The sequence below is a fragment of the Culex pipiens genome, chromosome 2, assembly GCF_016801865.2.
Source record: "Culex pipiens pallens isolate TS chromosome 2, TS_CPP_V2, whole genome shotgun sequence".
Taxonomy (NCBI): Eukaryota; Metazoa; Arthropoda; class Insecta; order Diptera; family Culicidae; genus Culex; species Culex pipiens.
The window spans coordinates 97,981,002-98,102,897 of record NC_068938.1 but is presented as its reverse complement, the minus strand read 5'-3'; the positions used below and the strand labels follow the sequence as shown (position 1 = coordinate 98,102,897).

General features: G+C 37.2%; 1 protein-coding gene across 2 annotated transcripts; it reads right to left on the bottom strand.

Moving 5' to 3' along the window:
• Positions 1–12,929: 12,929 nt before the first annotated feature.
• On the bottom strand, positions 12,930–104,786 carry LOC120416878 (fez family zinc finger protein 1). 2 transcript variants are annotated; one of them, XM_052707798.1, is made up of 8 exons: positions 103,921–104,786; positions 81,592–81,777; positions 66,667–67,045; positions 66,495–66,611; positions 66,277–66,440; positions 66,121–66,214; positions 65,862–66,043; positions 12,930–13,522 (listed from the first exon to the last, which is right to left on the bottom strand). In XM_052707798.1, exons 1-8 carry the CDS (start codon positions 104,300–104,302, stop codon positions 13,329–13,331), a joined length of 1,698 nt encoding a protein of 565 aa, XP_052563758.1. In that variant the 5' UTR covers positions 104,303–104,786; the 3' UTR covers positions 12,930–13,328. The 2 variants fall into 2 exon arrangements, with proteins under 2 accessions (XP_052563758.1, XP_039434706.1); XM_039578772.2 differs by having other exon boundaries at positions 66,121–66,217; positions 103,921–104,776.
• Positions 104,787–121,896: the final 17,110 nt, after the last annotated feature.

The window sequence follows — 121,896 nt, the reverse complement described above, 5'->3', positions numbered from 1 at the left end:
AAATCATAACACATTACTGAGCAATTCTCTACCAAAACCGGAAATGAATTTTATTTGTATTTATGATTTAACTCAAACTTTGTGGGGGCCTTCCCTATGACCAAATAAGCTATTTTGTGTCATTGGTTCACCCATACAAGTATCCATACAATTTTGGCTGCTGTCCATACAAAAATGGTATGTAAATATTCAAACAGTTGTAACTTTTTCTAATCAATTTGGTGTCTTCGGCAAAGTTGTAGGTATTGTTGAGGACTTTTGAGAAAAAAAAGGTACACGGAAAAAAAATTGCAGATTTTTTAATCAACTTTTTTTTCACTAAAACTCAATTTCCCAAAATACGTATTTTTTGATTTTCGAGATTTTTAGATATGTTTTAGGGGACTAAAACCCGCAACTTTTGAGCCATAGAGAAACATTGTCAAAAAATCTGCCGCTGAGTTATACATTTTTTAAAAAATAGTGATTTCTTTTAAAAATTTAATTTTTATGCAAAATCAAATTTGATGTTATCTTTTAATGCAAAATTGAATTTGCAAGCGAAAATTACTTTACAGATTTTTTAATAAAGGGCTCCGTTTTCAAGATATAGCCACCGAAAGTTTGATTTCAGCGAAATATTTGCATGAGTGACCATTTCTAAAAATATTTTTTTAAACGTTCAGAAAATTTGCTATAAAATTGTCTAAGAGACATTGAAGATTGGACTTCGAATTGCTGAGATAGAACCGCCTTAAGGAAAAGAAACACGAAAATTGAAGTTTTCTAAGTCTCACCCAAACAACACACCATTTTCTAATGACGATATCTCAGCAACTAATGGTCCGATTTTCAATGTTAAAACATGAAACATTCGTGAAATTTTTCGATCTTCTCGAAAAAAATATATATTTTTTTAAATGTTTAAATCAAGACTAGCATTTAAAATGGGCGTTATATTCAATGTTTGGCCCTTTTAAAATGTTAGTCTTGATTTAAAAAATTCAAAATATTTTTTTCTAAAATCCAGTCAAAAGTTACAGCTGTTTGGATATTTACATACCTACTGGAACTATTGATATAATTTTTGGTTCATCCCCTAAAGTACTGTTTGTTAAGTAATGTACAACAAAGTTTGACTATTTTTAGAATCACATTGTTGCAGAATTGGGTCCGTAAGTTTGATAATTTTGGAATAAGAAGACAACAACGAATCAGATTTAGCTTTGCCAAAATGTATTTTTTATAATGTTTTTAGTCTTAAATCTAGCTGTTAGTTCGAGCAAATAACTTAGCTTCTTTTGAGCAACTTTGTTTTAGCTGAGTTTTCAGGAGTTTTGAAATTACTTGATTTTTTGAAATTCTGTTTTTTTTTTTTGTTATTACGACCTAGTTAAATAATATTCATTTTTCACTAAACATTACTAACAGTGCACTGTCAAACCTGCTCCACATCTTCTCGATCAGTTCGAATCTTCCAGGTCCAAGCATTCCGCAATGCTCAAAACGTGGGCCTGCATGCTGTCTCCCCAGGGAGGGTTCAACCTGACGGACGCGGCCCGTCACCATATATCGTGCATGGCGGAGGATAGAGCACTGCAAGACGCATCAGTATCTTTAAAAATTTCATATTTCTATTGCACTGTGCTGAATATTTGACAAGAAACAAATTTGGACCCGATTCTAGTGAGGCAACCATCAGAAAGTTTGATTGATATAACATTAGCGTGTCCCAAAAAAACACGAAGTCGAGGAATTCAATGTGCTCAGTTCTCAAATGATAGAAAATCATGTTAGAAACAACTCTCTCATACATGAAAACTTTCGGAAAAATCGTTTACCACGTTCCCTGGGCATTTTTTTGAAAAAAGTCAGTTTTTTCGACAATTTCACAAAATCTGCTTAGAAAAAATGGAAAATTTTAAAATTTCAAATAGCCTATACCATTAAATGATGGTCTGTGGTCCAATAAACAAGTTATTGTATCGATTTGGCCTTTTAAAACCTTTTTTTCACTTTCCCGGTAGCTTTTATGTCGAAAAATACGAGTTTTTGCTTTACTTTTTTTCAATCTTTTCCCTCGGTATTGAACACAAAAATTTCCTCATATGTGAAAATACATGCATCTTGTAGGAAATTTTCCGCCGAAGATTTTCGTCTAAGCAACTTTGAAGTTTCATCAACTCTGAGCTGAGATATTCCAGTTTTTGTGAAGAAAGAATATTGAATATTTGAAAATGTTGATATTAATCATCATTGGCATACAATATTAGGGATAATTTAAGCCTAATTTGAAGTGCGGCTGTATCGCATCTGTTTTTAAACATGATTGGTTCATCCTTCAATACTAAGGGCCACCTGGTGTTGTTTTCTCATGGCACACTACGTGCTAAATGAATGAATTACTTTTAGCAAATAACTCATATTTCGAGCATTTTGCATTTAAACCAATCGATGCACGTTTGCTGTGTTTCCATGGATACAAATAAACAAATAACAAATCGATGCATCTGTGCTCTCTTATGCTATCTAGATAGGAAAACCAGTAAGCTTAGTACAAGAGCACAGAGGCATCGAAATATATGGTTCGATTGTACGGGGTTGGCAATTGTCCACGCTCCAACCAAAAAAGTTTTTTTTATGGACAATTGACCATGAGAAGGGGAGGGAGCTGAGATTTAAAAAAAATGTCTACGTGATTAATGGATGGATCCCTATAGAATAAATTCCAAATATTAGTGATATTTTTAATTTACCTGAACATCGGATTTATCAACAGGAGTTATAAGAAGGGAGTGTAAACGTTACGTTGTGGTTCAGATCACGGAAATGCGTACAATTGAACCTTATATTTGTTATTTGTTTATTTGTATCCATGGAAACACAGCAAACGTGCATCGATTGGTTTAAATGCCAAATGCTCTAAATATGAGTTATTTGCTAAAAGTAATTCATTCATTTAGCACGTAGTGTGCCATGAGAAAACAAAACCAGGTGGACCTTAGTATTGAAGGATGAACCAATCATGTTTAAAAACAGATGCGATACAGCCTCACTTCAAATTAGGCTTAAATTATCCTTAATATTGTATGCCAATGATGATTAATATCAACATTTTCAAATATTCAATATTCTTTCATCACAAAAACTGGAATATCTCAGCTCAGAGTTGATGAAACTTCAAAATTGCTTAGACGAAAATCTTCGGCGGAAAATTTCCTACAAGATGCATGTATTTTCACATATGAGGAAATTTTTGTGTTCAATACCGAGGGAAAAGATTGAAAAAAAGTAAAGCAAAAACTCGTATTTTTCGACATAAAAGCTACCGGGAAAGTGAAAACAAGGTTTTAAAAGGCCAAATCGATACAATAACTTGTTTATTGGACCACAGACCATCATTTAATGGTATAGGCTATTTGAAATTTTAAAATTTTCCATTTTTTCTAAGCAGATTTTGTGAAATTGTCGAAAAAACTGACTTTTTTCAAAAAAATACCCAGGGAACGTGGTAAACAATTTTTCCGAAAGTTTTTATGTATGAGAGAGTTGTTTCTAACATGATTTTCTATCATTTGAGAACTGAGCACATTGAATTCCTCGAATTCGTGTTTTTTTGGGACACGCTAATATAACATTTATATTAATATTTCTGCGACCATTTTTAATTGACATTGAGCAAAATCATCACATTTGAGCGTCTATATTTTTTCCCTAACAGTTCATGATAACAACTCCACCTCCAAAATCGAATCCAATTCTGTGACAATTTTACAATTTTCCAGCGCGCACGTTCAACGAATAATGAAGTCCCCAGGGAGTGTACCGATATCGGGACAATCCCCCAACCCGTGAAAAGTTACCACCACTCCCAAAGCGGATCTCTTCTCCCCTTTTCTCGATTGGATTGCGCGCAAAATGTGTTTTAAAACGGAACGACTGTCCCTTTACACCCCTCGTGATGGCACGTTTTGTCACAGTTAGCCAAATTGAATATTTGTCGAATGGAGATGGAATATAAATAATCATAAACCGAGCCTTTTCCGCAGTGAAAACGTGAATTTTGTCCACCTTTCGAGTTTTCCAACCGCAGGCTTATAGAAGCTCGTAAAGGATCGACGACGAAATATATTTTGATCAATTTCTGCCGTCCAATCGAACGGCAGACTCTCACATGTGTGGAAAGTGTTTTTTTCGGAATGAATTTTCCGCGCCCGGCTGGTTACTGCGGCCATCACGTGCGAACAGAGAAAGCTTTGTCCAAATCCACGTGAAATAGATTTTTTCAAGCTGTGTGGCGCAAGCATGGCATGGCGGGGTGGGGGTGGCCAATCGGGGAAAATTGTGCTTCGATGGTGATGATGACGGCGAGATGACACAGGGAAAATGGAGAACCGATATTTCTGCAGATTGGCACTGGCGGTTGGTCAAACTCTGAATGTTAAAAAAATCAGAATAAATTTCATTTGCAGTCTGTAACTACAGAACAAAAAAATAAATAAATACATTGAAGACATTCAAGACCAATTCAAGATGTTTCAGACATAAACAATAAATTGCGAAGATCGCAAATATTGAAAACATTCAATACTTGGAAAACTTTTACGCGACTTTATATTTTTCAGCTTTAGTTCACTGTTGGACCCACCGTCCATTTCAAATCGAGAAAAACCACATCTCAGAACGAGCTTCCGTTTTGTGATCGAGAATCATCGGTACGAATTTGAATATGGTTTTTCACGCACTTCGTTTTCCCAACACTCGTCCCGTTCCACCAATTTTGTCCTGCTCGCGTGTGTGCGGTGTTTTTGCAGATATGTTTTGCCAATATTAGAGTTTTTGCCAAATTGGAAAATCGCACCGATGGGACCAACCAGCAACCAATTCACCGGTAACGATGGTGGAAGGGGGTGGAAAACAAATCGAGAATGTGTGTGCCATTTTCCAAAGCGCGCGCTGGTGAGAAAAACAAATCGTTTAGCGAGGAATAAATTTTTATGGCGAGTTGGCGGGTAAAAAGTTTCCTGAACGACCGGGACAAATATGCCATCAGGTGCGGCTGCTGCAGTGTTATCTTTTACGGCTGATGAAAGCAACCTGATTTGCATTTTACAGTGTATAGCGATTGGTAAACAGTATTTAGAATAAGAAAGTTCCGTCGAAATTTAGTCGTATGTTATATAATTTGCATAATATCGATTAGTTTAAACCATATTTTTCCCAATCATCAATTTAAAAATTTGGATTTGCTAAAAGTTTTTGAGTGTCTCCACTATTTTAATAAGTTTTTTTTTTGCGAAATATTCCATAGAAACCTACTGGCTGCTGGCTGGATACGCTTTCTAAAATGGTGTCAACGAAAAAAAACTTTTTGCGATATGTACTGAACATCGAAAATTTTCAAAAATTCAAAAGATGTTTAATTACCCCAAACATGCTAAAAATTATGTTGAACGCAAGGGAATGCATTTTAAATCAATTTCAGCTGATTGCACTTCAATTTGCATAGATATTTTGAAGTTTTTCGTTTTTTTTGTCTCCTTGTCATTTGAGCCAAGTTTGAAAACAAAAACTTTAAATAAAATTTGTACCAGCCTTATAAAAGCTTGTCTGGGTGAACAAGTTCTGACCTCCTGAAAATAATAGAAGGTCACGGGTGGACACAACTTCACGTGGAACGATTTTGACGTTTCTTCTTTCTCTCTTTGTGTGACATTTCTATCAATGGAATGATAGAACAAGGAAAATCACAAATCCGCATTAGAGTGGCCAGAACCAATGACCCCCTGCTCCACAAGCGAAATACGGAATATTTTGAGCGAAATTGGTTGCGATTAACCCATTGATACCCGAGCCTAATATTTGTGAAAAAACTGTTTTTCATACAAAAATGACTTTTTAAATCGGTAATAACTTTTCAGGATCGAGTTTTACAGCTTTGGTAGAACATTAAATTTCCAATACTCACTTTTGGGAATAATTTGATGGAAGTAGCGCAACCTGCAGACAAAACCGAAAGAAAATTGGGTTTTCCATACATTTTTTCGATTTTTCCCATACAAACTTCACCTTCGAGTATCAATGGGTAAATGTTGACCGATTTTGCTCATATTTGGCCTAGAGTCCTAAAATAGCTTAAGAACAATATTCGGTTTGTGGAGTGAGGCTTTGAGAAAAAATCCCATATTCTGGGCACCCTAATCCGCATAAATAATTTCAAGATTAATTCACCGATACCGCGATCAACAATAAACCATAAAAAAGCAAAAACTGCTCGATTGGAAGTGCTTCAGATCGGAAAATGAAGTGGAAAATGAATTTTCAGAAGAGTTGTTGAAAATGGGAAGGGGCCATTTTTGGTTTGTTTGAAAATTAAAGTGGTTTTAAAAATCTAACTTTTCAGAAATATTTTTGGGATTATTTTCATCTACTAAAAAGTTGTTTTGCTTGCCAACCCAAGTAGCAATCATAACTTGTCGTCTGTTGAATAATAGTTAGACAGCTGTTTTTGATAAACATACGAGAAAAAATTTCAACGTTAGTTAAATAACAGTTGGTTTCACTACTTGTATAACTGACTCTTGAGATTTGTGCCACACAGGTGTTAAAACACAGTCAACTTCACTCTTTTCCAACTTTAACACACAACATAGGGAATATGCACTCCATCCAATTTGCTAATTTTCACTATTTAAACAATTTATTTTGGAACAATTTTGATAGAAACTTGCTTGCTCACTTCCTTTTGAGCTATTTTTCACTTTATTTCACTTGAAAACACTTTTTATGAGCTGTAATTGAACGTCAAAGTGCTGATATGCCAAGATGCTGTTCCCTCATCTGCAATGTTTTACTCGAAAACAGTTTGTTGAATAAAAACAATATTGCACTGTTTGTTTCACTGCTTATCTAACATTGTCATGTGATGGCATCTTCTAAAAAATGGGCGTGGCCAACCATTCTATAAATAACCTTAGGTTTTCTCGCTTTGTTACACAAATGTTATCGGAGAATAGATTATATAACTTATGCTCAACATACATATTCAACTTGACATTGCGTGTTGTTAGGTGGTGTAAAATTGTACATGAAGAATTTATAGTTTCAAAAATGTGTATGTATTGAAGATTGCAATAGTTTTGATTGTTGGCCGACTCATTTGTGAACATATCGCTGGTAAAAACTACAAAAAATATCAGCTTATAGAGTTTTTGATAGAGAAAACACAACAAATTCAAACCATACCGATTTTCAATATTACTCCGTGGAACGGTAATCGAAATGACAGTTGAAACGGTTTGTTATAACAAAGTTATAAAAACTGATTTAAAACAAACTTGTATAACTTCAATTCCAAAGACAGCCTTCGTTGGAGTTAAGTTCTTTAGCTAACAAAACAGACAGCAGCCTTCTTATTGACGCTTGGCCAGCTTATTTACTATGAAGCCCCGTGGAGAGACGTGGAAGCGTGCCTGGACCTGCCGTGGAGATACAACAAATCGTCGAAGTCATCGGATCGAATCTTGGGACAGAGGAAGTTCATCAAAAAAGGAAAATCTAAAAGTTCGCCATGCAGGGAATTTCACACTAATCACATGCGCGCCATGATTGTTTTTCTTTTTTTAAATTCAATTTCGAATTATTTTAAATGAATCTTGCAGAAACAAGCGTTCTTTTTTTATTATCTGCGTCGTTGATTGAAGTTCTAATAAGAAACGTTTGTTTACATGTAAGTTAGTCGACGGTTAGATAGCTGTTTTCAATCTAACTTTCCTTTCCAGTGTGCGCTTTGATTTGACAGCACAGCCGTAAACCACGCCCCCTTTTTTTCGTTGAATCTCTTGTTAGATGGCACAGTGTTGTCAAATACATTTGTACAACTTACTCTGATAACTTGCATCTTTTTCTGGCAAGTTATACAACAAAAAAAAAGTGCGCTTTTTCCAGTTCACAGGAGTTGTAGAACAAGTTGTGGTAACAAGATGGATTGGTTATACAACCAGTTAGGAAATACGTTTATCTGACAAACTGTGTTGCTTGGGAATCCAAAGACTTAAGGGTTACAAAGATGTCAATTGAAAACTTAAATATCTCTAAAAGGCGCAGGTCATATTTTGAGCGCCAGGTTGCAACTGAAAAAGGAGATCTAGCATTACAAACGCTGAAAAAATCTATATCGACGCTGTCGTGCTATCATGTCGCACCCGCCATTTCGAAGTTCCGAGAAAAAGGCGTTTTAATGTTTGACCTTGAATAAACAAAAACGAGAGCACGCAATTTAAACAATAAAAACACGTTTTGTTTAGTTGACAATTCTGTGCATTGTCCCGAAGTTTGGTTGTATTTGGTTGCCGGAATCCCGAATTGTTCCCGAGTTATAATTACAAATGTTTACGGTAGTCTAACTTGTACGCGCGTTAAACGCATTCTGACCTGAAATCCCTTTGGACAATTGTCGCACTTACATCAATTTTCAGGAAGTGACAAGATAGCACTAGCCCAGTCAAATCAATCCGAATTCTGAAACGGAATCTAATTAGAATCGTATACAAATTCCGTTTCAAACGCAACAACCGGTTCCGTGTTCGAACCGGTTGTTGCGTTTGAAACGGAATATATATACGATTCTAATTAGATTCCGATTCAGAATTCGGATTGATTTGACTGGGAGAGACCCTTATTAGGGAGACTGGTCTAAGCTTGCTAAATCGATCTGGCAACGTATGTTTTGAGCTTAGCAACACTGATAAGTTTTGCTGGGCGTAAAGGCAAATGCTCGTTTGGATACGTCAAACTCGTGCCTGTTTGGGTACCGTAAACTGGGGTGACTTTGATAGCCCGGGGTGACATTGATAGAAATTTGATTTGGCCACTATTTTTGATACATCCAATGTAACAGTCACATTTTTGCATATATGTTCGATAATAAGCTTTCCCTTAATGCTTACATACCGTAATCTGGGGTGAATCAGGACTACAGTCTGAATAGGGACAGCAGTTTTTAGAGCACTTAAAGTTTTTAAATTTGGAAATGGATGTACACATTTTGTTGGCCTGAGTCTGTTCTAACCGAAACCAACCAGAAAAATCAAAATATTGTGCTCCTACATGGTTAAAACTGCTGTCCCAATTCGCCCCATGTGTCCCGATTGACCCCAGTTTACGGTACTAAAAATTTCCAAAAATGTTTAAATATTAATTTGACGGGCATTTGAAAAACCTATCAAAGTCATCCCGGGCTATCAAAGTCACCCCAGTTTACGGTACGTCAAATTCACTTCGACCAGTCTCCCTATTTAGGATCTCTAGATAGCACGACAAGATTGAAACTTCATTCATATGAAAAGTGACAAAAATCTGCGGAGCTTATTTGATTTTTATGGAATATCTCAGGATTGAAATCGAACTTTGGGGATCTGTGAAGGTCAAAAGGTGAGGCTTTGTGAACTGCACAAAATGGCGTTCTTAAGTCAATTTGGCCCAAAATGTACGTACGACAAGTAAGCACGACGGCGACGATATGATAATTTTACATGGAAACCGAAATTTGACTAACAATCGATATTTTAACTTTTTTCTTGCAGATTCAGATTTAGCGGGCTATATTACATGGAAAAAACATAAAGTTGGACAATTTTTTAATTTCCTTAGGGTGGTCCCTACACTTTTCCCCTTGAAAATTATACATTTTTAAATTAAGATATCTCTAGTTAAAAGAAAAACACTCCTGAGATTTTCGATTTTTTTCGAATGCAACCTGACGCTTCAAATTTGGCCTGCATCTTTTAGAGATATTTAAGGCTCTGAAAGGCATCACTCCTGATCGACCATTTGGCGGCCATGCACTATGGGGTATTTCCATAGAAGCGAGCGGCCAAAAATATTTTTTCACTTTTTTGTGTTGTTTGTACTTATTATCATGTAAACAAATGAAATTTGATATTTTTCAAAAAAAAAAGTTAAATTTTCGATTTTTTTCGATTTTTTTATACATTTGAGCCCACATGCATTGAAATGGTGAATTTTAATATCCTTGCTCTGTCTGTTTGATGCACGGAATGGCGGCTTATGCTTTGTTATAGTTTTCGTTTACTTTCAATCCCCCTCCCCTTCCTCTTGAGTCAAAATCTACCTCTCTTTGACCCCCCCCCTCCCCCCTCACCACCCAAATTAAAAAAAATTACGATGTTTTAGGATTTTCTGGAACATTGTACCATCACAGAAGGGGAGGAAACAAAGGAATGTTTATGAAAATGCAATTAATTTGATTATTAAAAATTTATTGACCAACACTTAATAAATATTACATGACTAGATATATCTCAATGCACTTCATCTGTCAAAAATCTAATCTTCGTCCACAACATCTTCGTTTTTTCGTTGATCCACTTGTTAAATTCACGTTTTCCACGATAAATCCTTCTAAATCAAACTTACTATGTAACCAATTGTTGTTAGATGACTCAAAAAATGAACTTCTTCTATGGGCTTTTGTATACCTCGTTTTAAAGCTACAGAACAACATGCGTAGTTTTTCCCTGAGTAGATCATGTGATGGTTCTGCAATGTTGTAATTCTTACAAATATACTCGAAAGCAGTTTTCACATTTTCAGAATGGTGCTTCGTTACATCGAACATGGACACTACGGTATTATTATCCATATTTTTAAAAGAACACAACAACTAACTGATATGAATATTCGAAGAATTGTTGCTGTTAAATACTTAGCATAGGTATTTCTAATTTTATTAAACGTACCAACAAAGTCATGAATATCAAATCAATTCCAAAACATACATAGCAGGTACGTCATTTCTGCCTCCGCAGGTAAATATTGTGATTTTAACCAAGCGTATGCGCGAAATCATTAATTTTCTTGCATGAATCAAAATGTTCAAAATGGCATAACTCAAAAAGTGCACATAAGTGCACTTTGAAATTTGGAGACAGGTTAGGACATGGTTCAAATTTTAAGCTGGGAAATTTTCAGATCGCACAAATGCACACAAAAAAAGTACTCCATTAACAAAGTTGAAAAAAAACTAAATTTTGAACAAAAATCCATCTTTTTTGATTTTTATTATTTTTTTTAGCCTGTAAAAGTGTGTTTTGTAAAATTTTATTGAAAAGTTGAATCAATTACCTTTCTGAATATATATAATGATGCAGAAAAAAAATACATAAACAGCTACACAGTACAACTACGAAAAATAATCATTTTTTTGGCAAAAAACATGTTTTTTCTTACCATTTTTGCCTTTGAAGGTCTGCAATTCAGTGAATTTCGAACCTACAACTTTCAAACTCCGGATTTTTCTTAGTTAGAATGTTTGTTTTCGAAAAAAAAAATACCAAAAAAATAATTAGAGTATGTCGGTTTTTCGATTTATGGCCGCCTGAAACCCCATAGTGCCATGATTATATCAATTAAAGAAATTGTTTTCTTTGTGTTGTTTGTAGAAGCATTTTACATGTAGTGATTATTATGTCATTTCAATTTACTATTTCTGGACCCTGAATTCGGAACCATCATTGACAGTCAATGCCCCAGAAGTTAATGACACCATCTACCACCATAAGTTTTAAATTTGCATCTTTTTTACCTGAAAATCTCTGTAATTTTTTACCCTTAAGTCCATATTGACTTGTCAAAAATTGAAAATGTTTGTATTTTAACCCTGAATTGCTACGAAAAACTGATTTCTGAAGGTTTCCTCAGATGCCTTCTCTAAATTTGGTCGAAGAAGGCGTAGATTGCGAATAAAGTAATCATCTCGAAGTCCTTCGTTAACATGATACAAAGTGTTATACTAACAGGCTACCGTTTCCAATAAATTACAAATTACAAACTAAAAAAAATAAAACTTTGGTGTTTTCGACAAAGTTGCTTGTTGCTTACCAACATCTTTTAGAAGATAAAAAAATCCTAAAAATAATTCCAGAAGAGTTTGATTTTTAAAATCATCCAAATCGTGAATAAAATGGTTCCTCAAACTGCCTTAATTCCGTTCCCAAGTGGCCACCAACTGGAAATAAAAAAAATCGGTGTTCCGGGTAAACTTGATGCAACAAATAAATTTTTTTTTCTACTGCACTACCCTTTGTCCTCAATACGTAGACTTCTCTGTGGCGATCAAAATTATTCAAATATTAAAACACGCTCCCATCTTTGATAGTAAATACCAAAAACCGAACCTCAACCACCTCATAATGAAACTTTTCCAATTACACTCCGAGGCCCAGGGTATCCCACGCGCGCGTGCCCCTACAATTACGGTCATCATTTAATTACTGGACAACACATTTCGAAACGCGTGTGTGCCTGCCAAGCCTCTTCTTCCGGAAAATGCACCTATAAACATTCCGTTCAAAACTAACCTAACCTCTTGCATTTGGTCAGTTAACCTCTTCTTAAGCCCACAGCACACAACCTAGTGCAAATACCGCAAATTTATGGGGGTTCGACACCCTGGGACACTGAGCATGGAACGGAAGTCTTTGCGGTCAGTTTTGTACCCTCTCTTGCGAGGAAATGGTAGCAAAATTAAGGGTGCGTTCTGCGCGTCGTAAATATTTTTGCAATCATAAATAATAAGTGGAATTAGTTTTTGGGGAAGAGGACATTAAGGGTTGGTGAGATTGTCACTGCGTGAAGTTGGAAAAGACAGAACTTTAATTTGAAAATTGCACATTAAATTTTTGGTTTTATTTCGTCGACTGTTTTTCCGATTCGTTTGGAGATTTGTTTACAACTATTTAGTGTGGGATTTGTTTTTTTACAAACGTGTGGTCGAAGATTGGTTTCTTTACAAAACATAGTGTTTTTTTTAGATGGTAGGATTTGGTTTGTTGCTGCTAAGTTTTACACAATTTACACATTTCTCGACCGTGAGAAGTCTATACAGTACACCGTTATTGGATCTACAATATGTTTTTTGGTTTTCAGACAATTAAAATTCCCTAGCTAATAGTAAACAGTACGGGTTTAATATTAAGATTACAACTAAAAGGATCAACAAAAAAGACTAAATTTTCATCTAGCTCGCTATTTCTAGAATATTTACACTTCACTTTACATTCAACACGTAAGATTTACTTTGGTTTGTGTCTACACTAAACTTAGACGAGATATTTGTGTACAACGGGTTTTTTGATTTTGTCTTCTTAAAATTTCCACCAAAGGATCAATCAGTCAATCACGATGAACTCGCCATCTCCGGCGGTCGTGGCCATCACACCAGCTTCCTGGCCAGCCATCAGCAGCTCCCTCGCCACCTGTCCCAGCAGTGGTGGCGGCGGTGGACCGTACTCGGCCGGAACTGGCAGACCACCCGGTGGGGCCTTGGGTTAGTTGACGATGGCGCGCAGTTCCGTGTGCTGGGTCTCCTTGTGGCGGCGCAGGTCCACCTTCCGCTGGAACGCCTTGTGGCACAGCTCGCACTGGAAGGGCTTGTAGCCGGTGTGCTTGCGCGAGTGCGTTATCAGGTTCGAGCTCTGGCTGAACGCCTTCCCGCAGACCTGGCATTTGTGGGGTTTTTCACCTGGAAAAAAGAGGGAAATTTCAAGTTAGTATTAAACTTGGAAATATTCTTGCCAAATTTAACTGTCCAAATTGCTACAGAATTTCACAAAATTTATCAAAAACATTTATATCAAAAAGTAAATAAAACGAACCCTATTTTCTCATGCACTTTCTCCCTTCTAACTTGCAGTGCGAGTCAATTACGAAGTGCGTTATGAATTTATAAGTTATTGCGTTTTCCCTTCCCCTCTGTATCGCGTGTGCCTGCTTCGAGAAAGGGAAAGTGCCATCATCAAAAGCATCGCGTAGAATTAAGGGGGAAGTAAATTTAATCGTTCACTTCGGGATGATTTATGGTTTCATGACGGTATTGTTCGGTGAAAACTGCTCAATTGCAGAGCAGGTTTCTTCTTATTGTTTCCTTTGTCATTCTTTCTTTAACTGTAAATAGCATTTTTTTTACCTCAAAAGGAATTTTAGTTTTTAAATTACTTTGAGCTAAAAATCGCTCTACAGCTTTGCCTTGGCGTTCTCGATTGCGGGATTCCTACTCGAAACTAGGTGTCCGATTGATTGTTGAGGCAATTGCAAACCTCTTTTTACACCTAAGCTTCCCATCCACCCCGAGATTCGAACTGACGACCTTTCGATTGTAAGTCCAACTGCCTACCAGCGACTCCACCGAGGCAGGACCCAGGGAGACGACTCCTACACCTGGATTGAGCTAACGACCTAACCCTTTAGGTTAGACCGGGGCCAACATTTACTTCCCCATCCGACGGAAGGCGTGGTCAGACAAATCTCGTCTCGAAAAATGCCACCGGGACCGTCTGGGATCGAACCCAGGCCGACTGGGTGAGAGGCAATCACACTTACCCCTACACCACGGTTCCCGGCAAATAAGTTACAGTAATAGTAAAATAAGTAACAGTGCCAATTTTGAGCCAAATTGGTTAAGGGTTAAGGGTAGCTTTTTATCGTTGATGTTTGTATGGGAAAATTTGAAAAAATGTATGGGGAAAAGCAAAAACAAATCCGCCAAGGGACCATCCATAAACAACGTGGACACTTTTTTGGACATACAAAAATGGATGGTCCCCAAAAGGTAGCGGATCTTTGTTAAGTGTGAGATTCTTATGTAAAATTTTATGACAAAAGTCTTACGGACGACGGCGGAGCTTCAGGGACGATGGTTGAGGAAGACGTTTCTCATCGAACAAATAAAACACGGTGGTTTTCAAAGCTCCGAGGTGGTTCAAAACAGACAGATTTATTATCACAATTTTACGATACAAGAAACCTTAAATCTAGATCAAAGAAAATAACAGGTTGTAGCGAAGAAGACGCCATCTTGGAAGTTCAGAAAACAAACACTGACAATCAGTATTATACATATTACTATGGTTACACGAAGTGTGTTATCCTGGTTGAACTCAAAAGTCTCATGCAAATGTGTAAAAGCAAACTGGAAAATGTGTAATACCGATTCTGAGTGTACGGGCGTTCTGTTTTGTCGACCAAAAGAAAAAAAAGGTAAACAGAAAAATCACTTTTTTCGATATGAATTTTCAGCCAATATTGGGATGGAATCTACAAGAATATGATAGAATTTGCCACCAGCAACACAATTCACGTGTTTTTTTTTCAGGAATAGGGGAAGGTGGGGCAAGACGACCATATGGAGCAAGAGGAACAATCGCTCGTACGGCCGTAATTTTTACAATTTTGATTATTTCCAGTATGAGGAATTGTTGCTAGCAATGCAATTAGCTGATTCTACTACCACATAACCGCCAAAACGACGTAAACGCCACGGGGCATGAGATTTAATGAAGTTTTTTTCAAAACCTTTGTTTTCTTATAATATTTGGAAAGTACAAAATAAGGCTTAGTGTTCGATTTAAGGCTCATTTTATCAAAATGCTATTTTTCCTAGATCAGTAGTGTCCCTACCAATGACTTGCACCTATTATAAAGTATGATTTAACTTTTGGCTATTTTTGTTGAGAGCTTTTAAAAAACCTTGTTCAGGTGGGGCAAGTGTACCATATGGATTTTTAGTATGGAAAAAAATACGAATTGCTGCAACAACATATTTTATTGGGAAATAAATACATAAAAGTACTTAAAAACTGATAAACAATTGATAAAGAAAAATTCCGTACAAAATATAGTGATATTATGAAAATTTCCTTTTTTTCATCTAAGTAATAATTTGTTTTTGTATAAACGATCAATTTTTTAGTAAAATATTATTAATTAATCTAAAAATTAAAGAAACGTTTCAAATACATTCTAATCTGATGTATTTAAGTGATAACAGTTCAATTGTTAGCAAATTAACATGTTATTTCATGCATTGTTCCTCTTGCCCCAACGGGTTGTTCGTCTTGCCCCACTAGTTGAGAAGAACGTACGGAAAATCAATTTTCTTAAAATCAATTTTTTACATTAAAAAACAGGATTTTTTAAAAACTTCTTCTATCAAAGTCTTAGTCAAGACCTGGAATAAGATGATTATAAAAAAATCCGACAGATTTTTAACGTTTTTGATGGGTTATAACGAGCATTTCCTTAGCTTGTTACACTTGCCCCACTTTCCCCTATATCGTTTAAATTGCGGAAAATTTAAAAATCAAAAACCCAAACAATGATTTGTTATGGGCTACCATTTGACAGCTAGTGCTTTTGTTGTGGGCTCTCATTTGACAACCGTGCTAATGTCGACTGTTGTCAGTTTGCTTTGGTCGGAATAGGGTTGCCATCCCCCCGGAAAATAACATCACGAAGATAAACAACATGACAGACTTTACTGTCAGCCTACTGGCGCTCCCAGCGGCCAATGAGAGAAACACTGCGTGACCGTTTCACCCCAAAATTATCAATTATTCCCAACCTTTAAACATTTCATTAGACAAATCACATAAATCATCTCCACCACAACAATCAACCGGAAATCCTTAATCCTGGCAAAATTCCTTTCAACAAACGACCAAACTAATTTTCCCAAGCCCAAACACTGACTCGTGTAGTACTCCCCGGAAAACTTTGATTCCCCCTTTTTAGTTTAGTTTCGTGCGGGCAGGTTTCCCAATAACTTCTCGCCTCATCATCACCGTCATCATCCCCGGAGAGATTAGAGTCTCGGCGTGCTCCGGCTAATGACAGCCGGGATTCATCACCTTGGTCCTTGTTGGGAAACACACAGAAAAGGGGAGAATATTCCAAACGACCCGAGTCAATCCCGAAAGGTATGAATTTCAAATTCAATTTCATTAATTGTGAGAAAATAAATTTAATGGGAGTGAATTGATAGTAATTAATTTCCCACGTCAGTCAGGCAGTTGAGCCGTCGGCATTTGTGGGCGGTTGGCGTTCGGTCCCCGGATCAATGGATAGTTGTTTGTCGGAATTGAATTGAACTGCTGCAGTGAGTGGGCAATAGATAATGGACTCTAGGCTTGAACGAATGGTGGTCAAGTTATGAGTGGTGGTGGTGTGGTCAATGAATGGGAAGCGTTGGCGAGTGATTGATTCGATTCGATAGGGGGAAGATACGATGGAAATGGACTGTTGGGTGATTTAGGATTGTGGACTGTTATTTAAATAAGTTTTTTTTATCAAGTACAATAAACAATTTATCATCGACGATCTGCCTCATTCGTTCCTTGAATAAATTCCAACATTTTTGCTTTATTTTAACTCGCCTAACAAAAATCACATTCCTAACCAAATCACAATCCAAATGCCGACTTCTCCGCAGCCACATTCCGTCACATCCAATCTCACAACCCCCGCGGATGCTGTTAATCATTCACGTGCCTTTTCACCTATAAAACTTTCCCTGAAAGAGAGGAGCCAACCCGAAAAGAGGCATCATAAAAATCTTTACCCCTAAAACTCGTAAAACAACAAAGAAATTCGCCCGGCGAGAAACAAAACGAAATCAAAATAAAGATTTTCACGGAGCATGCCACCATTATTATTCGTGACCATAAAAGCAAACCCCGGTCCGTGGCCCCGGGGTTGCTCCCCGGATTTTCGCGCTCCCCCAAACCCCTCTCCTCCAGGTCGAATAATGGTGCCCGTTTTTTTACGACCCACTTTTCCTGCATAAAAAGCAAATTTCAGGCAGCGAACGAACAAAAAAACGTGCAGAAAAAAACCCCATTTTCGCTAAAATCGCCACCCCGAATGAAAATCTGGTCCGATTTTCCAGCAGCGGAAAAGCTGCTGGCTGCTGTGAGAGTGAGTGTGTCCGAGAGAGAGAGAAGGCGCGAGAGAATCGACGGAAAATATGAAAATAAAATCGCTCAAAGGGAGGAAAATCAAATTATTCGATGCTTCCACCATCCACTAAATTTTTCATTGGTCGGCAGTGATTTTGCCGACGCCCACACGCCCGACGCCGGCGTCGTCGTCGGGTAGTTGTTGGCGACGTCACCATGGAAACTCTCGGGAAAATGTGTTGTGTGTGTGCGCGCGTGACTCCCGACGGTGAAGTGACGGTGAAAATTGCTTTAGGAAAACAGGGTGTTTTCTTCTTGAGAATGGTTCTTTGGTTGGAAATTGTTTGAAAATGTATCGTTTCTAACACCTTAAATGACTGTTTTAAAATTTTGGAACATTCTCAGCCATTCGTTCGATTTTTAAACTCAGTCTTAAAGAAAATGCAGAAAATTTGCCCAAGAAAAAAACACTTCTCTAGCAATGATGTTAACTTTAAATTCCTAGAATGCATATCATTTTGCAGCAAAATAAAGGTTTTGCAAACCTATAATAAGAAATATAACAAATAACTAATCATATAACAACTTCCAGCTAGCTTGTTTGGAAAAAAGACAGTTTTCAGAGCCAAGAGATGTCTCAAATTATGCTATCAAACGCCACGCTGGTATATGGTGCAACATCTTTGATTTTTTTTGTTATATTTAAACCTAACTCAACTAAATATTTTCTTAAACAATTTATTTGCTTTTATTTTGAAAATTTTGGTCAATGCAAATTTTTAATTAACAATTTTGCCCCCACCCCTTGCCCAAAAATCAGCGATAAAATCCATTCTTACTAAAATTTTAAACTTGAATTACAAAAAAGTTGTACAAACAATAAAAAACGATTAAGAAAACCCTGTTTAACGTTCAATATGAATTGATAACAAGGGCACACTAAGGCCCACAAAAGACCACAGATTAATAGGATTGTTCAGAAATGCATTGATATTTTGTAAATTTTTAACAGTTGCACAACTGTAGTAAGGTAAAAATCAATTTAAAACCATTTCAAAATTTTAGAAAATAAGGCTTGTAATTCAATTTTTGTTTGCTCTACCCGATCTCGACCAGGACTAAACAAATAAAACTTATGATAAAATTTGTTTTAGCCTTAACATTCTGAAACTATCTTAGAGTTGTATGGTTTTTAAAGTAACTATGCTTGAAAATAGTTTTAATTTAATTAATTTAGTTTTCATTAGTAGTTCCTACTAGAGGGTGACGATTCTCGAGATTTTCAATTTCCCGGGAATCGAGAGTGGAATTTGGCCATTTCCCGGGAATTCCCGGGACCCGGGATTTTTTAACTATATGAGCAACTCTCTACGAAATTGGCCGAATTCAACCATTTTTATTTTTTGTATTTTTTTATTTGGCTCAAACCTTGTGGGGGCCTTTCCTATGACCAAATAAGCTATTATGCGTCATTGGTTCACCCATCCAAGTCTCCATACAATTTTGGCAGCTGTCCATACAAAAATGGTACGTAAATATTCGAAAATCTGTAACTTTTGAATGAATTTTCTGATCAATTTGGTGTCTTGGGCAAAGTTGAAGGTATTGTTGAGGACTATTGAGATGATGATTGATTTTCGAGATTTTTTGATATGTTTTAGGGGACAAAAACCCGCAACTTTTGAGCCATAGAGAAACATGGTCAAAAAATACGTATCTCGTTTCTCGAAAAGTTCGGAAAATTTCACGAATGTTTCATGTTTCAACATTGAAAATCGGACCATTAGTTGCGGAGATATCGATATTAGAAAATGGTGGGTTGTTTGGGTGAGACTTAAAAGACTCTACCAGAGGTCCACTTCAATGTATCCTAGACAATTTTATAGCAAATTTTCTGAACTATTCAAAAAAATTTTTTTTAGAAATGGTCACTATTTTTAAAAATAGAAAAACTGCCAATATTTCACTAAAATCAAACTTTTGGTGGCTATATCTTGAAAACAGAGCCTTTAATCAAAAAATCTTCAAAGTACTTTTCGATTGGAAATTCAATTTTACATTTGAAAATTACGTCAAATTTGTTTTTGCATGAAATTTCGATATTTTTCCAAAAATCACTATTTTTTCAAAAAAAATTAACTCGGCGGCAGATTTTTTGACCATGTTTCTCTATGGCTTAAAAGTTGTGGGTTTTTGTCCCCTAAAGCATATAAAAAATTCTGGAAAATCAAAAATACGTGTTTTGGGAAATTGAGTTTTTGTGAAAAAATGTTAATTAAAAATCGGCAATTTTTTTCCGTGTACCTATTTTTTCTCAATAGTCCTCAACAATACCTACAACTTTGCCAAAGACACCAAATTGATCAGAAAATTCATTCAAAAGTTACAGTTATTCGAATATTTACGTACCATTTTTGTATGGACAGCAGCCAAAATTGTATGGAGACTTGTATGGGTGAACCAATGACACAAAATAGCTTCTTTGGTCATAGGAAAGCCCCCCCCCCACAAGGTTTGAGCCAAATAAAAAAATACAAATAAAATCCATTTCCGGTTTTGGTACAGAATTGCTCTTATGTCAATAGTGCCAATAATATAAAAAGAAAAGTAATAAATTAATTATTTTTTAATGAATTCAGTTATAATTAATTCATGTATTTTCAATAAAACGATAACTATCCTCATAATTTTGAGGAACTATTTATACCTTTTGATTTTTCTGAATCTGTAAATACAAGATCGTTTCATGAGCTTTTTGAGACTAAAAATCATCGTTTAAAATGTATATGAATCTTCACTCGCACTGAGTGATTTTTCAAAAGTGCAGTTTTTACTAGATTTTTGTGAAGTTAAAAAGCTAATTTATTATATCCCATTATTGGGATTTTAGCAATATAATAAATAACGACTCAAATATTTATCAATTAAATATTTGCTGTTATCAGGAAACCCGAATGTTCACAATTGGCGGACCATAACTTTACAAAAATTGCCATAGTTTTTTTTCCCCAACATATAATTTAATATTGAGGTTGATGCGAAACAGTAAATGAGATATTGACACCAAAAAATGAAATTACCTTGATTCAGCAATTTTAACTTACTAAGAATAAAAAAAATGATTATGAGGATTGCAATGCTCGAGAAGTTATGGAAATTTAACTTATATTGAAAAGCCTTTTCTCTCTTAGAAATAATAAATAAAAATAATATTTAAAAACTTTAGTTTTCAAATGTAGGGTGTAATTACTAAGTATGATTAACTTGAAATATAAAAATTATAATACAAAGTTGAAAGTATAAAATTTCCTCATGTTCAAAAGTCAGTTGATATGCAGCAAAATTTAAAATTGTTTTATGCTAAGAAATGCAAAACAAAGTTTTTTTTTAAACGAGACCAGTCGAGTCGAATGAATATGACGAAGCCATTTTATTGCTTAAAAAGCCTGAAAAGTAAGTTCTTTCGCAACGGAAATAAAAAAATATATTTAAAATATATTAATATAAATATGGGTCGTTCAAGGTCAACTGAGTACACTTTTGGACTCAACCTTCACCGATTTGGACCAAACTTGGAGGGAACGTTCATCTATTGATAGTTATTGGAAATCCGAAGTTTGATCCTGATTGGACCATTCTTCTATTTTTGGCACCGCCCTCTTTTTGACGATTTTGTAAAAATCTTTTTTTTCTTTTAATTATAACTTTGCAACTATTTGAGCAAAAGATTTTCTAAAGGTTGCATTTTATAAAAAAAATTCCAAGGAGTTCAATAAAAATAAAATTTTAACCCTTAGTTACTCCCTGATATTATATTTTGACGATTCATGTATTAAAATTCTGTTTTGACCAATTCCTTAATTTCTTATATTTAATCACCTTCGTGTTCCTCGGACAATTTTACATCAAAATCAATGTAAAAATAAACTAAAATGAACTATTGGCGAGATACAGCGATTTTACTGAAAAAATTTGATTTTCCGCAGCACTCTGTCCTATGAATTCCAATCCGAAATGAGTTTCTCACATATAAAAACCAAACTATGCAGGATTCATCCCTTTTTGTTGAAAAGTACACCATGTACTCCCGAGTGCTGCGCAAAACCAAACTTTTTTCAGTTAAATCGCTGTATCTCGCCAATAGTTCATTTTAGTTTGAGGTTTACATTGATTATTATGTAAAATTGTCCGGAAAACACGATGGTGATAAAATAAACAAAATAAAGTATAAGGAATTGGTCAAAGCTGAATTTTAATACTTAAAACTTTATAATATAATATAAGGGGGCATTTAAGGGTTAACATTTTATTTTTATCAAACTCCTTGGACAATTTTCTCTACAATGTAAACTGTAGAAAGTTTTTCAGAAAATCGTCAAAAAAAAGGGGGGGTGCCAAAAATAGAGGGATGGTCTAATCAGGACCAAACTTGGGATTTCTGTTAACTATCGATAGTTGAACGTTCCCTCTAGAACGGATCGAAGTAATCTGGGAGCGGGAACGGACGTATTTTTTTCCGCTGTCATATTTTTGGAGTTTGATTTTTTTTTTAAACGGTTGATTTAATTGTTTAAACCGGAGTTCCTGTACAATTTTAATTGTGGTAGCGGTTGAGGTAGTGTCAAAGGAATATCAAAGCCCTGATTTCAATTTCTCGTCGGCGTGATGCTCTTCATGGGGGTGACGACTACACGAACGAAATTCATCGTGTGGTGATCAGTACCAACTTGCGGCGTCGTATACCTTTGCTGCCGGTCGAGCGGTGCCAGGATCGCTACTGGAAGAACCGAAACCTTGATTGTTGCTGACCGCTACTTTACTGTAGTCCTGACTAGATGTCTTAGAAGAATTACAATTCAAGTGGCATTTGATGATAAGTTCAAACCCTGCTGGAGCTGTTAAATCTTGATTTGGTGAGATCTATCCATATATCTATCATTATTTGATATATGATTTTATTCCCTTATTTTATATGATATTCTATTGATCAAATGATATATCCATATTATCCCTCTCCCCACGCCACTAAATATTATTATCTGCCAAATTTACACTTAAACACCACACCACAACTGATTCGGAGCGTTTGGTACGGTATGTCCACGCATCCTTCCTCCCCTGATGATTCTGTGAAATGTGATCCGTTCACAGAATCTGTCTCTGCGGTTAAGGCAACGCAGTAGGCCTGGCCGCTTTAATTTTTGCTATACATTTTCGGGGTAACTCGGATGTACTGTAATCATTAATATTGACAAGAAAGGACTTGAGGCGTAATCTTACCACAAGTTCTTCCAGGATGCTTTCTTTGGACTGGCTGCGCTTGTGTTCGATTAGATTAGATTAGATAGTTGAACGTTCCCTCCAAGTTTGGTTGAAATCGTTGAAGGTCGAGTCCAAAAGTGTACTCAGTTGACCTGGAATGCCCTGAGATTTGTTTTTTTTTGAAGATGCACGATTCAAGTGAATAACAGTTCTTCCCATAAGGTGAAAAGTTAAGGTGAAACGGAAAAGCAGCGCCATATTGACACCACGACTCGAGTTTTTTGGAGCACCTTTAAAGAAAATGCCGAAACTTACGAAGAATTGTTTTTTTTTGCAGACGCTAAGTAGGTCTATAGCAAGCAATCTGACAAGTTCAGAAATTGATTCAAGTTTGACAGAAGTTGTCTGAGAACTGCCGTCCCGTTTTGCCTTAAAAGAAACGATAGGATTACTTTTTGCACAAAAGTAAAATTCTCGTCACAATAAAAACAAAATATTCCACAATCGCTGTGAAAAGCCCTCATCACACCACAACACCACATGTTACACACACTGCAATGCTATAATAATTATTTACACTTTGCAACTTCGACGTGGGGTTCGTTCTTCCAGTTCGTAAAGCTGCTTTCTCAAATGGATGCAAAACGAAACCAAACCAGAGATGTGTGCGTTGTTCGCTACAAACGAGAGTTTCCTTATTTTCCACGTGTGCCCTCCGGGGGTGTGAAAATGTTCTGCTCTAACCGCCAAGCCCGGATCTGGAGTGAAATCCCGTCTGGTTAATTTGTAACAAAACCGCCGCGCCGCGCATTTGTAACATTAAACCCAATATGTTGGCGGCGGTGGTGTGGTTTCTGCTTTTTGGCGCAAATGAGATTACACTTGTTTGATGGCATTAAAAGGCTCTTTCACTCGGGATCAGATCAGGGATGAAACGCGGGTTGTTTTCCTTTCCAGAAATAACAAACCGTGGTCGGGGGGTACGTCAATCAAAATCAAACGAGTGCGCGAGGACACCCCACTTTTGATTCAATTATCATCAACACCTCTGCTCGAACCAGCTAATCGCAATGTGTGGTGTGGTAGGGGCAGGTCTGTGGACATTTGGAATTATTCATGTTACAAAAACATGCCGCCGGCGGAAATACCTTCTGCGTTGATTCTGGTCGATGTTTGCGGGAAATCTTTGATTGTCATCACGTCTCGGTGAGTCAGATTACAAACTTCTATAGAAGGATTAGCACCCCGGGATTAGGACAGTGATTGAGGTGTAATAGGAGAGCACTTAGATTCAATGTTCGAGATAAGCCTCAAATTGGCCTTGTTGTAACATCTAATAATGCATATTTTTTCAATTTTTGGGGTACAGTTGTTGGCATGAATTGGCAAAGACCATAGAATACTTATACCAAGAATTAAACATTTATTCAACAGTTATATTGTTTTCATTTTTAAAACGATGAAAAGAAACAACTCAAAATGTGGATAAATCTCAAATCAAAAGCCTCGCAAAAATAACATTCAATCTGCAGCCGCTGCTCCTAAATTTAATGCCAATATAAAAACAGACCTTCCCCAAGCAAACCTCGGCGAGTTCGAACCCAATCTCCGTTTATTACGCATTTAACCTCTGCTATTGCTCACACGCAAAAAAAAAAACCGTCCATCGCAGACCCAATCACACGAACCACCCACGCAGCGCACGTGGGACCCCGAAAATCCATCACCATCTCAAATCATCCGAGACGACTACGGCGAGACCTAAATCAAACCCCGGCGTTCTGATTGCGCGCCCCGGGAACCCAGATTTGATTGTGTCTCACGTTTTAGTAGCAGCCAGCCAGCACAGTCCCAGAGTATTGATTTTTCCATTTTCATCCCCAAGAGTCGTCGTCGTCGCCATTCCGGATTTCCCGAGAATAAAACCTCCCCGGTTGGCCCTGTCTGTTTATATACCCATACATCACGAGCAAAGCTAAACTCGTAAATGCTACACGTTCAGCCATAAATATAAAATCAGTGAAAAAATCTTGTATATTTTATCGCACATGCCTTTCGACCTCCACGAGCTTTTCCACAGCGTCTCCTGTCCGCGTGCCACCCACACTCGAACCGAACCGAAGAGGAGCAAATCCGGACGAGGAAAAACCTTCACTCCGAGATAGTTTCACTGATTGTGACCATACTTCCGGCAGCCGGATGGCGGCTAAATATATAACTTAAACGTGAGATAATATATATTTATATGCCACCTTCACGTACTAACCCCCTTGTTGGGAAAAATCACTCGAGAAAATCTTTCTCGCCGTATCACATATACCACCTCCTGAATCCCCGCGTTCTGGGTCCCAACGCTCTCAGCCAAGCGACAGAACGCGACACACTACCGTCTACAACATAATACTCCAATGGCGGCGACGGCAGAAACAGTCATCATCCTCACACCGTCATCATCATCACTGAGGAAAAGCGGAGAGAAAAACCTCGGCAGGAAAAACTCTCAGCCCAAACGAACGAACGAACGGACGAAAGCGGGAATCACGGAGCTTTTTATGTGCGCGACGCGTCGTCGGAGCTGCCTGCAAAGCTCGCGGAAGGAACTGATTTCCGAAAGCAGAGTTGACTGTGTGTGTGTGTGTTGGTGAGAGTTAGTGGGTGGTGGGTGGTCTCGTCGTCATTTGAGGGGGGTGGGTGGAGTCACTAATGGAGCAAAGGGGTTGGGTTTCCGGGCAGCAATCACTGTGGCGTCGCAATGTTTATCGTTTTAGCAAAATTTCCAGAGAGAGCTTTATTGGATTGTTTATTTTTTTATTCAATACAGGTTTAAACCAATTAGAACCTTTTTTGTCGTTTTAAAAAATATTCAACTCTTTAAAATGACCTAAATTGTATTTTTTAACTTGCAGAAAAAAATTGGGTTCCACAACAGTTTGAACAATCATTGTTTAATTAAAATTGTTATACACAGTTGTAAAACAAATTGGGATCAAGAGTGAAATGGCTCATGTATAATTGACAAAAAATTATGCACTAGCCTTATAATACCACATGTTTCAATCCAAAAATTCACCAAAAATTCATTCCATCTCAATTTGGCAAAATTCCCTGGGCCTTGTAAAGTCAAGGGGCATGATTTGATCCTAGTGCATTATTTAAAATTTTGTAAACATTCTTTTTTATAAGCACTATGGACACCATTTCATGCTACGAGAACTCGCTTTGCCGCAGCCCCAGGGCTTAAGCGTCGACCTGTCTTCGTGAACTAGGTAGTTCTCCGTTATTGAAAATATCACAATTGCACAAGAAACCGCTGCTTCTGTGACTTTTTCACTATCACAATGTGGGATTTAGGTGGAACTTCAGAATAGTACAATTGACTTGTTACTTAGCATTAGCATTTAAAATAAATCTGTATGCTTTCCAAATATATTTGATGATAAATTTAGTTGCAATTGTTAAGTTAGAGTAATGCTGTCAATAAACTTTGATTGTTGTCGAACACTAGGCATTCTTTTATGTCAAATTGTCCATAGAGTCTCGATCAATCAATAATGTTATGATATCGGGCAAAATTCGTTGATCTTTTGAACTAACGGTTTTCGGATTATGGTTGTGTTGACCATTGTTGCGAATCGAGGAACTACGGATCTTTTGACGTAAATGGTAATTTGTTTTCAAAATCGCGATTTCTATCCTATTTGTATATCAGTTCACAAATTTTTATTGTTTTTTGATAGAAGTAGTACTGCAACAGTTAAAGGAACGTTTAGTTTTGAACATTAAGTTTAGAGGATTTTAGATTAAAATTTAGATTTTCAGTCGAAAGTAGTTAGCAAATGAATATTTGGACTTATATGAATAATTGAACATTTTGGACTTATGAATAACAAACAACTGTGCATTTATTCTTGAGTCAGATCCATACAGCGTCAGTGTTTATTTGGTCGAAGTGTACTAATTCATTGGCAGATCTGATTCTAGTTGTAATGTACGACAAGACTACTGACGGACGTGGCAGGACGAGGGCCCAGTTCAGAGGTTTCAACATCAACGATGTGCGGCTGGACCACCCTCCCAAAAAAAAAAAGTCTCAAGTTGGCAAAATTGCCTTAAAATGTCCAAGACGATTCACCTGCAATGATACAATACAAGAACATGATGTTTAGCTAGAAACGTATTGATTTTCGTACACCCAAAGTTAAAAAACGAGGGGATAGTCCTCACGAAAAGAAACGTGAGGAAAGTGCTATTTTGCGAGAGTATAGTCCTCTCGCGTATTCATTCGTTCATTGGAACAGTTCATCCTATTGAGTGGCTTATATGGACAAATGACCACCGTTTAGTTACCGAACCAAGATGGCCCATACGGCAAAGGCACGGTTCAATATGACGATGGTCTTGGGTTCGAATCTCGGTACCGGTACTTTTTTTATAGATGAACTTTGTTTGAAGATGAACCATGAGTAAAGTACTCTCGGTAATTTCGGGATTTATCCTCTCCGTCCGCACACAGTACCATTTTACTACCGAATCGTGCTCTTTATCCTCTCGAATGCCGATACCCAGTTCTGGGTGTAGAGTGTCTCATTGTTCCTGCCATGTGCGTCTACAATGAGACAGTTGAACAACTTTGGCTGTAGAGGTCGGATCGATATCATATTGTGATCAACGTTAGACGATTTAATGAAAAAAATACAGCAATATCTCACGATAAAATGCTGTTGAAAAAATCACAAAAATCATTGAAAGTTTATAAAACCTAAAGTGTCTCATTGATGACTACTCTACCCTAGAAGACTTGTTTTATCTTGGATTTGAAGATTTAAAATTTTTTTTTAACATTGAAGATTTAATGTTTTGCTAATACCTTGAAACAAAAGTATAATTCTGTGGTAACATTGACAATATTTGAAAAAAAATCCCATTCTTTGTATATATGTCAAAATGAGTATGCAGAAAATGATTGGAGTTTGTATAATTGCCCAAAACTAACAAAAAGCTAAGCCAAATAAATGCAAATAAAAATACTTAAAAATAAATAAATCTTTTTTATATAGAGAGGTAAGTTTTTCATTTGGTCAAAATGACCTGAATGCAGAAACAAATTAAGCTAAAAACAAACGATTCACGTGAAACTTGATCCTGAGGGGTAATTTTGGATCACGAACTCGAGTTCCACTTTGCGATATTTTGTGACGTAGAAGCGACCCCTCAATTTTTGAGTATTCGTTAAAATTGTGTTTGCAGCTTTGCTGCCTGAAATGCTGATGATTTGAAAATTTTAAAAATTAGGGAGATAAAACTTTATCGCAAATATTTTGTACTTTTCGAATCAGGTTGATTTTTTAAGAGTGTACACAAAGTTTTAGAGCAGGCATTTATTTGGTTTCTCTTTGTTTTGTTGTTCGTATCTGTCGTGGGTAATCTTGAACGGTCAAAATTGACATCGACGAACTTTTTTTCACAAAATTGCAATAAATCGTGATGGTGGTAAGTAAACACCTTATGTTTATAGATCTCAGTTTTTTAACATGACTTGTCTATCTTACAAATTTGTAGAATATTGATGCTCTCTAAAAAAAAAAACACATGAAATATTAAATTGAAAAAAATATGTTCTCATTTAAATGAATAGTACCCTTATGGGTTACTGCAGATTAAAAAAACATTTAATTTCCCTTCTAATGACACGTTACAAAACATTTTACAGTAGACTAACGAAAAATTGCAGAGGGTTTGAAACTATTTCAATGAAAAACATGTTTTTTTTCGGAATTATAAGTACGCAATCAAATCGTCCCTTTGCACCGAATATTAAAAGCATCATCATTTTAGACTGGAAAACAAGTATTCTTTTCAAATGTTCATAAAAGAAAGGGGTCGTACCACCTCTCCTTCACGAGTTATCGGAAAATGGACTTTAGATTCGTGTTCAGGGACCAACATCCCCATAAGAACAAAGTTTCGCGCAAATCGAAGAGGGTTCGGGGCAAGTGCTGTATGAGAAGATAGACTTTACTTGAATTATGTTACATTTCTTCAATTTAAATTAATTTATTAAATACGATTTAAAAACATCCAAATATCAAAAACAAATCAAAACAGTATTCCTCCAATTCCTATCCAACCCTTCCCAACCCACCAAGCAATCAAACGTGAGCTCCCCCGACGCTGGTTCTGCCATCTCTGCGCCACATCACATCGCACTGCTATGAATCTGTGTTGGTGATGATCATCAACGGACGAGATTGAATCCGCCCAGAAGCGCGGGTGGCACGTGATACATAAGACCGCCCTTCTACCCCAACCCTTATTTTCCCCCTTCTCGATTCCAGTTGGGTGGGCGGACGAGAAACATACGGAGGAAATGCTCCAACATTCAGTGAGAGATAACAGAGAGAGAGAGAAGAAAAAGAAGAAAAAAATAAAATAAAAATCAGCACACCAAAACGTCCCGAAATGAATCTGGCACAGAAGAAATCCGGAAAATTTAGATAAATAGAGACAGCAATCTGTTCGTCGTCGTCGGAGTCGAGGAAGGCGATAAAAATCGTACAAAACATTCACACACAGCAGAGCTGGGCTGTCAAGGGTCGTTACAGCGAAGGTCCCTTCAACCACCCCCTACCCTGACCTCACATATGCTAGCACCGATGCTGGAGGGGTCCTCGCGTAAAACGCCATCTGGTGGGTGTCCTCGTTTTGGCACAAATCCTTGGGTGTACCAAGCAGGATCATGAGGAGTAAAGAAAAAAAGAAACCTCTGCGCTGATGACCAACTTTTGCCGTCGGTCCGGCGTGGAAAAGCTTTCCGGGGGAAAAATGGTGGAAAATCCGGGACGAAATATAACGGTCACACCGGTAATGGCGTTTACGCTGTAGGGAATGCGGATTCAGCTTTCGATGTCTTTTTTTGTCTAGGACAAACTGGTCACGATCCACGGACGGGAAGAATTGGATTTAATTTAATTTTTGGTGCATTTTTTTGCGAATCAGATTTTTAGTTTCTGTAGATGTGATAAATTTAAGCGAACTCGTTTAAATAACATTTAAGGGGTTACATACATGTAGAAAATCACAATATTTCATATTACAGAAAATTTATTAAATCAACTTGAAAGATGATTTTCAATCACTCCTGAAAGTTTCATGAAGATATTTCACTATTTAATTGAGTTAGAGACGATTTAAGCACAGAATTTTGCCATGCGCAAAGCCAACTGTCTAACATTCTGAGCGTTTTTCTCTGAACACCAAGTTGATTTACGGGTGCCACGATATCTCGAGATGAGACGGACCAAATTGGCTGAAATTTTGGGTGATGACTCCCAAGATATGTCCCGTGTGCATGACGAAGCCCGGTTTTTGAATTTTTGAATTTTCAAAAATTACAAAAATCAAGAACTGGCGATTTTTTATATGAAAAACAGAAAAATATTTTTATCTTTTTTTTTAAATAAACTTTTTGAGAATCGGCCTTCGTCATGCACACGGGACCGGTTTAACAAGTCTTCACCAAAATTTTGAGCCGATTTTGTCGAAGCAATGTTGAGATATCGTGGCACCCGTTTTTTGAAACTACTAACTTCAAATAGCTATATCTCGGCAATGATACAACCAAATGTCTTCAAATTTGTTTTGTTAATAGATGAAAATGTATATTTTAATGCCCTGAAAACAGATTTTGAAAAAAAAATTAAGTGAGTGCTCAAACCAACCTCTGACATTTTTGTCGACTTACATGTATATAACCCCTTAAGGCAAAGACAATGTTACAAACTTCTTTTTAGCTGATATTTAAAAGATATTGTCAAAAATTGTAACAGCGAAATCAGAAATGAGGTATTTCCTAATTTCAATACATTTTTGTGAAAACTAACGTTATTTTTTGTTATTTTTCAAAACATTTGTACCAACAAACATTATATAATGTTTTTAAATTAATATTCAATTGGATAAACAATTTCAAAACAAAAACTTTTTACAGCATTTTTTTTATTTGAATGAAATTTTATAGAAATTTTTCTCTCACTTTCAAATAAAACTTTTTGAAACATATTTCTTCCATACAAATTTGGAGGCTGTTGATGGGTCGTTTTTTTTAAAAAAAAAATAACACTGAAAAAATGATTCCTGTAGATCCTTGATAGATTATCTATCAAATCATTGAACACATTACATTGATCACAATACCACTCAAGTTTTTATAATCTGTAAAAGTCGGTTCTGAGATTTAACTACTTCGTCCACTGATCTTTAGGTCATTTTGTGTTATAATTTTTAGTCGTTTGGTTTTGAGCGCGTTGTCAAAATCGATCCACATAAAGTAAAAAAAGCTGAATTAAAGTAAAATGAGTAAACCTCTACTGTCCTATTTTTTCGAAAATTTGTATTGTCCCATGTTCTTTTGCAAGCAATTTTTGTTCTACGAAAATTTTTACTTATCTTGTTTTATGTTTTTCTTGTTTTATTTTTAATACTTTGATGTGCTTTTATCTTGTTTGGTTAATGTTTGTTTTAAGTAATTTTTGGCCTATTCTACCACCTCCTTTCATTACATTTTGCCTATCTATTTTTAAGTTGTTTAAGTCACATTTTATTTTTTTTGCATGTTTTTCACATTTTTGACTCAAGAATGAAACATAGGCAACGTTGACCCCAGAAAAATGACATAGTCATACTTCCAACCCTAAAATTATCATAAATTTTAGGAGTTGTTTTTTCCAATGCTTTTTACAGATCGAAATCGGTTCAAAAATTGTTTTTGGCGAATTTTAACACAGAAAAAAGTGTAAATTTACTCGACACAGAAATTTTGAATCACATGTAAACTCGTTTGATGTAAACTTTAGATTCGATGTTATCGTCTGTATCACACGTAAAATCATGTTCTTACATATGATTTGTTGTAAATTTACATCGAATCGCATTTAAATTTAAAATGATTAATGACGTGCAAAAGTGTTACATCATAAATGATGTAACATTCAGAAATATTTTTTCTGTGTAGAGGGGTAATATTACATTATTATCGCTACAATTTTACTTTGATTTATGTAAACTAATAAATATTACTTTTGAATGATGTAAATTTAGTAATTTTCGAGGGCAGAATAAGATTTTTTTTCTAAACTATGAATTACATGTAAACGCTTGAATCATACGTAAGTTGATGTTTATACGTATAATCTGTTGCAAATTTACATGAAATTCCATTTAAATGACGAGCAAAAATGTTACATCATTTATGATGCAACATGATGATATTTTCCTGTGTGTGTATTCAGGAAGATTTGTTATGAATTGGGTCCTAAAATGAAGCTTAGATTGCTGATATTATTGTTTACAGCGATAAAGCTTACTTTTCTGAGTACAATGACCCTTTGTACGACCACAAGGAGTTGAAAATGGATTTTTAAATCAATTTTGAAAAATTAACCGCGCGGTCCTTCTTGACAGAAAAGCTCCTACTTGACAGCTCGTTCCAAGGGGACCATAGTAGATCCATCGAAAAAATGTTGTCTTGTCAAAAAAAAAATTTTGCGTTAAAATGAAAAAAAGTGATTAGAAATGGTTTTTTTTTTTTTTTTTTTTTTTTTTTTTTTTTTTTTTTTTTTAATTTATATTTATTCAAATTTCTTTTCCATGTACATTCATTCAGTTAAAATATTATTGAGTGTCCAATCACAAACGATGACTTTTCACCTCAATTTTAAATACTAGCAACTTTCATTTATTCATGAATTATTGTAGCTTTCGCTATTCAGTGATTTCAAATGTAGGAGGTCCTACATGTACAAAAGGGAAAAGGGATACCTTAAAACTAACTTATAAACTATATAAAGAGCGGATCAATGCAGCTGAAGACTGCAATGATTTTTGTCGAAATGCATCAATTATCTTATTGGACATAACATCCAAAGTGTCAACTTCGGCTAATTGATGAAGTTCACTGGTGCTGAACCAGGGAGGAAGTTTCAGAATCATTTTCAGAATTTTGTTCTGAATCCTCTGAAGTTTTTTCTTCCTGGTTAAGCAACAGCTTGTCCAGATCGGCACAGCATAAAGCATGGCAGGTCTGAAAATTTGTTTATAAATTAACAGTTTATTCTTGAGACAAAGTCTAGAATTCCTGTTTATAAGTGGATACAAACATTTAATATATTTGTTACATTTAACCTGGATACTTTCAATGTGATCCTTGTAAGTAAGGTTTTTGTCAAAACCAAGTCCAAGATATTTCACTTGATCCTCCCACTTTAAATTTACCTCATTCATCTTTATAATGTGATGACTTTTTGGTTTAAGAAAATCAGCCCTTGGTTTGTGAGGGAAAATAATAAGTTGAGTTTTTGCAGCATTTGGAGTAATTTTCCATTCTTTCAAATAAGAATTGAAAATATCCAAGCTTTTTTGTAATCTTCTTGTGATGACACGAAGGCTTCTACCTTTGGCGGAGATGCTTGTGTCATCAGCAAAAAGTGATTTCTGACATCCTGGGGGCAAATCAGGCAAGTCAGAAGTAAAAATATTGTATAAAATTGGACCCAAAATGCTTCCTTGAGGGACGCCAGCACGTACAGGTAGTTGATCAGATTTGCTATTCTGATAACATACCTGCAGAGTACGATCCGTCAAATAATTTTGAATAATTTTCACGATATAAATCGGAAAATTAAACCTTTTCAATTTCGCAATCAAACCTTTATGCCAAACACTGTCAAATGCTTTTTCTATGTCTAGAAGAGCAGCGCCAGTAGAATAGCCCTCAGATTTGTTGCTTCGAATTAAATTTGAAACTCTCAACAACTGATGAGTAGTTGAATGCCCAAGGCGAAATCCAAACTGCTCATCAGCGAAAATTGAATTCTCATTAATGTGCGTCATCATTCTATTAAGAATTATTCTTTCGAATAATTTACTAATAGATGAAAGCAAACTAATGGGCCGATAGCTTGAGGCTTCAGCAGGATTTTTATCCGGTTTCAAAATCGGAATTACTTTGGCATTTTTCCAACTACTGGGAAAATATGCCAAATCAAAACATTTGTTGAAAACTTTGACCAAGCAACTTAAAGTTGCTTCTGGTAATTTTTTAATTAAAATGTAAAAAATACCATCCTCACCAGGGGCTTTCATATTTTTAAATTTTTTGATAATAGATTTTATTTCATTCAGATCCGTATTAAAAACTTCATCTGATGAAAATTCTTGTTCAACAATATTCTGAAATTCTATTGAAATTTGATTTTCAATAGGACTCAAAACATTCAAGTTGAAATTATGAGCACTCTCAAACTGCTGAGCAAGTTTTTGAGCTTTTTCCCCATTAGTTAATAGAATATTATCACCATCTTTTAAAGAAGGGATGGGTTTTTGAGGTTTCTTAAGAACCTTTGAAAGTTTCCAAAAAGGTTTGGAATAAGGTTTAATTTGTTCGACATCTCTTGCGAACTTTTCATTTCGCAGGAGAGTGAATCTGTGGTCAATAACCTTTTGCAAATCTTTTTGAATTCGCTTCAGTGCAGGATCACGAGAACGTTGATACTGTCTTCGGCGAACATTTTTCAGACGAATCAGAAGCTGAAGATCGTCATCAATAATGGGAGAATCAAATTTGACTTGGACTTTAGGAATAGCAATATTTCTAGCATCCAAAATTGCATTAGTTAAAGATTCCAAGGCTGAATCAATATCAGCTTTGGTTTCTAAAACAAAATCATGATTTAAATTATTCTCAATATGATGCTGATACCTGTCCCAATTAGCTTTGTGGTAATTAAACACAGAACTATTGGGTCTGGTAACTGCTTCATGAGAAAGTGAAAAAGTTACTGGAAGATGATCAGAATCAAAATCAGCATGAGTCACTAAAGGACCACAATACTGACTTTGATTTGTCAACACCAAATCAATTGTTGATGGATTTCTAACAGAAGAAAAGCAAGTTGGCCCATTCGGGTATAAAACCGAATAGAGACCAGAAGTGCAATCTCTGAACAGAATTTTACCGTTGGAATTTACTTTTGAATTATTCCAAGATTGGTGTTTGGCATTAAAATCACCGATGATCAAAAATCGAGATCTATGCCGAGTAAGTTTATTCAAATCCCCTTTGAAATAATTTTTATTTTCCCCAGTGCATTGGAATGGCAAATATGCAGCTGCAATCATAATTTTCCCAAAAGAAGTTTCAAGTTCAATGCCCAAACTTTCAATAACTTTTAACTTAAAGTCACGTAACGTGCTATAAGTCATACTACGGTGGATAACTATTGCAACTCCACCGCCATTTCGATTCATTCGGTTATTAGTTATAACTTTATAATCTGGATCACTTTTCAAATAAGTGCCAGTTTTTAAAAATGTTTCGGTTATAACAGCAACATGCACGTTATGAACTCGTAAAAAGTTGAAAAATTCATTTTCTTTCGCTTTTAAAGAGCGAGCATTAAAATTCATAATATTGATGGAATTACTTAGATCCATGATTAAACTTCAGGGTAAGAACAACATCATTCGCAAATTTTAATCCAATCTGGATTGCTTCCATCATGGATGTAGCATTACTCATTGTTTGAATCAAACCAAACAGTGAGTTTTGCAAAAAAGTCATTTTTTCAAACGTAACATCGCCGAGATCAGAAGATCCCAAAGCGTTGCCAGCAGAAAAATTTTCAAATGAGATTTGAGGTACCTGCCCAATTTCAGAAAGATTGGTAGAGGATTTAAAATTCGTGGATGAACCCGAAACGACGTTAGCATAAGAAATGCCATTGTTGTTACCTAACTTTTCCACGGTAGGGGTATTTCTAGAATTGTTCGAGTGAGACAGCACGAACGTTTGATTTAAAGATGCAGGTACAACCTGACTTTGAGAAAATTTCGGTTTGGATTTCGGCTGATGCTTAGCACGAGAATCCAAAACTTTTTTTCTGATGGGGCAATCCCAGAAATTTGATTTGTGATTTCCACCACAATTTGCACATTTAAATTGGGTGACTTCTTTCACGGGACAATTGTCCTTGTCGTGAGAAGAATCCCCGCAAACCATGCATTTTGGAACCATGGCGCAATGATCAGTACCGTGACCGAATGCCTGGCAACGCCGGCACTGGGTCAGATTCTGGCCATTACCGCCATGTTTCTTAAAATGCTCCCACTTTACCCGTACATGGAACAAAAACTGAACTTTGTCCAAAAGTTTCAAATTGTTGATTTCATTTCTGTTGAAATGAATCAGATAAAATTGTGAAGTCAAACCAAAGCGAGAAATATTCCCGTTTGATTTTTTCTTCATTGGTATTACTTGGGATGGGGCAAAGCCAAGCAACACCTTAAGTTCGTTTTTGATCTCATCCACCGACAAGTCGTTGGAGAGACCTTTCAAGACCGCCTTGAATGGCCGAGCATTCTTGGTCTCATACGTGTAGAAATTGTGTTTGTGGTTTTTCAAATAACCAACAAAAGTTTGGTGATCTTGTAAAGATTCCGTCAACAAGCGACATTCTCCTCTTCGACCAAGCTGGAACGAAACTTTCAAATTGCAAGTTTCCTTGCAATTCTTCAGTTGCGTTCGAAAGCTGGCCAAATCGGAGACGGAAGTCACTACAATTGGCGGAGCCTTTACTCGTTTCTCGACGGCAGAAGGCTCAGTACGAGGAGAAGGTTCCTTGTCATCAGTTTCGGATAAAACACCGAAACTGTTTGTCAATGGAATTGGAGGATTGACCTCACATTCAGAATCAGAATCAGACCTCAGAAGAGGCTGTTTTCTTTTTCTGTTTCCGTTAGCCGGTTTAGCGTTCAAACGCTTCACCGACGTAACGACCAAATCTTCAGAAGATTTGCGTTTACCTTTGTTTTGACGCATTTTGCAAGCAAAGTTCTCTTAAAAAGATGGCTTCGTTTGTAAAATACAACAAAATTTCAGGCGGGGTTAGTCTTGAAAAGACTGTTTAGAATTTTGGAAAATAACTCAGGTAGTCTTTAAAAAGACTGTGAATTTTGTTTTGAAATAACTCTGAGCTTAGGTAGTAAAAAATACCGCAGCTCTAGTGTCCGTTCACCACGAAGGTTCGCAAGACACTGAGAAATGGTTTTTAATCGTGTTTTTTACCGTTGTACATAAAAATTGACATAGGGCTTTAGTACCCAATTAAGCTTTGAAATAAAAAAAAGTTTTTTAGAACGTGAAATTCGAAAAAAATAAAAGTTTAAATTTCATCTAAGTAGCACTCTAGTAGAATTGGAAAAAAAGTGGGCCGTTTTAAAGTTATTGACAGTTTAAGGATGGAAAATTATGATCAAATTCTTGAAATTTACAATATAAATGTTGTTTCTTCATAGAGTACAGGAGAATCTAAACAAGTTTTTTAGAATTCCCAATCCGATACTTGGTTTTTTTTTTTTTTTTTTTTTTTGGTTTTTTGATCGATTGGTTTTCGGCGAAAAAAAAAAAAAACAATTATTTGTTTGCCAGATTGTCCGAACGTTTCGGTCGCCTCACTGGCTTGCGACCATCTTCAGCGGACACTAAAAATTAATTTTATTATTAAAATACGTGCAAAAAAATACAAAAATGTTCAACTCTTACACTCTTCCTGCCGTTTCTTTTCTGGCTACGGCCACGTTTGTTTACAGTTTTCACTGTTGTGTTACCCTTGTGTCCCTTCTGGTAGATTTAAGCTTTGTTACAATAGAGTTGTACGTTGTTTTGAAATTTAGTGAGTCTCTTTGTTTGTTGACCACATTTTCATCCCCCTTCAGCTTAATGTTAAAAGTTTCGACAGTCAATCTTGTTTTATAGTTTGTAACTTTGTCAAGTATTTTCGTATTGTCAAAGTTAAAAATATGCCCCTCTTCTAGTGTGTGTTGTGAAAGGCCTGTTCCACCAATGTTTTTTGTTCTTACGTCTGATTTGTGTTTGTCTAAACGTGTTTTCAAAAACTGGCTTGTTTCCCCTATATACGTTTTAGGGCAAGCACCACATGGAACTTCGTACACCACATTTGTGTTCTTCATTTCTGTCCAACATCCTCAACCAGGTAGCGGGTAAGACTGAGCACCACATCGTAAACAGTTTCGAGTTTGTGGAGGAAATCCGTGGGAAGCAAATAACGGAGGAGAACATTTTGTTTTCCCTTGACGTAGTGTCTCTCTTCACGAACGTGCCGGTCGATTTTGCCATTGAATCGGTTCGTTTACGGTGGGATGAGATAAAAGAGCACACGAAGCTGGATGAAGAGAGTTTCTTCAAAATGTTGGGGACAGTATTGAGATCGACATTTTTTCAATACAACGGGAAGTTTTACGTTCAGAGGTTTGGTGTCCCGATGGGCTCTCCACTATCACCAGCGGTGTCGAACATCGTGCTGGAGAGAATTGAGAGAGCAGCTCTGGAGAACTTGATGGCCCGTGGGATCGTGCCAGTGTTCTTCAAGCGGTACGTCGATGACTGTTTGCTGTGTGCGAGATTGGAAGATGTTGAAATTGTACTGGAGGTTTTCAACAGTTTCCATCAGCGTTTGCAGTTTACGATGGAAATGGAAGTAGATATGAAGCTGAAGTTTCTAGACGTAATACTGCGAAGAGAGGGGAATGTGATCACAACAGAATGGGCGCCAAAAGATGTCAATGGAAGGTATTTGGATTACACGTCGGTAAGCCCATTTTCACACAAAAAGAACACAGTCATTGCATTAGTTGACAGAGCATTAAAACTAACACACGCTAAGTACCGGGAAAACACAATTAAAACTGTGAAACACATTTTGAGAAACAACAATTATCCAAGTTTTTTGGTGGAAAAAGTGATTAGGGAAAGGTTACACATCATGTACAACACATTACAACAAAACACACGTAAAGACACCACGGGGTTTGTTACACTTCCTTACGTACCAGGCCTTGGGGAAAAGTTAGCAAGGTATTTGGGACAACACGATCTTAAAGTAGCTTTTAAACCAGTTGACAAGATAAAAGATGTGTTGTTTACAAAAACGAAAGACAAAATACCAAAAATGAAGAACACAAATGTGGTGTACGAAGTTCCATGTGGTGCTTGCCCTAAAACGTATATAGGGGAAACAAGCCAGTTTTTGAAAACACGTTTAGACAAACACAAATCAGACGTAAGAACAAAAAACATTGGTGGAACAGGCCTTTCACAACACACACTAGAAGAGGGGCATATTTTTAACTTTGACAATACGAAAATACTTGACAAAGTTACAAACTATAAAACAAGATTGACTGTCGAAACTTTTAACATTAAGCTGAAGGGGGATGAAAATGTGGTCAACAAACAAAGAGACTCACTAAATTTCAAAACAACGTACAACTCTATTGTAACAAAGCTTAAATCTACCAGAAGGGACACAAGGGTAACACAACAGTGAAAACTGTAAACAAACGTGGCCGTAGCCAGAAAAGAAACGGCAGGAAGAGTGTAAGAGTTGAACATTTTTGTATTTTTTTGCACGTATTTTAATAATAAAATTAATTTTTAGTGTCCGCTGAAGATGGTCGCAAGCCAGTGAGGCGACCGAAACGTTCGGACAATCTGGCAAACAAATAATTGTTTTTTTTTTTTTTTTCGCCGAAAACCAATCGATCAAAAAACCAAAAATCAATTCGCGGCGATTAACACCTAAAAAACATACTTGGTTTTTAAGACATGAACAAAAAAAAAACAAACAAAAATTGACTTCTTTACTATTAACGCTATTTTCAAATGACAAAACTTAAACATTGTTTTCAATCTAAAAAATCCAACTTACAATTGAAACAGTAAAATTTTTTCAAGTGATTTAGTTAAATTACCTAAAATTTAAAGGAGCAGAGAAAACTATTCAGCCGTCGGAAGTTTCCCTCATCGTGAAAAATCTCTAGCCTTAAGCTAAGAACAAGATTGTCCGTTCGACGCAGTGGTGAACGCAGAACGCTGTGCCAGTTCGATTTTTCCATCAACTGTCAGTCGAACAATCTGCAGGGGTTGCTTTGTTCAATGGTCGATGACTGGCAGGCTATGATGACAGGCGCAAAACTTTGCGTTTGCGTTCAGGCCTGACGGACAATCTTGTTCTTACCTTTACAGTTTTAAACGAACCTGTGTGCGTGACCTCTTCTGCCTCCCACAGCCTTCCTCACAGTCACAATCACACCACCCCCGCAAACGCAAACCAAAAACCGATAAAGAGTATAAACCCGTAGACGTGCTGATGTCGATGATGACGACCAACCAAGCCTTCATCCTTCGTCGGACAGACTGGGATTTGTAGTAGCAGCAGCAGTGGTGTACACAAGGATGGGGTAGTTTTCCTCCTTCCCACCACCCCCTAGCAACGGAAGCAGAGGGGGTTTCTTCCTTGTAATGACCAAGGTTTAATATCGTTCCCCTGATTCCGTTTAAGACGATGTCGGTTCATGCGTGCGTGTGTATTTGTGGGATTTGATGTTTGTGTGTCGGCGAAAAATCAAAGGGACGGTTTATTGGATCTCTAAAAACGGGGCCATTTTTTTCCGGGGGCCTGCTGTCCGCCATGATTTTTGTGTTTTGGTACGTCTTTGGAGTTTTGTTTGAAGTCTTCTTTCCGGGATTTCTTTTGTCATGGCTTAATCATTCCGGGCTTCCCCTATAGCTTTCAGCGGGAACCACGTTCAGGATTTGTCTAGTCATGGAAGGTTATTGCATTCCTCGAGGTTCATTGTTGTACATGGCAGCAGTCGCCGCAGCAATCTTCATTTCTCAACTCACCAGGAAAATTCCTGCCCTGCTTCTTCTTTTTTTGCGCTCTCTCGAAAGAGGGTCGATGAAAAAACATTGTCTGTGTGATGAGTTCATTTTTCCTCGCCGGTTGCACCGAGGTTTCCCCGGCATGTGATGAGTCAATACAGTCAATCTCTTGGAAAAGTCTGTCTGCAGGTCTTCCCCCACAAATCGTGTAGGAGGTGAGAGCTCGGGTTGGAAAAATCACTCCAAACTTTGATGATAACAGAGAGCAGCTAACGAGGCAGCAAAAAAGAAATCCGAAAGAAAAAATCATTTCAATTCACCGACAGTCTCGGGAAAATTGAGGTCGGGGGTTCTCCTTGCTTGCGCCAAAGTTGATGATATTTATTTCTCAAATCTTGACTCTAAGGGGAGCTGCACAAGTTTCGGGGAAAAATCCGGTGACTTTTCCGCGGTGGTTGTTTTTCACCGTTGATTGTTGTTCACGTGCCCGAGCAGCAGATGGCACGACGGCGGCGGTCCTCGGTACATGAATCAGCTCGGCTGATAAAATATTCAGCACGTGAAGCGAGTGGAGCTGCTGCTAGATTTATTCACGAAATGGAAAACTCGTCTTGGGAAAATGAAGATATTCAATCGGTGCCGGTGCCGGAGAGTGGCACATGGTAAGCAGCCAGGGCTCATGATTTTGGAAAGGGGACAGTGGGAAATTTGATGAAAATCTGAGAGTTGGAATTGCAACTGAACTGAAATGGAACTGAAACTGAACTGAAACTGAACTGAAACTGAACTGAAACTGAACTGAAACTGAACTGAAACTGAACTGAAACTGAACTTATTGGTATCTACCCGTAAATGCTACTCTGTTTTGATCAGGATTTCCAAGAATTGCTCCATGGACCACAGATAAAGAGAAGGAACCAATCATCGCCACTTCGCAACATTCAAATGTCATTATCATTCTAGTCAATCACAGCGCCGGACACGATGACTTATTTTGATTTCAGAATCTACTCAGAAATAATTGTACTCTAGGGTGCCCAGAAAAAAATGGCCCCCTGCTCAACGAGCGAAAAACGGATTTTTGGGTTATTTTGAGCAATATTGGATGAGATTATCGAGCCTAAAGCTGGTGAAAAAATGTTTTTCATACAAAAATGACATTTTTAAATCTCTTGTAACTTTTCAGAATAAAGTTTTACGGCTTTGGTATGTTCTACAAAGGTGTAGAGCATTAAATTGTCAATAATAATCTCACTTTTGGGAATATTAGGAAGTATTTGGAAATATTTGGAAGTAGCGCACCGTAGAGATCAAACCGTTAGAAACTTGAGTTTTCCATACTTTTTTGCGATTTTTCCCATACAAACATTACCTCCGAGTATCAATGGGTAAATGATGACCGATTTTGCTCATATTTGGCCCAGAGTCCTTAAATAGGTCAAGGAACAATATTCAGCTTGTGGAGCGAGGTCTTAAAAAAAGTCCCATAATCTGGGCACCCTATTGTACACGGGAAACAAATTTTTATTGGTTTTTTTATTTACTTCTTTCATAAAAATCCAAATTTACAAAATCAATATATTTAATTTCTTTAAATTTTTTGATATGTTTTAGTTGACAAAAGCCGAAACTTTTGAGCTATAGAATAATGTTACCACTATGCTATGATTATTTTTAAAACGGGTTTTTTTGTGAAAAATAAGAAGTTCTAGACTAACTAATAGGACCATTAGTTTCTGAGATATTAGTACTAGAAAATAAAAGAATGTTTGGGTGAGACTTAAAAAACTTCAACTTTCCTGATTATTCTTATATTGTCGCTGTATTCCAGAAAACTCATTTTTTTCGCTTCTCTTTCTTTTATTTGATGTATTTAAGCAACCACACAGTAAAAAAAAACATGCTTAAAAAAAACATAGCTCGGCGGTTTACCCTTTTTTATCCATTTTTTCTAAAGCTCATAAGTTGTTTTTTTTTGTCCCTTGAAACATATAAAAAAATACAAAATGTGTTTGTAAAAATACAAGTTGATTAAAAAATCGGCATTTTTTTACCATTTTCCAGACAAAAAAAAATATCAAAAATACAAATTTTCGAATATTTACGTTCCATTTTTGTATGGACACTGTCAAAACTGAATAAGTGAACCGGTGACACAAAATGGCTTCTTTGGCTATCAGGAAAGCTCCCACAATTTTGAGCAAAATTAAAAGATACAATAAATAAAAATAGTCGAAATCGGCCGATTTCGTAGAGAATTCTAGAGTTTTTTTTTGAAAAGGCCCTTAAAACCAAATTTACATTTTTTGCTTTTTGGGTGTTTTTGAATACCCCTGACTCAAGGCGGTTCTAAAAACACCCAAAAAGCAAAAATTGAAAATTTGGTTTATAGGACCCTGGGTGCTGAAAAGACGAATGCGTAACGTGATTTTCGAATGCTCACTTCTGCTGCCCACTAATACAAATGCACTACAGCTGTAAACATAAACAAAGTAGAAGGCTATGTTCAAGCTCAAGCGTGACATATTTTTTGCTGCTGAAGTGATTTGATTTGAAACATTTTGGATCTGTTAATGTTAGACTTTTCGCTCAGAAATTAAGTGCTTCGCGCGTGCTCTGTTTATAGAATAATCGATGGGCGACCAAAACAGGCCTTTTTTGTTTCCACGTGACGAAAAATTGCGTCAGAAGTGGGTGAAATTTTAGTTAATCTTAAGAGCAACCAAATGGATGACCCGAGATTATAAATCTTTGAAGCGCTATATCGGAGTAAGATTATTCAATATTTTGTCGCAGATGCCATTCATTCATTATTGATAATTCGTCTTTAACATTTCAAAATGCGTCATAAACATAGGCTTTGTTTGTGATAAAGCGTTTACTGAAATGTTAGAAACGAATTATGTCAATCCCAATCACTAGCGTGCACAGGGTGGGGCAACATGGGGCAACTGCCCCACCATCCTTAGAAGTTTGTTCTAAATTTGGTCAGGAGGTGTCCATAAACAACGTAATATTCGAAACGTCCATATTATTGCCCCACCTTCCTCAAGGAGCTGGGCACGCTACTGATCTCAATTTCAACCCTCTTCTTAAGATTAATTGACTTCGGATACTGCAAAAGTTCGACGCCATCGATTGTTTATTCCTGACAAAATAAATTATTAATCGATTACAACACTTGCTACTTCATGGGTGCATTTTGCGAATAGTAAATTGGTTCCGCTTTGACAGTTCTAAATTGAGGCCGCTTTGCGAACCACTATTCAGCACCCAGATAGGACCTTTTAAAAAATTCTAGAATTGCTCGAAAAAAAAAAATAAAAAAATAAAAAAGGAATAAAAAAATAAAAAAAGATAAAAAATAGTTTCAACAATTCAATGAAAAAAGTGTTTTAAAATGAAACACCTGTCCAGTGGTTTTGCCATCATCATTAGTTTCCAAAATATTCAAGTATTGATGAAAATTTTTTTTTTTGCGAAAAATAATATATTTGCGGTGCTGTACATTGGAATTTCATAAAAAAATCCAGTAAATTAGACTTCTATTTTCATGGAAATTTTGAAGTTTTTTTGGAAAAATATTTTTTTGCCCCCTAATTTTTTAGGCCAATTTTGAAGGGGGGTTCCACATAAACTCTGAAAAATATTTGAATGGCCTCAAATGCCCAAAAAAATATTTTAGTACTAAATTAAAACTCAAATTGGTATAAAACCCACTGTGAAAGTGTCCCCCGAGTGACTCCCGAGACCACCGTGTGAGTAACTGGCTCGCTCCATATTTAAGGGAAGTGATTTGCCTTTGCTTGGGCTAAAGTTATCTTCGTTTCGCTTCCAAGCTTCCAGCTGAGTTTCTCGTCCAAATTTCCACGACCAGGCTGATGCTCGAGCAACGGTATTTTCAAGCAACTTCCTGCTTAATATAGGGGAAACAGTCTTATTTTATTTTTTGATGCTGCAATTCAAAATAAGTTTCACTTAATATTTGATTTTGAATATTGTTGTGATGAAATTGTTTTAAATGATTCAGAGACAAATCAAAATAGGTCCCATTCCCCTACCTACCCTAGTGGGTGGAGGTGGTTATAAAATCATAGAATTTTTATGGAACTCTCACAACCCACCACACCTGGGACTCTTGAGCTATGTGTGTGTGCGGGAGGAGTTCTAAGCAGCGCGAGTGTTGCTAAAATTTTCATAGATTTATTTGAGGGCGAGAATTTGAATTTAGAGTGGAAAATTTTCCTGCGGGGTAAAAACAACACAGTCAGTGAAAAATGCTTAAATGCACCCCGGGTTGAGCACTTTTGCAGCAGTGATGTAATTCAGTGAAGAAATATTTGCTCAACTGATTCATTTTTATTTCCTCGCTTTTCTACTGGATTTCCCCGACCGCCGCCGCCACCGCCAGCCAACTTGAAGGCGAAAAAATCGACCTCCCATTTTGTTCTGGCGTCGACCAACTCGAGTGGAAAATGTTTTTCGTAGAGGAGGGGGTCAGGAAAACCCAACATCCGTTTGGCCCGGATTCATGCCGGCCGTTCCGTCTGCTGCTCTATTGAATAGATTGAATCGATATTTCACCTCGTAAGCTTCGGGGAGAAAAACCGTAACATTATTTTCAAGTGTTTATATTCATTTTCCACTCTCGAGAGAGCACATCGTACCTTTTGTCTGGCTCGGCAGCCCTCGAAGGGGAAAATGGGAAAAATCCTAGCATCACTGAAAACGGCGCCATTTTCCACTCTTGAACCCGGAGAATCTCGTGCGCGCTTTTGTGGGAGATGAAGTTTAAAATGATTTCAACGATGCTCGAGTCTCGTCGATCCCGCCAGGATTTCGAACAACCGTAACAACACGAAGCCCAGGTTTGGAGGGAGGTGATTGCTTTTCAATCCGGTGGCCTCTTGGTCAGGATGGGGAAGAGCAGCAGGCAGAAATATAGCCACCTTGGGAGTGAGCTGAGCGTTTGAATTGATTAAAAAAATTCATTTTCGTTTTTGATTTTTACAACAGCAGTGCTCTAAATGCGCAATCCAACTTGGGGAGGGGTTGTTTCAAGAGAGAGAAACGTGAAATTGGGGCATAACAGAGTTTGCTTTCCAATTGATGCCATGCATTAGATGCGAAGTGATGTTACAGCCTTTTGGGACCCTTCGAACTTCGCGGCTCAAAGTTATAATTTCTGTGAAGTTGAGCTAAAATTGGCTTGTTTACAACATTGCATGAAGATTGCAATTTGTTTTGCACGCTCTGTTGATCATTTTCGGTTACTGGAACGCCAATCCAAGCTTGACCTTAAAAAATTGTTTCCACATTTACGTCATCGTTTCATCTTACGTCATCTTTACAATCTCCAACCAAAATGTCGATCCACAGCCGACTTCAATAAGCCAAACTGCCCAAAGCAAACAGACTTTACCCGTGTAATCCCGTAATCTATTCGCGCTGTCTTATTGACTTTTCCACCCTCAAGGAAAACACCTGTTCTCCGCAGGCCACAACCAGCATCTCCGAGGGGGTGGTGGTGCCGTACATAATTTAGCATGCTAACAAGGTGATAAAATTGAAACAACGTGTAATGAGAATTAGATTCCGATTTGCGACGAGTGCGGTAATCTCTTCTGCCTTTGGAGAGAGGACGAGAAACGTGGCATGAAATTAGTTCGTTTTAATTGATTGCTGGCGCTAAGATATTTTATGATCTCTTTCTCTCCTGTGAGTTTTACTGCTTGAAAGGACCTTGTGCAAATCTCATCCCGCTCGAGCGAACGGGTACGGCGGGGGAGATGTTTTATTATCCTTTTCAGCTCTCGGAGATTTTCCAAGCCCCCCACGCCCTGACGAGGACGAGTCTGTCCGGAATCCGAGCGATTTTAATGAGGGTGACTAATTTTGGAAAGATTGCCCCGGCTTTTTACGAGTGAAACGGGCTCGGAAAAGGACCGTACCAATGTCGCCCGGTTGGGAGTGAAAAGTTTTACGAGATTGGGTTTTTTATTGACGAAGGAAAAAAAAGTACTTTGCTTTACAATTGTGTCCCCATTGAAATCGTGGACCGGGGGCAGATTCATGGAAAATCGATGCAAAACGAGTACTTTTAAAGTGGAAATTAAAATTCTACCAAGTGTTGGACACGCGGGCTTGTTAAATTTTGATTACCGCACTGGTGTTTGACACGGGGCGAAAACAATGAAAGTTCATGAAAAATAAATTAGCAAACAAAACAGCCAGCACGCCAGGAACTTCTCCCCTGTTTGGCCAACATATTGAGAAGAGGGATTTCGCTTTTGGTGTGTTTAAGCATCAAATGGCTGGGAAAAGAGCAAACCCCCGTAGAGGCAGAAGTCGGAGCAGCAAGAAAATCCCTCATAATGCAAACGGTAAATATTTACACACCAGTCACAAAGTGGCAGCAGCATCAACCAAGAGGGGAAATGTTCCTGGGTGACTTCTGTGGTGGTCAGAGAAATTTAAACGAAGTGGGTTCAAATATTTTAAAAGAGTTTTAAAACACGTTTTAAGGCTGTGTTTACATTAAACCTAAAATTTGAAATTCTTAAATTCTGACACATAATTTTGCATTTTATCATATGTTTTTTTTTTCTCTCGATACATTTTTTTATTGAATTCTTCAGTCCTTTCAAACAGCATTATTCGAAATTTATGTTCCTTAGTGTTGGACAATTTTCACGATTTCGCGGATAGCGTGAAATTTGTGGTATTTGGAAACTCCTTTGAAGTCCCGCGAAATTTGACAGTTCGCTCAAATCGATGCTTTATGCAACAATTAAAAAATATTTGGAGCCTTAAATTTCAAGAAGGAAATGACAGTTTGAATGAGGTGTGTGAGGGATAAACTATTTTTTAACAAAATATATGTGCCCTAAATTAATGGAAGGAACGATTTCATCCACAAAGCCTTTTTCTGTAAATTCATTTTGTTTTCAATTAAAAAGCATTTGTTTTTATAAATTGAAGATATTCACAAGCAAAACATTAATTGAATGTAATTAATAACTAAATGAAGTAAATGAGAATCTTTTGAACATTTTTTTTTAGAATTATCAAATGAGAAATTAGCTTTTTGTTTGTTAAGATTTTAGAACATGTTTAAACTCTCTTTTTATTTTAGAATAAAATAATCTATATTGTGATTAGTTTTTTAACGTTGCTTAGATTTTTTCCCCATGAATTAATTTATTAAAGCAATTCTCTACAAAATCGGTCTTTTTTCTTAAATTTTAATTTTTGTGTTTTTTAATACGACTGAAACTGGCCCAAAGAAGCCATTTTGCATCATTAGTTTGTCCATATAATTTTCCATACAAATTTGGCAGCTGGCCATACAAAAATGATGTATGAAAATTCAAAAATCTGTATCTTTTGAAGGAATTTTTTGATCGATTTGGTGTCTTCGGCAAAGTTGTAGGTATGGATATGGACTACACTGAAAAAAATATGATACACGGTTAAATTTTTTTAAGTGATTTTTTATTTAACTTTTTGTCACTAAAACTTGATTTGCAAAAAAAAACACTATTTTTATTTTTTTTTTTATTTTCCAGGTTGTGCAAAAAATCTTTGAGCGAGTTATGAATTTTTGAATCAATACTGATTTTTTTTTTTGAATCGAAAAATTGGTCGCAAAAAATTTTCGACTTCATTTTTCGATGTAAAATCAAATTTGCAATCAAAAAGTACAGAAGTGAAATTTTGTACAGGGGAACGTTTTCAAGTTAAATCCATTTTTAGGTGACTTTTTTGAAAATAATCGCAGTTTTTCATTTTTTTAAATAAGTGCACATGTTTGCCACTTTTGAAAAAAAAATTTTTTGAAAAGCTGAGAAAATTGTCTTTATTTTGCTTTGTTGAACTTTGTTGATACGACCCTTAGTTGCTGAGATATTGCCATGCAAAGGTTAAAAAACAGGAAAATTGATGTTTTCTAAGTCTCACCCAAATAGACCACCATTTTTCAATGTCGATATCTCAGTAACTAATGGTCCGATTTATAATGTTGAAATATGAAATATTCGTGAAATTTTCCGATCTTTTCGAAAAAAATATTTTGAAAATTTTTAAACCAAGACTAACATTTCAAAAGGGCAAAACATTAAATATTACGCTCTTTTAAAATGTTAGCCTTGGTTTAAAAACATTGACAGATCATTTCATATTTTAACATTGAAAATCAGACCATTAGTTGCTGAGATATCGACATTAGAAAATGGTGTGTTGTTTGGGTGGGACTTAGAAAACATCAATTTTCCTGTTTTAAACCTTTGCATGGCAATATCTCAGCAACTAAAGGTCGTAGGAACAAAGTTCAAAAAAGCAAAATATAGAGAATTTTCTCAGCTTTTCAAAAATACCAAATTGATCAAAAAATTCCTTCAAAACATACAGATTTTCGAATTTTCATACATCATTTTTGTATGACAAGCTGCCAAATTTGTATGGAAAATTATATGGACAATGGCTTCTTTGGGCATACCGAAGGCACCAAAAAAGTTTCAGTCGGATTAAAAAAACAAAAAAAATCGAATGATCGAAATCTGGGAGAACTGCTCATAATTAATGATCGAAAAATGTAATATTCTGAAGACACAGTCAATCAGAATATAGAATGAAATAATTAAAGTCAGTTGTTAGAAAAGACTATAATATAATAATATAATAATATATAATTTATTTAAAGGTAATTTTAACATTTTTCGTGAAATTTACATGATATTTTCTGTTTTGGAATTGTGTGGTCCCCGTGAAAATTGCGTGAAATGAGCGTGAAAAATCACGCAGTCCACTGGGATACTTCCCTGGTTCTTTCGATATTCAGTCATGGACTCGTATTGATGAATCTAGTTGCATTACAGGTTTGCAAAACTCAGAATGCCAGAAACGACACAATAAAAGTGCCCTTCCGAAAAGCTACCATCAACAATTTTGGGTGTGAAAAGTTGAAAATCTTTTCCAGGGATATCGGATGTCACCCTCGACAATTCCGTCTCTATCGCTTGGCACGTGGATGAGAAAGTGGTTCTCAAACACGGTCACGTGGTAGTCTTGAAGATTTTAACTTCCCATCCGAAAACAAAAACAAAATCAATTAAACTATCTCTACCGAGCTGCGGGGAGGTCAACGCCAGTGTTCCTCTAATGAACGCAATGAAAAAAGATAAACGCGAGGTTTAAATCTAAAAGTTCAAAATGTTCTGGCTTGAGCAAGCCCCGCGAACCTGCTTGCTGCCATATGTCGCTGTACCAAAACACCCGAACTTGGCGTTGCTCGAGCATATCTGGAACACATAACAATTTAACGCGCGCAGCACATGTGGTAAAATCAAACGCGAAAAGAATAGGGTGGGAGGGAGAAGCGTGTGTGTATGTGCGCTCGCTAGTTAACGATTTAGGTTATTTTTTGGCTTGATGGTCTAAAGGCGTATTAGCGCCGGGTCGGGACATTGACATTCTAACCTACAATTTGGTTAATTTCTGGGTTCTTGTAATGTCTAGAGGGAGTTGTGACACACCTTGTGAAGAATCTTTTTGACGTTAGATGACGAGTTTTGGTTGGTACATAGGTCAGATTGCATCAAATGGTGACTATGACTATATGCCCAAATTATACTCGGATAGAAATTAAGTTGACACGCAAGTCCCTCCGAGACTTCATTAGCAAAATGTCCAAAGATTTGAATCAGATTTTTGGAATGTTTCATTGTAGCTCAGTTGCAACTTGTGAAAGCGATGAAGATGTTACACAAGTATTTCATAAGCAGGTTCTTCCAATTTTTGCCGGGATTTCACCTGATCCAATTAATCAAAAAGGGTTCCCACCTCAGTTTCGGTGACCCAAAAAATGCACCTGCCAAGCAGAGTCTAATCCTTTCTACGTCTCACCGGATGCTCCGACAGATTAGGTCGTAAATTTCTCATTATCCTAATGTAATTCATACCACCGTAGAGGCGCACTCTCAAATATGCAAAACTTTCCAAAATGTCCCCCCTCTTCCAAGCCAGGCACTGCTTAACCAATTTTACTACACTTGAAAACAGATTTTCACCTCCATTAACGAAATAGAAGCCCCACCCTCCTCCAAAATTGTCTAATCCTTTCCACTTAGCTGTCTGTGTCACCCAAAATGTAATCACCTCGGAAAATTTATCTCCAGTGCATCGAGCAGCAGTTTGTTCCGGTGGAAGTCTCCGGACCGTACTGGCGCTGGCACCCAAAAAAGATAAAATCCGAATTAATAATTCATGGTGCTAAATTATGTGGAAACAACGGCCAGGCAGAACACGATCGATCCCCGGGGACGCATTCCGGAGAGAAGTGCTCAACTACTGATGGCCCCGGACGCGGCAAGGGGAAGATTTTGCTCCGCTCTATGAAAATTCATAAAATTCATGATTCGATAGATTTGCTGGAAAGTTGGGAGGCAAAACTGAAAAGAAGAAAAAAAGTTCTCACCGAAGGAAAATGCTTGAGTGGGTGGTGCTGAAAGGATATGAGCGCTGAGGAGATAAAAAGGGATAACATGCGAAACGGGATCCCCATCTGGCTTAATCTCGATAATACCGGCGGCGGTGGTGAAATGTGTATGTGCTGCTGTTGCAGCTGCTGGAAGCTGGGAGGTGGTGTTTTCTGGTTCGGTGGAGAACAAGCAGCATATCATCACCAACCGACTGAACCACCGACCTGAAGGGATAGCTCTCTAGCTCTGATAGCGCCGGTAAAGCTTTCGGAACAAATCTTTATAATGCAATATTGAGCAGGGAAATCTTTTCAGGGTGAAGAATCTTTCCATCACATGTGGAGGAACCATGTGAGTACTTGTTATTTGGATCCTAAGCATTTTAATGCTTTGGAACTGGAGTTTAGCTTCTCAAAAAAAGTTTAACTGACAATGTTTCCTATGTGGATCACTTTTGGGATGTTCTGGGTCCTCCAAAGATCTTGGAGTCTACCGCCGTAACAACACAATTCTACAAAGTTTCCGATTATGGTTCATATTCAGTGATGTCCCTGGGACCCTTTGGCAACACTATGTACTATGTGGATCACTTTTGGAATGTTCTGGGTCCTCCAAAGTGTCCTGGAACACAGATCTTGGAATCTACCGCCGTAACAACACGGTTCTACCAAGTTTACGATTATGGTTAATATTCAGTGAGGGACATGGACATCACTGAATATGAACCATAATCGGAAATTTTGTAAAATCGAGTTGTTACGGCGGTAGACTCCAAGATCTGTATTCCAGGACACTTTGGAGGGCCCAGAACATCCCAAGAGTGATCTACATAGCTCATTGTGCTTTCAAAGGGTCCCAGGGACATCACTGAATATGAACCATAATCGTACAATTGGTAGAATCATGTTGTTACTGTGGTTGTCTGTACGATCTGTATTCCAGGACACTTTGGAGGATCCAGAACATCCCAGGAGTGATCCACATACACAGAAAAAAAAATCATGGTAATATTACATCTGGGAAGGGGTACATTTTTATGTCAGAAAAAAGGTGTAATTTTACCTCTGGAAATGTGTAATTTTACCACTTTTCTGGTGTAATGTCACTTTTTCAGTATAAATTTAGGTAAAATTACATCATAAAAGAGGTAATATTCAACCTTCCAAAATTACAGCTTCCAAATTTAAATTATTTTTTCTGTGTAGCTCATAGTGTTGCCAAAGGGTTGTAACCTATCGCTTGTACGTAGTACAATCTCTGGTGACAATGTTTTGCATAATCCTGTCAAACTGAACCGTAGAGACAAGAGTGGATAATTTTCGGAATCTACGACAAGATTTGAACTTCTTTCATATGAAAAGTTACAAAAATTGTCGGAGCTTTTTTGGTTTTTTTAATATCTCAGGATTGAAATCGAATTTTGGAGGTCTGTGAAGGTCAAAAGCTAAGGCATTGTGAGCTGCACTAAATGACGTTCTTAAATCAGTTTTTCCCAAAATGGACGTACAACAAGTTAGCACGACGGCGACGAAAAAAAGAAAACTCATCATTACCAAACCAATCCATTTTTGCCAAAAACAGACATCTAAACTACACATAATCATTCTCCGCTCGAGGAGCCCCTCATACGACGCACATTACAGAGAAACAAAAAATAAACACTCGATGGCTCGAAAACTTCACGCGCCCAGATTGTGCCAGATGATAACCATTTGTCAGTCCGGTAATTTGGTTCAATCTACTTATTTTATTACATGGGCCATTTTCACTCACGCACTGGCGCAACGAGTCTGCGTTTTTCAAGTGACTGGTTTTCCCTTCACCCCGGGTGTGTGTTGGCACACTCTGCGGGTGGTAAAGTGGGTGATTGAGCCTGGCTCTCTTTGTAGAGTAGGGTGAGGGGTTCTATTTTGGACTGGTTTTACTTCAACAGTTGTTGATATTATAATAGGTTCGAAGTAGAGTCAGCTACCCTGGCGTAATGGTATGCGCAATTTATAATTATTATTTTCCAATAGACTCGAGAGCTGGCAGGTTCCGGGGACTTGCCCCGAAAAAACAGGGGCCGTCTGTTGTGCTTTCATCCTCTTCAGCGGGATGGGCACGGACGAACCCAAAATAGTAATTATGCAAGGCCGGAACGTGTGCCGAACCACCAGCGACCAGATTAGGGAGATAATTGTGGCTTCCGATTTCAAGTGTGACATATGGTAGCACCTCGCTGGAAGAACCGTTTGACCCGTGACGGTGTCACGGCGACGGGAGTGGTTTGATTTTGGCCAGATTGTCGAACGGTAATCATGGAGATGGGTTCGAGGACAGTGATTGTAAACGGATCTTGCCACTTACCTAGGGTGACATCAAAGGCCATTTAAAAAACGATTCAACTCCAAGTTCAACAGTACTATAAATATTGTAGATTCCCAGATGAGATGAAACAAAATAATTAGTGATTTGATACAAAAATCTCGCAAAAAATCAATACTTTTTTCGCTGAATCCATCAAGCAACCACAAATCCAATTTCGTCCATCATAAATAAGTGAACGTAATAAGATTTATTTCCCATCATATAACCCTACTTATTCCATGACCGACAACTCCATCGAAGCAACCCCTCCAGGACAGATTGCTCGTTGCTCCATCATAACTTTGTGCCCATCATCTTCATCGTTCCTGATCGGTTTTCCATCATCCTCGCCTCATTTAGTTTGTCCCATAATGGTCGCCCTGCGGACCCATCCCCACCAAATCTATAATTCAGCAAACAATTTGCGACAAAGCACCGGAGACAAATCTCGCACAGCTTCCTTCCGGCTTTCTTGTAGTTCGGAAAGGAAACAAAAAATCTTACAAGGATTTGAGCACGAAGCCGGAATCAATCTACGGGAGCAGCAGAGCTTTCGGTCCTTTTATTGATTCTCGCGCAGAAATACGATACCCCGGCTGAAATCGGAGTGGCCCTGTGTGCCCACGGGGCACGTCCTTCCTCACATCATAAGCGGCTAAAGGGGACGATTCGTATCATCCAAGCGTTGGGTGCGGTGCGGCTCGACCGAGAGGGGTGAGAAAAGCCAAATTACGCTCTTCATACGAACGAATGTATCCGCAGGGAATATGCTGGGAAAATTAAATTATAGACACAGATAATTGCCCTGATCACTTATCTGGTGCTGCACGGCTCTACTCGGTGTGGCTGGTGACCGAGCAGGACGCCGAGAAAGATTATGATGATGAGGACTGAAGGAAGTGGGTTTGGATGTTTGGATTCAGGTCAAAATCAGAACGTTGGTAATTTTCGCAGGATGGTTTCCGATCTGATACTGCTATTGATTTAATATAGAGGTTTTATTCAAATGTTTGTTTTGTTAAAAATAAGGATTTTTGAAAAAAATGTATGTTTCAACGTAAAAAAAAAAAAAAAAACTTATTCTAAACTAAAAAAAAATCTGAATAATTCCTCTTTATCTTTAATCCGTAGCAATTAGATCGGAAATCAACCTGCAAATTTTTGCAAGGTTTATATTTCTGATAAACTAATTTAATTGGATATTCCAAGATTATGACACTTTTTCCGAGATATTTTATTTTGTATTTTTGATCTCGATAGAACATTGCAATGCATTTAATGTGTCGAAAAACGTAGGTTCAGAACAAAAAAGATTCCAAATCACTCAATAAGTATTATAAGAGAACTTAAATTACATGTAATTTACAGGAAAATCAATAACATAAATGAGTAATTCTACGCCAACTCACTCAGCAGTTGCCCCGACCCCTCTTCGATTTGCGTGAAACTTTGTCCGAAGGGGTAACTTTTGTCTCACAAATCCTAGCTCCGTTTTTTGATATCTTGTGACGGAGGGGCGGTACGACCCCTTTTTAACAGGCGAAAAAAGAGGTGTTTTTCAATAATTTGCAGCCTGAAACGGTGATGAGATAAATAATTTGGTGTCAAAGGGACTGTAATGTAAAATTAGACGCCCGATTCAATGGCGCACTCAGAATTCCGAAAAAAACGTATTTTTCATCGAAAAAACACTAAAAAAGTTATAAAAACCCTCCCATTTTCCGTTACTCGACTGTTAAAAAAATTTGGAACATGTCATTTTAAGGGAAATTTAATGTACTTTTCGAATCTACATTGACCCAGAAGGGTCATTTTTTCATTTAGACAAAAATTTTAATTTTAAAATTTCGTGTTTTTCTAATTTTGTATGGTTATATTTTAGAGTGTAATAATGTTCTACAAAGTTGTATAGCAGACAATTACTACAATTTTGATATGTAAACATAAGGGATTTGCTAACAAACATCACGAGTTATCGCGATTTTACAAAAAAAAAGTTTTGAAAAAGTTGGTCGTCGTCGATCATGGCCGTTCATGGTCACCCGCGACAGACACGGACGACGAAACAAAGAGAAACGCAAAAAGTAACTTTTTCAAAACTTTTTTTTTGTAAAATCGCGATAACTCGTGATGTTTATAAGCAAACCCCTTATGTTTATATATCATTTTTTTTAATTGTCTGCTCTACAACTTTGTAAAACATTATCACACTCAAAAAATAACCCTGCAAAGTTAGAAAAAACACGAAATTTTAAAATGAAAATTTTTGTTCTAAATGATAAAATGACCCTTCTGGGTCAATGTTGATTCGAAAAGTACATTAAATTTCCCATAAAACGACATGTTCAATTTTTTCTACAGTCAAGTAACGGAAAATGGAAGAGTTTTTAAAACCTTTTTAGTGTTTTTTTCGATGAAAAATACGTTTTTTTCGGAATTCTGAGTACACCATCAAATCGGGCGTCTAATTTTACATAAAAGTCCCTTTGACACCAAATTTCTATCTCATCACCGTTTCAGGCTGCAAATTGTTGAAAAACACATCTTTTTTCGCATGTTCAAAAATGGAAGGGGTCGTACCGCCCCTCCGTCACAAGATATCAAAAAACGGACCTCGGATTCGTGATCAGGGACAAAAGTTACCCCTTAGGATAAAGTTTCACGCAAATCGAAGAGGGGTCGGGGCAAATTTTCCCGATTTAGTGTGAGTTGGTAGAGAATTACCCATTTACAATACTAATAATTATGAGATATTAAATAGTGTATTTTTCATTTTGACAAAATTTTGCAATGTTTTCCATTATGTCAAATAAAGCTTCACACAATTTTTGGCCTGGTCATACAGAATTGGTCTATATGGAAATCAAAATCTATAGTGACTGTTATTTTGTCGATTTGGCGTTTTTGGCAAAGTTGTAGGCATCAAATCAGGAATATTCTGATAAAAATATTGGAATATTGGAATATTGATTTTGCTTCACCTTAAAAATGATTTTTGAAACCAGAGTTCTTTATTGACTGTGCTAGGGTTTGTTTGGATTAGATTGGATTAGGTTTTTTGACACCCTATTTCGTAAAATATGTAATTATTATTTTTTTATATAAGAGGCCGAAAAAGTTACATTAATTTTGTACAATAATTGTGTGCTTTCCATAAATTATTGAATAAAATTTGTAAAGCAAATTAATGCTTCAAAAACGTCTTTATATTTTTTTTTAACAAAAATGAATACTGCTGTGAAAAACCTTTTTTTGATTTTTATATCTACCCAAAACTGTTTGTCTAAACATTAGAAATCAACTCTGATTTAAGGTAGCCTTGATTTATGATTAATAAAAGTGCTATTGGATGAAAATGATTCAAAAGCAGCAGACTTGATCATGTTTAAAAAAACATTGTTTCCTGATTTCGTATTTTATTACTATTTTTTCATATGAGCAAAACATAAAATAAAAAATACAATAGCTGAAATAACAATTTATCGTTCTAACATAACCATAAAAATGTGTTTTAAAATGCATTGTATACAAATTCGGTTGAAGGCAAAAACTTAAAATAAAATTTGTACAAGCCTTTTTAACAAAACATCAATGAATTTTTAAAAATATTTTCTAATTTCTTCTTTTATGATTTTTGTTCATTTTCTGATCCATGCGAACAAATTTCAAGATTTGAAATTAGCCTAAATCACTGATAAAAAAGTGCGAATAAAACGTTTTCAAATAAAAATATACAAATTTGAAAAAAGAATCATTGGGAAAACTTTAAAAATATAAATAAATGCTTTGTGCCATTCTTAAGATTAAAAATTTCATATTTTCTGAATATTTTAACAGCATCAAAAAACTTTTTGTTATAAAAGATTAATTTTCAGTGAAACAACAGGTCTTATTATGTGGCCCTATAAACCTTCTAGTTTCATCAACTCCACCTCTGGATTCGAACAGGTGACCTCTAGATTGTGAGTCCAGTGCGTGGTCCGATTGATCTACACAGGCAGACAACTTATATTTCCCATAATTATTCAAAATTACTACAAAAAATAATACTTCGATTTGTACCAATATCCTGAACTAGCTTCAATATGATTGATCTTAAAGTTATAGCGTTTAATCAACAAAATCTTTATTCACTTACATTTGGAGACTGGATACATTTTTTCGTATTTTTATATAAATATTTTTTTTCATATAAATATTGTGTGATTTGCTTTTGCAGGAATTTTTGTCATCAAGTCAAATTCAGAAATTGAAGGAAATCTTTTAAAATAAAAATCAAACTTAAAGTGTTTCAGTTCTATGATTCGAGCTACTGATAATTAAAAAAAGTTTATAAAACGATTCAAACTGAGAATTTCATTCGAACTAGAATTTATAAGTTATTCAAAACACTCCCACTGTTCCAATCTGTTTGTTGACTTTTCCTTCCTGAGCGTGCGTGCTTCCGTGCGTTATGTTTACCCAAAAACCTAACCTCTTCATCCTTTCCACTATCTCTCTCTCTCTCTCACACACACAATCTGCCCAATCTACCAGCCCAACAGCAGAGGCATGGCTAGCGAACCAAAGTGGATTTATGGCAGAACCCATCATCGGACGAGTGTTTCCGTGATTATATTTTTATGTTCACATCCTCATCAATTTTGGCCAGGCACATGATTTTCGGAGCTCCGATTTCCGCAGAGCTTTCGCATCGATTTTCGGTTGGTGTTTTATGACCAGTCGTAACCGGTTGGCCGGTGGTTGGGCGGAGAAAATCCCGTCTGATTTGTGTCCGTGCTTAAAGCCAGTTTCACAACTATCTGGAGAGGAATTTTAATGACTGCGTCTCCGTCCACACCTCCTTAACGCGCCAGACCAGAATCCGATATTAAATTATGTCACCATTTATCTTGGCTGTCCGCCTCACTCTTAACCCCCGGTTTAATCCTTTAGACGAGAAATTCGCTCCAATTAATACAGATAAATCAAACGCGCCTCGACGAAAGGAATCTGCTTTAATTGTCGACGGGTTCGTGCCTCGCTCTCTGAAGAGTGAAAGCCAAGACCGATTTTCCACCATCTTATAAATTTTCCATCACAACCACAGACGGATTGCGCCAGCCCGTGCTCTCTCTCTCCCTTTTGGCTTCTGCCAAAGAGGTGGTGGAAAACTCCTCCCACGTGTCTGCTCTTAAACATCTCCACGAAAAGAGGTAAACAGGTCGAGTTGAGGGGGGGTTGGTAAATTAAAAATCGGTTTAATGTTCGTTCGTTCTAAATCACGCCATTTGTAACACACGAACAGAGATGAACGACCTCGGCGTTGTCGGTGTTACCGGTGCAAGTTGGGAAAAAGGGTTGCTGGCATCACGGAAATGATTTTCTCGGGCAGGGGAAATTCGTTCTGGGCTGAGAGTTATGGTATTAATTGTGTATTTTACGTCACGGCACGCAATCTGGAGCAGGTTCTGTTTTAGGAAAAGGATTGTTTCTTGTTAACGGTTGTACTTGTACTTGCGAAAATTGAATTTAATGTAAATTCGAATCTTTAAAATAAAATTAAACTCATTAATCATTTATTAAAAAAAAATGAAATGTGCAAATTTTTGTATTGTTTTTTATCGTATTTTATTTAATAGTAGCCCTTGCTTTTAACTCAACAAATCAATTCCAAATAAAATTTTAAGTAAGGTCAATTGATCGCTTCAAATTGCCTCCGTCAAAACATCGTAATCCTTCACAAATCACTGCCAACCTCCACCATAACTACAACGTAGACATCTCACTCTGGAGAAACAGATTCATCCGAGAGCCCAATAACAATCACCAGCTGATGCCGCGTGTCACCCGGTCAACGTTTCTCGGCGGTGTACGCGTTTCTAATCATAACTTGATTGAATTAAGCCATAAACGTCTTCATCCCATTAGGCGACGCCGCCGCCGTCACAGAGTTCAGCCTCAGTGATTTCTCCACAGCAGCAACAGCCAGTTATTGGAATAAATCAAAAATCTTTCCACTTTTCAATCTTCCAATTAGCAGCAACCAGCGGCCACGTGGTCGTTGGTGGTGGCGTGATCAAAGTGATTTCCATGCCTGCCATCTACAACTTAACCCTCGCAGGCCCACGTGGAATTCCCCCGAGGGTTGTGCGCGCGTTTATTTGCACAAATGCTTTTCGCTGGAACAACACGTGTTGGGTTCTGGTTTCTACTCTGGAAAACCTCGAGAAAGGCACAGGTTGCCGCCGGAAAGAAGGACCAAATCATACACCCAAAATTCAGAGTCAAGATAATCGTTCTCTCAAAATTTATTGAGGGCTCAGTGCCAAAATCGATAGAATAATGGTACCAACTCACACCATCATAACAAATGAGTTCATTCGTTAGTTGAATCAATAAATCTCCAACAAGTGTCATACATCGACTTCTGACTTCTCCTTGGTCACCAAGCTGTGGTGGCCGAGGCAGCTAAGTCATTGGATTGGTTTGTCAAAGGTCTCTGGTTCGATTCCCGTTGTCGACACTTTTGGTTTTTTGTTTGACGGATGAACTTTTTTTGCAAATGAACCTCGAGAGAATAGTTCTATCGCCCATCTCGAGCTGTGTTCTCTGCGTCCGTGAATGGTACCACTATTCTCTAGACTCGAGACCATCATTCTCTCGGACTAGCGCTGCCAGTTTTGGGTGTAACAAGTAAATTATCCCGGCATTATCAGGTCACGTGTCATAACTTTTATGGGTCGAAAATTTCCCTAGAACAAGTGCGTGCCGAGTTTTTACTGTTATGTTTTCGGTGCGGTGAATTTTCCCAACCATGTTCCTGCCGGGTGGAGGCAAACTACCCAGGATTCGCACTTGACAAGTCGTGTGTCAGTGAATCATAATCGTAATCATAATTGGATTACAACTGTTGTGTGTGTGTCGTGCAGAAAAACAGCAACCAAACAACTTAAGTTGGGCTCATCCCGGGCACTTATGCTCACAGCTATGCTTTACGTTGTGGAACCTTTTTATGGGTGTGCACAAGCATCAACCTCCACGTGTGTGTAGTTGTTATTACAAGAAACCTGCGCACTTTTTGGCGCGAATTGAGTGACATTTGTGCTCTCGCGGGGATGTCAAGTGTTTTCGTAAGCTCCCTCGGTAACCTCGGGACCGTGTTTTACGAGGACACGACTGGAACGTGGTGTATTTGCGCGCGTAGACGACCTGGTTTTATTAAACCACTGCCATTGCCACACTGACTTTTGTTTGACAGTTGTGCTTTGTTTGTTTAATCACAGATGGGCGGCCGGGGTTTTGCTTTTGTGGCAGCGAAACTTTGGTGGGACGTGAGTGTTTTGCTTGCAAGTGCGAGTAAACATGGTGTGTTGTGCGGTGTGGTGGGTTTTAATTTGAGTGGAACACGCAACTAGGGTTATGTTGGAGAGGAGAAGAATTTTTATAGTTTTACTTTAGTTATATAAATTGAAACAAAACCATAGACAGCAGATTTCACCTTAAAATACACAGTAAAAAATTGTGTAAACTTAGAAGGTGTAATTTTGGAAAGTAAAATATTGCCTCTTTTATGATGTAATTTTACCTTAAATCAAAATAACAAGTTACATAACACCAGAAAAGTGGTAAAATTACACATTTTCAGAGGTAAAATTACACATTTTTTCTGTCATTTCTTGATTTTAGCATCAACTTCGAATTCTGCGACCCCGTTTTGTATGTACCGTCAGTGGGGGTGACATTGGGTCTGGGGGGTGAGATTGTGTCAAAGTGATTTTTGACGGATTTTACCATTTCTCAGGTTCTTCTCAATGAAACTGAATTCTTCTAAAAGGGTTGTGTAGGGGACATATTAAGATGACTTCGCTGAAAAAATCTCGTTCCTAGAACAAATCCTGTTATTTTGGCAGCTGTCTAAAGTTGGGGTACGTTTTTGGCCAAAAATGACCTCTCGAAAAATCATTTTTTCTAATATTTTTGTTAGAATTGCTCGAAAACTACCCAAATGTTTGAAATTCTCCACTTCAGTCACTGTAGCGTGTCAATACGATTCCCTCGAACAAGAAACACTGTGGATGACTTGTTTTTACCATATCGTTGTAACGTCATGATTCGAATTCCCGGACGCTTCGAAACCCGGACACTTCATCTTGTTTTATCAATTATTTGGATATAAGTTCGCATTATGAATGCCAAAACTGTGTTATTTGATGGACTCCAACATCAACTTTCATTTAAAGTTTTTTTGAACGCTGTAGTTAATGCCAAAACAATTAAATACAATAAAATTATAAGTTTACCAAAAATGCGAAACATTTCACTTGAAATATTTCATAGACGTTCGAAGCACCGGGAAGGCAAAGCAGAAATTAATGGTTACGATTTCCTTAAATTCTAGCAAATTTTTATATAAAGTATCGATTGTTTTGATGTTAACAGCTTATTTGAGACCTAAAGAATGCCATTCACTAACATTTCAGTCCAAATTTGTGCGATTCATAAGTAAAATCGAGTGTCCGGAATTCGAAGCAAAAGTGTCCGGATTTCGAATCAGCTTTTATCAGTGTCCGGGATTCGAAGCACAACAAGTCATTTTAATTTTGAAATTCTGATGAAAAATTGTTTGAAAAGACATATTATGCATGCATTTTCTTGAAACTGACTGTTTATACTACATCCTGATGATATTTCTACATTTCCAACTTATTACATGATTTTATGCCAGCTATAACAAAAATGATATGCTACTAAGCGTCCGGATTTCGAATCATGACGTTATTTGAGCATCATTTTAGTTTCATTTGTCCCAATGTCACCCCCTCTAAGGGATGAGATTGGGTCAATTTTTAAACAATAGGCATTTAAGGTAGTGTTCATCAAAATCAACCATATTTTGGGAAAATGTTAGTAAACTATCTAAGAAAAAATCTACGTTGAAAGATTTTCGATGTTTTTTAAATTTTTTTTGTTATAAAGAAAATACGAAAAGTGTATCGTTTGTTGACCCCCACTGACGGTATGTAAACGATATTCGGATCCATCATCCGACCCGTCGTTGATTAGGTAATTGAAAGTCCACAACATTTAAGATCTGGCAACCTTATCTCGAGTTATGACCACTTAAGTGATATATTTATACTTTTTTGATGCCGGATCTCACTTAAATGTACGTAAACAATATCCGGATCGATCGATTAGGTAATTGAAAGAACTTTTCAACGAGTCCACAACATTGAAGATCTGGCAACCCTGTCTCGAGTTATGACCACTTAAGTGATATATTTATACTTTTTTGATGCCGGATCTCACTTAAATGTATGTGAACGATGTCCAGATCCATCACCCGACCCATCGTTAGTTAGATAATTGAAAGACCTATTCAACAAGTCAAAAACAACAATGGCCTGGCAACCCTGTCTCAAATTATGACCACATAAATGATATATTTGTACTTTTTTGATGCCGGATTTCACTTAAATGTATGTTAACGATATCCGGATCCATCATCCGACCCATTGTTGGTTATGTAATCAAAAAATCTTTCCAACGAGTCCAAAACATTGAAGAACTGGCAACCCTGTATCAAGTTATTACCACTTAAGTTATATCTATGTATTTATTTTTCTGGATCTTAAAAAATTGCTGAAGTATGTGTCCAAACCGCTCATTTTACTAAATTGTTGGTAAAAAGTGAGCAAGGCACCAACCACATAGGTGGATTAAGTTAGTTTTTAGTTATGTTCTGACTTATCCTTATATTTCCATCTCATTTTTTGTGGCTTTGTAGAACATTGATTATTTAAAAAAATTGCATAGTTAGTTTGATATCAGATAATTTTAAAATTAAAATAAAAAAAACATTTCTTTCTGAATTTTGAGCACACCACCAAATTGGACGCCAAATTTCACATAATAGTCTATTTGAAACCAAATTTCAATCTCTTCAGTTTCGATCTAGAAAACCCAAAAATGAAGTGGTCGTTCCGCTCCTCCGCAAACGAGATATCTAAATTGGACCTCTGATTCGTGATCAGAGATCAAAATTATTTCTTCAAAAATAACGGAAATTGTAGAAAAGTTGATTTGTTTGAGTTGGCGGAGAATGACGAAGATCTTTTAGCCTTGTAAAAAAGTGATCAAAATGATGATTTGATTCAATAAAACTGTAATAAAAACTTACTTTACTCACTACTATAAAATCGATACCTCTTAGCAGTGCTGCTAGATTTTTCATAATTATTGAAAATTTTCATTTTCTTATACATTCTTAGGTCAAGTCGTCTTTTTGATCATTTTTTTAAGTCATCCGGACTAAATAATCAAACAATTTGTCTTCAGTGCCAATCTTATGACGAAGCTGCCAAATTTTCAAATCTTGTGATTCATTGTGGTACAAATTATCGTGAAATTTGTTACACATTTTTAAAGAGAATTTCAAATGTAAACATTGATGGCACCCAAATTTTGCTGTATGGATATTTGAAAGCAATATTTTCAAAACATGGGAGACTTAAGCCTCAAAACAACTCCCAAAGCATTATGAAATGTCCAGTCCCTCACAAGTACTTTTGTTCCACCAAATCTGAAAACTTTTATTTTTCATTCTCCTTCATCACCAACGCAGCATCCCACCCCGCCAAACTGCAGCACTCGACCCAAAATGGAAGGAAAAATCTTTTTTTATGAAACTCCTAAAAAAAGTTTAACGATAATTGAAATTAAAATTTATCTCGATGGGCCACATTTTTTTCTCATTTCCAGCGGAACCATTTTGGCGCAATTCGCCCTCACGGGTGGCATCCACGCCTGATGGTGGTGGTGGCAAACGGGTCGTTATGAAATTATGAAGAATAAAATCGCGGTTAAATTTTGCGGGGAGTGATTTTTTCCTTTCCTTTGTTGCGCGCGAGCGTGCTTTTCCCAGGCAAAGGTTGGTCGGTTTTTTTTTTGTTTTTGTTCAGCTGGATTTTTTTTCTGCATAAGCAGCAAACCCCGACTGGGATTTAAGGGAAAATTCAGAACAGTTTGTGTCGGGGTTGGTGTGTGTGTGCATCGCGAAGCAATTTGGTTGGAAATGATTTTTTTTGCTCGTCTGCTCATCTCGCCGCCGTTTTCCCTCTAGTTTGAATAAATTTCCATCCATTTTCCGCCGCAGCAGCAGCCAGCCGCCTGGACCAAGTGGTCTGTGGAGCGTCGTTTTTCGGTGTGATTTTCCACCACCGATTTGGTTTGGGGAAGAATTCTACTCCAAGGTTTTCATCTTTCGCTGGATTCCGCAAATGAAAAATCAATATTCTATTTTCTTGTGCCTGCAAGGATGTAGACTGTTGTTTGTGACCTTAAAGAAAATCGGGAAAATTTTCGGGAGCTGGGATGTCGGGAGCATGTGCGCAATTTTCTCACGTTCTGCCAGAGGGTTTGGGAGAGGTGTCTCGGGCTGTGACAAAAAGGGGAAAATTGTCCTACAGTCAAACACACAAAGGAACGTCAACAAACCTCAAATTGGGATTAGCAACTCCATGGCCACAAGCGATGCGCAGAGGGAGAGAGGGCAAATGTTCCTCAAAGGTTTTCCCTTGCCACGACACCACAATCTATTTGTGTTTCCCAAAAAGCACAATGGATTTTCACAGATCTGTGAGTATGAATAGGATTAGACGATGTAAATGATCACCTCAAACCCGACCCGACTCTTCACTTCAAGTCTGAGGTGGTGGTCGGGTTTGTCGAAGGGTTAGCCTAAAGATGACATGAAAAGTTTTTCGACCCCCTTCGGCGCTGCAAAGTTTGTACAAATTTGTTAGTTTTTCGGTCAGGTCATTTTCTCCATTCTTTATTTCGGGCCAACTCTTCTCCTTCTTCGCCCATCAGCTCAGGCAGATTGACAACAATATTGTTTGTTCTTTTACCTTCGGGGTTTTGTTGTGGGTGTGTGCGACATGTAAATAAAGGTCTGGACGGAGCTGTCAGCACTGCTTCTTGGCAAATTTTTTGAACACATGTTACCAACCATGTTTCTTTGGATGAGGAGTGAAGAGACTGATCGATTTCCGATTAAATCCAAATATTTGTCTTGTAAGACAAACATGTTTTCGGGTTGGCTGAAAAAGGCTGCCGGGCAGTCAATATTTTACATAACTTTGGGATTTGCTTGGTCGTTAAACCATTTTTTGATTTTGTTTGGTTAGAGAAAAGGAATTGAACTTGCTAAGTGATAATGTATCACATCTTTGAAATTTTTAAATAGTCTTTTTTCGTGATTTAGATCTTCTTTTCGAAGTGTAGCAATTTGGACCAGAAAAAAAGTTCAAATCGACTTACCGGTGTGGATATACGTGTGCTTCTTCATGTCGCTCTTCTGGTGGAACCGCTTCCCGCAGAACCCGCACGGGTACGGCCGGGTGTCGCTGTGGATCAGCAGGTGCGTCGACAGCGTGCTCGACCGCTTGAACGCCTTGCCGCACTGTTTGCACTCGAACACCTTCTCCACACTGTGCACAGCCCTGTTATTTTTAGAAAGAAAAGACGGACATTCGTTGGTATTAAAATCTAGCAAATTGTTCGCAACGTGAGATATTACCTGTGTTGACTTAAACTAATCTCGTGCCCAAAGGTCTTGTTGCAGAGTTCGCACGCGTACGGCCGCTTTCCGTTGTGTGCCCTCCGGGCATGCACTTCTGAGAAAAGGGAAGATTTTAGTACAGGTTTAGTACAACAAGGGAGTGCGGATTCCTACCTGGTCGCATCAGCAGGTGGTGAGGATGGTGGGGGTGGCTAAAGTCCAGGTGACCCGGCACGGGTGGTCCTCCGTTGGAGTTGGCACCGTTTGCGGCTGCCGCCGCGTTCTGCGCCATAAAGTGTCGCAACCGTAGGATGTCCTCCGGGGTTGAGGGGTGGTAGCTGCGGGCAAGAGCTGGTTAGGTTACGTCTTCAAGAAGTTGGGCGTTGACTTACTTGCTAAGGGCGGGATTTAGTTGGTGACCTTGCTGCTGGAGCATCGCGAAGAACGGAAACGGATGAAACAGCGGTCGGTTCAGCAGGCTCTGCTCGTAGAACTGGCTGTAGTTGGGCCTGGGAAGAGAACAATCTCAATACTAGATCCAAGTAACCATCGACTCAAACTAACCTAATGCAGTCGAACGACCCATTGGACAAAGGCGACTTGGATTTGGGTTCGTCCTCGCGCTTCAGCAAGGCCGACACCGAGAAGGCTTCCGAGTTCTTCGGGATGTGCGGGATGATGTCCGTGGTGGGCGAAACGCTCACGATCCGTGGCGGTGGCGGGGAGTCCACTTCTAGCTCGATCGAGGACGACCGTGACCGCGTCGAGCGGTCCCTCGACCGGGATCTACTGCGCGATCGCGATCGTACGCTGAGACTGCTGGAATCGTACCCATTGGAGAGGGGTGCCCCGAGCGTACCTTGCGCCACGTGGTACACGTTGTTATTGTCTTCGTCCTCGGATTCGTTCTTGACCAGCCGGCTGATGCCGAACTTGATTTCATCTGCAAGCAAAGATCAGCCAAGAAAAACTCTTTATTTATTCATCATACACCATCACAAGCACAGTATTAATCATCGATTTGTTTCGCAGAAACTGCTCATGAAAATCAACAACTGTTCCAGTCGTTGAAAAAAGAGTCCACACCCCTGTGATTTGCGAGTAGGTTGCAAGTTATTTTCACGGTACGTTATCACGTCTTTCGGCGGCGAGGATTTGGCCCAGAATTGCTCTCGCCACCCTGGTCTTTACGGCACACAATTCCGGCAAAGCCGTATCGAATTGAGGAAATGTGACGAAAATTTGCCTTCTCCTCCATCGACAATGGGCTCGTTTATGCTCTATTTACGAAAACAGATGTTCTGTTTACAGTGGATTATCGTGATGAGGCACGGAGGGAAAAGTTTGTTTTGAGAACCCTTTTTTATATTATTGAAATCTTAGAGGTTGCTAAATTTGAAACAGAGCGACTCTCAGCGAGAGCAAACACACTTCATTTTATGTTGTGTCGAATGTCGAATGAATTCTACTCAAAGAAAAAAGAGTTCAAAAAATTGTGAACAAGCGTTCATGAAAATGGAAACCACGAACAAAGTGTTCAAATTCCATGGTACGTTTTTGGAAATCGTACCATGGGATTTGCACACTTTGTTCGTGGTTCCCGATTTTAGGAACTCTTTTTTCTCCGTGTACTACACCCAAAACTGGCTGCGCTAGTCCGAGAGAATGATGGTCTCGAGTCGAGAGAATAGTGGTACCATTCACGGACGCAGAGAACACAGCTCGAGATGGGCGATAGAACTATTCTCTCGAGGTTCATTTGCAAAAAAAGTTCATCCGTCAAACAAAAAATCAAAAGTGTCGACAACGGGAATCGAACCAGAGACCTTTGACAAACCAATCCAATGACTTAGCTGCCTCGGCCAGCACAGCTTGGTGACCAAGGAGAAGTCAGAAGTCAATGTATGACACTTGTTGGAGATTTATTGATTCAACTAACGAATGAACTCATTTGTTATGATGGTGTGAGTTGGTACCATTATTCTATCGATTTTGGCACTGAGCCCTCAATAAATTTTGAGAGAACGATTATCTCGACTCTGAATTTTGGGTGTAATCAAATGTTTCAAAAGGTCTTCCGTTCAAATTTTCAAACTATTGTAATATTAATAAACTCGCAAATATTTCCTTCCGTGTCATCCCTTTGATTGCACTTGTTTTTTCCACCAAGTCATCAAAAGCTTACCCCCTCTTGCTATTGCAGAATCCATTCCCTCCTCTCGCCACCCGAATGAAACAAAAACAGCCCAGCCGAAAATCATGGTACGATTAACAGGTGCACCTCAACTAAATAAATAACTATTAAAAACAACTTTCCACGCAGAAAATACTCTCTTGCCGATTCATCCCCTAATGACAAAGGGCAGCCCTCGTCACCCCTCGTCATCATCATTGCCCGGGTTTATTTCCAGATTGCCTCCGCGTCGACGATTCGGTTCGGCCCCGAAAACCAACAAAAGGCGTAGAATCAACCCTCGGCAACCGGCACCGAAAACGAGAGACAAATGATCTCGGTAATCCTCCGTGCTACAGTGGGTGAACCCTCGTCTATGCAGGGGAGAGCGAGGGAAATCAACTCGTATTGTACTCGTGAGTGATTTTTGTACCTTATTCTATGTGAGGCAACATTGCTCAGAGAGTTTGATTTGGCGATTGAGTCGATGATGCAGTTGTCATCAGGTTCAGAGCTGACTTTGAATTCATTTCAAGTGATGTTGGATTTCGTAGACTTAAAATTGGTTAAGTTATAGTAGAATATGAAAGATAGTTTAATAAAAAACAAATGCAACTGTAAATTTCGGCTGTCATCATCGACCCGATAGTTGAATGTCCACTGAAAGCGACGGTCATGGTCGTCATTTGGATGCGACCATCAGTTGACACACACGAAGTTGACACGAAAGAATGCCGAGCTGAACACTCGAACAGCCACTTTTTATTTTTCTCCGTTTTCCTCTCTCTCGCCAATTGAATGCAGTCATGAGGAAGGTGATCTGAATTTCGGTAGTATTCAAACGAACGAGTTCTGCGAGAAAAAAGAAGTGGTGAGGAAAACTTTTTTTCCCCAGTCTCTCTCATATCAACCTGTATTTTTGATATTTCAAAAAATAATGTTTATGAAAATATCTCTGAAATGCAAACTATTTGATTCCCTTTTTTTCTTCTTAAATAGTTCAATATTATTTAAAAAAATGCATTTTTGTTGACGTTACACTTCATCACTTTTGTAACTCATTGCTCAGCTATGTTATCCTCAATGCGAAAAGTTTAACCCCTGATTTTCACTTGCCGCAATTGTTTTCCCTCAAGTTGGAACAAAAACAGAAGGATAAAACCTGATGATGTGCTATAATTTTTATTTCCTCTCTCAGCGTAGCAGCAGTTCAAGTGTATTCGCCCCTGGTCGCACCCTCCAATGTAGCATAATTCCACCCTGCAGGAGATAAAACTGCGCAAAGAGGCGCACATGAACAATAACAATAACAATAAATAAATAATGACGACAATCCATGCCAGCGCAGAGAACTGAAACTGAGGGGAGGTTTATTTTGATTATTTACAGTTTTTCAATTTTCCTCTCGTCGGTGGCGGCGGGGCCCTCATCATGTCTCAATTGACTTTGTTGTCCTTTTTGCCGTCTTCACCACATGCAATTCCAATCCAATCATTGGCAGGATGGGCCCCGATATGGACCACATGGGAATTGCTCCAGTTTGTTGAGACGGTTTCTATCGCGGCTAATTCGCTACAAATAGGATCGATTATTCCGGAACGGTTCCGATGCGGCAACATATGGTCCCGCTGGAAGGTCAAGCTGGTTTGGGCTGAATCATACCTGCATGTTGCCCAAACATGATCCTCCGGAGTGAGGAGTCACGTGCAGGCCCGTCGGTTAAGTGGTTAATGTTGGCACGCAAACGGTTTGAAAATTATGGTGGCGAACAAGACAAACAACCAATCCGGTTGAACATGAAATGTTTACCAACATGGAATCACGAGGAATTGAAGTTCCAGGAATCGTTGAACCACACGAGATTTGCTAACATTCGCCAATGAATTGATTTCCCCCCTCTAAATTGCCATTTGAAGAAATCGATTTCCTTCCCGTTTCATCAGAGTTCAACACTCGGCACTAAACGGTCCAAGTCTTTCCTTTGGCTCAATTAAATATTTATCAATTTCCGTCTGGCAGTTCGTCCGACCTCGAACTGGCAGAAATGAAGAAGACTCGCAGTCGTTGACCGGGTCCACCCACAAAGACAGTAGTGTGGCCACATGCCGGGAGGCCCTTCAACGAGCGATCGAATTAAGCCCCATTAGCATGGATTTGTTGTCTTTGGGCAGTCGTCACTGATTGACTGCGTGCTCTAACTAATGCCCCGATGACAGATTATTGTGTATGCGAATAAGGCCAGGGCTCCCCCTGGGGGGTGATTCAATCAATTATTTTGAGCGCTTGACGATTATTGCGTGATTTGGAAGGGGGAGCAAATCGGGACTCAATCAGTTTCAATTAATAGGGTCCCTCGCACACGATGATCGGAGGAAAGTACTGTTAGTTGGGGCGAATCGGAACAACACTTTGAATAGGGACAGCAGTTTACAGAGCAATTGATGACTAAAGACGACGTTTCAATATAAACTTATGTAAATTAAAAAACTATTAAATTGAAGAACTTGTCACTCATCAGGGGTGACATTGGGCCATACAAATTTCAGCATATTTGAATGATTCAATCTCACCTCCAAGATCCAATTTCACCCCTGAACACGGTTCTTGAAGTCCAAAATTAACGAAAAACCATTTATAAAAAACATAATAAATTATATGAAACAATACAAAAAAAATTAAGGTGCAGTTCCGACTTGATTTTTTGAAGGCCTTGGGAAAATTTCACCCAATTTGCCCCACCCCTCTTCGATTTTTGTTCAATTTTGCTCTCGGGGGTAATTTTAGTCCTTACCGAATCCAAGGTCCATTTTTCGATCGACAGTGGGGCGAAATGAACTCTTCAATTGGTGGATTTGATTTTTTTCTGGCTCTAAATTGCGAAAAGAAAGAAATTTGGACGCTCGTACTCAAAGTTCCGAAAAAAATATTTTTCATCATAAAAGTTTATAAAAACTGTCAAGAATTGAAAGGTATGTCATTTTATGGGAAATTTTATGTACTTTCTGAAACTGCAACAACAAAAAGAGGTATGTTTTCATTCATAACAAAAAATAATCGTTTAAAAGTTACTTTTTGTAACTACGCAAGGTTATTTAAAAAAATCCTCTCATTCTAGGTTTAAAAAAATATTTCCAATCAATTTTTAAGTTAAAATAAATTATGAAATCTGATGAGCAATGCATTTAAAACAACATTTAATAAATTTTTACCTCTGCTTTTTTTTTTTGTAAATTTGAAATTATTTTAATTTATTTTTTTTAAGTGCAAAATGATGATGCACAGCACCGCAAAAAAAATCTGTAAATCTGTTTGATTTAAACTTTGTTTTTTTTTAACAAAATATTGCAAATTGTCAAATTTATAAGAAAAAATATTTGAAAAAATGTTTTTATATTTTAAAATAAGAAAATGATCATTTAAATTAAATTTAAATTTAATTTAGTTAAATCTAAAACTTGAATAAATTAAATAAATAAATCTTGGAATGCCTCCTCTTTCATCCACACTTGAAATCAAAATATATTTATTTTATTTGCATTCTTTTCAACTTTAACTCATTTGCTTTTTGCCTTCCTCACCTCACTGAGGCTCACCTAGATATACCTTCACGTATACCTATCGACTCAGAATCAAATTCTGAACAAATGTCTGTGGGGATGTGTGTAGACACGATTTTTTTCCACACGATTATCTCAGAACTGACTGAACCGATTTTGGCCGGATCCGTCTTATTCTGTTCGTTTTGGGGTCCCCTAAGACCCTATTAAATTTTATTTTGTTTAGTAAAGTATTTAAAAAGTTATGCCAAAAAAAGATTTTTGTAGATACAAAAAAGGGTGATTTTTTGATTAACCTCAATAGGCCGGGTCTTTTTGTTTACGTGCGAGAGTCGCGCCAGATGCGAAACGCCCGGTTGCCACATTGCTTCAAATGAGAGTCTGCATGTTTTGTGGAAAAGTCTGTATCAGGTATATATTTTTTCATAAACTTATTTTCATTATTACTTTGTAAATGTGAGGAAGGCACCACCCACCTAATGGTGGATTAAGAAACGTTTTTTTAACTCGTTTGATTTATTTTTGTTTAAATGTTTCTGAAACATTCCTTCCGGCCCGCCTCTGGAATGCACTGCATTTGAAAATCAGATCTGGCCCGCAGAAGTTAATTTTAGAAATATCAATTAATATAATACTAAACATTTTTTTTTGCAATTCCGTCGTGAAACTACTCACTTTTCCTTTCATTCTTGATCGACGAGACAGCCTACTTTTCTGTACCAAAAATAACAGAATCGAATAGCAACACTTTTCAAAATAAATGCTGAAAAGTTCTACTTTTCAACACTCAAATGGGTGCTGAAAAGTTTAACTTTTTAGCACTTCTTTCGAAAAGTAACACTTTTCAACATTTTTTTGATTTAAACGATTTATTGACAAAATACATGAAAATTTGACATAAAATTTCACTCAGTGTGTGTTTTTTGGAATTGCAAAAAATGTTGTATGGAACTCGTTGCAAAACTTGATTTTTTCATCACTCTTCGTATTTATCCAACTCGGTGAACCTCGTTAGATAAATGTACGACTCGTGCTGAAAAAATCCTCTTTTTGCAACTTGTTGCATAAACTACTATTTCAAAACAAATGCATTGTAATGGATGCTGAAAAGTTGAACTTTTCAGCACTTGTTTGGAAAAGTTAAACTTTTCAACGTTTTTTTTTTATTTAAACGATTCATTGACTGAATGTATGGACGTTTGTAATAGGATGTCACAAAAATGACTCTTTGGCGGGCATTCAAGGGTTTGATCCGGTGGGCGTATTGAGCCCCAAATCCAACATATAAGCTTGATTGGACGTAACAGGAGCTGGCGCTTTGCAATGGGATTTGACCCGCAAAAGAGATTTTTTTTTTTAAATGTCACTTTTTGAGGTATTTTTGCCGCTGAAGCATTTATTTCCAACATCATTGGCGAGTAGGCCAGATCCTTGCGCATCTTTTGGTATATATAATATTGAAAAATTCCAGTAGCCAATGGAGCTATAAGTTAGTTATACAAGTAGTGAAACAAACTATTATTTAACTAATTTAGATTTTTTTCTCGTTTGTTGATCAAAAACAACTGTCTAACTATAATTATTGAACAGTTGACAAGTTATGAGTGATACTTGAGATAGAGGAGGTATCAGGTTGCAAAACGACACAGTCAGTGTATGCAGTTTTTGATTCTCACATCGATTGTCTATCAATACAAAACGAAAACATTGTTCATATCCAGAAATATAAGACTAGGGCTTCTTACACTTTCGTCTACTTTTTAATAGCCACCACCATGATTAAGAAATCAAGCGCATACTGGTGGTTTATAAAAAAGCCACATGCTGGTAATAAATTTTATTTTCAACGACGTTGGACGACCCTCCCCTTCAAAACCACAAAATCCAAAGAAAAACAAAAAAACACCCAATCGAATCACCCTTAAAAGATCATTCAATATTGACACAATCTTCCCAGCAACGGCGCGAAGACAAATACGCTTTTAAATGATATTAATGATGTTTTCCCCCTCCTGCTGCCACACGAAAAGTTTGGCTGGGGCCAAAGAACTTGGGCCACTACTAACTACATCACGCCGCCGAAGATCCATCCGATAAAATTCCTCCACCACAGAAATGATTTGTCATCGTCAGGGCAAATTTCCGACAAATTTGCTCCGTCTTAATTAAATTCTTTTGACACCGCGCCGCCACCGACGACGTTTCGTCGCCCCCTCGTCCTGAAACTGTTACGTGTCCTGCCGGTGCGCCCCGGGGAATTCCGAAATCAGCACCTCGTCGAACCTAAACTAGCAAAACACGCAATCCGGCGACGCTGATTGTATCTCCTGCTGCCTTAATCAGCGCAAAACATCGCCCGGGCCGGGTCCGTCAGCCCCCAGGAGGGTTGACCTGCCCAACATTACGCCGGATCATCATCACCTTCCAACCCTTTTTTGTACAGCGTTCCTAGTCCTAGTTTGGTCCCCTTGGTTCACGGTCTGATGCCTAATATCAATATGCGTGTAATATATCACAACATGTGATGGGCCTCGTGCCCCAGAACCAGGGCGACTGAATGTGTCGCTACATAGTTGTTCACGGTCCGTGGGTAGGCTTGGTTTTTGGTGGCCACGTGGCGATGGTGGTGGCCGCCGGTTAGTGTGCGGTATTTCGAAGGAAGCGATCATTTACATAATAAGGGGATAAGGGAAATGAGCAGCGTTTCCTGCCCTTTTTTGAGGGCTGCGATGGATTGGAACTGTTGAGTTTTGGAGTGTTTGGACAAAATAGAAATTTTAGGTTCAATACAGCAAAGCTTTGTATGTATTAAAAAGCGTAGTTCCTTTTTTATGAATCTGGATTCTGCAACTATAACTCTTCTGATAATTTTGCGAGTCCAACTCCGAATCCTAATCCAACTTTGGCACTAATTCAGAGTTTCGACTATGTTTATATAGCCCTGCATCCTCTGGACTTTTTTTCAACATTGGTTGTCATTAAATGAACGAAACATACTTGCCAGCGATTGAAACTCATCGAAACTGGAATCACACCACCCTGCCATGTGATTTGCACTCTCTTACGCGCGTACACGTGTAACCAATTGGCAACAACTCGCTTCGCACCTTTCCACGCGATGAGATCGAATGGGATGTCGTCCCACAGCTGGCCCCAACAGGGACCACCAAGGAAGACGTCTCGGTGTATCGCTCCCGCAGCTTGTACCTCGCTAACCGAGCGTGTAATTCCGAACCGCTCGTAAATCTGACTCATTTCCCGGCGCGTAGCTACAACGTGGGTTCTGTGCGGTCAAGTAACCAAGTTTAGCAACCTTTGGCAACACACGCCCCAGCTTGAGCACCGGTCTGTGATTCCAATAAAAACCGGCCAAATGACGACGGATGCGGAGCGAGATTTCGGTTTCGGACAAGATGGGCGCGCAGCCCACGCGCCATCAATTTTCGGAGTGCGATTTTGTGGAATGCTGGATTTAAGGCGCGGTTCTGATTTGACCGGACTGAGGTTATTCGAGAAAAATCCTCGCGTTGATCTACCGCGGCTTGATCTTGACTCGGTCGAGATTTGTCAATCTGGACCGGCGGCGGCGGCGACTGCGGCGAGAGCGTCGCGCAGAGAAATTATGACAATCGAGATGTCCGGGCACTGATAGATCTTAATTAGTGCTAATTCAAGATGCTACGTCTCAGAAATCTACCGAGCCACGGCCGCCGGACGTTCTGTGGAGCTTAGATTTCGCAGAATTGAATCAACGAAAAAACATGCGAATCATTTGAGCTGAGTTGGTACTTCAGATTCCTGTCGCCACTACTCATCATAGAGGAAACTGTGCAAATCCCTTGTCTGGATCATCCGGGCGCGGACTAATCACCTTATCGCGTAAAATCCGTGCTCACGCGGGTGTCCTGCTGAGGCCCACTTCAGGCCACGTTGAAACGCTGTATCGAAACCTTGTTCAAACAGTATTCTTCACTTTTAATGAATAGTTAAACTGTTGCCTACTACACATCGCAGCTCCCAACAGGAGGCGACACTTTGTAAAGTACCTATACGACGATACCTACTCGCTAATGCCTAGTACAATAAATCATTGCTTATCACTGCGAGCAGTGCAAGTTTGTGAAGAACTATAAGCTTTGGCCACCGTGGCCCTTCCGCCACCAGGCCCGCCGCGTCACTCCAATCAGTGCTGCCAGCCGTCCACTTGGGTCGTACAGCTTGGATTGGCTTGGTTCCAGACTTTGTTTATCTCGGTCGTTTTCACCAAACGTGTCAATATTGGTTGAATTTATTGCACACTGCTGTTGTCGTGCTTTAGAGCAGACCACGAACTGTTGAGGGATTGAACAATTTGACGCATGGAGTTGAACCATGTTTTTGTTACCTTACACAGAAAAAAATCAATTCTCGTAATCGTGAATTAAGTTCACGAATGTGAGAACCACGAAGGAATTTATTCATGAGTATGGTGCATTTGCACTATGATTGTGATTCTCGCATTCGTGAATTTAATCCACGATTTTGAGAATTAATTTTATTCCGTGCACTAGAAGCTTACGTTGAAATTTTACGAAAACAACTTCATCACAAAAGTTAAGCAACAACTCCTTAACATTGTTGCAACCCCCCAATTACTGCGTATCAAAATCAGCTCGACAAATTCGGCGCAAGTAAACATAATACAATTTAGTGAACTGAGCGATATCGATCGATTGCTTTTCGTTGTGCAAACGAGCGCCAGTTTAATCGCTGTCCAAATTCATCGCTCCCCACTGGTTCCCCGAGCGGCCAGACCAGCTGTTATCGGCCAATCCAGATATCGGAGGACCAGAACCCCGTATTCAACCGCAACGGCAGCACCACCACCAAATTGAATTACTGTACAACATAGTTGCGATGGTGACCGCTCGGGGAGTATTTTCAACCAAGTGACGGGTCAGTGATTATTGCAGTGCATAAATTTTCCCTCCCCAACCCCTGGCTGGACCCCGTGACCTGCAACGGGTCCGCACAAATGAATCAAATCCAGATTTACATTTTGAAAATCGTGGCACCCGGCAACGCTGATAAAATTATCGCCGTCAGGCCATGCGCAATCAGCGAATTGATTTTCCGAGAGCTAGATTTTTTTATTCAATGAATCGCGACTCGCGCTAAGGGTTTTTTGATTGATCGCAGACGGGGAGAATCGAACGCTCTGCGTGAAATAGAGGTGATTAGAGTTGGGGGGTTTAATCCTTTTGATAAAATTAAGTACGTGGAATTACTGCTGGTTTAGTGCTATTTCTGGGTGAGATTTATGGCCAACAGTTATTTTCCAATCGAGTTGGATTTGAGCAATCGATTTGCAGTACAAAACAGATTCATAACATTGAATATTAGCTTTGCTCACAATCAAAGTAGCTTTGAGTCTCGAGCTATCAGTTACAGTCTAAAAATAACAATACGTTATTTTCAGCGTGCGACACTGAACACAATATACAGTTCAGACTCGATTATCCGAAAGTCTTAGACACATTTCACACCGGAAAATCGAACTGGGCTGTATAGGCTCGGATGTAACTTAAAAAAATGAGACACAATCTTATTGGAAATTGGAGTGCTTTCCGGTATTTCGAGACTGAAAAATCAAGTCTGTCATATAGAAATTGTCAAAAAACATCGAAAAAACTATTTTTTCAACATTTTTAATTTGCAAACTGCTGAAACTTCACAAGGATTAAACTTAAGACAGTGTTCAATATGGAGACTTTTATGTACAATTGTGTGGAGAATCGATTCCCATATTCGGTTTTTGAAAAAAAATCCTTTAGAGCAATTTTCAAAAAAAGGTTTCAGTTGGGGAGCTGGGGTAAGACGGCCACCTCACTGTTTTACTAAGTGTACTAATGAATATTACAAAAATGTTTAGCAATACTGTTCCTCATGCTTAATAATGCATATGGAATCACCTTTGCCAACCCATTTGTTTGAATTAGTATAAAAATAGCTCAAACTCAACAAATAATTTTTCAACTTGAAACTGTTTGTAATTTTTATGATTTAAAACTTAAGCATTTTTGTTAGGTAACAAAATGAAATCTTTTCTTTAAATATTTTTTCATGTTAAACTGAAGTTTTCCCATGATTATTATGTCCCCCGAAAAAGTTAAAAAATGAGCTATTTGCAAAAAATGTTTTATAAAATAAGTAATTTGGGGGCAAGAGAGCCTCCTTCACTGGGGATAAGACGGCCACCCGTAATTTGTAAATTTGATTTGATAAAGGTTACATTTTTGAAGGATTTTTGACTATTAATACATATTTAAGACATATTCGACATATTTTCGATAAAACTATCAATTTTTAGCAAAATTAATTGAAAAGTATGAAATCCTTTCAAACTTTTAACAAAATTCGCCAATTCAATATTGTTTACATAATTTTGACTTACTAATTCTAATTGAAATAGACAAACCAGTTAATTTGCATTAAATTGGGTATATTTTCGTGTAAAAAATCATAGTTTTCCATGAAATGTGGTCGCAATAATATGAAATTCACAAAGCCAAAATATAAAATTTGTTAAACAGCCTTTTTCTTCACATTTGAAACTTGTTTTTTTTTTCAAACAAAATAGTTATGATGTTCAGAGAAGTCTGTTCAACCTATCATGTAGGTATTTGGATGGATTTAGCAAAGTTATCAAGTTAATTTATAGCACTGACCGTCTTACCCCACATGGGTGGCCGTCTTGCCCCGCGTATTTCATATATATATTCGATTTCAATTATTTTTAAAAAATAGCTTAAATGTATTGAAAATTGTGTTTTAGACCAACTAATTTATGCCATTTCAATAATGGACTATAAGTAGAACAATATGTACGTAATGTGTGATCAAAATGATCTGAATGATTTATTTTTATGAGACTTCTACCATAGGGTGGCAGTCTAACCCTCATCTTCCCTAAATGATTTTTGTATTTTTTAGGAGAGTTGCTCCATCCAGCATTTTTCGTGAGTTTTTTTGTAACATATTAGGTTATCTTCTTAGGTTTTAGCCTCGTATATTTGGATATTTTTGATTGATTTCGGATAGAACAGACACAGATCAACAAAAATATTGCATCGATAACCAAATTTCAAACTTTTAAGTGCTCTAAAACCTGTTGTCCTTATTTAGACAGAAGTCCCGATTCGCCCCAGATGACGGTAGAATCGAAAAGTAATAATGGTTGATACAAGGGCTGAATTATTAAACCTTTCAGCAGTAAAATGGGTGCTGAAAAGTTGAACGTTTAAGCACATGTATCGAAAAGTAATACTTTTCATTCAGTACTGTTTTGATTTGAACGCTGGCTCAAGACATGTACATTTGACATAAAATTCAATTGAAATGGTATTTTCCGAAAATGAAAAAAACGGTATGAAACTCGATGCAAAACTTGATTTATTCAACACTCGTCTTATGTTTTCTACTTGGTGATCCTCGTTGGATTAATATTCGACTCGTGTCGAAAAAATCTTCTTTTTGCATCTTTTTGCTTAAACTACTACAATGGACTCTCTCGTTGTCAATATTGAAGGGACTGTCGAGAACGAGAGTTATCAAATTAGAGAACGAAAAATCGAAGCAATTTATTTGAAAAATTTATTGACAGCTGGAGCAATATTCTATAGCCAGAGAGTCTACTGTACACAGAAAAAAGTGTGAATTTACTCGACACGGAAAAGATGAATCACATGTAATTGCTGCTACCGCAGAAATGCTTGAGGTAGGCGTCGCGACGCTCATGCAACCAAGCAAGCTGATGGTTGCCAGAAGATCTGGAAAACTATGTTTTCAGGGGCGGTGTTATTAATTCTGTAACATTCTTAATGGAGGACGAATTGTTTCGCACTCTTCGGTTTTTCAACATCAAAATCAAATTGACAGGTTCTGTCGCAACCAATAAAGCTCATATTTGGGATTCGTGCTCAGCACATCTAAGGGATCATGCCCTGCAATGCCCGCAAATCCATTTTATTGCAATTTAACCTATAGTTGAAGATTCGGCTAATCAAGTATCACGAGAAAACGCGATTTTGTATTCGTTACCAAATCTTTGCCCAGGCAATTTCGAAGGAAAATGGGATATTACCCGTTTCTTCAATGATGGGCAGCATAGATGAAAATTTTCACTACTCCAATACTACTAATTTACGTGAAATTGTCCAAAGATTCCGAATATGAAAAAAATGAGACCAAAAAGTGCCGCTATGGAAGCCTACAGGGCAAAAACTAACTTTGTAAATTGTTTGTTCTAGAAAAATTGAAAAATTATGAGAGAAACTGCGATTGAACAAAAAGTAAATACCATAGGCTTATAGTGCATGAAATTACATGTCTTTTGACCTATAAGAGTATGGGTGTTGGAGGCTGTTGGAAAAAGATATTGAGGTTTTAAAAAAATCCATTTTTGACAGTAATTTGCAAAAGCTAAGAGAAAAATTCAAACCACTCCTGGATGTCTATGGCACATTTTGAAGTGCTTCAAAAGACCTTTCGAATGCATCCAAGAGAGTTGGAATTGATAAATTTTTACGGAAATGCGAGCAATTTTAAGATTTTTTATGTTTTTTTGACCTCAAACTTCAAAGCCCGTTTTACCCCACTTCCCTTTGTCGTAGAGGGCTCATATTTGGCATGAGTTCATCTCATGCATAGACAAACAAACGCTGAAAGTTTCATCCAAATCGGAGCATCTAGATACGACCTCTAGAACAAACCGAACAATATTAACAAATACTGCCTCTTAATCGATTGTAGAATAATAACAATAACTAACTGTGCACTGACAACAGTACAGTAACAGTACTTCTGACAGAATTTGAATAGATTTTCAAAAAATCCAGCCATGAATCAAATCAATTCAAAAGGTTTGGAAAATCCGTCGGGATTACATTTTATGACCAGTTTTTGATAACGAGAAATCAGTTACCTGGTTGAGCATATCGTGAAGCTTAGCTTCTCAGAATAACAACCAAATTTTCGACTGTATTTTGAGTCGCAGACTGAAATCAACACGTTTATTTCCAGCCGTTCGGTTATCAGCTGAAATACTTCAAATAAATACTCAACATTTTGATCGCCGGCGATACTTCGCCCCAATCACTGTGGCGACCTAAACCTCCCAAAATCCGGCTAATAAACCACCGTGAGTGGAGGTAAATTTATCGTCCTGATAACAACGTCCCGCGCGACCGCTCCGATAAGACCGATTTCCACTAATATGCTCGATTGCCCCTCTCTCTCTCAACAATATTGGCATTTGAGCTCTAATTCGATTCCGAGGTGCGTGAACGGCGGCTGAGATTGGAGGCCCCCTCGGGTCAACGAGGAACGGGGCGGGGGGTCGACGAAGAAAGGTGTCACGTTTATTGCACCCTCATTGGCCTTAGATAAGGCGCGTCGTGCGCATCCACTCGGCAAATCGAATTCCGAATCGGTAGGTCGAACGTATTAGTCCGGTTTTATGGGTGTTTGTCAAGCCCCTTGCCGATGGTTGCCTTCCAGGCGCAAATGGGACCGGTTTGGTCTTATCTCGCTTGCGTCAGTATGTGTGTGTGGGTCGAGAATCAAGGCTTACACCACTGACAGGTGAGGTGTGAAAATCGAGAAACGGAAATCGGGTTGGTAGTCCCGGGGACAAACAAGGGCCCAGATAAGATAAGACTCATTTTTTGGAACTCACTGAAGCTTGGATTGCTTAGATTTGCTGATTCGTTCGAAACCTACCTCGGTGGATCTTCTGCACGTCGACAGCATCTTCGTATCCGTTGTTGTTGTTGTTATTGGAGTTGGAGGTGGCGCCGCTGGGAAGCCGCGGAACCGCCGCCGCCGGATGCAGCAATCGGCGGTAGTGATTCACCAGCAGTTCGTTGTTGATGAGCAGCGGCGAGAGGCCGTTCGACGGAGCAGATGCTGGAAAATGGAACAGAAGAGAAACAGACTGTAATCAGAACACTCCTTAACTGGCTGTTGGTTGACGAAGAACTCGGCGCGACACTGCCAGACATAATTGGCAAAAATTTATTCACTGCGTGAAGGATTGGTACTTGTGGGCCATGCGGTTGTAATTTCGAGGCGCCATGAAGAAACCAGCATGTTTATGGAGTAAGTTTAGTTTGTATCACCTTGTTAGATTTCAGATGACTTATAATTTGGATGAATTAGCTAAAAAGAGTACTACCTCTACTAACTAATTTAGTTTCTTGAAAAATTACCCAATAGATTTTTTAAAAGAATGAGTTTAAAATGTTGCATTCTGCTAAGCATATTTTTTTTTAAATTACGAAAGCGATTTAATTTTGACTAAATTAGCAAAAGGAACATGATATTTTTAGTTGTTAACATCAAGTTTTTTGAAATTGTGAATCATATTAAATTAAATCCAGACAATAGAACAATCACACTTCAAGTTGTTCAGATTGACTTGTTCTGAAAAGTATTCAATAAACATCTCTCTCAAGCAGTTTCAGTCCAACTGGATTCGTTAATTACCTCAACGCAACCGATAAGATCTTTATGGTAGCGTTACCCGGTCAGATTCGAATCCTCCAAAGAATCTACCCCAAGTCTCGACTGAAACAAGTGCGTTCGCAACGGGCACATCATCGCAAAAGGAGAGGCAAAATAAAATAATAACACTGTTGTGTGCTGTCTGCCACTTAACGACCAACCAAGCCGAGGGTCAGCCGGGACTTTGTGGGGTTCAAATCTGTATCACGCTCTCGAACCTCGACATCTTCCCGCGGCCGACTGATGTTATTGCAGAAAGTTTGTCTAATTGAAAAATATTTTCCTTTCTCATTCGAGTACAATTATTGCAATCCTGATGCTGGTTCTACAACGACTTGCGGCGGGTTAGGTCGACAAGTGCAGCAGATTCAAGGCAGCCGTGAGGACTCCAGAGTGTAGTTCGTACAGTGGTGTGGAAGCTTGTATTCCCGCCATGCCGAATTATGCGCATGCTCCCTGGAAGACGTTGGCACACACATATGCTGGAGCCGACGATCATCGTCATCGCGAAAACCGTCATGGTCATCATTATCAACTCGCCGAGGTTGTGCTCTGCACACATACAGTCGAGATTTCACACACACACATACGCTCACGCCAGAAGGATAATTGCATCAGCTGCCATACTTTTGCTCCACTCTTTCGGCGGCGATGATGGGGTTTCTCTCGTTCAATCTCTGTGATGGTTGCTTCTCTTTCCCTCCGCAAGCAGACCAGCTTCGCCACGTGGGGGTGTGTGTATGTTTGGTGTGTCTGTGTGTGTGTGTACGTGTTTCGCAATCACAACCCAACTCTGCTGAACTGAGCGAACCTTTCCGGGTGAGATTGTGTGCGTGATTTGAAATCATGGTTGATTCGTTCAATTCTTCAACCCCTTCCTGACTGAACTTGGCAACCTTTGGTGCTCCTCAGCACACAAAACGAGAAAGGAAAAAAGTCATGAAGTTAATGTTTGTGCTTGGTATGCTTGGAGCTACGAGTGGAAGACAAGAGAGAGAGAACAGCACAAAAAAGATTTTATACCTGATCAAAAGGTACAAATCTTGGCCAAAGAACACTGTTTGATAACAATCCCAGCTTACCACGTTGGCACCCCCTCAGTTGAAATGCTGGGAATCCGGCAAGGATTTTATTGAAGCCTTATCGCCTTACCGATAAACTTATGGGTAAAATGGGTTGTAATGTGCACCACCCAAAACCAATCGATGCCCGCCGGTTGAACGGGCGTGACTTAGACCATGTCCAATTACCCTTCAACGTGGACACAATTCTAGAAAAGAAAACAAAAGGCCTTGTATGGGTGGAACAAAAAACCAACCAAAATCAAACTTGTCACAACTCTCGACCAACGAGGCATAAAATTGTTGGCAGAACGATTCTAATCAGCGCAAACATGTGTGAACGCTTCGAGTCGAGAGGTTGGTAGTTGTCGCGTTGGAAGCTGTTAAAACTTTGTTTCTTCTTGAGGCTTGAAGCAAGCAAAAAACATGACGCCATAAATAAACACCATATTCACGAGAGCATAATGATCGGTCGTTTGGAGTTTGAAGAAGACGCATGGAGGGGAAGAGGGAGAACTTAAACTAAACATACAATGATTGTCGAACGAATTTAGTCAAACACCTCAAATTGCTGCAAAATTATTTGATATGTTTTGCCTTCCTCACGTAGTCTCACCTTCATGCATACCTATCGACTCAAAATCGAAAACAGAACAAATGTCTGTGCGTATTAGGATGTAACAAAATGAGTCAAAACCTGGCGCTTTGACTTTGAAGTTTAACTGTGATTTAACACATAAAATCGATTCGTTTTGGTTTTTGCAAGTTTTGAGCCCCCGGACCGCGCGCTGGACTCACAATCCAGTGGTTGCTGGTTTGAATCCCGCGGCGAGCGCTTTGAAATTCTAAGTGTAAATATGGGTCGCTCCGTACTCAAACACTTAGGGGCCCAGGGCGGCGAAGTCCTTGTAGTTAAAAGGAAGACACTAGAGGTTGGTACTAGCAATAGTGGCCGACAGCTACAACTTTGCCGAAGACTGCTAAGAGATTTGATAATTAGAACTGCTATAGTACAATTATTTGAAAAAAAAAAAAACAAAACATTTTGCCATTAATTTGGCAAAACTTTCTTTGAACGCGCGCATCCAGAGCCAGGCGTCGTTACCTGGGTCGTAACTATAGCAACGAGAAAACATCCAGCGTAGAACGGTCAAAGTTTGACATATTGAAAGAAACGCTTATTTGGATGTTGTGGAGGCTGGAATAGACTAATCTTAAAAATAATAGTTCTCTCAGATTTCGGTCATTCGATTTTTTTTTGTATTTTTTAATCCGACTGAAACTTTTTTGGTGCCTTCGGTATGCCCAAAGATGCCATTTTGCATCATTAGTTTGTCCATATAATTTTCCATACAAATTTGGCAGCTGGCCATACAAAAATGATGTATAAAAATTCAAAAATCTGTATCTTTTGAAGGATTTTTTTGATCGATAAATGATACACGGTAAAAAATTTGTTGGTGGTTTTTTGTTTATTTTTTGTCACTAAAACTTGATTTGCAAAAAAAAAACAGTATTTTTAATTTTTTTTTATTTTCTGATATGTTTAGAGGACATCAAATGCCAACTTTTCAGAAATTTCCAGGTTGTGCAAAAAATCTTTGAGCGAGTTATGAATTTTTGAATCAATACTGATTTTTTTCAAAAAATTGGTCGCAAAAAATTTTCAACTTCATTTTTCGATGTAAAATAAAATTTGCAATCAAAAAGTACTTAAGTGAAATTTTGATAAAGTGCACCGTTTTCAAGTTAAGGCCATTTTTAGTTAACTTTTTTGAAAATTGTCGCAGTTATTCATTTTTTTTAAATTAGTGCACATGTTTGCTCACCTTTGAAAATAATATTTTTGAAAAGCTGAGAAAATTCTCTATATTTTGCATTTTGCATGTCGATATCTCAGCAGCTAATGGTCCGATTTTCAATGTTAAAATAAAATATAATAAAAAAAAATTTAAACCAAGACTAACATTTTAAAACGGCGTAACATTGAATGTTTTGCCCTTTTCACGAATGTTTCATATTTTAACATTGAAAATCGGACCATTAGTTGCTCGACATTAGAAAATGGTGTGTTGTTTGGGTGGGACTTAGAAAACATAAATTTTCCTGTTTTTAAACCTTTGCATGGCAATATCTCAGCAACTAAGGGTCGTATCAACAAAGTTCAACAATGCAAAATTTAGAGATTTTTGTCAGCTTTTCAAAAATATTTTTTTCAAACGTGGGCAAACATGGGCACTAATTATAAAAAAATAAAAACTTCGACTATTTTCAAAAAAGTCACCTAAAAATGGATTTAACTTGAAAACGGTGCACTTTTTCAAAATTTCACTAAAGTACTTTTTGATTGCAAATTTGATTTTACATAAAAAAATAAAGTTGAAAAATTTTTGCGACCAATTTTCCGATTTTTTTAAAAAATCAGTATTGATTCAAAAATTCATGACTCGCTCAAAGATTTTTTGCACAACCTGGAAATTTCTGAAATTTCCTCTAAAACATATCAAAAAATAAAAAAAATATTAAAAAAAGTGTTTTTTTTGCAAATCAAGTTTTGTGACAAAAAGTTAAATAAAAAATCACATTTTTTTTACCGTGCATCATTTTTTTTCAGTGTAGTCCATATCCATACCTACAACTTTGCCCAAGACACTAAATCGATTAAAAAATTCCTTCAAAAGATACAGATTTTTGAATTTTCATACATCATTTTTGTATGACCAGCTGCCAAATTTGTATGGAAAACTATATGGACAAACTAATGATGCAAAATGGTTTCTTTGGGCATACCGAAGGCACCAAAGAGAATTGCCCACTTGGGTAAAGGATAATATTTAAAAAATATATATTTTGAAGCTTGATACCATTATGATTTCTTTGGTGGTGAATAATCTGATATTAAAATAGAGTTGATATAAATTACATGAAAAAGTAAACCATTTAATAAAGCTAATAAAATAATTTAATAAAATTATCTTTTAAACAACACAAAAAAATCTGGTAATATATTACGCCAGGTTTCAAAATTTCTCATCTTGTATAATCAATTCATGGTAAATAATTTAGCTTAATAAATGTTTAATCTGTATTTTTGATGAATTTTCATATCAACTATTGTAAGCTGGAGTCAATTCCAAATAATTAAATAAATAGATGAAGGTTACAATTATTCTTTTTTATTTACAAACTTTGAAAACAAAATAGTTAAGCCGACAACATTTGATGAATACAAGCCCCTTTTTTGTGATGAAATTAACTCAGAAACTTGAAATAAATCAATCAGCGCCGAAACGTCGGACACAGCATAAACAGCGTTTCACTTTGCCCAGACTGAGTAGCCGATCAAACTCCTTGAAATAAACTTTGCATTTCGCAATCCATTTGACTTGTGCGAGATTCATCAGCCATATAACAAAGTTCTACGTACTTAGCAGATGAGCGCTCATTGAGCGCGAACGAGCTCTAGTTACCTGACAAGTCCTCAAGCTCACGAATGAGCGAGCACTGCTACGAGCTCGCACGCACATTCGCAACCCTGACTTTTTTCCGGATCTAGGAAAAAAGATGCGATTTGTGTCCAAGCCCATATTACCTATTGAGGAGGAAGGCATCAGCAACATAGGTGGATCGTTTTTAATTTAGTTTTAGAGAGTGAAATGCCTTTTTATCCTGAGCATGGGTAAATAACAAGGGAAATGCGTAATAATACCTTTCCCTGGTATCAATACCAAATTTTGGTATTCCGGGACCCTTTAAAATTTGTCATCATTTGATCGTTGAAGCGTGTGACCGGTTGTGCTGATGGGATATTATGGTCCTGTTCAGCAACGGAGAAGGACAACCATGGGTGGTCTCTCATGCTCATGCTCATGCTCTCATGCTCCGGGACCCTTTAAAATTTGTCTTAAAGATTATGCAAGAGCAAAATGTTGTATCATACCAATTTAAGGTATTGTTTTGATATTGCAAAATTGCAGAATTTGTCAATGGTCGAACACCACATATTGGTATTCTTTTGGTATTACAGTATTTTATCAAATTCTTCTGAAACTATGGGAAAATTTTGACCAATTTTGACAAAATAATTAATTTTGCGATAAAATGATATTTCGAAGCAAATGCTTTCATTGAAAACCGGAAATTTCAAACTTGATTTTAAACATTTTTGATTTACCCCCTAAAAAAATGACTTGAAACTGTGGAAAAATTTCTAAGTCAGGATGCCACATTTTGGTATTATTTTGTTATTGAAAGGTTTTCATTCCTCTGAAACTATGGGATTTTTTTAAAAAAAATTGATGAGATAATTAATTTTGCGCTAAAATTACTTGAAACTTACAAAGGTTAAAGCTGATTTTCATTTTTTCTTAATATAACCACTAAGATTAAAAAAAAACGTTGAAATTTCTCTAAGTTGGGATGGTTTTATTTTGAGGTATTATTTTACCCTTGGAATAACATGGTTTGGTATTGTTGTGCCCTTCCACATATAAGACTTTAGTATGATTTCATGGTATTTTACCATCTATTACTGGGCAACCAAGGGCACATTTTGGTCCCTGTTATTTGCCCAAGTAATACCAAAATTTGGTATTCCCGTCTTATTTACCCCTGCTCGGGATAGGAAGAGAGATAAGCAGAAACTCGCTGAGGTTTAATTATTTGTGCTAACTAAATCCCAAAATAAATTATCTAATTTTCACATGTTTGGTACAATTTGCATCAATTGCATATCAATTTTTTTTTATTCGGTGACCAGCGCTGGATCTTTTTTGAAAGAAGGAGAAAAAATCTTACTTATTCGTCTCAGAATTGTTAAACATTGATCTTTTAGTTCTGGAGACAAAGCCAATATAATTGAATTTCTTAAGAATCACCAAAATAGCATTCAGTTTGCATATGCCACAGTATAACACCTCATCACCTACACCTACAACATTTATCAAGACATCAAATCGATCAGAAAATCTCTTCCAAAGAATGTCTGATTAAGTGATCAAAATTGTCACTTTTTGGGAAAGTTTATCAAACATATTTAAATAACAGAAAACTACGCACAAGCTTGTACTCAACATCACATTAAAGAAATAAATTTGTTTTGCGTGGCTAATTTAAAATATGTCACAAGATTTACATTTTTTGCCGTTTGACCATAACCGGCAAAGTGCACGACTCCCGGCTATAAATAACCTTCGTCTTGTTCGGGTCTTAAAGTGAAATGTTTTTTATTCCTTCTGATTTCCCGAGCAAAAAAAACCTGCCACATATGCAACACACTAAATTGAGTGATATATTCAACGGTTGCTCCTGTCTTGTCATTCCGTCACAAGTAGAATGACTTAATTTAGTCAATCTTTTTTTTTGCCTTTTGCTTTAGTATAAGCACTGTCACATAATTTCGAGCTGGTGTTACAAACTATTGCGGCGACCACATGTGAGTGCAAATGTGCGATGTGTGTTTATTCTTTTCGTAACTCTTTTCCCGAGGTCGTAACATAATTCCACTTGTTCAGCATTCATTATTCGCTTGCCCCGCCGAGGGGGAGACACACCAAATGTGGGGGATTATGTTACTCTCGCGACGAAGTTCATTCACAAAAAAGCTAGATAATTACTTGAGACTTTCCATTGATGACTTTTTTCGCGCTCGCGCGCTACTCATGCGTGGTCTTTCGGGTTTGTATTGGGGGTGCTCACTTGACACATATGCAAATTTCGTAAAAATCTAAGCCAAAACTTGTATAAACTCTTCTGACTTCTGAAGATATTTTACAGACAAAATTTATTTAGAAAATGATGATTAAGACAAGACAACACCACAGATGCAGGTTTTCAGAGCTCATTTTATTGCTCAACAACTTGTTAGAGGCACCATGTCGGCGGAAAAGACTGAAAAAGTTGACGAGGCGCGGATTCTTTGAGATTTTTTCGGCAGACGGAAGGGTTGAGGGCACAAATGAGTGATGTAACGAGTTTACAAATGTCAGCTTCCTGTCTGCTTGTTTTGAAAGATTTACAAATTTCTCGTTCTGGCTTGTGGAAGGAACGCAGCAGCTCGTTGCAGAGATTTATGAAAATCGTTTAATGAGCTATTAATCTTGGTTTCAGTTTAGAATTTGTAAGGCCTGCCCATGGGAATCGGGGTGTGGGAGAAACCACTTTCTGACTGGGTGATGATTTATAATGGGAAATTAGCTCGGAAAATAAACTGCCTGTGACACCGCCGACGGCAGCACTCGATAATCGTAGTTCAGCTGTGAAATTAAATGTTGGACGCTTCAAATGAATGAATATTAATAAATTAATTATTCATCACCGGGCGCGTGGATCCGTGGGCAATGCCACAATCAACAGGCGCCGATAGTTGCGACCCGAATGGATTACTGTGGCGGTTTCCATCAAAATGGAAATTTGCCAGTATTTAAATTTTAATTACCGAGAGCTCCCCTTGCTCCCGAAAAGCTTCCAGGGATCATCACCAACAGTCGCACATCTGTTGCGTGTGACGACAGCACTTTAAAGTGAATCCATTACCTCCAATACCGGACCGACATCAGTCATCCGAGCTAGGAGAAACTCCCAAGACGCACTCGGACAGGCAATTAAGCAATTACTTGGGATGCTCTACCAGAAGCTGATCCACTCCAAGGCAGATTCTCCTTTGGTTCATCGACCATGATGCTTGGTTGTTTTCCCCGCAGTCTCCACAAATTGAGTCGTCACCGATGTTGTCGAGTCGTCGTCGCATCTGAAGAAGACACCAGACTCGATGGACTCGAGAATCTTTGACCGTAGGCCGTAGGGTTTCTGGTTTGGTTGGTAATCTTGTGGAGAGGGACCAAACCGGTGTGATGATTTGTGCGGTGTGATCCCAACACTAGTTACCGGCCCATCGGGGGAGTGGTAAGATCTCTGCGGCTGGAGACTCAATCCAGGCTGGACATCATCGTTGGGACAGGCCAATCTGTCCAGTTTTCGTGTGACGATGAGTAGTGCTGGATTGGTAACAAGAACGATGTCAGGTTCTTGGCATTCAACTGCCTTGGTAGTATGAGAATTTGTGAAACTTTGATGGTAATTTGTTCTAATTTACCACAGCACTCATCTTGGGAGACAGAATCAAATGTGGACGAACTTTATGGAAGCGTTAAGTGGTATGTAAACAAAGTCGATTAAGAAGTGGTTTAAAGAACATTTCATAGAGTTTTACAACAATAAAATCTACACGTCGTTCAAATGTTTTGAGTTTTAAATCAATCAAATTTGTTTAGTTTTATTTTTCTAACATCCTTTGAACAATATCCCGACGATTCTTTTGACGCGTGTTTTTTCGTAAATCTTAATGCTGAATATCTTTATAAATCCAAGGGGCATTCTTAAATGCATTTAAATCATGGTTGTTAATCGATCAATTTATCGTCGATAATATTATCGTCTAACGATAACGATAATAGTCGTTGGGACGATAACGATAATCAATCGTTATCGTCATTTCAACAATTCTACCGGCGATAATTCTTAACGCCGATAATGAACGAAAACTCATTTTTGAAATCTTTTTAAAATCGACTTAATTCAACCATATCTTGAAAAAAATTCAATGCTTTCACTAAGAATATATTTTTTGAAAATATAGTAGGTGAGCAGTTCTCTACAGAATCGGTCTTTTTTCTTTAATATTATTTTTTGTATTTTTTAATCCGGCTGAAACTTTTATGGTGCCTTCGGTATGCCCAAAGAAGCCATTTTGCATCATTAGTGCGTTCATATAATTTTCCATACAAATTTGGCAGCTGTCCATACAAGAATGATATGTGAAAATTCAAAAATTTGTATCTTTTAAAGGATTTTTTGATCGATTTGGTGTCTTCGGCAAAGTTGTAGGTATGGATATGGACTACACTGAAAAAAATGATACAGGGTAATTTTTTTTTGATAATTTTTAATTTCACTTTTTGTCACTAAAACTTGATTTGCGAAAAAAACACTATTTTTATTTTTATTTTTTTTAATATGTTTTAGAGGACATCAAATGCCAACTTTTCAGAAATTTCCAGAATGGGCAAAAAATCTTTGACCGAGTTATGAATGTTTGAATCAATACTGATTTTTTTTTCAAAAAATCGAAACATTTGTCGCAAAAAATTTCAACTTCATTTTTAGGTGTCAAATCGAATTTGCAATTTAAAAGTACTTTAGTGATTTTTTGATAAAGTCCACCGTTTTCAAATTGTATCTATTTTTAGGTAACTTTAATAAACAAAGTCGCAGTTTTTTTCATTTTTTTTCAAATTATTGCCCAAGTTTGCCCACCTTTGAAAAAAATAAATTTTTGAAAAGCTGAGAAAATTGTCTATATTTTGCTTTTTTGAACTTTGTTGAAACGACCCTTAGTTGCTGAGATATTGCCATGCAAAGGTTAAAAAACAGGAAAATTGATGTTTTCTAAGTCTCACCCAAACAACCCACCATTTTCTAATGTCGATATCTCAGCAACTAATTGTCCGATTTATAATGTTAAAATATGTACCTATCGTGAATTTTTCGATATTCTCGAAAAAAAAATATTTTCAAAAAATTTAAATCAAGACTAACATTTTAAAAGGGCGTTATATTGAATGTTTGGCCCATTTGAAATGTTTGTTTTAATAAAAAAATAAAATATTGTTTTCGAAATGATACAAAAATTTCACGAATGTTTCATATTTCAACATTGAAAATCGGACCATTAGTTGCTGAGATATCGTCATTAGAAAATGGTGGGTTGTTTTTAAATCTTTGCATGGCAATATCTTAGCAACTAAAGGTCGTATCAACGAAGTTCAAAAAGCAAAATATAGAACAATTGCATAACTTCTCAAAAAAAACTGTTTTCAAAAGTGTGCAAACATGGGCACTAATTCTGAAAAATTCTGGAAATTTCTGAAAAGTTGGCATCTGATGCCCTTTAAAACATATCAGAAAAAAAAATTAAAAATAGTGTTTTTTTTTTTGCAAAACCAGTCTTAGTGACAAAAAGTTAAATAAAAAATCACCATTTTTTTACCGTGTATCATTTTTTTTTCAGTGTAATCCTTATCCATACCTACAACTTTGCCGAAGACATCAAATCGATCAAAAAATTCCTTCAAAAGATACAGATCTTTGAATTTTCATGTATCATTTTTGTATTGCCAGCTGCCAAATTTGCACGAAAAATTATATGGACAAACAATGCAAAATGGCTTCTTTGGGCATACATAAAATACATGAAAAAAAAACGAATGACCAAAATCTCTGAGTATTGCTCATATATCTTAAAGAAAAATCAATTTTAAAAATTACCACCATTGAAATTTCGCAGAATTTCCCAATATCACTGACGAAGTACTCTCACTCTGTGCACATTTCACAGTGGATAAACAAAATGAAAGCACGGAAAAGCAAAAGCAAAAAAAAAACTCTGAAAACATCCCCAACCTCGGCAACGCCACCCGGAAGGGGGATGAAAAAACAACCTCCCCCCTGGAATCTGCCAGTGCGAATGAGAGCTGCTTTCCATCAGAGGGACCCAAGAGCAGCACGAACGGTGGCGGTGGCATGTGATGATGAAATATTGTTTTTGATAAATTAAATTTCAAAGTTTTTTTTTGTGTGCGCTCGTGAACGCTTCTTCTGGGGATTCGGCTCGGCTTCACATCCCACTTGATGCTTCCAGGTTTTTTGTTCGTGGATCCCCCGGTCCAGGAAATAATTAATATTTACAACTTTTTATTTTGATTCCCGAAAAATTTTCGGCACATTGTTTTTTCGTTGGAGGGTGTCAGCTGGAAATTTAAATTCGTTTCGTGCGCCCGGCAGGAAATGAACATTTTCGAGATGAAAAGCAAACATTAAGCCTTGTAAGATTGGGATCAAACGCAGCGATTCGCAGGTTGGCGGATTTCATTTGATGAATGTACTTGGAAATCACATTTAAATGTAAATTTTGCCTTCTGCATTCAGATTTGTAGCCAGACACGATTTCAATACTTTCCATTTGGAAGAACTAAAATTTCTGCAGAAAAAAACGCACGATTCAAAAACATGTGTCGCTTGAATGGTTTTTTGTGTTCGATTGACACTCCACAGAAGCTTCTGGCAGCAATCAGAAGCAAAAAAGTAGTCAAGCCAAATAGCGGAGCAAAATACCGGATGGAGATTCATGTTCTTTTTGCCTTTTCAAGATTTTTCCCCCCTTCCCAGCTTATGACTTTATTTATGGCACTCGATCTAATTTTTCATTCATGAATTAAAGCGTACATGGTTCAAATTTGCACTCGACTCCCAAGTGGCCTCTTCCTGGACTCATCTTGGCACACCACCACCAGATGCCGGGAAGTTTCCATTAGTCTGCCAACCTGGGGCTGGCCACGGCATGTGGCGAAAGCAATGGAAAACCTCACAGGCTCATTAATTATGTATAATTATGGGGCAGGAATTTGAAACTGGCCCCTGGTTGGCAAAAAAATGAGAATGAAAGAGATAAAGTGGTCCAGAGGGGGTAGCGAGTTGGCTCCAAAAACTGGGATTTGGTCCCCCGGAATGGTATGCGCGCACGTGGAACCGGGCCGGGCTAACATGTCTGGTGGCCGCTGTCTGGGATTTCCAACATTGTCCCGGTAATTAAATTATCCTTGATTCGCGCCGGGTTTTACCCGGATCATGAACTGCGGATTATGGCTGGATTTGGCAGCGATGTGGAATAGTTTGCTTTGTGATTTTTAACTGTTTATTACTGATCTGGCAACACTTTGCGCATCTTTACAGCATTTGGTGGACAAACCACCGTACTCCCTAAAAATAAATATCTTGACGCACATCAGCTAGGGGAACAGCATGTAATTTAATCGTGCACCTAATATTGGAATATCCACCCTTTTCGTGTAACGTCCAGAAATATGATGTTTTGATTTAATGAGTTCAATTTCGCTATTTAAAAAAAAATATAAAGATTTTTTCAAAGTTTTGAGTTACAGATAAAAAAAATAATGTCGAAGCAAAAAAAATTTTTCAAACACACACAAATATTCATTAATCTTGCTTGTTAATTTAAAAGAATGTTGTGTTTTTCGAACAAACATTTGGCTTTAATTTGGCAACTCGTTTAAAATATTTAAAATTTATTTGAAATTACCACGATCGCAGTTCTAGAGTTTCATAAAAACATATTTTAAACCGCAATCTCTTGTTTGTTAACATTTCAGCTATGGGAAAGGGAAAAAAGGTCGAGGAAATTTCAATGTTTTTTGTTCATATACTATTCAAATGGGGAGGAGGGCAACATTAATGTAATATAAAAGAGAAGGGAACCGCATAATTTCTCCATACAAACGTTAGAGAAAAAAAATTTCACATCATTTCGTAATTCCAAAATCGCACTTGATGAGGAGCTTTCTTGATTATGTGTTTTTTAAATTAGGAATTCGGAGAGAAATTGTTGGCCGTTTAGCTACTTTACAACTCTTTTGACTCTAATTCTTCTTAAAATTATTTATACCATGTTGTTTGAATTATTATATTTAGAATTTATTTGAAGTTTAAAAAAAGGAAGGTTTCGATCAACGCATTGCAACTTATTATAATCACACTAAAAAAATAAAATAAAATAAAATAAACTTCGACAATCTGAACAGATTAATTTTCTGCAGGGTTTACAAAGTATGTTTCAATTAAAATCAGTGGTTCTCAACCGTATTCGGTCCATCCCCCTTGGTTTATTTACAAAAGCATCATTCTCCCTTCCACATAAAAAAAAAACTTATTTGGCAAGAATAAACTGAACAATGTTTGTTTGTTTTCGATTGGTCTGAATCCAAAATAATTGAAAAAAGGTTTTTTTTAAGAAGAAACGTAGGAGTTTCTTAGTAACAAATATATTTAAAAAAACAAATTTAATAATGTTTGAACTAAAATAAAAAAAAAACTATACAAATATAGTTTTTTTTACGTCTGAGAGAGCCTTTTTTAAATAAAAGAACACTTGTATGCCAATCAATGCAAAAAACAACTGTCTTTTCCATGAAAAAATAAATGTTAAACTTTCGCTAATTTTAACTTCACAGAATTGAAAAATGTTTTCAAAGAGTTATGAAACTAGAAAATTTACAAAAAAAAATCTCAAAAGACCTTGAAAAAGGTCTAAAAAAAGTATTATAAAATCTTTTTTATATTTTTTCAACGGTTGAGAAATGCTGATTGAAAAGAAGATATTTTTATATATCAAACGTCTGAAGGTGACTGAGAAAATATTAACATCACAATTACAACCAGGGTTGCCAGGTTGCCAGATAAATCTGGGAATGCCAGATTTTTCAAGTTTCAGCTAGAATAAAGATTTATCCTTCTCAGAGCCAGATTTTGCAAGATTTTGCGAGATTTTCCTCTCCATGTCCATATTGAACAATTTTTTGATTAAAACAAACAAATTTAATTGAAAATTAAAAAAAATAGAATAAGTTTTTCTTAGAGAGGATGCAAATTAAACATTTTTGAGGTCATAAAATGAATTAAACCAATTAATTCATATCCTCTTTCCCCTGCACCATTGAGAACAGTTAAATTTTGTTTGCCAGATTTTTCCAGATTTTTGATCGATACATTGCCAAATTTTCTTTTTTTTTTTTGACTTGGTAACCCTGATCACAACACTGACAAATATTTATTAGCTTCTGCTGCGTCATAGCTCAAAAGTTATCGTTTTAATTCTCTGAAGACACCAAAAATTAAAACAAAAATGTTTATCTGCGATCTTCTTTCTTCTTGTTCAAAATTGATCAGAAGTTCTGATCTCAGGATATAATTTTTAGCATATTTAGATAGATTTAGATGCATGGAAAATGGCTTTTTTGGTCGTAGTTTAAGGAAAATCTTTTTTTTTGTAAACCGTTGAACAAAATTAGTTTTTAAATTGAACCTGAAATGCTCGAGTGAGCATGAGCATGAGCATGAGAGACCACCCATGGTTGTCCTCCTCCGTTGCTGAACAGGACCGTAATATCCTATCAGCACAACCGATCACACGCTTCAACAATCTAGTAATGTTTCCCTTATCAACAGCATGTATAAATGCGCAGAAAAGACAAAACAACAAGATCACCAAAACTAGAGCTGGTGCGAATAGGCAACAGTCGTTGGCCACCAACGGCGCCCGCCATGTCAGTTTGTAGATCTCGAGGGGACGGGACGGGAAACTGAAATGCTCGAGTATAAAATAAATCAGTTAAATAGCTGATGTGGTATTTGGTTTAAAAATTCGAAAGATGAATTATTTCTCCGTTTAAAAAAATGTACATTGCACTTACACCAAAATAACCATTCCTGCCTCCCGGAACCAACTCCAAACATGAAAACGTGAGCAGCTCAAACCACGGTCATCGCAGACATTTTTTTGTTCGCTACCCCCAAAATTTCCTCCAAACAACCTTCCACAGATTCAGCATCCCACTGGAGCTCGACAATTGCTATAATATTAAAAGCAGATCGCTTGCTTGGCTCGCTCTAGTGTGCTGTTAATTAAGCCTAAATGAATTAAGCTTGGCTTTTCCTTCTCGCCCCAAACTGCCCCCGTTCAGATGCAATGCAGCAGATTTTCCGAAAGGCAGGAAAACTCCGGAAAACCGTTGCTCACATATGGCTGCCTTTGGTACCACCGTTGGGAGCACCATGATAGCGAATGTGTGCGCTGAATTTTAATGAGAAAATTTGCGCTTTTTTCCCGTCCGCTTTTCCGTCGGATTTCTGGTGGAAAGACAATAATGTCGGAAAGATTTTCCTGCGGGTGACGTCGAGTGGGATGAAGACACTGCTGATTTTCGGTCGGAAGCTAAAGGATCATTACACTCCCTCCCCCCGGTGGGGATCTCGTTAAGGTTGATTAATAGACGGTTGTTATGGCAGGGACTCGGAGCGTGGAACGGTCTCTAGGTGGAGCTTTGCTTTACGCTGGATGTGCCCGGAAGTTTATTGTGAATGAACTCACTCTGACTGGTCAAATCAATAATCCTGGCTGTTGTGTTAGCAAGGTTGTGGATTAAGTTCGAGATTTGGGCGAAAGTGAATTAGAGCAATTCCTGGGGTGATTCATTGGAGTTTTTTTTTAAACAAAATTAGTGAATAAAAAAATCAAAACAGTTTTTTGGTCTAACAGCTGCTGTAAATATTCCATTAAACCCCACCTCCCCCTTCAATTACGGGCAGGATTTCGCGAAAACAATCCCAGAAATGCTCAAATGACCCCATTCATCCTTCATGCGCGCCACCAAGGATGACACGTGGCACTTCTCCCACCCGGCCCAGTGGCCATCATCACGCCCCAAGCCCGAACTCGGATAAATCCAGTAGATGAACGATTTGAGCAAAAAATCCTGGGCTTTTTTGTGTCATTTTTTTTTTGCTTCTCGCTTTTCCTACTCTACTCTGTCACTGGAAAGTGCTTTTGCTTCCGCTGCTACTTGTTTGCCAACAGTTTTCCACTCTGCTTTGCTTTTTTTCCGGGGAGTTTTGGACACTGTTGGCTGTGTGTGTGTGAGAGAGAGAGAGTGACTCTGTTGATGCTGCTGCTTTGGTATCCCAAATGTACTTTGTGTGAACCGTCATGGAGGTTGAACTGTTCAATGGAGGGAATGTGCTAAATCAATTTTTGAAATAAAAAACCTTTTAAAATGCAATAATTTTAAAAATATTCAAGAATATTTTTTTCGGTCAAGGCTCATTCTTAAATATCTTAGTATGAAAATTAGTCATCGTCTTGGCAAGATACAAGCATAAAATGAAAAGTTATAACAAATTTGTTTTCAATTTTTTTAAAATGCATTGTTAAAATGGAATCCAACCTCCAGGATTTTGGTATTTAAAAAAATGTTCCTATGTTACTATTGGTGATAAATCAAATATGGATCTTGGAGATATTTTAAATTGACCAACATTCGAATCAAATTTAATAGAAATTTTAATAAATTTATAAAGGAAGTGAACATTTTTATCAAATAATAAAATCATTTCTAATTATGATAAATTGACATGTACATAATGTACATAATTATCAATCATCAAAACATTTCGAAAAGATGATGCTGTGTGGAATTTTATTTACCTCAAATTTATCAAATAAAAATCCTCGGATATTTTCAGAATAAATAAAAAAATACAACCATTACAAGAGATTGGCAAAGGATTTGATTCTAGAAAAATTATACAATAAAACTCTTCAAATGCAGGAATAAACAAATAAAAAATCAATTAATACTTTAAACAAAAACGAGATTTGTGAACATAGTTACGAAAATAACATAAAATTACAAAAATACAAAATGTATCCGGTAATCAACCAAATCTTTAATTTCGGCTGACATAAGATATAATGAAAAAAAAATGAGTGAAAATATTAAAAAAAAATATTTTCAAACTCAAATAAGATAATTCTAAGCAATACCAATTATATTAATTAAAAAATCAGTTTTATATCACAAATCAGGACCATTCGGAAGTTTTTTTTACCTTTGTTTAGTTATCAGCTTTTTTTTCAAAATACAAGTCATATATGTACTTTGAAAAGGGGATATTCTCATATGTTTGGTAGGATAAGGTTTCGATTCTTTTTAAATCCAATTTGCTGATTTTCGTTATAAAAACAAATTAATTTGTAAAACATTTTGAAGAAATTTGTTTGCTATTTCCATTAAATAATATATTAATTATTATTAGTCAAAACGCTCTAAAATTGGTGTTATCGATTTGCAAAGTGTTGAAATCCCAACAAAAGGTGCTTTTCAATCATTCTTTTTTTTTCAAACATGTTCCAGGACTCTTTGCGTAATTTTTAGTTTTTTGATTTGAAAATTGCTGCAACCCTGTTTGATTCAAAAATAAGGCTGATGCAAATATTTTTCAAAGTTCAACGGCCGAGGGGAGGTGGTTTGCCATTTCAATGAAAAAAAATCGTTGGAAAATGCATACTCATACTCATAATTACGCAAAAAAAAACATATTGTACATCGAGTAGTCACTAAAATTTAAAAGCTTTTTTGAACTAACCCATGCATGGTAAAAATGATTCTGAACGCAGGGGAATGCATTTTAAATTGAATTCAGCTGATTGTACTGAAATTTCCATTAAAAATTTCAAGTTTTTTGGAAACTATTTTTGCCCCCTGATTTTTTGGGCCGAATTTGAAGAGAATAGTGTTTTTTTTAAAGGAAAAAAGGACTAATGAAAAAAAAAATCACCCAAGGTTGGTCCAAGAAAAAAATGTAGCACAAAAAAACTGGTTTGAAAAAGATAAATGACGATTTTAAAGATTTTCCACAAGTATTTTTGAGTTTAAATACAGTTAAAGCATTTTTGATAAATAAACAATTTCTGTAGCTCATAATTTGGATGTTGAATTAGAAGCTGTAAGGCCGTTGCAAATATTTTTCAATGTTTAGGTCGCCTCCTCCCTTCAAAATTTGTCCGAAAAATCAGGGGGCAAAACATTTTTTTTTTTTTCAAAAATCATCAAAATGTCAATGGAGATAGAAGTCTAATCGACTGAGAACAATTAAAAAAATTAATGATTGCAAAACAACTGTACAGGTGTATAAAGCATTTGGCCAGCACTTTAATTTTTTTAAGTTTTTTTTTTTTTTTACCACCCCCCCCCCCTTCCTTCTCCCCCTCCACTTTGATCAGAGTTGAGGTACATAAACTTCAAAAAATATTTGCAACGGCCTAATAAGATAATGAAAAACATTGTTTTTACTAAACTAACAGATTTTTCTAAATTCACTCATCTATACAGTGCTCATCCCCCATTCACCCCGGCAAAAGTTATGAAGCATATGCGAATCGCGCCTCATTCCACCAACAATTTCCCCCTCACATCCAGTGAGAAAAGACCCCCTCGTGACGACCTGTCGTCGTCGGACAGGACACTCCGCACCGGATGCGGAACCTGAATTATTGTTGACGGCCCGGCATAGTCCGGGGGGCTCAGGCCATGCTGCCGCCGTGGTGTGGTGTCTTTGCTAAAAGCCCACTGCGTAATTATTTTTTCGTCATTTTTAATTAACTGTAACATAGCCCGGTGCCGCCAGCGAGGACAACGCGCCCCAGAATGGCTGATTTTGTCATCCGTGGTGGGGCGCGGACGCGAAAGATCACAGGCCACGTGAAGCGACAAACAACGGGAGAAAAAAATCCGACGGATTACAGTTGAAAAATTTATGGATTTCAGAAAACATGGGCTTTTTTTGCACGTTTTCCCCGTCGCCCAGTTGGACGTTGTTTGAGAACTGGGGTTTTTTTTTTCGCGTTGCGCTTGAAATTTGTTTGATTTCCGCGAGGCTCACAGTTTTGCGAACACGTTTCCGCTGGTAGTTTTTTTATGAGTTATGGTTGCGTTGAAAGTTTGAATGGACCGGGCCGTGACATTTGGTTTGTTTCATCTCGTTTTAGCGGACGGGAAGTGGGGTTTTGTGTTTTGGTGCCCGCAAAGGAGTGTTGCGAAATTTGGAATAGCAATAAATTTGGCAGAGAAATTCAGAAGCTGGTGACATGTCACAGATGTTTTGTTTAGATTAGTTGTTTGGAATGAAAATTTGCATAAAGGAAATTGATTTTGGTGTGAAAGCTATCTTGATTGATCTTTACCAAACATGAAATATTTCATTGCTATCAGCAGACTCGCAAGCATGAAAATTCAATAGTTTTCACATATTTTTTTCAATAAATAAAATAAAATATTAACTAGTTGTTTCTGACGAGAAAAGAAAAATAAGATAAAACTCCAGATTTTGAACAACATCATCATTTGCTTAACTCATCCATTCAAAATAATAATTCCTACTTATAGCAACAGGTTTCTTGCGATTGTTTTCCTGTATTCCGTTTCATTATACAACAAACTGTAATTCCTTCCGTTGACTCAATCAACCTGTAATTCAAATATATTAAAAGCTCAGCATTTTCATTAAATTATTAATGTTGCTAAATTCGGGCTCTTTAGTTTGACAATTTCATTTCAGTTTTAGTCACCGGTTTGTGTTTGCTTCAATATAGATATTTTAGATAAGGAAATCGATACCGTCATCAGGGGTGACAATGGGTCTGGGGGGTGAGATTGGGTCTTACAAAAATGCTAAAATTTGTATTACCTAATCTCACCCCAGACCTAATTTCACCCCTGATGACGGTACTCAATACTTGATATTGTATTTAAAAATCACTTTGAATATCCAAATAACAAAAACTACTTCTGTGTGTTTATCTAAATAATAAGTACTTAACAAATCGATTTTATTTCGTATGATTTATGTTCGAATAAAGAAAAAACAATCATGAACTTATTGTAGAAAACTTTAAAATTATAAGTCTCCAAAACAATTTTGAGCTAATCTTCAATGAAATGACTACTTTTATTTTAAAAAAATGGTATTAAAAAGTTTGTCTGTCATAAAACATTGTTACTGATAGTATACTGAGAAATTTGCGCTTTTTATTTTAAAGCAATTATTTGATTTGTTTTAACAAATTGCTTAAACATTTGCCTTTTTTGTACACAATATTTTTGTTCGGTATTTACCATCATAATTTAACATATAAATAAATAAAATGGATCAACAACACAAAACAATGGATTTGTCTTCTCTCTGGAGCAGATACATAATATGTATTTTGGTTTATTTTGTATTATTGCAAAACTAGTTTTATGTCCGTCGAGTCTGGTCAAAATCAAGGGAAGGCAATCAAATGAAAATATATTTAAAAATTTAGGCCTTCCACATTTTCCACATTTAAGTGCAAAAGAATCGTAAAATCCGAATGCATGTGAAAAGGTCAAAAGCAATAAAATCTCATGGACAAAAGGTCGAAGGTGTACCAATGGCCGACAGATATGTTTTAAAACTCTCCATAATTCCATTCCATAAGGACAGAATTGTAAAAACAAGTAAAATTTGCTTGATGACTAACTATTAGTCTTAAAACTCTTCAAAAATACAGGTTATGTTTCAAAGAATGTTAAAAGGAACAAAATGTTAGCGAAACAATATTTGTTTTTGAAAAATATTCAAATTTGGACGTTTTAAAGAACTGTTAAGTTTGAATGAATACATAAGAATCATTAAAATATTACTGAAACAAGAATAAAGATAATTTGCAAAACTAATAAAATTACAATTAATTACAATTAATCTAAAACATGAAAAAACGTTATTTGACGTTCAAAAAAATAGAAAAATGACACAAATTTCATTGAAACATTTGTTTTTTGAAAAATATTCAAATTTGGACTATAAGTCATGAAATTTTTTAAAGAACTGTTAAGTTTGAAAGATTAAATAAACTCATTAAAATATCACTGAAACAAGAATAAAGATAATTTGAAAAACTAATAAAATTATTTGAATAATGTTTAAATTTAGACTTTTTCTCACAAAGAACGGCATATGCTTGAAGAATGTTAAAATGCACAGAAATATTACAAATACAATATCTTTTTTGGAAACAATGCATAAATTACAATAAATCTAAAACATGAAAAAACGTTATTTAACGTTCGGAAAATATAAAAATGGCACAAATTTCATAGAAACAGGAGTAAATTACTTCTGAATTTAAAAAATGCTTTTCCGTTATTTAATAAAAAAACTTTTGCAAAAACTGCTTATTTTTCAAACTCACAAAAAATATAAATTTTGATTAATACAATAAATTAATATTTTGGTATTAGACCTTTTATCCACTTTCAATTATTGGTCCTTTCGACCTTATGTCTTTTAACCTTTTGGCTCATAGTCTTTAAATGTATCAATACAGTATTAAACATCAAAATTAATGATTATTTGCACCCTTTAGTTTACAACAATCTAAATTTTAACAAATTGCATTTTTCTAATCTAATCTAATTAACAAATTTTAGTCATATTCTATATAAATTTAAACGAACACAAATTTGCTAGATTGGTCTTATTGCTTAATTCATTATTTTATGTGATACAGTGAAAAAAACTTTGGATCCATCAAATATTTTTTTTAGCATGGTAAAATTTAAGATAGTATGCCCGAAAGTATTCATGCTTTTGAACCAGTTCATTTAGAAGTGGTAAAACAGCATATATGCAATTTATGTGAATGTGAGCAGTTAATCCTGAACAATCGCAATTTAACGTTCTTTGTGTTATTTGCATTAAGTTCCTTAAATCGGTAAAATCGGTAAATTGTTATTTAATTGAACAAAAATTATTATTTTTATTATTATTTAATTGAACTAAGACAAAAACCTTAAATCACATGAGACCTAATCGGCTCACAGCTAATTCCACGATAAGAAACATTTCCTATTTAGTTTAGGTTGAGTGAATAAGTTTCCTATCAAGTTACTTTAAAAAAATTCTGGTTGAGTTGGTATTTAAACGCACAAAAAAAAATTAAATATTTTGGTTTCCAAACTAAGAATTTCGATCTTATCGATCTTATCACACTCACCACCGTCGGCTTTCCCCCGCGGCAGCACCACTTTGAACGCACTCGTTAGCGCGGCCGTGGTGCCACCGCCATTGCCGCAACCACTTCCTGCAGCCCCACCACCGTTCTGTTGCTGTTGTTGATGTGCCGCCAGCAAGGACCCCATCGCATCCCTATGATGGTGCTGCTGCTGGTCCTCGCCACCACTTCGACCATTCCCTCCACTACCGAACCCACTCGCACCGTTGTTGTTATTGTTCAGTATGCTGATACTGTTGTTGTTGGTGTTCACGTTGACGTTCACATTGTTCAGCTTGATGTTCACCATGGTTACACTGAAATCCAACGGCAACTGCGATTGCTGCTGGGGTTGCTGCTGCGGAACTTCACTCACTTCCATCATGGTTGCTGGGGTTTGGATTTTTTGCCGAATTGACCGAAACGCATAAAATCACACTGGCTACTTGGATTCAGCTGGATTGCTGTGCCATAACGGTTCACCTGCTCAAATCACGCTTAAATCACACACCGAAGTCACTACCCCACGCCAGCAAATCTCGACTTTGCCAGGGCAAACAACAGATAAATCGCGCGCCGAACACCGTCACTACGAAGCTTCACTGTAGAACTACTTCAAAGACCGGAACCGTATCGTGTGTACCGCCTCTAGCAGAGTTCGCCGTGATACTGCTTCACCCGCATCCATTTCCAATTCAGTCCAGCCAACCAACCAACCAACCACTACAACTCTCTTGCTCTCTTTGCTTATCAACTGCGCTCTTCCACTGTTCTTCTTCATCCTCCTCTTCGTCGTCATCGCTTGCTTGATAAATTCAATCATTGCCGCGATGGGCTCGCACATGAGTTATGTTGTTCTTCCTCGCTGCTCACCCCGTATCGCTCCCTCTCACTCACACCTCCATAATCCTCGCGCTGATCTCCCTACGCGACAATCCTTCGGCGAGAAATCTCCCTCACTCACACAGTTGCACTTGTCCAACCACCACACCGTCAACAAAATCCTTTCGGTTAACCCTCAAAGCGGCACAGCTGACCGACTCCTGCTGAATCGGGGACCATTTTTGCCCCTCGGGAGGGCACCCCTCTCACTCACACTAGCGCCCCGCTCTCTTATCAGAGCAAAATCTGCTCCAGCGGCACTGATAACACGGCAAAGCGCAACAGATTTGTGGTGAAACCACGCCCCCTCTCACCACAGCAGGTTAGGTGAGTTTCCCCATTTTCTTTCGCAAGCAAGTGTGTGAGAGAGAATCGGTGGGCGGAGCTTACCGCGAGAGAATGCAGATTTGTGCAACAGATTTCAACGTGGTGTGTGTGCGCGAGGCAAGTTTGATGAATGAAAGCGCAATCTCTCGGCTTTTGTTTTGGCAGGGGTTGCAGAAAAATCGGAGAGCGGATTCACTTCCGGACGGCGCAAAGGATAACACGCTGAGTTGTGGCTGTGTGAGTGGATGGTGGAAAACGTGAGAGTGGAGAAATAGAGAGCGCATCAAACTCTGTTTCTCTTACTTGGTAAAGTTCAGTGTCAATGGATTAGCAGTGGATATGATTTGGCAACGGAGAGCCGCGGATCATATGGTCAGGGAAAGAAACACCGACTTTTGTTTTATGACTCTGTTTTGGGTTGGATGGAGCAGTGTTTGTGGCGCTATACAGGGAACAAGAGGCACTGGAGAGTGCACGAAATCATCCGTGTGTTAGACTACAGATCTACACTGAAAAAAATAAAAGTACCAAATTCCTGAATTCTAGGAATTTCAAAAAAACCATATTACTAAATAAGGAAAAGAGCCAAAATTCCTAGAATGAAGGAATTTGCTACTATTTTTTTTTTTTATTTCAGTGTAAACTCTTTTGTTAAAAAACGTCGCGCCCCTGAAGGTCTAATCAAAGCTTCAGACTACTTCAGGTTTTCTTCTTCGGGTTTCGAACTGACGACCTTAAGATGGCAAGTCAATGCGCTGTCCATTTGAGCTATCAAAGCTCAGGAAAGATAATTTAATCGTAACTAAAGTATGGGGAAATATTGATTTAAAATTACTATTTAGAGAGTAACCTGATGAATTTTGGTTCACGAATATTTTTTTTTTATTATTTTCATTTTATTGTGAGTAATTTTTATTCAAGGTTGTGAATTGCCCCTGTTCACATAAATGTCCCATGCTTCTTAATATAAAAATGAAAATTTTAGTTCATATTATTTTTTTGCCCTCTGATTTGTTTGGGAAATTTTGAAAGGGGGGGGGATGAGACAAACACTTGAAATAAAATTTGAAAGGGCTTAACATAAAAAACGAAATAAATTTGTTCAGAATTTTATTATTAACAATTTAAACCTTTCTTTTCGTAAAATCACTATAACTCGGTTGCAAATTTCCAGGAAAAGGGAAAAATATTTTTGAAATCCCGAAAAAATGGAACGGTCATATAAACCCGTTTTCTAAACATTTGTTGAGTTTTTATAGCTTAGGAGCGAGTTCATGAGCAAAGCATACCCATCTCGCATCGACCTTACCAATCTGCCTTAAATTTTCAGAATTTGTTTTTACATAAAAAATAGCATCTGGGCCAAATATGAGCAGTATATAGGTTCAAAAACGTCAACATTTTTAGATAAGCTGTAACTTATGAAAAAACTCAGTTATCTTTCAAAATTCAAAATGCATCTGAACGGACTTAAAATAGATATGCAACAAAATGAAGAGTGAAGTATTCCAATTGGTCAAATCTGAAGGCATTTTTGATAAAGAAAAATAGCACCATTTTCAAACTCAAATAAAAAAGTGTTCCATCCAGAAATTAACTCGAATCGACCTGGAGCTTGTAGAGGACATCTGGAACTACCAGCTGAGACTGAGGACGTTTTGGGTAAGGCAGTTTAACATATAAAATAAACACTTTTCTTTCAGTGATTTTTTTTGGTGTAAATTCTTACTCGAGAGACCACTTATATCTCATTTCTAGTGATAATTTTATCAAATTCGTGTTCCTGAGTCAAATTCAAATAAAAACAAGCCTTAAAATGTTTACTTTCATCCATTCACAACAGATTGCAGATTGATGAGGTCCAAACGACTTTCCATACAAAGAGGTATGCCCTGTTGGTAGACTCGCTCTTAAAACCAGATATTTAGTCGGCCGTCTTCAGAAGGGTCTTGACGTTCTCTCCGAATATTTTGGCGACTGGAAAATTCACATAAATGCAGCCAAAACTCAAACCATCATTTTTTCCACTTTCCAAATCGGCCCGATTTGCCCCAAAGGATGATGTTTTGATTAAAATGAATGATGTTTCAATACCCTGGTCAAAGGAAGTTGTCTATTTAGGTCTCATACTTGACTCGAAACTATTGTTTCGACAGCATGTAGACAAAATATTGAACAAGTGCAGCATTCTCATCAGGTGCTTGTACCCTTTAATTAACAGAAAATCAAAGCTTTCTTTGAAAAATAAGTTGACAGTTTACAAACAAATAATTTACCCCGTTATTGAGTATGCAGTACCTGTTTGGGAGTGTTGCGCTAGAACTCATAAATTGAAGCTCCAGCGTGTCCAAAACAAGGTACTCAAAATGGTTTAGAATGTTCCTGGCTGGACAAGATCAAGTGAGGTTCATGAATTAGCAGAAGTAAAAATGTTGGATCAGAAGATTAAAAAAAATGTTTGAAATTCAGGGAAAAATGTGCTATATCTGAATACCCCTTGATTCAAGGACTGGTTTAGTTTATTGTAAGTTTAGGTTAGTTTTAGGTTAGGTTATGTTTTTATCTTTTTTTTCCTCATTGTACCTAGTGTTACAAGAATTATGCAAGAATATGGTTTTATCAGCTAGCTACAATTGTCCTGATTCGCCCCAGAAAAATAAGTAATTTTTCAATGTGATTTGATTTTTAAAAAATATGCGAAATTATATAACCCAATTTGTAAAAAATATTCAAAATTACATAGAAAATAATTATTGAGCTGGGCATTTTAGGGATTAGTACCCTAAAATAATTGGTTAAACAAATGCTGATGCAAAATACAAATTAAATTGTTATAAAATTCCTAAAGATTACTAAGTATTCGATAGTTCCCCCTTTTCTATCAAAATCTGAGTTTCCTTAATAATTTTTTTTTTTTCAATTTCGGGAAAACCAGGACAAAACATTTTATTTATTTTATTCCCACGACGTGGGAATTCTTCGTTTTGGAAAATTCCCTGTTATTATGTCCCGGGAAATCCTGGGATGGGCGCATTTCTTTTTTGTTGTTTTCATCTTAAATTGAATTGAGGAATCATTTTTAATTTAATTAAATTTATGTTTATGAGCATCGGAAATCAATTGGTCATTATAATACTTGGAATTGGAATGGCGAGTTGCAGTCAGGTGTGGTTTTGCTGAAAATTTAGCTGAATGTTATTAATCAATTTTTATTATCCCAAACTCCAAATGTTGATTTAACCCCAGCCCACAAACATCCGTCTGAGATAACACCACTCTTTAGCGCTCACCTACTGCCAGGAAGGTATCTAATCTAATTCAAACCTAACACAAAACGCTGTTGTACATGTGATGGAAGTACCCCTGAACATTTTGAGGTGCGCAATGCCTCATAAAATTTCCAATGAAAGAGATACCGAAAATGATTTGATTTTTTTCCATCGACTTCACGGCTGCTATTTTATAGCACTGATTTGGACCAGATACTGAGGGTGGTGATATTTTTAGGAACGTCACAGATATCATAATTTTACAGCCCTTTAAAATGTTGTGCAATATACTGGCAATGCTTGGTTGTAGGAACGTGATTACTGGAAGTCTGTAACGTGACCAATGTGCGATTGTCTTGATTTGGCAAATTGAATGAGCTTTATTGTCATAAGAATTGTCATTGATTAGATAAGTCAAATTAAAGGTGTTGTTTTTGTTAATTCTGAATGGATTCTGTTTCAAAACTTAAGGTTTTTTTTAAATTATGTCAAAATTAAAACTGTGTAACACTATCTTGAAATGATTTTTGAAGATTAAGCTTGTTCAAAGTCAAAGTTGATGAACACTATTTTGACAAGCTCTCAAAACTACATAACTGATCGACTATCACCTAGTTAGCATCAGTTCCGGCGTCCTGTTTACTTTTTATTGACTTGTAATTTAAAAGCCATAACTTATTAATTAAGCAGCTCCAGCTCAGCAATCGAATCGACCCAAGCCGCGAAGTGGTGGAAGTCGTAAAAAGTCAACAGGGCATTTGTGTCGTCTTAATCAGCCGTTTATTGAATAATCCGGTGTTCAATTGCCACCGATAGACCATCCAAAGGGCCCTTGTTTATCTTGCCATCATATATGCATGCGGATGATGATGATTAGCTGGCACCCAAAGCTACTACCTCCTCCCCCTACATGGGTGATGGTGGCGGGTGATGTTTGACAAGATCGATCGATAAGTTTGTTTTATTTTTTCCACTTGAGCCAATATTAACCTTTTGCCGATCAATTCATGGCTGTAACAAGACGCGCCACGTGACTTCCTTTTTTTACGACTGTATTCTTTTTACGACCAACATTCTATATGCATGCACACATACACACTTGCATGGGTGGTTCGCGACCAAGTTATAACGTAATTTTAATTCCCACTTTCCGGTACGGGCGCGCGCACGCCACGACATCACCTCCGGAGCGGAAAAACTTCATGCGGGGGTGGGTAATGAATGGTGGGAAATGAATACTACGCCAGAGTGCATATTGAACGATGGATTGGTACGTACCTTAAGGCTATAAGGGTGTCGTTCCGGTACCCGGTGATATGCCATCAAAAACGCGTTAGTATTATTTATTAACAATTGACGGTTGACGTTAGTGCTGCTCGATACATCTTATTTGTCTTTAACAATTATTATTTTGTCTTTTGGTACTATAAAAACTACATATTTTGTTATACGTGTTCTAACGTATTTTGAGTATATTTAGCTGCCATCAATATTTCACCATACTCTTTCAGTAAGTTTACCTTTTTCAGACGTTTTTGAATGAATTTATTGATTTATTTCAGTGATGATGTGTACACTGTACATAAAAAAAAACCCTGCTCCACAAGCGGAAAACGGTTTTTTTGGCATCTGCGAAATTTTATGAGATTAACCCATTGATACCCGAGCCAAAAGCCAGTGAAAAAAAAAATTCATACAAAAATGACTTTTTTAAATCACTAATAACTTTTCAGGATCAAGTTTTACAGCTTTGGTATGTTCTAGAAAGTTGTAGAGCATTAAATTATCAATAAGAATCTCTCTTTTGGGAATATTTGGATGGATGTAGCGCACCGTGCAGACCAAACCGTAAGAAAATTGGGGTTTTCATACATTTTTTCGATTTTTTCCATTCAAACTTCACCTTCCAGTATCAATGGGTGTAAATGATGACCGACTTTGCTCATATTTTGCCCAGAGTCCTAAAATAGGTCAAGGGACAGTATTCAGCTTGTGGTGTAGTGTACATTCATCAAAACTATAAAAAAAAGGTGCAGGTGGTTATGTTACACATGACCAGTATGACAAAGAACTTTGCAAGATGATTGTTGAAATTTTCGATTAGAATGTCCGGTCCAAATTTCCCCCTTATAATTACCGTCCTATCGAACCAAGGTGACGGAAATTGCTGAAATAGAAATCGAAGTGAAATCAATTGACTTTCCTTCACCACTCGAAAGTTACTAAGATGCGGGAATGTTTTTGCAAGGCTGTTGCAAGCAATCGGCGGCAGTAAAGGAAATTTGAACAGCAGACATTAAATCTGCCCTTTACAGGGCTCTAATTGATTACGAGATCAAAATCAAAACATCCACATTAACGACCCCCGGGTCTTTTGTGGTCTCTATTGCAAGTTTCTGCTCGAACCTAGGAGTCCGAAGGCTTGAATGGGGAGAGCACCCAAACCTCTTTCTACTCCAAGGAACCTTCCACCTCAGTGTTTGAACCTTTGGACCTTTGGATTGCGAATCCAACCGCCGCCAGCGATTCCACCGGAGTAGGCTTGATTTGGTGTGTTGTTTGTACTTATGGCATGGAGACGACTCCTACACCTGGAATGACTTAACGGCCTAACAACCAAGGCTGGGACCGACATTTTTACTTCCTCATCCGATGGAAGGTTGCAGCAGATGGGAATCGAACCCAGAATCATCCGCTTACAAAGCGGACAGTGTAACCATTCGGCCACGCACTGTCACGAGATTAGTTATTCTAAATTTCCAGAAACAGATTTTCGCAGTGGCACAAATAAAATGTGCATCGCAGTAATCTATTTATTAATTCCTGCCTAATAAGCAATATATTTTAACTGCTTAACTTCAGATAGTGGCCAAATGCAACTTTTTATGTCCAGTAGCAAAAATCATAAAGTTTGATACCCATATTGCCCCAACTCTTACGGTCTGGCAAATGTCCCCCCATCGGAACATCCGCGGGGCCTCCGGCCACTACTGCCGAAATGTCAAATTTCATGTCCAGTATCAAAAACCATAAAGTTTGATACCCATATTGCCCCAACTCTTACGGTCCAGCAAATGTCCCCCCATCGGAACATCCGCGGGGCCTCCGGCCACTCCGGATTGTGGCCACTACTGCCGAAATGTCAAATTTCATGTCGAGTATCAAAAACCATAAAGTTTGATACCCATATTGCCCCAACTCTTTCGGTCCGGCAAATGTCCCCCCATCGGAACATCCGCGGGGCCTCCGGCCACTCCGGATTGTGGCCACTACTGCCGAAATGTCAAATTTCATGTCCAGTATCAAAAACCATAAAGTTTGATACCCATATTGCCCCAACTCTTACGGTCCGGCAAATGTCCCCCCATCGGAACATCCGCGGGGCCTCCGGCCACTCCAGTCTAGGTGTTGGCCAGTTCCAATGATCGACTCCCGCGACTGGCATGTCTTAGCTGGTCCTTGCCTCCAAGCCATCTGCACCCGGACCTCCAGGCCGTCTGCTACCGGGCCACCAGGCCATCTGCTTCTGATGTGTTCTCGTCGACGTCCAGCAATAGAATGAATTTTCTGGACCGACCGAGCCGCGTTTTGTTGCCTCGTCGACGATCCGAAAATTATGAGGTAGAGTGGGGGTGATTTTAGATACATTAATCTCACATCTCTCGATTGAGTGATTGAGACACGTTTGTTTAACCAACCAGCGTGCACCAAAAAGAGGGGAAATTTGCCGAGAGGGGAATTCGTCACGTAACGTTTTCGCTTCGCGAAAATTTTGGATTGACACCCCGTATAGAAACCTTAGGACAAAGTTCTTTGTCAAAACAAATTGTTTGCTCAACAGCATAATATTGGCTTTCTCGATTGCGAGATTCCTACTCAAAACTAGGTGTCCGTAGGCTTGAAACAATGAGGCAATCTGAACCTCTTTTTACACCTAAAATCCACCCCGGAATTTGAACTGACGACTTTTGAGTTGTGAGTCCAACTGCCGACCAGCGAAACTGCCGAGTCATAGTTTTATCCAGGGAGACGACTCCTAATCTGGACAATGCTTACGACTTATCCTTTATGTTCCATAGTTTACTTCCTCGTCCGATGGAAGGCGTGATCAACCAAATCTCGTCCCGAAAGATGCCAACCTTGGCCAACTGGTGTGAGAGGCAACCACGCTTATGGGATATCTACAACTACTTAGCTTAGAACAGTGGTTCTCAACCTTTTTCGTTTCATTCCCCCCTTGACTAATGTTCAGGATCTTCATTCCCCCCCCCCCTTTTATTTTGAAAAAAAAACCAAATATCATAATCTTAGATTCAAGATTATCATTTAAAATAAAAAAAAATTAAAATCAAACATTAATTTCCAGTTTGTGAAATAAACCTAACAATTTTTTTTTCTAAATATAGTTTAATTATGCTGAAATAGTGTGAAGCATTATAAAAGTATAATTTGAGAATAATTCGATTAATTGTGGGACAAAAACTTAAATTAAACGAAACGAAACGAAACTATTGGCACTACGCCCCCCGGGGCATGGCCTTCCTCTAACGTGGGATTTCTGCTCCAGCGCCTCTGACGAGACAGGAGAAACCGGGACCGACGTTTTACTTCACCATCCGATAGAAGCTCAGTGGATAAGGCGGGAATCGAACCCACGTCTCATAGCATCATCGGGATCGGCAGCCGAAGCCGCTACCCCTGCGCCACGAGACCCCCCCCCCCTAAATATAGTTTAATTATGCTGAAATAGTGTGAAGCATTATAAAAGTATAATTTGAGAATAATTCGATTAATTGTGGGACAAAAACTTAAATTAACTGCTTATAATTGTAAGGGTACAAAATCTCATAAGTTTTATAGCGATAAGTTCAAAAACATATCTTAAATATTTTATGAAATAACTGTTCCCGTTTGAAAGAATGCTCATCGTTTTATTCAATGAAAACCATTTTTTAAAAATTTTCTTCGCAAATATTATATGCTAAATTCAACTGAATTTTACTGAAATTAATCCGGATTGTTAGTTAAGATCTCATTTTAAAATAAGTATAAAAATCTAACTGTTTATGTTTGATATTTGAAATCTTCAAAATTAAACAATTTGATTACAACCAATACTCCTTGAATGAATCCAAGGGTCTCGTTATTGAATTAATGCAATATGGTGAAAAATTGAAAAAAATGAAATCGAAGGATGACGCAAATTACACAAACATTCACAGCACATCACCTTCGTCAAAATAGACACTTAATATTACACGCTGCATGTACAAGTTTTGTAAACACAAAAAAAATTGCAACTAGCGGGATTCAAACCCAGCACCAACAGTATGGACTGGCGCCTTAGCCCGCTCGGCCATCAGACCGATGAGAAAAGTTAAGGATAAACGCAGATATGAGCTTGACATTTCGGATAAGTAGATTCCCCATACTGATGGGCTACTTATTTCAGAGTGTAATATTACATATAATTTCATAAAATAATGCAACATTTACTTTACACCCAGGCCTTTTACACGCAGCTGGATTACTACTTTTTTTAGTGTTGATAAATCCTTTCCAACACGATACACAGTGGGCGAAATGGAACCCAAAATCGGACTTAATTGAACGCGGCTGGTTCCCTGGTATGAAAAATAGTGTTTCTTATGTAAAAAAAATCCGGGGAATCGATTGGTGATGGTTTCATCCACCGCACGAAACGGCAAAGGGTCCATTTTGCCCCAATTCCCCATTTTTTACATTTTTTCTTGAAAATCGGTCTGTATTTAGAGCGGAGGCTTTATGCGGCCATCCAAAATACACTTAACTTATGTGAAAATGTCCCAGGAATCCAGTAAAAATAACCACTTGCACCGCAAAAATCATCTAGGGTCCATTTAACCCCAATTCCACTATAAAAGCATTTTTGGCCGTTTTCAAATGTTAGGTCAGATTTTAAAAATCTGAAAATATTTTTATCGTAAAGATCAGACAATTTTACATAAGAATGACGATTTGCACTTGATAGTTTGACACATTTATGTTGATAAAAATAAAAAATATGTAAAAGGCAGTTTATTCTGCGTTTGGGAAAAACGTCCCAAAACTGTTTCTTCAATCTTTTTATTTAGTTTAATTTCTATATCAACATAAATGTGTCAAACTATCAAGTGCAAATCGTCATTCTAATGTAAAATTGTCTGATCTTTACGATAAAAATATTTTCAGATTTTTAAAATCTGACCTAACATTTGAAAACGGCCAAAAATGCTTTTATAGTGGAATTGGGGTTAAATGGACCCTAGATGATTTTTGCGGTGCAAGTGGTTATTTTTACTGGATTCCTGGGACATTTTCACATAAGTTAAGTGTATTTTGGATGGCCGCATAAAGCCTCCGCTCTAAATACAGACCGATTTTCAAGAAAAAATGCTGATAAATTGGGATTGGGGCAAAATGGACCCTTTGCCGTTTCGTGCGGTGGATGAAACCATCACCAATCGATTCCCCGGATTTTTTTACATAAGAAACACTATTATTCATACCAGGGAACCAGCCGCGTTCAATTAAGTCCGATTTTGGGTTCCATTTCGCCCACTGTGCGATACTTTTAAAGGAAGTGTCAGACATGGATTTTTTTTTGCAATCGCGTTTAAAGGTATTGTATTTCTATTGCATCCTCATTCCTCCCCTAAGAATGACCAAATTCCTATCCTGGGGGGAATTCCTCACCGGTTGAGAAACACTGGCTTAGAATATGTAAATAAAGTAGAATAGAGAAAGTACTTGTGGCAGTGCGTGGCCGAATGGTTACGCTGTCCGCTTTGTAAGCGGATGATACTGGGTTCGATTCCCATCTACTCCAACCTTCCATCGGATGAGGAAGTAAAATGTCGGTCCCAGCCTTGGTTGATAAGCCGTTAAGTCATTTCAGGTGTAGGAATCGTCTCCATGCCATAAGTACAAACAACACACCAAACCAAGCCTACTCCGGTGGAATCGCTGGCGGTCGTCAGTTCAAACACTGGGGTGGAAGGTTCCTTGGAGTATAAAGAGGTTTGGGTGCTCTCCCCATTCAAGCCTTCGGACTCCTAGGTTCGAGCAGAAACTTGCAATAGAGACCACAACAGACCCGGGGGTCGTTAATGTGGATGGTTTGATTTTTGATATAAGGTACTTAGGTAAGTTCGTACTGCCGTCATCTACAATAAACTTAAGGGCTAAGAGAACCAGCTGGGAGTTTTTTCAGTAAAATTGAAATATCTCGAAAACGATACATTTTCTCAACAAACCGACCCGACATTTTGTAGCCAACATTCTTACGCACCTACTGGTTAAATATGAGCTTGATTGGTTAAGTCTAGCCTGAGTGGTTATCTTTTTAGTAAAAGGTACTAAAACACCTTGAAAATTGCCTCATTTTCCTCCCAACTTTAATAAAAAATGAAAGCGTTTTTGAAAAATCTAAGCTCGACAGTTTGTAGTCGAGACAATTACCTGCAATTTGATATATATAAAGCCATACTTTAGTTGTAAAATAATTGAGTGGTTATCTTTTTCCCAAAAAAAATCGAAAACATAAACAAATTCGCGCAGAATTCTACTCTCTCATTTTGTCTCGAGCTCGCGTGCTGACAGTTCGTTTGCAGTGGTGCCAGAATATTTTCTTTATATTTTTCAAAGACTTTTTAAAACTTTATAATTTTTTTTTTAATTTAGAAATATCAGGTAGGTTTTTTTTCTGAGGTTACAGTGAGTTGGTGGTAGATCTACGGTCTGTTGAGAAGTTCTAGGACATCTACCAACTCTACGGAGTTCAGATATGAAGGTCAACCTGATCAATGGCTGCTTATATCAATAACTATGAAGTTGGAACATCTTCAGGTAGCTTCAGTGAGTTACAGTGGGTAGATCCATGGTCTGTTGAATAGCTCTAGGACATCTACCAACTCTACGGAGTTCAGATATGAAGGTCAACCTGATCAATGGCTACTTATATCAATAACTATGAAGTTGGAACATCTTCAGGTAGCTTCAGTGAGTTACAGTGGGTAGATCCATGGTCTGTTGAATAGCTCTAGGACATCTACCAACTCTACGGAGTTCAGAGATGAAGGTCAACCTGATCAATGGATACTTATATCAATAACTATGAAGTTGGAACATCTTCAGGTAGCTTCAGTGAGTTACAGTGGGTAGATCCATGGTCTGTTGAATAGCTCTAGGACATCTACCAACTCTACGGAGTTCAGATATGAAGGTCAACCTGATCAATGGCTGCTTATATCAATGACTATGAAGTCAGAATAACTTCGGATAGCTTCAGTGAGCTACACTGGGTAGATTTATGGTCTATTGAGAAGTTCTAGGACATCTACCAACTCTACGGAGTTCAGATATGAAGGTCAACCTGATCAATGGCTGCTTATATCAATAACTATGAAGTTGGAACATCTTCAGGTAGCTTCAGTGAGTTACAGTGGGTAGATCCATGGTCTGTTGAATAGCTCTAGGACATCTACCAACTCTACGGAGTTCAGATATGAAGGTCAACCTGATCAATGGCTACTTATATCAATAACTATGAAGTTGGAACATCTTCAGGTAGCTTCAGTGAGTTACAGTGGGTAGATCCATGGTCTGTTGAATAGCTCTAGGACATCTACCAACTCTACGGAGTTCAGATATGAAGGTCAACCTGATCAATGGCTGCTTATATCAATAACTATGAAGTTGGAACATCTTCAGGTAGCTTCAGTGAGTTACAGTGGGTAGATCCATGGTCTGTTGAATAGCTCTAGGACATCTACCAACTCTACGGAGTTCAGAGATGAAGGTCAACCTGATCAATGGATACTTATATCAATAACTATGAAGTTGGAACATCTTCAGGTTGCTTCAGTGAGTTACAATGGGTAGATCCATGGTCTGTTGAATAGCTCTAGGACATCTACCAACTCTACGGAGTTCAGAGATGAAGGTCAACCTGATCAATGGCTGCTTATATCAATAACTATGAAGTTGGAACATCTTCAGGTAGCTTCAGTGAGTTACAGTGGGTAGATCCATGGTCTGTTGAATAGCTCTAGGACATCTACCAACTCTACGGAGTTCAGATATGAAGGTCAACCTGATCAATGGCTGCTTATATCAATAACTATGAAGTTGGAACATCTTCAGGTTGCTTCAGTGAGTTACAGTCGGTAGATCCATGGTCTGTTGAATAGCTCTAGGACATCTACCAACTCTACGGAGTTCAGAGATGAAGGTCAACCTGATCAATGGCTGCTTATATCAATAACTATGAAGTTGGAACATCTTCAGGTAGCTTCAGTGAGCTACACTGGGTAGATTTATGGTCTATTGAGAAGTTCTAGGACATCTACCAACTCTACGGAGTTCAGATATGAAGGTCAACCTGATCAATGGCTGCTTATATCAATAACTATGAAGTTGGAACATCTTCAGGTAGCTTCAGTGAGTTACAGTGGGTAGATCCATGGTCTGTTGAATAGCTCTAGGACATCTACCAACTCTACGGAGTTCAGATATGAAGGTCAACCTGATCAATGGCTGCTTATATCAATAACTATGAAGTTAGAATAACTTCGTATAGCTTCAGTGAGCTACACTGGGTAGATTTATGGTCTATTGAGAAGTTCTAGGACATCTACCAACTCTCTGTTGAGAAGTTCTAGAACAACTGCTAACTTTTCGGAATTCAGAGATGAAGATCAACCAGATCAATGACTTTCTTTATCAAGGAGTATGAAGGTGGAATGTTTCAGGTAGCTTTAGTAAGTTTTATTGGGAAGATCTGTATTCTATTGAGAAGGTTTAGGTCATAGTTCTGAAAAAGTATCGAAAATTTGCGGCTCACTGCAATGAAAAAAAAAATAAACCTTGAACCGTAGTAAAATGTTTTACACTCGTAAATGTTGTATTGTTATGTTGTACAATAATTTTGATTATGTATAAGAGCAATTCTTTACAAAATCGACTGATATTATAAAGTTGTGATTTTCATATTTTTTTTTGTATTTACTGAACATTGAGAGAATTTGACCAAAAAGGCATTTTGTATCTTATTAAACCGTTGCAAATATTTTTTGAAGTTTTTGTCCCTCGACTCTGGCCAAAGTCGGGGCAAACAAATAAAAAAATTGAAAAAATAAATAAATTGCAAGCCATGGTTATAACATTTGAATGAAAAAAGTGTTTTAAAATGCATTTTACGCCTGCCCATATGTTTTGCAATCTTTAGTTTTCAAAATATCATAGCATTAGCGATTTTTTTTGTTGAATGTTTTGTTTTGCAAAAAATAATTATTTTATGTAAGTTTAGTATTTATTTTTGGGTTTTACAATTTTACTATACTCTCTTTTTCATAACTTACAACTTTGCTCGAGACTTTGTATCATTTAAACAATTCCTACCGAGATAGGCAAAAACTGACCAAGAAGGTTAAAATTACCTCAAATAAACCAACAAACAACGACATCCTTTCCAAGATATGGATTTTCAAATATATACATTCCATTTTTGAACGGACAATTCATGCAAAATGCTTTCGATTTTGAGATCATGATCACTGTTTTTAAAAATCGAGACTTCAAATATTTCGCTAAAATCAAACTTTCGGTGGCTATATTGAAAACGGAACCCTTTATAAAAAAAAATTGTGATGTACTTTTAGATTGCGAATTCAATTTTACATAATGAATCAGGTCATTTTTTTTTTGTATAAAATTCGATTTTTTCTAAAATTACTATTTTCCAAAAATGTATAACTGGGCGGCAATTTTTTTAACCATACTTCTCTATGACTCAAAAGTTGCAGTTTTTGTCTCCTAAAACATATCAATTCTCGAAAATTTAAAAATACATTTTTTGGGACTTTTAAGGCCGATGCAAATATTTTTGAAAGTTTTTGTCCCTCGGCTCTGCCCAGAGTCGAGGGGGGGGGGGCAAAAAAATAAAAAAATATAAATACTAAAATAACTTGCCATAGTTTCAACATTTGCATCGAAAAAGTGTTTTAAAATGTCTTTTACACTAGTTCAATTGTTTTGCAATGAAAGTTTTCTAAAAATGTAAAATTTGACGAAAACAAAAATTTTAGCGAAAAAAAAACTTGAGCGATAGTAGACATCGAAAATTTTCAAAAATTCAAAAGATTTTTAAATCAACCCAAACATGCTAAAAATGATTCTAAACGCAGGGGAATTCATTTTAAATTTATTTTAACTAATTGAACTTAAATTTTCATAAAAATATTGAAGTTTTTTGAAAAAATATTTTTTTCGCCCCCTGATTTTTCCGGCTAACATTGAAGGGGGGGGGGGGACAAAAACTTTAAATAAAATTTATACCAGCCTAATTTTTGTGAAAAAAAATCGACGATTTTTCCGTGTATCAATTTTTTTCTTAATAGTCGTCAACCTACAACTTTGCCGAAGACACCAAATTGATCAGAAAATTCACTTAAAAGTTACAGATTTTTTAAATATTAGTACAGACAGCTGCCAAAATTGTATGGGGTCTTGCATGGGAGAACCAATGACACAAAATAGCATCTTTGGTCATAGCGAAGGTCTCCACAAAGTTTGAGCCAAATAAAAAAATACAAAAAAAGGTCGAAATCGGCTGATTTCGTAGAGAATAACTCTTTTTGGGATAAGGAAGCCAACTATAAATTTTCAGCCATTATTTAGATTTTCCCGATATTTCACTGATATTATCGAGAAATTTGAAAAAAAATCAGATATTTCTTAATATGTTGTTCGAAATATATCTTTGATCTCTAATCCAGCCCACAATAATAAATAGTTGAAAAATATGTTTATACCTCAGTGAGTTAAACTTTATAGAAAAGAATAAAAAAATCTTTACTTGGGAAATACGTTGCAAACATTTAAAAAATATATTCCAACCAAAAATTGTGGAGTTAATTACGATAAAAATCGAGATCTTGAACAATGTTTGGTCTTTTACTGTATTTTCGTATTTTTGGAACAATTTATAGTACTTGAATATCGCGATAAAAATTGAGTTCTAGAACAATGTTTTGTAATAAGTTATAGTACTCGAATACAAAACTCACAGTTTTTTTTCAGGAATATTTATCTTATACTTGCTGACACATTTTGCAACTAAAAACTGTGGGGTTCGTCACCATAAAAGATGAATTCTAGAAAATGTTTGATTTTTGTTGTATTTTATGTATTTTTGTAATATTTTTTATTATTTGATTATTTTAAAATGCGTTTCCAACACTTGTTGAAACATTTTGCAATCAAAAACATTGGCGGTCATTGCTTTAAAAATCAGGTTCTCGAACAATGTACGATTTTCACTATATTTACGTATTTTTTTAAATCTTTTGTATTACTTGAATACAACACTTTTCAGAATATTTTAGAAATATGTTGCAAACATTTGAAAAATAAGCTACAATAAAAAAATGTGGAGATCATCGTATTGTAGGGTTGTTTAGAATTGTCGAATTGTAGAATGATATTTGATTGTTTTCTGTATTTACGCATATTTTTAATAATTTGTAGTACTTGAATACAAAACTCTTCACATAATTTCAGAAATATGTTTCCAATACTTGATGAAACATTTTGCAATCTATTTTTTGGGGGTCGTCACGATAAAAGTCCAATTGTTGAACAATGTTTGAATTTTGTTATATTTTTGTAATATTTTGTAGTACTTGATATCAAAACTGTTCAGATTTTTTTTTTAAATGTGATGCCCACATTTGAAGAAACATGTTTCAATTAAAGATCATTGCTATAAAATTTTAGTACTAGAACAATTTCGGATTTTTATGTATTTTACGTATTTTTGTTATAATTTAAAGTATTTCAGTACAAAACTCTTCAGATTGTTTTAGAAATATGTTTCCAACACTAGATGAAACATTTTGCAACCAAAAACTGTTGGGCTCATAAAGATAAATTCGATATTTTTGTTGAACTTGATTACAACACTCTTCAATTTATTTTAGGAATATTTTTCTAACACTTGAGGAAACATTTTGAATCCAAAAACATAGTCATTGCCATAAAAATCAGGTTTTCGAACAATGTACGATTTTTACTGTATTTACGTATTTTTGTAATATTTTGTAGTACTTGATTACAAAACTATTCAGATTATTTTAGAAATATGTTGCAAACATTTGAAGAAACATGCTCGAATAAGAAATGTGGAAATCATCGCGATAAAAATTGAGTTCAAGAACACTGTTTTGTAATAATTTATAGTACTTGAATAAAAAACTCATCAGTTTTTTTTAGAAATATGTATCTAATACTTGATGAAAGATTTTGCAACTAAAAGCTATGGGGGTCGTCATGTTAACAGTCGAATTCTAGAACAATGTTTAATTTTTATTATATTTTACGTATTTTTGTAATATTTTGTAGTATTTGAATACAAAACAGATTGCTTTTGAAATATGTTTCCAACACTTGATGAAACATTAGGCAACCAAAAACTTTGGGGGTC

Excerpts from the sequence above, each read along its gene's own strand:
- LOC120416878 (XM_039578772.2), bottom strand. The coding sequence starts at position 104,302 with ATGATGGAAGTGAGTGAAGTTCCGCAGCAGCAACCCCAGCAGCAATCG. Across the intron at positions 81,778-103,920 it reads GCGGGGGAAAGCCGACGGTG|CATCTGCTCCGTCGAACGGC; the intron begins GTGAGTGTGATA and ends TCCATTTTCCAG. Across the intron at positions 66,612-66,666 it reads GGGTCGTTCGACTGCATTAG|GCCCAACTACAGCCAGTTCT; the intron begins GTTAGTTTGAGT and ends TTCTCTTCCCAG.